At 40.1% G+C, this 144,179-nt stretch overlaps 11 protein-coding genes across 14 annotated transcripts in view; 8 read left to right on the forward strand and 3 right to left on the reverse strand.

Moving 5' to 3' along the window:
- Positions 1 to 4,973: 4,973 nt before the first annotated feature.
- On the forward strand, positions 4,974 to 6,161 carry LOC308083549 (protein rapunzel-like; the record flags this gene model as incomplete). Its single annotated transcript, XM_080425863.1, has 1 exon — positions 4,974 to 6,161. One exon carries the CDS (start codon positions 4,974 to 4,976, stop codon positions 6,159 to 6,161), a length of 1,188 nt encoding a protein of 395 aa, XP_080281989.1.
- Positions 6,162 to 16,531: 10,370 nt separating this feature from the next.
- LOC308084320 (protein rapunzel-like) lies at positions 16,532 to 20,372 on the forward strand. Of its 2 annotated transcripts, none has more exons than XM_080426907.1 (2): positions 16,532 to 16,669; positions 18,356 to 20,372. In XM_080426907.1, exon 2 carries the CDS (start codon positions 18,424 to 18,426, stop codon positions 19,606 to 19,608), a length of 1,185 nt encoding a protein of 394 aa, XP_080283033.1. In that variant the 5' UTR covers positions 16,532 to 16,669; positions 18,356 to 18,423; the 3' UTR covers positions 19,609 to 20,372. The 2 variants fall into 2 exon arrangements, with proteins under 2 accessions (XP_080283033.1, XP_080283034.1); XM_080426908.1 differs by having other exon boundaries at positions 16,633 to 16,664.
- Positions 20,373 to 20,668: 296 nt separating this feature from the next.
- Positions 20,669 to 27,389, forward strand: rpz4 (rapunzel 4). Its single transcript, XM_080426909.1, has 3 exons — positions 20,669 to 20,759; positions 24,438 to 24,501; positions 24,967 to 27,389. Exon 3 carries the CDS (start codon positions 24,999 to 25,001, stop codon positions 26,181 to 26,183), a length of 1,185 nt encoding a protein of 394 aa, XP_080283035.1. The 5' UTR covers positions 20,669 to 20,759; positions 24,438 to 24,501; positions 24,967 to 24,998; the 3' UTR covers positions 26,184 to 27,389.
- Positions 27,390 to 37,892: 10,503 nt separating this feature from the next.
- Positions 37,893 to 41,110, reverse strand: LOC308084052 (uncharacterized protein). The gene is made up of 5 exons (XM_080426526.1): positions 40,939 to 41,110; positions 40,667 to 40,768; positions 39,658 to 39,714; positions 38,432 to 38,632; positions 37,893 to 38,305 (listed from the first exon to the last, which is right to left on the reverse strand). The coding sequence occupies exons 1-5, from the start codon at positions 41,104 to 41,106 to the stop codon at positions 38,219 to 38,221; spliced, it is 615 nt and encodes a 204-aa protein (XP_080282652.1). The 5' UTR covers positions 41,107 to 41,110; the 3' UTR covers positions 37,893 to 38,218.
- Positions 41,111 to 54,402: 13,292 nt separating this feature from the next.
- On the reverse strand, positions 54,403 to 56,571 carry LOC308083550 (1-phosphatidylinositol phosphodiesterase-like; the record flags this gene model as incomplete). Its single annotated transcript, XM_080425864.1, has 2 exons — positions 54,403 to 55,252; positions 56,477 to 56,571. 2 exons carry the CDS (start codon positions 56,569 to 56,571, stop codon positions 54,403 to 54,405), a joined length of 945 nt encoding a protein of 314 aa, XP_080281990.1.
- Positions 56,572 to 59,738: 3,167 nt separating this feature from the next.
- ubqln4 (ubiquilin 4) lies at positions 59,739 to 68,570 on the forward strand. Of its 2 annotated transcripts, XR_013933078.1 has the most exons (12): positions 59,739 to 59,897; positions 61,126 to 61,277; positions 61,398 to 61,540; positions 62,452 to 62,708; positions 62,982 to 63,140; positions 63,245 to 63,461; positions 63,950 to 64,089; positions 64,199 to 64,282; positions 64,645 to 64,760; positions 64,895 to 65,063; positions 65,369 to 65,552; positions 67,012 to 67,148. XR_013933078.1 is itself a non-coding variant. In XM_080426945.1 (11 exons), the coding sequence occupies exons 1-11, from the start codon at positions 59,748 to 59,750 to the stop codon at positions 67,162 to 67,164; spliced, it is 1,740 nt and encodes a 579-aa protein (XP_080283071.1). In that variant the 5' UTR covers positions 59,739 to 59,747; the 3' UTR covers positions 67,165 to 68,570. The 2 variants fall into 2 exon arrangements, 1 of the variants encoding a protein (XP_080283071.1); XM_080426945.1 differs by lacking the exon at positions 65,369 to 65,552 and having other exon boundaries at positions 67,012 to 68,570.
- Positions 68,571 to 69,811: 1,241 nt separating this feature from the next.
- Positions 69,812 to 72,114, forward strand: lamtor2 (late endosomal/lysosomal adaptor, MAPK and MTOR activator 2). Its single transcript, XM_080426569.1, has 4 exons — positions 69,812 to 70,007; positions 70,368 to 70,530; positions 70,731 to 70,820; positions 71,629 to 72,114. The coding sequence occupies exons 1-4, from the start codon at positions 69,940 to 69,942 to the stop codon at positions 71,683 to 71,685; spliced, it is 378 nt and encodes a 125-aa protein (XP_080282695.1). The 5' UTR covers positions 69,812 to 69,939; the 3' UTR covers positions 71,686 to 72,114.
- Positions 72,115 to 73,141: 1,027 nt separating this feature from the next.
- Positions 73,142 to 79,778, forward strand: rab25b (RAB25, member RAS oncogene family b). The gene is made up of 5 exons (XM_080427600.1): positions 73,142 to 73,445; positions 77,290 to 77,485; positions 78,345 to 78,538; positions 78,730 to 78,810; positions 78,965 to 79,778. Exons 1-5 carry the CDS (start codon positions 73,409 to 73,411, stop codon positions 79,087 to 79,089), a joined length of 633 nt encoding a protein of 210 aa, XP_080283726.1. The 5' UTR covers positions 73,142 to 73,408; the 3' UTR covers positions 79,090 to 79,778.
- A 2,262-nt stretch (positions 79,779 to 82,040) lies between these two features.
- rab11al (RAB11a, member RAS oncogene family, like) lies at positions 82,041 to 95,100 on the forward strand. The gene is made up of 5 exons (XM_080425480.1): positions 82,041 to 82,382; positions 86,403 to 86,598; positions 88,857 to 89,050; positions 90,301 to 90,381; positions 92,873 to 95,100. The coding sequence occupies exons 1-5, from the start codon at positions 82,343 to 82,345 to the stop codon at positions 93,010 to 93,012; spliced, it is 651 nt and encodes a 216-aa protein (XP_080281606.1). The 5' UTR covers positions 82,041 to 82,342; the 3' UTR covers positions 93,013 to 95,100.
- A 5,361-nt stretch (positions 95,101 to 100,461) lies between these two features.
- On the reverse strand, positions 100,462 to 108,307 carry mex3a (mex-3 RNA binding family member A; the record flags this gene model as incomplete). Its single annotated transcript, XM_080425460.1, is given in 3 exon segments — positions 100,462 to 104,171; positions 107,742 to 108,222; positions 108,224 to 108,307. Coding segments are annotated over 3 exon segments (1,719 nt in total). The 3' UTR covers positions 100,462 to 103,017.
- Positions 108,308 to 119,334: 11,027 nt separating this feature from the next.
- The window catches only part of lmna (lamin A), a 32,547-nt gene continuing 7,702 nt past the window's right edge, over positions 119,335 to 144,179 (forward strand). Inside the window, exons 1-6 of one of the 2 annotated variants that reach the window (XM_080425443.1) lie at positions 119,335 to 119,465; positions 121,345 to 121,751; positions 141,966 to 142,122; positions 142,739 to 142,864; positions 143,235 to 143,405; positions 143,904 to 144,029. In XM_080425443.1, coding sequence (XP_080281569.1) covers positions 121,402 to 121,751; positions 141,966 to 142,122; positions 142,739 to 142,864; positions 143,235 to 143,405; positions 143,904 to 144,029 — 930 coding nt within the window. In that variant the 5' untranslated portion in view covers positions 119,335 to 119,465; positions 121,345 to 121,401. Of the gene's footprint in view, positions 119,466 to 119,540; positions 119,632 to 121,344; positions 121,752 to 141,965; positions 142,123 to 142,738; positions 142,865 to 143,234; positions 143,406 to 143,903; positions 144,030 to 144,179 lie in introns of those variants that run through there. The other variant, XM_080425444.1, reaches the window with a different exon arrangement.

Genomic DNA, 144,179 nt, shown 5'->3' on the forward strand with positions numbered 1-144,179 from the left:
GTCCGAAATTATTGAAAAAATAATTACACTAATCGGCCACATGGTGGCGCTATAACAGCGTCCTTTACGTTTTGGCCTATAACTCTTGAACCGTAGGTCGTAAAATCAAAATGTATTTTTCTCTGGATTCCTTGGGTCACTACGCATCTCCCCATATAGCCCATTTGCGTCAGGATAGATTTTCCGCCATTTTGAATTTTCTTCAAAACACACTTTTTGCACCTTTTCATATTTTTTTTTCCCAAATCTCACAAAAATCGGTACACGTGATCTATGGACTCATGCGATAAACCTATCCAAACGGCATTTTGATAGTCCTTACCGTTCGTCCGTAATTGGCTTCCAAAGTTAGTGGGAGGAGCCCGTTTTACCAAAAATGCCAAAAATCACGAACGAAACGTCCAATCGATCCCAAATTTGAATCACATGTCGAGGGTGGTTTACTCAACAAATACCCAAAAGCATTTCCACTTTGACCCTTAGGGGGCGCCACAAATGCACAAAACGTAACCGTTTGATGCAAAAACATGATTTTTGGGGGATCAATCGTCTCAAAATGAAACGCAAGTGATCTCAGGAGTGACGTGACAATGTAATTGGTGCAGCCTCCGACGGTATTCCTCCCAGCGTATTCCTCGAGTCCCGGCGGCAGCGACCCGCGACTAGCGTCGGTGCAACCACACTCTGCAATTGCCCTGAATTGCGACGCGTCTGGTTACAATAGATCTGCATCTGAAAACTGTGAAGACAGATTGTGCAATAAACACAACCAAAGAGTATATTATTGATACCAGACCATACCCGGTGAAGGGCGCAGGCGAAAGTAGTTGCAAACTTGGGGTTATTGCACGTCCTGTCGCACGGTTTCTCCCCCCCACGCGTCCCGTCGTGCCGCCCCCCCTCCTCCCCCCAGCGGGTCCGTCGCGGCACCCCCCGCGGTCACCCCTCCCCACGGGCAACTCCCCACGGGCAACGCTATAGAGCATCGCAGTTCCCGCCCACTTCCTGGTTTTTCGTGGTGCCGGAAGGAACAACTCAATGCATTTTTCCCATTGACATTTCCAAAAATATTTATATCTATTAATTTAAGCCTCGAATCAAGCCATCATGACATGACATGAATCATGATGACCATAAAACGTTTGATTCTGTGATTATTATTTTTTGAAAACGGCAAAACAAAGGGTATTTATTAAATATAGTATATCATATCATTTGGCTCAACTAAGGGTATGAACTCGTTCTCATGCTATTCAACAAAAATGTGGAATGCCCTACCAAAAGGAGTAAAGGAGTGTAAAACCCTACTCACTTTCAAAACTGCAAAGATACACCTTCAGGAGGCTGCAATTCGAAAATGGCCCCTGTGTAAGTCTTAACCTACCCCCCCTACCCCCCCCCCCCTCCTTCATTTTCCTCTTTTGTATATATATATATATTTTTTTTTTCTCTCGTCATACCAGTAACCTGAAAGCTGATTGTATGACATTCTGTATAGTAGTGTGTATATCTGCCTGCCTCTTATATTTCATCATGATTTGTGTGCATGGGGTTCTCATCTTAAACAAGCTTAGTGCTTAATGAGGGTTTCCAGTTTAGTAGACCTTGTATTGTGAATTTGTACTTCCATGTACTGTTATGTACTGTCATGTACTATTCTCATGTCTTTCTAAATAAACTACATCAATCAATCAATCAATATAATTAAATATAAAATAAAAAAAATCACAGAAAAAAACGTTTTATGGTCATGATTCATGTCATGTCATGATGGCTTGATTCGAGGCTTAAATTAATAGATATAAATATTTTTGGAAATGTCAATGGGAAAAATGCATTGAGTTGTTCCTTCCGGCACCACGAAAAACCAGGAAGTGGGCGGGAACTGCGATGCTCTATAAGAAGCTGAGATTTGATGAAATTGAAAAACGGGCTTCGCAGTTAAGTTCAGATGGTAATGGTCAATGGCTGTGTGCAAAATCAGAGCAATTACTCCAGCCACTGAGGAGAACCGGGCAAATTATAGGAGGATTGCCTCCTCTGAATTAGACATACAAGTTATAATGAAATGTATAAATTGAATAGTCCTGTTTGTAAGCAATATGCCCCATAGTTTAAGAACTACAATAAAGAAACAAAAATACCATTTGCAAATTACACAAGGGCATGCATTCACACCCTTACTATGAATGTGGTCAGGTAAGGAGGCCGACCGTACTATCAAGGGCAGCACCAGATTTCTGAACAGTGTTGAATAATTCTGAGATGTGAACATTTAAATTAACTCAAATATACCAAAAATAATCCTCTCTCCATAAGCAGTTGTGGGAAAGTGCATGAGATACGAGGGCCTAGAGGGCAAGGTGTTTATGCTAAAGGTATTTACAGAAGGTGGACGAAGTACTCGACCCCTGTACTTGAGTAAGAGTACAGATACTCCTGGTTAAATTTACTCCACTACAAGTAAAAGTATCTCAGTCAAAATATTACTCAAGTTAGAGTAAAAAAGTCATTGCCTTTTAAATATACTTAAGTATTCAAAAGTACATGCTTTGATAAATAATTAAAGTAAAAGTAAAAGTAGAAGTACATTTCTTAATCTTTAAATCAATGAATTGCTGTAATGTTTTCACAATGAATTTCACTGCATGCACTGATGTGCTAGATTGTAGAACCACTACGTTATACAAAGCTTGCAGAAACACCTACAAAAACATAGTAAAAACTGAGGAACCAGAACTAAATAATTTTACTCCTATACACCCCATACAAGCTGTAACAAAGAGGAGAGCGGAGGGGGAAGCCAGAAACATGGCTAGTGTGAGAGCAGAAGTGTGGCCAATTGCATTTTAGGGAAGAAAAAAAAAACAGCCAACCTAAAGGCCAAACCGCACCATGCAACTAGTCGCAACTCCTTGCAACAAAACCGTTTTAAGGTCAACCAAACAATGGAACTCCTTGCAATTGCCATTGGGGATAATGGTTGCAAGTAGTTGCAAATAGTTGCATGTTGCAAGTAGTTGCAATAGTTGCATGTTGCAAGGAGTTGCAATAGTTGCATGTTGCAAGGAGTTGCAATAGTTGCATGTTGCAAGGAGTTGCATGTTGCAAGGAGTTGCAATAGAGCGTCGCAGTTCCCGCCCACTTCCTGTTTTTTCCATAAACGTTTGATTCTGTGATTTTTTTTTTGTTGAAAACGGCAAAACAAAGGGTATTTATTAAATATAGTATATCATATAATTAAATATAAAATAAAAAAAAATCACAGAAAAAAACGTTTTATGGTCATGATTCATGTCATCTCGTGATGGCTTGATTCGAGGCTTAAATTAATAGATATAAATATTTTTGGAAATGTCAATGGAAAAATGCATTGAGTTGTTTCTTCCGGCACCAAAAAAAACAGGAAGTGGGCGGGAACTGCGACGCTCTATAGTTGCATGTTGCAAGGAGTTGCAATAGTTGCATGTTGCAAGGAGTTGCAATAGTTGCATGTTGCAAGGAGTTGCAATAGTTGCATGTTGCAAGGAGTTGCATGGCGAAACATTGGTGTGGAGTGGGCTTAAAAGTACTCGGTACTTTGCAGCATCCTAGAAATGTACTCCAGTAAAAGTAAAATATTTGTCTTGGAAATGTACTCAAGTAAGAGTAATAAGTATAACAAAAATCTAATACTCAAGTAAAGTACAGATCCTCAGAATCTGTACTTAAGTACAGTACTCAAGTACATTTACTCCGTTACTGTCCACCACTGGGTATTAACTGCTTGTATTGACCTGTTGTGGTCTCCCTCCATGGGGAGTGTTTACAGGACGTTATCTGTCGGTGCCTGTCCCCCACCAGGTGGTCTCCAAGTGGGTTCCCTTGGAATGCTTGGAGGGGATGGAGGAGTTCCAAAGGGGAGTGACGAGAGAGAGAGAGACACTATATATACATCTCATGATGGCTGAGGCTAGTACACTACACTGATACAGCTAGACCTTTGGATAACTGGACTGTATCCACAGCATTCTTGAACTTGTGAGGTAAGTTTGATAAATGTTGATGAGCTTATTATTATTATTATTATTATCATTATTATTATTATTATTAGTCTTTTCTGCATTAAAACAAAGAAATGTACATTTTATTTAGACATTTTTATTTTGTTTGGTTAGATTTTATTATCACTATGGCAAACAGACCTTGACTAAGAACTACAGTATGGGACCTTTGAAGACCTTTGATGACATGACTTCTAGAGACATCCATATCTCAATTTGACTTGTTTGCACAATACAATTCTCATTATAAAAACAAACAGGTTAAATTCAATAGAGCAGACTTGGAGATCTTATTGTCCCCGGATGTGGTCTGGGTGATTTTCATGACATGAGGATGTGGTCTCCATAAGAGACCAGGTTGTAAGAGACCAGGTTGGTACTGCTACCAGTTAAGTGGAAAGTAACGAATTATGATGGTGTTTTAAGCAGCACTTATGTAAAAAGCCAAGAAACATATTGTACTGAAGGAGAGGCCAGAAGTTATCTTATTGGGTGGCGTATCAACTGATACTCACCTTCTAATTTTTAAAACTGCTTTTTTTTTATATTTCCAAGCGCAAACAAAGAAAATCTATCAGTAAAAGTATTTTTTTTACTTCACAGTGTTTTTAAATGTATTTTACAATTGAATGCCTTTTGCTCAAATTGAAAAAAAATATAATTCCAAATTCCATTAGAGCTATGTATTTGTCTTAATTTTTGATCGGCTCGCTCAAATAGGAACGTGAGGAATCGTGTAAGCAGTTGCATTGTCCCTTGGCTTCGCTAAAAAAGAAAAGGCACTGGGTGGCAATGTTGCTGTAAGAAATATAATCACATGACAATGAAGTTTACAGTGGTTTTATGTTTCTTCTCCTTTCAGGAAACTGCATTGTCTGGCTGTTGACAGACCAAGTTTGGATTAGTAAGTCTCATACATATTATCTAAAGATGACCTGTGTGGCAGATTGGCTCGTACAGAACAGCAAAGAGATTGAGAAAGGTGTGGAGATCATGGGGCAAGCTTCTGCGGTTCTGGCAGCCACTGTGGGCGAGCTTCACCCTTTCTTGAAGGCTATCTTTTTGGCCTCAGCTAAAATCCTTAGCAACCCTAATGAGAAAGAGGCTTGCTACCTGACTAAACAGTTTGACCAGGTCAACCAGAAGCTTGAGGGTATCGAAGATGAGATTGGTAAAATTAAACTGGAGCATCAGAAGTCCTTCATGAACGGGCAGAGCTTTGATCACGAGGTCCGGATGATCAGTCAGTATGAAAAGTTCCGGGACTTTATCAAATTTAAGCCTGAATACAAAGCGATAAAGATGGAGAAGTTCCTCATCCAATATGAAAACACAGATCGTGACCTGAATTTAGATGCCCTGTACAATTCTGTCACCGGAGAAAACATGCATGGAGTTCCCATGCTGGAGACAGTAGTTGCAACAGAGCAGAGAAGCAGGAGGGCAGTTGAGGATTTCTGTGCGAGTCTCAAGAAGCTTTTCGTGATGGGCATCATTGCTGTCATGGGCTATACTGCCCTAAAGAAGGGGGTAGTTGGGGATGACATGGTGAAGAGGTGGCAGGAGCGCATGGAGGATGTGGAGAAGCGTATGAAAGCTGCAGTGGACGACTGCACTGAGAACTTCGCAGATCAAGCCAAGCTGGACATGGAGCACCAGCTTCAGCAGAAACCTGGCAGTGTTGACCTTGACTTCATCAAATCCCTTTTGGATTCCCTTGCTAGGAAATATGACTGGGTGAAATGGTCCATCAGAGTCTTCAAGGTTAAGGAGCGCGTTTTCTTCTTCAACTGGTTGGCGGGGAAGAAATACCATGGCAGTGGGGGAGGAGCTAACTACTTTGATGTGTTGACCAAGAACAACATCAAAGTGGTGATCTCTTTCAGTGTGAACCCACAGCCTATCGACAAGAGCCAGATTCAGGAGCAGATTGAGAGGCAAAAGCTGAAGGGGAACATGATGGATGTGGCCCTATCTGTGAGCACAAGCTTGGAGCCCAACTGTTTGGTACACGCTGTCAGCTACTTTAAGAAGGTGGTGGAGACCAACAACTTCCATGAGGATTGTTACTACTATGGAAAACATAAAAGAGCCTACCTCTGCATTCACCCTGAGTAGTTGTGCACAATTCAGAGTAATGCAGATTGTTTTAATGGGGAAAGTACCAAATACAATTCATGAATGTTATACCTGAATTGTAATGTTATACAGTATGCTTGTAATCTGTTCTGTGTTGAGGCTGGAATGTTAATTTCTGTCTTTCTTTTTTTACATTACGATTTTAGGCAAAAGTATTATAAATGTAACTGTGTTGTTTTACATTATTTTTCCTAATAAAAATTTCAATCAATCAATCCATTATAAATGTATATTTATTTTCTCTAGTGATACAAATTATTATTCTTGTGTGTTATTCCTTTTTTTCCCCTATTTTTGGGCGGTGAAACCGCCCCTATATGTGAGGTTTGGATATTTGCACCCCAAATCCTGCGCTGTGATTGGCCACCAGTGTACCCCCCTAACCCTGCACCGTGATTGGCCAATCACAGTCTATTCAGGACTGTGATTGGCTAGGGAAACATGACAATTGTGCATAGCCCTATAAATAGGACTATGCACTTAAAAAAAACACATTTATGGGTTTTTTTTTAAGTTAGGTCCACAATATTAAGTTAGGTCCACAATATTACTTTTCTTTAATTGAACCTCCATCACTGTGATGACCACTGTGACCACACCGCCCACTTCACACTGGGTGTGATTTTTATTTTATTTTTTACAGAAAATTCACATTTTTCCATCTGTGTTTCAGTTGTTCAGAGCCTACATATCTTAATGTAATAGTGTTCAGGGTTAGGGAAAACCACATATTTCTATTGACAAATACTGCGATAAAATGAGTTCTCTCCATAAGCAGTTGTGGGAAAGTGCATGAGATGCGAGGGCCTAGAGCAGTGTTTATCAACCCTGGCAAACGTCCCAATTTTGGGCCGGGGCTACTGCTGAGGTGTGCCGCGCCGTTTGAAGAAGGTTTGAAAAAATATATATATATATATTTTTTTTACAATAATAATAATCAGGCATGCAATTAGCCCCGGGTTGAAAAGGGTGACAACATTTTTTTTTTTTCGGGTCAGGTGTCACACTATTGCCCTATTTGGATTCAAAACGGCTATTGGAAGCTGAAAAGGTACAAGTTTGCATGTCTGAATAATGCAAAAACAGAAATATTTGTTTGCATTTGCTTTTTTTCTCCCCCATATATTTTCATAATAAAAAAGTGCGTATCGTATCGAAGTTGTGTGCCCACTATCGTATCGTTTCGTGAAATTAGTGTATCGGCACACCCCTAGTGTGTGTGTATATATATATACACCGTATATATATATATATAATTATATATATATATATACCGTATATCTAGGTGTGCCCTGGGATCTTTTGGCTATGCCAGGTGTGCCTTGGCACAAAAAAGGTTGATAAACACTGGCCTAGAGGGCAAGGTGTTTATGCTAAAGGTATATAATACTGCTTGTATTATATACCTTATATATTGACCTGTTGTGGTGTCCCTCCATGGGGAGTGTTTACAGGATGTTATCTGTCGGTGCCTGTCCCCCACCAGGTGGTCTCCAAGTGGGTTCCGTTGGAATGCTTGGAGGGGATGGAGGAGTTCCAAAGGGGAGTGACGAGAGAGAGAGAGAGAGAGAGAGAGAGAGAGAGAGAGAGAGAGAGAGAGAGAGAGATACATCTCATGCAGGCTAGTGCTGTGTTGAGGCTGGAATGTAAATTGCTGTCTTTCTTTTTTACATTATGATTATAAATGTATATTTCTTTTCTCTAGTGATAAAAAGTCAGACTTCTTTTTTTTTTACAGCAAATTCACCTTTTTGCATCTGTGTTTCAGTTGTTCAGAGCCTACATGTCTTAATGTAATAGTGTTCAGGGTTAGGGAAAACCTAGAAATATTTCTATTGACAAATGCTGCAATAAAATTAGTTGCATTCTAAACATTCCAGCTGCTTACATGCAAAGGATTTAGGGCAGTACTAGCAGCCTACTGCAGACAAACTTCTCATATAATCATTTATAGACATTTGTTTCTGCCTTAATTTGTAATAAACCAAATGTATTCATGATTTGTGTTATCACTGGTCTTCATTATACAGTTAGAATGATAAGTGATGTTGCCTTCAGATAGCTACAGTACATTATAGGCCTACATGATAATGACTAAAACCTCTATTCCTGTGATAGGCGTTTTACATTTGGTTGCCTGTCAAAATGTTGTGCCTGTTTTATTCCTGAGGGACGTATTATTACACATGTGTTCACCATAAGCTTCGTTATATTAACAAGCATATATTTATCAAATGGGTGGAGGCTTCTCGTCGACGTCGACTCTGGGCATCAACTTTTTTCAGATTTTTGTGTTTTCTCACTGTGGGTGTGCCTCTCAGTAACCCGAGATGCTACAGAAACACTTTCTAACGTGAGTCCATTTCAGCTCAGAATATTTATTTGTAATTGTAATAGTAGGTTACTATTATGGTACTCAAATATTGTCCCCCTAATTTTCAAGGATAAAGATTTAATGACCACGTTCTGTCGAGCTCGTTCGTTACATAAGCGAGGGGTCAGGGACAGGGGTCAGGGACAGTGAAGTGACAATTTAAAGACTTTTAAGACCTTTTTAATACCTCAAAAAGAAAGGAAAAAATAAAAGAAATACGACAATACATCATCTGCTCTACCACCTGTGGGGCCGGACCTTCACTTTGGTTATGGACTACGCCCTCTTGAAGTGGATGGCCAGAAATAAGGATCGCAACGACCAAGTCACAAGGTGGTTCCTCGATCTCCAGGACTACCGTTTCACCGTGGAGCATCGGCCCTGGAAGGACATCCCCCACGCCGATGCTCTGTCCAGACTCTATGAAGAGGAAGGAATTGAAGCTCCCGACCAAAGCGGCGAGCTTAGTGGGGGATATGTGAAGTGTTGCTAGGCAACCGCCTGTCAGGTAAGCACCTCAACGGGAGAGGCAGTGGGGCAGAGGCGATGCTAGGCCAAGCAGGCCACGCCCCCGGCTGGGCCGTGTCATTTAGGGACGCTACATACCAATCTACATCTTCAATAAACCTTATTTGGGGGCACCTGCGCTGCCCAGCTGGGTAGCTCACCCTAAGAAGAAAAGCGCGGTCTCTGCCTCAGTATGTCACTGACTCTCCACGTTGACCAGGCGGGTGCTCAGGCGGTAAGCGAACCTGCTCTTATTGTCTCCGCCAGGCCGAGAGGCATGGCGAGAGAGTATGTTTTACCCCCTGTCCGTCCGTCCGTCCGTCCGTCCATCTGTCTGCGAGCAGCTAATCTCCGGCACTGTTGGCCCGGTCGCTGCGAAACTGTGCACACACACTCCCTGGATGCAAATTCAGAACCTCTGCCCCCAATTTTTCACATGGGCCTGTTATAGCGCCACCAGGAGGCCGGTTTGTGCAAAACCCATTTACTTCTACAGATTTTATCCAAACATCACGCAAATCGGTACACAGTATCTCTATATTCATGTGATCTGTCTGATTTTTTATATTCCATCCTGATTGGCTAAGGTTGGCTTCCAAAGTTTGCAGGATTGGTCCGTTTTGAACCAAATGTCTCACATCATGAACGCAGCGTGCAATTTCCGTGAAAATTTGCACGCACATTCCCACTAGGCCAGGAAGAAATGCCACCCTTTTCACATTGCCCTGTTATAGTGCCACCAGCAGGTCTAATTTAGCAAAACACATTTTTACAACAAAATACCTCAAATCATGAATGCACGCACAGTCCCACTAGGCCGAGGAAGAAATGCTACCCTTTTCACATTGGCCTATTATAGCGCCACCAGGAGGCCACAATAACCTACCTGACCTGGCGGAGACCTGTGCTCCGAGGAGCACTTTTTCTAGTTCTCCTCCTTATTTCTTGGTGTTTTATATCAGAGTCTAATTACAGTATTTTCTATTATAGGCAACTTAGGACCCGGCTGAAAAAGCTATGGAAATTACCATGAAATGTAACCCATGACAAGTGTGCATGAAGGAGAAACGCATGGACAAAGCAAGGCACAGAAACCCGACTGGGATGAACTTTGTGTTATTTATTTATTTATTGAATGCCATTGGGGCTCTCCCCCCTTCCACTGTGCCAATACTAAAATAAAACGGCCATTTGAGGCTTTCGTTTATACTGTCTCCGAGTGTTGGTTTGGTTCAGTCTCCACAACATGTTTTTTTTTTTCAAAAGTAGACCTAAAGTCAGTTCCCTGAACCACTGTGCAATGTTTGGTTTGTCCGGCCTCTTCCAGGATAATGCTATTACTCTTTTAGCTTGTAAAAGACAGATATCTATAAACATTCATTCATTGTGCCTTATATGGTGTGAAAATAGCCTTTATAGCATTTAATCCACAGGAAGCAATGTTTCTCTTCCTTTCCCCTTAACTTCGTCAGATGAAGCAACACTCTATCGCTCACCAAATGCCAAGATCTTTGTGACCTGGAAACATCTGCTGTGTGTGTGTGTGTGTGTATGTGTGTGTGTGTGTGTGTGTGTGTGTGTGTGTGTGTGTGTGTGTGTGTGTGTATGGGTGTGTGTGTGTGTGTGTGTGTGTGTGTGTGTGTGTGTGTGTGTGTGTGTGTGTGTGCGTGCGTGCGTGCGTGCGTGCGTGCGTGCGTGCGTGCGTGCGTGCGTGCGTGCGTGCGTGCGTGCGTGCGTGCGTGCGTGCGTGCGTGCGTGCGTGCGTGCGTGCGTGCGTGCGTGCGTGCGTCTGTCTGTCTGTCTGTCTGTCTCTCAAGTCGCCTCTCCCTCAACTTGTAGCAGAGCAGGACACTTAAACACAAACGTATCCTCTAGAGCAGATAAGATGAGCTTCTGCTCTTCTCTGGAAAGTCCTGCCCCCCTTTCATGTTTCCATTTCCATCGCCAACACCCTGCAGATCGTGTTCCAACTGTTCCAACAAGAAGCTGGGAGTGATCCTGGACAGGCAGCTGTCCTACACAATGCAGCGATCACACACTCTTGTAGGTTTGCACTGCACAACATCTGGGGGATCAGATCCTTCCTCACCAAGGCGTCTGCCCAGCTCCTTTTCCACGACTCATCTGCTAGATCCCTGAACGCCTGCAGGCCCAGGCCAAGGGGCCCAAAGGTCAGAGAGACCTCAACTGAGGGAACCACTGTTCCAGAGCCTGACCTTGAATTTCAGAAGCTGAACCAAAAACGCCCCACATACAGAGGTACATTTTATGAAAACAACTACTACCTGAAATCTCTGAGTACACTGATGGAAAGAAGTAGTCAAATGAAAATACTGATGACAGCACTAGTTTCATGTACGGTACAAATATGTATGGTTGAGATTTCACTTCCCTCTTTCATTGTCAAATGATTGTCAAATGATTTGTGGTTCAGACAAACCACAAATCATTTGACAAGACTTCTCCAGTCGTCTAAGATTGTGTCTTTCCCAGTTCCCTTTTTTAATCATCGCTGCTGCCGCATAGTTGTTACTGATGAGTCAAATACATTTCCCATTCCACATGATGAAAACATTTGTTGTATTTTTTGTCTCATGGCGTCTGTTCCCAAACTCATTCTACTGATGTCTCATCGCATTAGTTGTGATTGAAACACAGTAGTAGGTAGCCTAATACTAAACACCATTGATATGCTCCCCCGGCCCGATATGATTAGTTGGGGTTCAGATTCAAACAAGCGAAAACCTGAGCATGATAATATGAATGGATGTAATTGTCTGGGATGATTCTGGGATGATGGTCTCTAAGCCATGTCTTTACTGCTAACAACTTCCTATTTGTGTTACTGTCATGAGTAAAAGACTATAATAAATAATACTCAGCTGCTGGCCTTAGATATCTGCACTGGATCTCTGAATGAGTGAACATGTGTACAGTCTATCAGTAAATATAAATAATCTACAGTGAATAGATTAATGAATATGTATTTGCAGCCTATCAAGAATGGCAAATATATAAATCTGAAATCCAATAGAGCTGTGCATGAAACCGGATGCCTGCAGAACATGCCAGTTATTAGAGGTGGATTATGTTTGTTATGTCTTACTGTAAGCCATGAGTACACATGCCATGTTTGATGTTTGCTCTGCATTGCCATACAGGTTTGCTGTGTACCTACAGTAGGTTGTGTACTTTGATGCAATTTGTAATGTGTGCCAAGGCCACCAACTATCTAATCAAGACACCGTCATTAAAATTAGTCTTGCAGGATGAATGCAAGTACCGACATGACTGGTCGTTTATATGGGGGGTTCTGTTTGTCAGAAAAATATGACTTCAGGTTCTATGTTGTCTAGATAACTGCATTGTCCCTTGGCTCAATCAAAAAGAAAAAGGCACTGGGTGGTAACGTTGCTGTAGAATGTAGAATCGCATTATAATTAACTTTACAATGGTATTATTCTACTGATTTCAGGAAACTGCTTAGACAAGCTGTATACATATACCAGGCTCGCTAGCTGACTCAACAGTTACTGGTCAACTAGAAACTTGAGGGTATTAATGAAACATTGCTAGAGCTTGATCTAAAGTCCTATAGGAGCTCAAATGGTATGAAAAGTTACAGTTTGCTCTTGGGAAAGTTTCCAAGGCTTTTCTTCCACGGCAGTAAAATGTTACATGGAAATACACACAAACAACTGAACAAGTCATTTAAACACAAACTGAATCTCTAGATCTCCTCAGTAGCCATGTATTAAAAACAGTTTCTTTGAGGTGTGAATAACATATTTGATCATTAAGCAAAGCATTAAGGAAAGATTGTTCCCTATGGATAAATAAAGAGTTAAACACACACACACTTTCAATTCTGTGGCTTAACTGTATTCCTAGGACCTGTTATACCAGCCCACACTGTCCCACGGGAGCAGTTCAAATCCAGGATGACAGTCTCTAAGCCATGTCTTTAGTGGTAACAACGTTCTATTTTTTGTGTTACAGGCATTCACTACCTTGACTCATTGCTGCAATGCAACTACTGCTTAGTGTTTAACTGCCATCATGTGACTTTTGGCATTATTCATAATAATCTGCTTACTACAGTACATGTAGCAAAAAGTGTTTAGGGAAATCTATAATTAAGGCTCTATATCTACAGTATAGAGATGGTATTTACTTTGTGGACCTAACATTATATCACCTTATTTGAGTTTCCATTCATTGTAATACCTTTCTTACTGTAGCTATCAAAATCCTCTCTCACTCCCAGGTCTCTCCTTACTGTACTGTAAATACAGTCCTATTTCTGTAAAAACAATTAATTGCACCTCTTGTTATGCCTTATATGATCTCTTCCTCTCTTGTATGCAATATGTTGATCTACAGGTAAAAGAGTCTAGTATCCAGTACAACAAAGTATTGGGTTTGATTGATTGATTGAATACTTTATTAGTCAGAAATGTAAACAGTACGAGGTACAGTCACAGTCAGACATTAGGCTAAAATTATAACAGAAAAATGTCCTCAGGACTTGTTTCCATTGTGGTCAATTCCCACAAACACCCAATACAGTAGTGTACTGTATGTCCACCAACAGGCATTGTCCTTTTCAACAAGACAATTGACCCTATTCACATGATGGCCATTTTGCTCGACATCATACTCTACATGATGTAATGATGTAATGATACAATCAATTATAGTTAGGCAGAAATGGCCTATATATATGGAGTCGCATAATGATAAATCTTATTGTACCACCAACATTTCGAGAGTTATAGGGCACAATGTGAAGCGGGCTGTTATAGTGCCACCATGAGGCTGATTTGAAACAAGGGGGGGCTCCTCCTTGGGCAACTGGGAGTGTTCATTGCAAAGGTTGACCCTGATCAGCCCTAGCCTCGTAAACAAAGCCCCCCCCCGGAAGTTGCATTGCAATTATTAATTGCAATGCGATTTCCGGGGTGGGGTTTATCAGGCTAGATCGGCCCTGCTGTGTCAGACATTATCTGCGAGCGCGCACACACACACACTCACACACTCTCACGCACACGCACACACACACACACACACACACACACACACACACACACACACACACACACACACACACACACACACACACACACACACACAGACAGACAACTGAGCACACAGCCTGTCGGCTTGGTGAAAACAAAAATAGCCCTCCCTCCACCAAATCATGATCAGCCATGGGGGCTTATCCTGTGAACTGAAGTGACATCTTGTGGTGGGGAGGAAACACTAGCCATCAGCCAAGGTCAAAAAGATCAAACCTGGTCAATAGCTTGACTGCATAATAAGGCGATCCATCATTTTATCATTTAATCCGAAAGGCAAAGACAGCACAACCTTCGGGATGGCGTTAAGTCTTGTGAGATAAAACTGTTATTAATTGCACTGGACACAAAGGAAGTTCAAGTTCAAGGTGTTTATTGTTGCACAAACATACAATCGGTAGCAACATTGCAGGCAGTGAATTCTTGTACTCCAAGCTTGTGTTGCAACTGTGTGGAAAAGAGATGAGATAAGAATTGAATAAGTTGAATTACAAATAAGTCAAGAGGATGCATGTCCTGCTAGGATCAACACAATGTAAAATACCTGCCCGGTTTTAGCCAGAGGCAATTAAGCCGCATTATGCAGCACCAGTTTTTTATTTGATCATACACCACAATGTAAGAATTTAGAGGTTAGCGGATACTTGGAAGTATTTTGAGTGCTACAAAGCTACAAAGGATCATAAAAACAGTGTGCGGTACCCAATGAAATACTTGATAAATAACTATTCACCATGAACACGAAATCACATCATGAGAGGGAAACTTGCATTTCAACTTCTCCACACATCTAAATGCTGACAACAGGAAAGTTTACTTAGTGTGTCAGCAAGAAAACAGTACCTTTCTGGCCCGCACCTTCTGACAGCCGCTTGTGATTACCTTAAATGTTTTCCCAGAGTTTCACCTGGAGAGTTTGACCACATAAAAAGAAAAGCAGTGCGTCTCGTTAAAAAAAGGTACGATGCTTTTGATTCTGCTCTCCAAACTGCAAAAAGTGTGTGTGTGTGTGTGTGTGTGTGTGTGTGTGTGTGTGTGTGTGTGTGTGTGTGTGTGTGTGTGTGTGTGTGTGTGTGTGTGTGTGTGTGTGTGTGTGTGTGTGTGTGTGTATGTGTGCACTGAAGTATAGTGTTTCACATAAGAACCATGTTGCTTGGAAAGGAAGGAGATGAAAAGTAAAGTAAGAGAGCAACACATGACACAGAAGACAGGAAGTGAGTTCTTCCAGCTGGCTACTATCATGCTTCGGCCTCTGCTGTGAGCGTGTTTACCAGTGTCAGTCTGTACCAGCCATCACGCCACATACCGTTGAGTCCCTGCGAAGCCTATTCTCCGCTTTCTGATGGCAACGAGTTAGCATGGTGCGAGATCTGACAGCGGGACGACACAGGGAGACCCAGAAACAGGGCGGTACTACTCATGCACGCCAACCCCTCTTTTGACCAGCTGACCATTAACGTTCTACTAATGTCCCTTCCTAACCCTTAATTCCTCTTTCTGCGTCTTTGACGTTCGTGTTCCTTTAAACTGATGATCAGATCTGCATCATCAGGCTGTGTGTGCGTGTGTGCGTGTGTGTGCGTGTGTGTGTGTGTGTGTGTGTGTGGGTCATGGTCTACTTTCTGAAGCACAAAGGCGGTAAGGGAAGACTGGTGTGGGCCCAGGAGACACAGAGGTCCTTTCACTGGGCTGCGCAGCACTGTGACAGAGTGATTTTACTGCTGCTGGACAAAATGTCAACGCTCTTTACTGGAACTGGGTCCAGTGACCAAACGTTTTCCCTCAGTTGTGATTCTGATTCTGAGGATTCTGAGTACAGTAGTTCAACCCATCTCAAAATGTCTCATTTTAATTTCAGTTTTTAATTTATTCATTGATCTGGCCAATGCAGGGAGACAACAGCACCGTGAATTAAACATCAGGTGACAAACGCAGGAGATGACTTTGTTGAGCACACTTGCTCAAAAAGAACAGTAACCATGGCAACTTTGGTGGAGACACAACAAGGAGGGTTTTGTGCATGTGGCACAGAGCCGTTTAGCTGCCCCTGTGTGACTGCTCTCTCTTTTTGTACTCCCTCTACCGCCCCCCCCCCCTCTCTCTCTCTTCCTCACCCACAGAGAGAGAGACATAGAGACTGAGAGGAGAGAGAGAGAGAGAGAGAGAGAGAGAGAGAGAGAGAGAGAGAGAGAGAGAGAGAGAGAGAGAGAACCAGTATTTTCCCAGAGTGTTGTGGTGTCCCTGCATGGGGAGTGTTTACAGGATGTTATCTGTCTGTGCCTGGCCCCCACCATCTCTCCGAGTGGGTTCCCGTGGAATGCTTGGAGGGGATGGAGGAGTTCCAAAGGGGAGTGACGAGAGAGAGAGAGAGAGAGAGAGAGAGAGAGAGAGAGAGAGAGAGAGAGAGAGAGAGAGAGAGAGAGAGAGAGAGAGTGAGTCTATATATACATCTCATGCAGGCTAGTACTCAAATGATACAGCTAGACCTTTGGATAACTGGACTGTATCCACAGCATTGAACTTGTGAGGTAAGTTTGATATGTTGATGTGCTTAATTATTATTATTATTATTATTTGTCTTTTCTGCATTAAAACAAAGAAATGTACATTTTATTTAGAAATTTATATTTTGTTTGGTTAGATTTTATTATCACTATGGCAAACAGACCTTGACTAAGAACTACAGTATGGGAGCTTCAAGACCTTTGATGACATGACTTCTAGAGACATCCATATCTCAATTTGACTTGTTTGCACAATAAAATTCTCATTATAAAAACAAACAGCTTAAATTCAAGTAGAGCAGATGTGGAGATCTTATTGTCCACGGATGTGGTCTGGGTGATTTTCATGACATGAGGATGTGGTCTCCATAAGAGCTCAATAGGTTGGTACTGCCACCAGTTAAGTGGAAAGTAACGGATCATAATGGTGTTTTAAGCAGCACTTACGTGAAAAGCCAAGAAACATATTGCACTGAAGGAGAGGCCAGAAGTTATCTTATTGGGTGGTGTATCAACTGATACTCACCTTCTAAATTTAATTTCTAAACTGCTTGGATTTTAATATTTCCAAGCACAAACAAAGAAAATCTATCAGTAAGTATTTTTTACTTCATAGTGTTTTTAAATGTATTTTATAATTGAATGCCTTTTGCTCAAATTGGAAAATTAGAATTCCAAATTCCATTAAAGCTACGTCTTCATAATTTTTGATCGGCTAGCTCAAATAGGAATGTGAGAAATCGTGTAAGCAGTGATATTATCTGACTACGCGAGGCAAAATGTAATTAGTGCAGTGATAGTCCTTAGGACAGCTTGTAAAATGACACCATTGATCTCAACACTGCAGCAATTACTGGTAAGCCTGTGATCTGTGACGTTCAAACCTGTATTTTTCTAAATAACTTGTCATCACACCATTGTAATAGCAAATACATTTTGTGTTTCATATTTTGGTTTGGTGATTTGGGCTTCAATCATAACATCAATTATTGCACACAAAAAAAGAAAACAAGAGGACTATGGTTCTTACCAGAACAAGTGCAGTTGTGGGGGTTTTCTTTTCTCAGACTAGGGTGTGCCTTTTTCTGAATTGGATATGGACACCAGGGAATGATATATGTGTGTGAGCTCATCTCTCTTGTGTATTTTACATTGAAAACTACGATATAGTCACCCAAGTAAAGCCCCTTTATTTCCCATGTTGGGAACATCTGTGTTTGCTTTGGGTCTTGGCTATTGTTGGAGCAGTATATTACATCCCAAAAGGCCAGTACTGCAGTGTTGCGCAATTTTGATGTCATTTAGCTTGTGTACACATACTGTACCATGTTTGATATTTGCTCTGAATTGCCATATGGGTTTTCTGTGTACCTACTGTACGCTGTGTACTTTCATACAATTTGTGATGTGTGACAATGCCACCAAAGGTCTTATCCAGTCCCTGTCATTAAAATGAGACTTGCAGGGTGCGGCATGAAACTGGAGGCCTGCAAGTACTGACATGACCGGCCGTTTTTTTATGGTGGGGTTTTGTTTGTCAGGAAACACTTGTGAAAATATTACTTTAGATTGAATGTTCTCTAGATACTGAACCTGCATTGTCCCTTGGCTTCGTAAAAAAGAAAAGGCACTGGGTGGCAATGTTGCTGTAAGCCATATAATCACACTACAATGAAGTTTACAGTGGTTTTATGTTTCTTCTCCTTTCAGGGAACTGCATAGTCTGGCTGTTGACATACCAAGTTTGGATTAGTAAGTCTCATACATATTATCTAAAGATGACCAGTGTGGCAGATTGGCTCGTACAGAACAGGGGCAAGATTGAGAAAGGTGTGGAGATCATGGGGCAAGCTTCTGAGGTTCTGGCAGCCACTGTGGGCCAACTTCACCCTATCTTGGAGGCTGTCTTTGTGGCCTCAGCTGAAATCCTTAGCAACCCGGATGGGCAAGAGGCTCGCTACCTGACTGAACAGTTTGACCAGGTCAACCAGAAGCTTGAGGGTATCCAAGATGAGATTGATAAAATTGCGTTGGAGCTTCAGAAGTCCTCCATGAACAGGCAGAACTTTGATCAAGAGGCCCAGATGCTCAGCCAGTATGAAAAGTTCCAGGACTTTATCAAAGCTAAGCCTAAATTTAAAGAGAAGAAGATGGAGAAGTTCCTCATCCAATATGAAAACACAGATCGTGACCTGAATTTAGATACCCTGTACAATTCTGTCACCGGCGAAAACATGTCAGGAGATCCCATGCTGGAGACAGTAGTTGCAACAGAGCAGAGAAACAGGAGAGCAGTTGAGGATTTCTGTGCGAGTCTCAAGAAGCTTTTCGTGGTGGGCATCATTGCAGTCATGGGCTATACTGCCCTAAAGAAGGGGGTAGTTGGGGAGGACATGGTGAAGAAGTGGCAGGAGCGCATGGAGGATGTGGAGAAGCGTATGAAAGCTGCAGTGGACGACTGCACTGAGAACTTCGCAGATCAAGCCAAGCTGGACATGGAGCACCAGCTTCAGCAGAAACCTGGCAGTGTTGACCTTGACTTCACCAAATCCCTTTTGGATTCCCTCATTAAGAAATATGACTGGGTGAAATGGTCCATCAGAGTCTTCAATGATAAGGAGCGCATTTTCTTCTTCAACTGGTTGGCGGGGAAGAAATACCATGGCAGTGGGGGAGGAGCTAACTACTTTGATGTGTTGACCAAGAACAACATCAAAGTGGTGATCTCTTTCAGTGTGAACCCAAAGCCTATCAACAAGAGCCAGATTCAGGAGCAGATTGAGAGGCAAAAGCTGAAGGGGAACATGATGGATGTGGCCCTATCTTTGAGCACAAGCTTCCCCAACTGTTTGGTACACGCTGTCAGCCACTATAAGGAGGTGGTGGAGACCAACAACTTCCATGAGGATTGTTACTACTATGGAAAACATAAAAGAGCATACCTCTGCATTCACCCTGAGTAGTTGTGCACAACTCAGAGTAATGCAGATTGTTTTAATGGGGAAAGTACCAAATACAATTCATGAATGTTTATACCTGAATTGTAATGTTAAACAGTATGCTTGTAATCTGTTCTGTGTTGAGGCTGGAATGTAAATTGCTGTCTTTCTTTTTTGCCAGACCCAAGGGGTCGGGCTTACATGAGGCTTTGTATCTGTTTTCTCCATACATGGGCATGGTCACTTTGTCCCCCGGCCCCAACCAAAAAAGTCTGTCCCCCTTTCGTCCCCTTTCGTCACGAACTATTCATGACATCATTATTATGTCACAAAAATGATAAAATGATTTATGCTTTTCAGTTATAAAGTGGTTTGTAGGTGTGTTTCATACTAGGACTTCATTCTGGGTCTGGCAGAACCAGGTCTCCTGGTCTTGTTTACATTACGATTATAAATGTATATTTCTTTTCTCTAGTGATAAAAAATATTATTCTTGTGTGTTATTCCTTTTTTTCCTCTTTTTTTTTTTTTTACAGCAAATTCACATTTTTGCATCTCTGTTTCAGTTGTTCAGAGCCTACATGTCTTAATGTAATAGTGTTCAGGGTTAGGGAAAACCACATATTTCTATTGACAAATACTGCGATAAAATGAGTTGCATTCCAAACATTCAAGCTGCTTACATGCAAAAGATTTAGGGCAGTACTAAAGCAGCCTACTGCAGACAATCTTCTCATATATTCTACATTTTTTTCTGCCTTAATTTTTAATAAACCAAATGTATTAATGATTTTTGTTATCACTGGTCTTCATTATACAGTTAGAATGATAATTGATGTTGCCTTCAGATAGCTACAGACTAAATAGGCCTACATGATAATGACTGAAACCTAGCTATTCCTGTGATAGGCGTTTTACATTTGGTTGCCTGTCAAAACTTTGTGCCGTTTTATTTCTGAGGGACATATTATTACACATGTGTTCACCATAAGCTTCGTTATACGCATATATTTATCAAATGGGTGGACGCTTCTCGTTGAGACCATCTGGGCATCAACTTTTTTCCACCGACATATTTTTTTCATTTTTTCCCCCGTCACTCACTACTGTGGGTGTGTCTCTCTGTAACCCGAGACACTACAGAAACACTTTAGCTGTTCCGCAAACTTTCTAAGGTGAGTCCATAATCAGCTCAGAATATTTGTTTGTAATTGTAATATTAGGCTACTATTATGGGACTCAAATATTGTCCTCCTAATTTTCAAGGATAAAGATTTAATGGCCACGTTCTGGTCGAGCTCGTTCGTTACATAAGCGAGCCTAAAACTTTTTGCACGACAGATTGTGCGTTGTTCTCTTTGAACATCGTTCAAATATCGAGACTGCTCGTTGTTGACATCTCTAAGTAGATGTTTATACGACATAATTTAATGTATGGGCTGCAAACACGTTTGTTTTGTAAAGGGCGTTGGTTAAAATAACAAGGATAAGCATTCCGTTTTCATCCAGGAAGTGTCCCAATGTATTAAAGACGTAGGTGGTGTGTGAGTGCGTGTGTAACAATACGCCATCTTAATGCGATGTTTGTTTATAGCTCGCTGTTTTAACACGGGTCAAATGATACAATTAGAGCCCTTGTACACGAGTTGATCGATATATGTTCCATTAGGGAGGCGCATTAACGGAGCGTTAAGTTGATCTGGACTTCCATCTGAGCTCAGGACAATCTCTCTCTCTGGCCACTTGTCTCCTCCTCCTCAGGGCGACGGCCTGTCATGAGACAAGTCCAGACATGAATATTGAATGAATAATAATGTTTTCCCTTCGTTTTATGCCAGTGGTTCTCAACCTGTGGGTCATGATTTGGGGGTTGGGATTGGGGTCCCCAGATGACAGTGAAGTGACAATTTAAGGACTTTTAAGACCTTTTTTAATTCCTCAAAGAGAAAAGAACTACGACCATTTACTGCACCAAAAGTAATCAACAAACTATACTATAAAAGCTGGTCAAACATTGGCCAATTTGTCAAATAATATAAGAAAGAGGCAACATTTTTGAAAATAGCCGATCTACAAGCTCACCACGCTCAGCTTGTAGATCGGCTATTTTCCACAATATTTATCTGTGGAACCGAGGCAAACTAAATGTAATCTATCAACTCCTACAATTCCAAATACTTGTCAGGGTGGGGGGTCCCCAGTTAAAATATGATTATTTTGGGGGGTCGCGCGTCGCGGCCTGAAAAGGTTGTGAACCACTGTTTTATGCGAACGATGGCTGAAATTAATAAATGACAGATTGTACGGCCAACATGTTAACTTTGTGTATTTAAAGTAAAATGTACCTATATATTTTATGGATGTTTATCGATAATATTCGTCAGTGGTTCTCTCAACGTATATGGGGTCCATGGACCCCCAGGGGTCCTTGTGGGGGTTCCAGGGAGTCCCCAGCTAAATGATTGATAGTTCACATACAAGGTCTAGTGAATCAGAGTTTCACTGTTATCTCTATACACCTACAGTACATGGACAGTAAAGGAATCCTGGACCATATCGGACCAAATCATGTCTAGCAATACTCTCTCTTGCTCTTAGATTGCAGCATTTGTTTAATGCATATCAAATTGGGACTCCAAATATTTAAAAAGGTTGAGAATCACTGTAACATTGTGTATTTTGTGTTATGTCATGGAAATTATATAGCCTACTGTCAGCATACAAACACATGATGCTGTATTGTTGAATATAAAAGGCAAATCCACACTGTATAAGTGTATATGGTTCTTGTTTGTGGACTGGCATGACATCAATGATTCTTTATACTGCAAATAAGTCCATTGTCTCTGAAAATGAGAATTCTTCCAGGCCAGCACTTCCTCCTAGTGGAATTATATTCTGTCTGTAATGTCTGTGTGATGGTGCTTCACAAGCACTCAGAATGCAGTTAAACTACCCCTGGGACCCTGAGAGTGAGAGAGCACATCAAACCAGAAATATCTCATTTTTAACATGGCCTAATCAAATCACTAATGCTCCACCAACATGTACATAACCTGTATATAGGTTAATGTAAAGCAGTGTTGTTGATATAATCTATTCACAATTAGAGAGAGAAGGCAGCCTTCTCTGACAACTGTAAGGTGTGTGATGTATGACGTGGAGAAATGGATGCCCTGTCACTACAATCTGTGCAATGTGAAACCCCCCTTGGGACAAGCCTCAGCAGATATACCAGAGAGCTGACAAAATAGTTTCCATTGTCTGGTTGCCATGGTTACTTGCTGAGTTGCAATGGAAAACTCACCCTTGCCCAGCAAGTTTAACCTCCTGCGGTTAATCACTTCCCACGCATGCTGCTCCGTCTTTGATTGGACTGGACTGCACTATCGTTTAACCCATTAGGACATGAGGCCAATTCTAAAAATGTCTTTAAATGCTATCAGTTTTCAGAAAAACGTATGTTGCTATATCAGTGGTGCTCAAACTTTTTAATATCAAGGACCCCCAAAATGATGTGTTTGGCCGCGGACCCCCATCTCATATATATATATATATATTTTTCACGATTTAAAAAAAATAGCAGATCTACAAGCTCATGAGCTTGTATATCTGCTATTTTTGAATAGACAAAGTATAAAATAAATAATGGAAAAAGTGGTATACAAAGATGTTTTCCCGGTTTTAAAGGGCAGAGGAGATTGGTAAACGTAGGCTAGATCCGTTAAAGGTCAGGGTATTACCTCTCATTGCACTTGCATCAGACTGGACAGGAAATCATTATAATGATTTATTATCAACCTATACATGATTCGCATGTACCAGAGATGAAAACAATCAAATTAAAGATGTAACCATTACTTTTACAAATGTATTCAACAGATGACATATTCCAAAGGAAACAGGAGCATTACCTATATTTAAAGACAAATTAACAATGCCCTCACATTTTATATTATGCAACAAATATGAGAAGAAAACTGAAAAAGAGAAACGTACAGTATGGTGACAGAGAGGAAGGAGCAGCACCATGTTTGCTTAAATGGATGACACGTTTTAATGAAAATATGTAATATAATATATATATGTAATGTAACTCCCTCCATTTGTATAATGACTTTCCAAAATGTCAAATGTTTTTCTGACATGCTGAAGGACAAAATAATGATTTCATGTTAGGCTATGCGCCTCCACCTTCACACTGGTGGAGGAGAAGAGAAAGTCAAATCCATAAATTCGATAAAGTTCCGCACAGCAGCATGCTGATCCAAGACATTTATTCTAAAATGCTCCACCTATTTGCCTCCATTAAAACCGGGAAAGCATCTGTGTCATTTAGAGTTTTGTGTTGGCTATTCAAAAATAGCAGATATACACGCTCACAGCGCGTCACTTTGTGGTGCCCTGCGAGCTTGTACATCTGCTATTTTTGAACATTTTTGAAAAATCTTTCAAGTGTGAGAACTACTAATTTAGAAGGCATTTGTAGAATCGGCCTCAGATCTTAATGGGTTAACTTTACAAAAATAAAGACATTTATGCTGCCTAGTAGCTACCTTTTGTTTTGTTATTTTCCACATGGTTACAGTCACAAGGAATGCTGTGTATATCCTGACGTGAACTCCGCTGAAATTGATGATGTAAAACTAGCAAATTCTTTGTTTTAGATCACTGAAAAACATTTTGCAACTCCTGCATGTAATTGTACCTTACTCGTCTTCTCTCACTGGTGGATTCTCTTTGTGTTGTTCATGCATTACTCACTGGGTGTGTCCAGCTACAGTCCCAGCAAGCTTTGCATGTTCTACAGTACACACTGAAACTCAATGTTTGTCTCTGTCTTTCCTTATCAGCATTCACTGTGAAGACTGAAGAGCAAGACAGCAGGCCAGAGTCCAACTGTACCTCGATAACTCTGTAAGTAAAACAAGACAGTATTTGTGCTTTTTACTTTAATCTAAATTATGGCTGGAACTGTAAATCATTTCCTTTGTGATTATTTGATATTGTTTTTTTGTTTCATTCTTTATATATCAACGAATCAATGCAATTTTTTTTTTAAATAATCAACAACATTGATTAGTCTAACTACATTGTGACAAAAATAGCCGTTCTACAAGCTCACAACTTGTCACATCGTGTGTGTCACGATCTGCTATTTTTGTTATTTAAAAAAAGTTTAAAAAGGGACATTTTTGTTTTTGCTAATATTCAAATCGATTATCGATTATTTTGTATAATCGATTAAATTGATTAGTTTGATTAACTGTCAACATTCCTATTCTAAATGTTTACTATTGTACTTTCAATCTGATTTTTTCTGTCATATCTTCAAAATCACACATAGCTGCTTCTAATGTCATCGTTTGTTTGTGTTATTAGATTCTCCTGTGATTCTCACCGTGTCAACAAAGATGGCTGACCAGCTACAGAAATTTGTTGCAGAGAAGAAGGGCTTGGTCGAGTCTGTGATGGAGGTTTTTGAACAAGGAGCTGAAGTAGCAGCCAGTATTGTTGGTGACCTCTTCCCTATCTTTGCCGTCGCTGCACCAATTATAAGGTTGTGCTTGGACAATGTGGAGAGCAAAGAGGCTGTGTTCATGAAGGAGCAGTTCCAGAAGGTGCGTGATCGACTGGATGTTGTTTCCGAGGACATTCAGCGGGTCTCAGATGAGATCAAGAAAAGTGGTGTGGATGCCCAGTACTTCTCAGTGGAGGAGAATATCACTAACCAATTCCGGAAGTACATGGACATTCTCAATGCCAAGCCCAAGTTTCGGGAAGCCAAGAAAAAGCAATTCCTGGATCACTTTGAGAAGACCGGTGGTGACAAAAACCTTCATGTCCTCTACAACGCAGTGACAGGAGATAACTTTGGAGGTGAATCTGTCCTGGAGATCACTCTTAACTATGAGGAGAAAAGTCGGCGAGTAATGGAGGACTTCTGCTTCAGGTTAAAGAAGCTCTTCTGTATTGGTATCATTGCCCTGATGGGCCACACTGCTCTAAAAGGGTATGAGGATGAGGTGGAAGAGCTCCTGAAAGCCTGGGGCGAGAAGATGAAGGATGTGCAAACCAAGATGAATACTGTCATTGAGGATTGCATTGTTAGCTTTCCCAAACAGTCCGAGCTGGATTCCCGTCGTTTGGTCAGAGACCATTCTGACTTAACCAACCAACAGCTGGCTGATGCCATCATAGAGAAGCTGAAGAAGAAGTATGACTGGGTGTTTTGGTCTGTTCGCATATACAGGTCGCCCTCAGGGTTGTTTTCCAACAAGAGGGAATTCCACTGTGGAACAGGGAAAAGTCGTTTCCAGGTGCCTTCAAGCGATGAGAAATTAAATATTATGGTATCCTACAGTGCCTCGCCAGAGCCTGTGGACAGGAACAACATCCAGCGTCTGATCCAGGGTCAGAAGAAAGCTACTCTGGTGAGTGTAGCAGAACTCCTGTTTGCAGAGCTGCCTGGTCCCTGTGTGGTCCACACGGTCAAGACCTGCAAAGACCTGGCCTGCTCTTGGAGCTTCACAGATGAGCTGCACTACTGGGAGGAATTCACTGGGAAGAACTTCTATGTCTGTGCTCACTCTGCTTGAAGTTTTGATGAGCTCAAAAAGGAGCACGCTATACAATCAAACTAACAGGCTTCCAGAGCACCTTTGCCCACTTTGCTCTCATATAGTAGAAAAATAATACAACCTTTTGCTTCAATGTTTCTATGTAATCAGTGCATTGCTTTCCCCCAAGAAGATACCAGACATTTACCAGGACCAAAATAGTGCGTCAACGGGATTCCACCTCATTAGAGAACACCAAAGGAACGCTTTAATTGGGGGGGAAAATAAATGGAAAAGAAGTGTGTGTAATATATATATATATATATATATATATATATATATATATATATATATATATATATATATATATATATTTACACACACATACATTATTTTTTATGTTCAATTATATTGAACATATATTTTTATTTTGTTGACCACTATTTTACGTATATATTTTACGTATATAAGTGCTGTACAGTTTTAACATCTCACATGGTGATATTTGATATATAGTTGTTTACTTCCACTTACAATTAATTCAGTGTGCCTTTCTTTTCTTTCTTTTGTTATCGTCACTTTAAAGCGATAATTCCATTACATCTGCTCCACCTACACCAAGGGCATGCATGTCAAGGCTTATGTTGGTATGAAGATCGCAGGAATGTCTGTTTACTGAGTAATGTCTAGAACAGGTGTCACATCTTTACCTGTGATGTTGTACAATAGAGAGTGGAATGTAAGTCTTTTTATGAATATTTGAATCCACATTGTGCCTCTATAAAAGATTATAGCAGTGTAATGGCACATGTATCCTCTTCTTCTTGTCTTTAATTGTAGATATTTGCAATCTTGTTTATTGAGATGATTTTTCTAAATTCTAAATTCTAAATCTAAATTAAATAAGATTATTTGTTGAAGTGCATTGGTACTACCATACTATAAGGTGTACAGTAAGGGATACAAAAAACATAGGATAACCCAATTAGCTAATAATTCAATTAGCTAATGTTGATTCTATGTTTCTGTCCTGCCCCATTGAGTAGGAACAATCTAATAATATTTTATAGAATGCTTACATTGTGTTTTTTCACTTTTCATATAATGGGAATTATTTTAAGATACAGTATCCATGACCCATTACAGATAATACATCAGAATATATCTGCTATTATGCCTTGAATAGGTACAAGCACAATGCCAATGAATGTCCCAGTCTTTACAAATAAACACAGTTTTATAACATTTCATTGTATGGTGTGTTTTTATGAAAGCTAAGCAGACCAGTTAATCTTTTGAGAAATGATGAGCTGAAGTGATATTGTTCTAAATACATTCATACCCATCTTAGGAGTGTACTTAATTAACAACAGAGGCATATGCAGTGGTGTAAAGTACTGTACTTTAGTACAATTTCAAGGTAATTTGACCTTACCTGAGTATTTCCATTTCTTGATTCTTTATTCTTCTACTCCACTACATCTAAGAGGCAAATGTACTTTTTACTGTATATCAAAAATAGCCGATCTATAAGCTCGCAACACGTTGCATCCCCACACGTTGTGAGCTTATAGATCTGATCTTTTCAGATAGTGTAAAATAGGAAGGCAAGCAATATGGGCAAGCAATCCCAAAATGATGTTGGCAAAATAAATGTGTCTGATATTAAGCTCCTGAAAGCCAATGAAGGCCATAAAGTAATTGCTCTCTTATTATCTTCGTCTAGTTGTATCCTATCTTCATTCCGGTGGTATCCTCCCGTCGGCCATAGTAGGTTCCTGGGGGCCTGCTTGTGGGTAGTTACTTCAGACGGATCTGACCTTGGTCGGTGAATCAACCCTCCTATGAGCAGTTTGCACAGGCCAATGTGAATGGTCTCGTTGTTTTCTGAGAAATTGTGGATGCAAATTCTTGCCCTTGATAAATGGCTTTCCTTCACCTCTTCCTGGGTTCACATGGGGGCCTGTTATATCCCTTATCTCCATAGCTAGAGGAGGGTTGCTCAGGACCATTTATTGCTGGTGGCCCCCCCATCCATCGGTTCCTTGGAGTTGGTGGGGGAGGCATTCCGTGTTGCCAGTTTTGAGGAGTTCTGTGTCGTAAGCCTTGGGGAGCTCTATTGGGGCGACCTCTGTAACCTCTCCCTCTACCCTACGTTGAATACTTGGAGTATTGAAATCGTTTCACCCTGTACTTGACAAACAAGTTTTCCTAAATTGTTTCAAATGGGGATCAGGTTGGGGGGTACATATTGACTGGTACATACTGCTCTAGATTCTGTAACAAGATAGAACATGCAAAATCACAGTAATTGCATCAGCACTGAACTGATTCAATTCAATAGCAATTTGTCATACAGACAGACTTTATTTAGTGTGTGTGTTTGTAGGGGGTACCCAAGGGCATAGGTTTGGTTTCAACATTTGTAGGAAATAGTTTCCCCTTGCTTAAATGTAACATTCCTGTTCTACCCCGGATTTGAACCCTAGTCTCCTGGGCAAGTGCTGACATTTTTACCACTGATCTAATAGAGCCTGCCTGCTTGCTCAGTAGAGAAAATACATTTTGACCTTAAGGTCAAAATTTGTGTCAAACCAGAAACAGGATTGTGTCAAAGGTCATGTCCAACCTAGACAAAGGATCTAAATGTCTCAATAGAAGAGCAGGGAGACCAAATACAACCACCCCAATTGTATAAGACTATGTTATATTGTTTTAACATATTCTACCATACAGATTGGGCAAAATAAATTGTTATTCACTAAACAAAATGACCTGATAGAGCTTCATAATTTACAACGAATTTTATTACGGGCCCAGAAACAACTTCCTCTATATGAGAATAGAACATCACATAGCCATTGAGAGACCTCATCTGAGACCCTGTCTCTCCCTCTGTCTTCATTCTGTTGCTGTCTGACTGTGTCTAAAAGAAAAAAGATCTGTGGTGTAAGAAGTATTCAGATATATTACTTAAAGGACCACTTCACCCATTTTCAACCTATCTTCATGTAATTGGGGTTGATTATAATATGATACCATCTTTGTCTACAGTTGTGTACTGTTGTGGACAGTTCAGAAACCCGCCTACCAGTGAAATCATTGATGGGGAATCAAAGCTAATAGAAACTACCAGCTTTCTATTCCTGGAAAGTTAGCTTGCTATTTGTTCTTGTTTGAAATGTCCAAACCTGCCTAGCGATGATGTCACAGATAGGCGGGTTAGTGAACTGTCCACAACCCTCCTCTGAGACACAGACAGAGTAGACAAAAATGGACCATATTATAATGAGCATTATTATTGAGGACAAATTATATGAAGAATTAGCTTGGCATGGCCAGACTAATCTGCCCTGGCAGATTTGTCTGGTTTCCAGACTAATGAAGAATAGGTTGAAAATGGGTGACGTTGTCCTTAAGTAAAAGTAGCAATACCATAATGTAGAAATAATCTGTTACAAGTAAATGGCCTTAGTAGTACAAACATACTGGCATCAAAATACCTATACTCACAGTACCAAAGTAAAAGTACTCATTATGAATGACCCATTTCATAAATGTTTTCAAACATAGCCAAAGGGCTTAATTTATTCATTTTGTCATAATGATCTTTTCAAATAATTGTAGAGGAGGAAAAACTTTAAAGTAAAATATTTTCCTCTGAGATCCAGTATGGAAAAATGGAAATACTCAAGTAAAGTCAAAGTACCTCAAAATTACTTGAGTACTTTCACCCACTGGAATCTTTTTTTGTAAAAGCCTTAACATGATCAATATTACAGACCACTTTCAAACTAAACCCTTCCTCCCATTTCTGCTCCACTTCTCTCATTTCTACCCTGCTGATTGTACCAGAATCCTTCTATAAATCGATTAAATCTTGTGTGCGTACCTGTCCTTCACGCATCTCGAGAACCGCCCGACCGATCGACTTCAACCAAGGGAGAGCAGTGCCTGGCTCGAAGTCGGTTGGATTGGCAGTTGTCCAGAACTGCAGATCTGCATGCAGCCAGATAAACTAGCCTGTCCTGCACAAAACCATGCAAGTAGCTAAAGTTTTCTAGCAAGCTAAAAGTTGACTAACATCAGGCATTATGTTGATGTAAGCCTATGGTGACACTAGCAGCTTGTTTTTGTGTGTGATATAAATGAACTGTATTGCAGTAACAGCCAAGACCACAATTATCCGTCAACACTTTCATTTTCTAATGTTAGATGAAACCATTCTACTTGCAGGCTTCTCCTCATGAGATGAGATAATGCTGGGATCAAGGTTAGGCTCATGTATAGGCCTATTAGTTTATTTTGTGTGACAGCCTGTGACAGTAAGTCCAGTTTATCTACACTGCAGTTAAATCAGGCAATCACAATGGAAGAGGTGGACCTGGAGTCCAGACATTGCAGATTAGATAAGCTGATAGGAGAGTTTGCTGGTTGTTTCTTGCTGCTGTTATTTTCATAGTCAATCTATCAGCCCTCACACTTTGGACGAGAGCCCACAATCCGAGGGGGTTAAATTAGTCACATTTTAAGGGGGGAAATTACACTTTCTGTAGCGTGTCGAAATAGCAGAACTACAACCTCACAATGTGCAACACCGTTATGCGACGAAGTATGAATTGGGCTTTAGGCTTGACATGATGATGCCAAACTGTCATTGGTCAAGGTTAGAGTGGCCCCACTGGAGCAGTTGGAGGTTATTGTATGTATCCTCCCTGCTATTGTAGTAAAATTTTAACGTTTACACAACCAGTGTGGTGAACCGGAGACACTAGCCTACTCATTTGACTCTCCTGTTTGATTTTCAGGAGTCCTTGATAAAGTAAGAAAGTAAATGAGTAATGCTCTCTGTTCCCCTCAACAAGTAATGTTTAGGTACCAGCACTGAGCAGAATGCTTGAACCTTACATTTGTAAGGAAAATAATTAGGATTTCAAAGCCTTAGGTCGGTGACCACCACACTTTTATTTTACCTCTGGTGCGGAATCTGCTTTGTCAATGCAAGTGCGTGGATTCTCCAGAAAAATGCGCAAGACCATGAATCCACACAATTGCATTGACAAAGCATTGGCAGATTCCGCCCCAGAGGTAAAATAAAAGTGCGGTGGGGCCGTGCCCTTACAGATGAAACTGAGAAAAGGAATGCTATGGCTTGCTAGTTTGGAAACACCCACCATGCACTGTAATTTTGTGGTCGTGGTCTTGCCTATTTTTAGTAGATTTCTTTGCCTGTAAACACATGTGGGTCAATATCCTAACATTGAACAAGTGCATCAACAGCTGTGTGTCAAACATTCTTTTTTTGTTTTCGTTTTTTCTGTTTTAGTCATTTTGGGCAGTTAGAGAGGAATCTCTAACTCTAATCTGTCTCAGGAGACATACTGCAACCCTATAGTGGCAAACTCATATTCAAATTCCGCACTGCATATGGTTTTGATCTAGTAACCATCTGGCAACTTGTGATATGTCAACTTGAGATTGATATTGCTTTGGTGAAAGCCTTAAACTGAATTTATGTTCCAGTTGTTTGAAATCAAATCTACTATTAGAGCACGTTATTAAAATATAGTGTCTGGCTTAGTATGCAGAACAGGAGATGACAAAAGCAAATAAAGTTCAGTGTGTGGAAGTGTGCATGACAGCATGCAAGCATGCTGTGCGTGTGCGTGTGAGTGTGCGCGCGTGTGTGTGCATGTGTGCGTGCGTGCGTGCGTGCGTGCGTGTGTGCGTGCGTGCGTGCGTGCGTGTGACCCACACACACACGCACGTACGCACGCACGCACGCAGCCACGCACGCACGCACACACACACACACACACACACACACACACACACCTGCGTGTTCACATATTCACGCATGAACAAGCACTATTTTCTGATTAACCATAGATTAGTGGTCCAAAATCATTATCTTTAAGTCTCCTGAGAGACTTAAATAATTAATTTTCCCAAAGCATTTAAAGTGCTCCAGTGTCTTACATCATCAGACTAGGTGTGTTTGCCACACAAGCCAAATGATCTTCTGATCAAGAGATTGACATGCTTGCTATGGCTGACTATACTAGTTTATGTTGATTATGTCTGATAGCTTTCCTCTGCACAGGGATTTAACAGAGAAAGCTGATCAGCCAGATTCAGTGGATTTGTATTGCACTACGCCATTGCCTCTAGTGTTAGCTCTTGTTAGCCTAATAATGTTATCTGAACACAGTGATTTGTCAATGAGAGCTTTCACATTTGCTGCCCTAGCCTGGAAACAGTCGAATATGCCAGAGTGAAATCATTTACGTAGTAATTAGTCTGGTGGTTTCCAGGATATCGTTACCCATCCCCTTCCACTGACTGCCTGCATCTTCCACCTCTCTACCCCATATTATTATTATTATTATTATTATTATTATTATTATTATTATTATTATTATTATTATTATTATTATTATTATTATTATTATTATTATTATTATTGCATTTTATTGCATTTTAATGTACAAAATGTGATGTATATAAATTAAGTTTGTTTGTACTGTACTTGTTTGGTACAGTACAGGACTTATCTGTACAGACATTTGAACAGAATTGCAGACTTGATTGTACAAACATGCAGATGTAGACCAGAGCATAGGAACTGGGCCGTTGTAAGTGATCTGAAGAAGTATGCTAGGAAGCATAGCACAACCAAATGGCATGAAGGAACATTTGAATGACTCCTTAGTAAATGTCGGATGGATGGAGACATACTGGAGACCAATGGTGGTCCAGAGAGTCATCACAGCATCTGATTGATTAAGTTTAACCACTTGAACCCAGCAAGCCTATTCTGGGGGGAACATTTGCCAAAGAGATTTGGTGACGGAAAAAAACGCTCCAACTACAGTTGTAACTCAGGTCGTTTTACTCAGATTTTTTTTTTTTTATCGTATTTAATTGTTTTAATTTTCAAAAAAATATATTAAAAATAAATGAAAAAAGCAATCGAAAAAACACGGCCCCCTCGCGTATTAGGAGGGCAGGGTGAGTCACCAGAACCAAGGACGGGTGTTTTTGATGAATATAACATGTTGAAAATTGAGTTTTAAGTTATAATGGGTTTGTATAGGAAGGGGGCGTGTCTGATAAAATGAATATCAAATATCTAAATAATGAATCAAGCAACTTAAAAACTGTCTGGGGGGCTCACAAAAGCCTGGGTATAAGATAAAATGACACAAAGTTTTTTTGAAAGTGAAATATCCCTTTAAGTGGTTTATCTTTATCCATGTTTCTGCCTTCACCTCCAGGGTGTCCTTATCCTAAATAAGATCATATAACCCTGAAGTCTATAGTCATTTTCAGCCAATTAAACTTGCAGGCAGAAGGTTTTCCACTGTGATTTCAATTTATCTTTGTGTGTCCTCCATCCTCATGGGCCCTCTGAGGCCACCCTCTGCCTCTTGCAGGTGGAGCCATGTGGGCTGACCATATAAAACTAGTGAATAGGCAAAGAGATGCTTTTAATCAGACCAGAATTACTCTTCCATGAATATGATTTGGCCACACAGTCCTGCATTGAGCCCGGCCCATCAGGTGACCTTAGGAACGCAGAAAAACATCACGAGGCAACGAAAAGTTTCAGCCGCCATGCAGGGATACATTGTGCTCCAACTCGCCACCTCTCCGTAACCCTTAATTCGGTCTCAATGGAAATAACATTCATTTTGTCCCTGAAAAAAGTGGGCACAAATCTTTATCAGGTGGTGGGCTCCAGCAATTTGCTGGCTGCATCACAAGGGCCTGACGCTCACCGCTGGGAGGAGCTGAGCATAGGAAGGGTTTCTGAGATGTATCATGTGCTCTGGACACTGGATTTATTACAAATTAGATGGTAGGAATATAATTTATTTGGTTCTGAACAGGAGGAACCTGACGGCGTCCATTGATGCTTGAAGGAATTGAGGCAAGGGATCACTGGAGATGCCTCGGAGAAAACTCAATAAAGTGAATTAGTTGCCAAGCTCCTCCTCTGGCCTCCAAACATCAAAACATGTTCAGGGACAACCATTAAGTCATTTAGCTCACAGTAGATTCTTCCCATGCCATTTGATGTTTGGAAGTTCTGCCAGCGTTGCTGGACGCTGGTAGGCTGGTGATGATGAAGAAGATAGATTGGCGGAAAGATGAGACATTCAATAACTTTTTTGATTTTAAAGCATTAAGTATTTGCTTGTACTTACAAGACAAACAAATAATGATAGGTTTGTTTGTTTGTTTGTTTGTTTGTTTGTTTGTTTGTTTGTTTGTTTGTTTGTTTGTTTGTTTGTTTGTTTGTTTATTTGTTTTTAACTTTTTGGGATATCCCAGGGGACCTACAGGAAAAAGCAATCTGTTTCAAGAACATAACACTGTTTTGTCTGCATGGATTATACAACAGACATAATTTCTTCCATTTCCCCAAACCAACCAAAACCTTTCAAAACCACGTACTGCCACTTAATACAGACTAGAAGAAAATCTTCAGAGAATGAAAATGTTGACTTTGGCCTTTTTGTTTTTTGTGAACAGAGAAATGGAATTTGTGAGACCTTGAAAATGGTAAGCTCTTTGGACTTTTAATCTGCTCTCAGATAACGTCTGCACCATTCATATTGGTGCTGTCTTCCATTGGTTGCTCTTTGCATACCAGTTTTTGTGCAAGACCCGACAAGCATATTTGGCACTACCATCAGACTACACGCAACGGAATTCTATACAATGGAATTTTCTAGTTTCTGTCACCATGAGCTGTTGTCACTCATACATTTCAAACTTTCTACCTTTCAAATACTGAGTAAACGGTGTCCTCATTCTTGCTCCACTGTGCTGTAGTAACAAAAACAGTTTCCAGGACAACTATATTCAGGTAACTATCTCCACTTCTCCACTCAGTTATGATTAAAAGGCTGAAGCTATTAATTTGTAAATGTCCTGTGGGTAACAAGCAGTACGTGGAGTCAGGACACTGCACCTGCATTTTCAAGTCACTATCTCCAGCCTTAAGACAAATAACCAGTTCTCTCTGAAGAGATCACTAACACAGACACACAACAGAATTTTAAACATTCTGCACACCCTCTCTGGCAGTACATGATTAACTACTGTATAGGTAACATATATAGGCAGTGGGACAATTGTAACTTAAAGGTTAGAGAAGCAGGTACCAGACTATACATTTGCTGTTGTGAGTCTGCAGGAAAGGACTGGGAAAATCATCATGAGAAATGTTTGACAATCTGCTAAATACTCTGGCTATACTGGACACAGCCTTGAGTTCACTGGTGTGAATTTGTAGGAATTCAAAGCTTGGGGTAAAAAAAAAGAGAAGAAAAGAGCATGCAAACTTGGGCAACCCTCTCTAGATAAATAAATGTCGTAAGAGATACAGGTTTCCCATTCAGGACTGATACTGCATGGAAAACACAGACATACCTGTGGTTAATTTAAGCCTTGCCTTTGAGCCGCTCTACCTGCTTTTGTTACTGCATTGTGCTACAGAAATTCTGACTGCATGAACAAGTCTAAGTGAAGCACCTGTTGCAGACATTGGATTAATATTACAATAGTAGAGCTTTGTTTTTAATATGCACAATGTTTGGCAGGTGCATGCCTGTTTGTTGCATATTAACTGAACAATCACACTGGAGTTTCCAAGACAAATATCTCACATAAACAAAAGCCCCCACATACAATACAGTTTGTAATGTTTGTCTGAAATTATAACTACATTAATATTAATAATAGGCACCAAGACATTGGTATGAGTCACTTGTTGCCTTGCCTGGGTACACAGGCTTTTTTGTTTTATCTTGTTGCCGAACAGGAAGCTGTTGGGTCTGTTGAGAGAGATAACTTGATATAAGGCCCCATGTGTCATGTTTTTGCTCTTTTTCAGCATGTTAAGTGGTATTTCAATCATATACTGTATTCCTGTCTACAGGCTACAGTACTGTTACCAAAACAAATATTTCATATTTTGAAAGGTTAATATTTTGCAATACAGAATGTATTTACTTATACTGTATAATCCCAAACATTTAACTTCTCATTGTTTTTCCGTCCGTCTGTTCAAGCAAGATATCTCAAAAGCTACTGGCTGGATTGCCATGGAATTTCCTGTGCACCTTCATGCACTTAAGAGGATTATACAGTATCTATACTGTAAGTAAGGTTTCAAATTGGATTGGACTGAAAATCGGCCCAAAATTTGGAGATGACTGATGTCATAGTACTGATATCATGGATGACTGACATCATAGAATGGCCACATTTGTCGTCTGAGATCCATGGAAGCCATGCTGTCTTGTTCTTTTGTCAGTATGATATTTAGAGTAGATCTGGCCAACTGTGTTCTGATCATGTATGTAATTCCGCTCTTGTTTGTATAATGAGAAAATAAATTACGTGAATAATTATACAAAAAAGCCTAAAGAATGTCTTCATTGCTTACGGTAGTGCTAACTTTCAAGATCAAGGGATGTCTGGAGGGCTCAGCCAGTAAGAATGTCAACCATAATGCAATAACTGCAACCTCCGTGGGATGATTCCTGGCCATCGACCTGCATTGCATTTAATTGCTGTTTCTTTTCTGTCTCTTTCCACTGACCACTGTCCTATCCAAATAAATCAATTGCATTAACATAATCTTAGAAACACACTTGAGTTCAAGGACACATTCAAAGAATGTGTATGCTTGCAGTCAGTCTAATAATCCTAGCAAAAGTGATAGTGATCTATCTACAAAAGCTTGTACAAGTAAATAAATAATTTAGACTTAATTAGATCCTACAGTGTAGGTAAAACACAAGGGCCTGAATAGTTTTGATTGTACATTTTTGAATGCATGAATGACACCTAGTGGCAAGCTTTAGAAAGAAGTACAAGTTTTTTGTATTATTATTTTGTTGTACTTTTAAATCACTGTGGATGGCTCACTGTGTATATAGGCTACATGCTGATAATATTAGTATATATGTGGCCACGTGAGAGCTAGGGAATTTTCCACATGAGCAATGCCACATGATCATGATCACCTAATGAACTATTGTGGGATTCTGACTGTGAATACATGTTAACCACTTATGTGTGAGCTTGTAGATCTGCTTTTAAAAAGAAATTGAAAATTGGATTGACATTTAATGTTTTGCCTATAATGACATAGGGATCCAAAATAGGGATGCCAGGGGTGGTTAGTTATGCTCTCCTTTTTAAATCTTAGCATTTAAATTCATTTCAGCCTTGAAGGGGATAGGAAAGAATAACTTTTTTGAGGCTGCAAAAGTGGGGGTAACCCAGTGTTGAATGGAGGTTTTCATATTTCCTGGACTCAATGTATGAACTCTATATAGCCAAATATCCTCTTTTTCATTTTATGACTGTATTCTATGAAGCACTTATATACATCTAATTTAATACGATAATTAAGAATGAGTGCTAAAAAGCAACACATTTTTAATAACAAATGTCAGATCTTTCATGTGCTTGCGTAAGTGTAAATATAAGGTTACATTTTTACACTGAGTTATATCAACACCCAGGATTTTATGGTGTATTGTCAATAGAACAACAAACAGCAACCTTTCAAAATTCTACAAAAACGTACAAAATGTAATATTTAGGTTAAATATTGTTAATGTGATGTCATAGTAGTTGTCAGTCCCTCTGGGGCAGTTAGCGATTAATTGACTTTGACATCAAACAGTGAAGCTGGTTAAAGGGTCCTCGTGGCTGGTTCACTGCTATACATTGTAGTATTGAAAAACTATGTTGTAAATCATGGCAACATAACAGAATTAAAGTATACAACATGATTCTTTATTCTCTTTTTTTAAGATAAATGATAAAATACAGAGATTAAAACAAACGGGCAGGTGAGACGAATGAATAAATAACATAATTATTTGGATACTAATTAACAGCAAAACTCAGCATGGAGAAAAAATACCAGAAAAAAAGGATGACCACAAGGGAACTAAAAAGCTCTGATGCATTTTTTGCTGGAAGCTGCTTTAGTGGAAACACAATTCCATTGCTTATATTTGTATGTGTTCAAGGAACGCAAAATATCACTGTAGGCTTGTTGGAAGTGGAATTTGACATAGGTCTTTCTCAACAGAGCCTCCAGGGAATTCCTTCAATAATGACTTTTCCTCCTGGATGGATAGAAAAGAGTAGCACAGCGCAAATTATTAATCAATTAACTCCTACCTAATACCAACAAGACATTATTATATGATATCAATATAGTAAATTAATATTATAACTCTCTATTGTCACACCTCTATTTCCTCATTTCTCTGGTGGCTCATAGTCATAGCCTCCATGGCAACGGCAGCAGCAGAAGTGTTGACTAAAATCTGGAGCACAGCGAGGAAAATCATGACAATAGCCAGGACGCCTTCTAGGTTGGTGATGTACAGCCCTATGCCAGTGAGGGCTACAGCGGCAGCCACTAGGTTCATGACTGCACTAAGGGTAGTCTGAAGACAAACACAGTCCAATCATTTATGTCATAGGGGCAATCTTTTTTTATTTCAGTAAAAGTATCAATACCACATAGAATTGGAAAAAAATAATCATTTGAAAATAGCAGATCTACAAGCTCACACGTTGCACTGCAACACGTTGTGAGCTTGTAGATCTGCTATTTTCAAAAGATTTGTACAGTATATAGTATAGTATAGGGCTGAATTGCTTAATGCATGTTTTGTAATTGGAAAACTACACTGCAACAAGTAACTAAAATGTTTTAATGATTGTAGTGGAGTAAAAAGTACAATATTTGCCTCTGAGATGTAGTGGAGTAGAGGTACACAAATAATCAAAAATGGAAATACCCCAGTAAAGTAAAAGTACCTCAGAATTGTACTTAAGTACAGTAAGTAAATATACTTAGTTACTTTCCAACACTGGACTCAATCTCAATTTGGAATGTGTAATAGAAAATACTAATTCTGTATAACCATATATATTATGTAAACCACATGTTATCTACAATATCCAGCTTGGTTGTGTAGCTGAACCCTTGTATATGTGTGCCAGAATGATAACCATTCTTTTTAGCCAATGACCGAAGAATATGCCTATTTGTTGTAAGCTACACCTGTACTATATGTGTATAACGGACCATAATGATGTTTAGCAATTACAACAGGATTTTATAATCTGTGTATTGTACATTGTGACCTGTTCTCTTGAGAGCTCAGAATAACTGAACTTTGTATCATTCCATTTTGTACAATTTGTTGGTTACTAACACTGCTAAAAGCATAGTATTTGCTCTGTACAACCTACAACTGTATGTAGTGAATTGGCCTTGAATGGCAAGGCTTTAGTGTAGTTACCTGAGTTATGCAAATATTAGTCATGGTTGCTATAGACCCTTTTTACAGCAGCAGAGTCAACCATGGATTTTGCTTATGCTCTGAATCAAGCACTTTGCAGCCAAGAGCCCAAATCCAAAATCCAGCATAAGTGAAACTCAGAGAGCTGGATTTATACTCACCAAACATCGATGAGGGCATTCTCCTGCAAGGATACTCAACATGCCAGATGTAATGAACTGAATTTGAACAAAATAACAGGTGTTGGATATTGCAAAGTCTGTGTACCATGCATGCTCTCTTTAAAAGAATAACATAAGAACGTATGCATATGAATTGTCTGTCACATTGAATGTTGTATTTATTTGTTTAGTTTTCCTTTAGAATATTCTGTTTCATTTGTTAAAATATGCAATTACTGGGGGAGTCTAATCTTGCTGCCAGTATTCTGTTTTGTTTTTGTTTTCACACAATATCCATTGAGATGCTGAATTTGCACACACAACCTCACTAATGCTCTCATAAGATAGCACAATTGACATCTACTTTGTCTGTGTCTCAGAGAAGGACTGTCGACAGTTCAGAAACCAGCCTGCGAGTGACATAATCTGTAAGCAGGTTTAGACGTTTTAGATACGTTTTTTTTTTAATGAATGCAAGAACAATAGCAGTTTAACTTATATTTCAGCATTCTAACTTATCAGTAAGATAAATACTTTAGTTTCTATTAGTTTGGAATCCCCACCGATTATGTAATTGGTAGGCAGGTTTCTGAACTGTCCATGTATTGTTTATTTTATTGACCTCTGGTCCTGACTTGTGAGCCAAGTTGTAATGAGTGAACCAATCTGACTACTATTATGATTTTCAGTAATTGTTATTAAATACTGAAAGGGCCTACAGTATACCAATGAGTCCATTAATTTAGTTATTACTATTAGGAGTACTATTGGTATTATTATCCTTGTGTAACCTAAACTACCACAGGTTTGTTAAACTCAAGTTGCTGACTGCACTGATATGACGTAGAGATGGTAACAATTATTATGCAATGATTGCCACAACTTAATAATACACAAAGCAGAATTATAAGTGATATAGCACCCTTGTACTAATACAAATACTAATACTTTTATTTGGGATGCCTCTTACTGTAGCTAATATTTTATCTGATATATTTGGATATCTCACCACAAAGCCAAGGCCACTTATTTCGAACGTTGAATTGTTCTGATTGTGTTGCAGTAACGCCATGCATAAAAGGCCCAGTGTGCCCTGCAACATCTGCATACCCTACAGAGAGAAACAGAACTATTAATTAACATCTCAAAAGCTTTTTCAAAATAAGGGTCAAATAAGAAATGATAATGAATAACATGATTAACACAACCTTATGGTGACAAATACAGACAAAGTCTAATTTCTGCAACAACTAGTGTTCATGAATGAAATGTTTCACTTACTCCTAAAAGTCTCTGATATGGTTGGCTCAGATCCTGTTCAGGGCATTTCATTGGGTTTTTCAACACGTTCCATAGTATTTTAAAAAATCGAGGCCAATAATTGCTTGTTGTGTCAGAGGTCACCTGCACTATGACAACCCCTTGATCCTTGGTTATGGTCAGTGACATGCTGGTACTGCATAATAGTAATTTATACAAAAGAGAGAGAGAGAGAGCGGGGGGGGGGAGTGACAGGAGACATGTTATTTTCAAGCAGCAGCATGGGTTTTTCCTAACAAACATCTTTCATTACATCAAAGACAAATGGATTATTTTGACACATTCAAGACACTGTCTGGCCCACACTCTGCTGCAGCTAATAATCTGCACATCAGTGTTTCCCTACACTGTAACGTACACGAAAAGTTATATGTTTTCAAACTAAAAAGTATTCAGAACTTGAACTTTTTTAGTTAATTGTACTTCTATATATAGATTACCAAACTCAAAAGTTTTTTTTATCATAGTTTACTCAAATAATTGTAGTTGGTACTACATGTACTTTTTATTCATGATTAATTCAATATATTTATTATGTCAACTCAAATATTTTTGTGCTAAATGGCCAGAAACCAGAACCAGCCCAACACATTCTACGCTGAGCTTGATCGCCAGACCCCAAATTAGCTGTCTTTACGAACTTTTTCACAAATCAATAAGCAGAATCGAGTTATGTTAGAACAGAATCCTAACAACACACACTGTAAAACCCAATGCTCCCGAAAAAATATTTGGTTTATGTATTGAAAACTTGAAATATGTTAAAAGGTCCCTCTAACTTAAACATATCGAGTATTATTATTATTGCAGGACTGTGACATGGTTGATGAAACATTGCCTTGTTCTTTGCCTCTGTTAGGCTATTTTACCTGTTCAATTTGTCTCGCTTTACCAGACAATCGGTAAAGTAAACATTTAAATTCAATGTAGTCGGCCAAATGTAGGAGGACCTCCACTGAGTACCATACGCCCATTGCTTTGGAAATCAATCCTGGCTGATACCATCCCAATATGAAGGAACAAGAAATGGAACCACATGGAACCATTTGGTTGCATTTACATGTACTATACTCTCAAAGTAAAAATACCACTCAGGACTGTCAATGACCAAATTTGACCTGTATGGTAAAATACATGGGCTGTCCCTTCCCGGCTGAGCCCCTAATGTATTCAATCTTTGGTGATGCCCCTGAACAGGAGCCTACACTATATGAGATAAAAGAATGAATGAAGAATGAAGATGAAATCTTGAAGAACAACAACATTGTACTGTACCCAGACTACCTACCCTAATTAACTTCTTTATATAAATTATGAAACCTTTATTGATCCTTAATGATATAATAGTGTTTACTTAATGATATATTATTGTTGACCTCAATACTACTCTTGACATTAATAATTCACCCACAAAAGCTATATGGTTGGTATATTCTTTTCAATATAAAGAGAACATAAATGAACATTTTAAAAAACATTTGTTTTCTTGCGCAAATTATCTAAAATAACAAATTATAAATAATCTACCCCTCCTTCCTTGTCGGAATTCAACCCTCGGCTAAATTGTCTCCCCCTAAACATTGCCTAACCTGAACTCGGAGTTTAGCTAAGATTTACAAACCTCTATTGATCTGTTTTTATGACACCTTGAGAAATGCTTGATCATAAATATTATGACGCCTCATTAACTGTAGCATGAAGACGGTCTGACTGCATCAGTCCACAATGTGGCCTATATTTAAAAATCTAAATAAGTTATTTAATTGCACCGTTTTGATCACAAATCTGCAAATTCTGAAAAAGCATGAATAAATGTGCCCACCTGGTTTCAGCTCAAGTTGTTGAAGCCCAACTGTCAACTGAGATACTTCCTTAAGTGACACTTATGTGTCAGTTCCTGTCAGTTCCTGTAATTGTTTGTTTTTTATGAGGTGTGGGCGTGTTGTATCCTGGCAGGGCCGGTGCCCTCCATGACAACCATCTACAGTACACAATAAAATCCTCAGTGTTCATTTATGTACAAATGGAGTCCATTTGTCGAGTAATTAAACGCTAAGGATTTTACTGTGTATAATGTATCAGGGGTTAAGCAGAAATGCATCACCGCAACTTTTATACTTCAGCGATTCAAAAATAGCCGATCTACAAGCTCACAATGCGACACGTTGTGAGCTTGTAGATGAGCTATTTTGGATATTTTTTTGACAAAGTTTGAAAGAATTGGAAAAATTCTGAATGATTTAGAAATGCTTTAACACAAATCTTCTCTTCTGGGGGTCTGCGGCCAAATACATACATTTGGGGGTCCTTGACATGAAAAGGTTTGAGAAGCACTTGCTTCGAAATAGGCTATCTACAAGCTTACAACAAGCCACGCTGCGACGTGTTGTAAGCTTGTAGATAGCCTATTTTGGGTTATTCTTCAAACTAGCAATAGAATGCATGTTCAATCTTCCAGAAAATCCTAATCTCAGATATTTCATGAAAGCAAAGGTTAACCCTCTGGCGTCTGGCATTTTGTTTTAAAACAAACCCAAAAAAAATGTCAGGGCTGGTATAGCCGACTTGAGCGATCTGCAATTTCTTTAGCTGGTTGGCTTTATGGCAAAACACCATAATTGTTAATGAATCACAGCGCTAGTGTGAGGGGGTGCTCCTTTCCCGCTGTTTCACAAATCACATATTAGGCCTAACAAAATTATTTCAGTCGTGAGATTTTATTTTGCTTTAATCCATGAAATCAATTAGTGATCCAAAATTCATGCCCACATTGTGAATATTTCACTTTACTGAAGTATTATTTTCTTGAAAACACCCAGTGGAAAACATTACTACAAAAAACATGAATAATATTCATGCAGTGTGATTACTCTGCACAGGCCAAGACAGTCTATTTGCACAACACATCACATACACAAAGGAATTTGAAGAAATCCTTACAGCTTTACATGAGGCATAAAAAGGCATTTAAAACTAAATTAAGAACAGAAAGAATAAAGCAGAGAAATAAAAAAGAGGCATAAAAATAAAGGTCAAAGTGTAGTTAAGGTTTCAAAATCTCCACACCACACCGTCTATCAGTAATAAACTTGTCTTCTTCAGGAGTGTTGTATATTGGGCATTTGTATTTAAATTAAAAAGAATGAGACAGACAGACAGACAGACAGACAGACAGACAGACAGACAGACAGACAGACAGACAGACAGACAGACAGACAGACAGACAGACAGACAGACAGACAGACAGACAGACAGACAGACAGACAGACAGACAGACAGACAGACAGACAGACAGATAGATAGATAGATAGATAGATAGATAGATAGACTGGGAAATGTATTGCACAATGTTCCTGTTAAACAGCAAGATAGGAGACATATCTTTTATGCTGCAGAAATAGTGCCTGTTACCTCCTTCAATAATGGCTTGTAATACTCCACATCTTGAGCAACCTGTTGGTGTAGTATAAAGTTAGATAATTGCAAAAAAAAATACACTTGAACTATACTGTACGTATAGAAGACGACAGTACTATAAAACACTTATGGGACAGCCAGGCAGAATTTGTATCTTTGAATCTTTCATAATCATCAATAGACTTTCGGTTCCAGAAGGCATGTGACCTGAGACATGTCATATCATGAGTCTGTCTGTTCATACCTCTTCCCAATATGTCTCCTGTCCAATCAAAGCCTTGATCCCCAAGGCAGAAATGCTAATGTTGACAGACATCTGAATGACTGCTAAGACAATCAACAAAATGTCCAGGGTCATCAACAACCTCTGATGGCAGAGACACACAAAAAGTGTTATTTAAAAAAAAATGCCACAGTATGTATCCATTTGGACACAACAAAAAGTCAGCTGAAGTCATGTTTATCAAATATACAGTAAGTGAACCGGTCTGTAACAGGGTATAAAGAGCAGGCCTACCTATTGAGTGAGGAATTTAAGTTATTTTGTATCCTTTACAAATTACGATAAGATCAGATTTGTCTTTGAATTTGAACATTTATTTTGTTAGGTGTAGGTTAAAGTTTTGACATGGTGCCAAATTCAGAATCAAACTAGTTTCTCTAACTAATAATGGTAACAGCAATGGTGATGAACACTATTGACCAGTTCCTCATCCTCTTTTGATCAAGTCACATTTTTTAACACACTTACATCAGCGATGAGTGCCACCATCTTGCAGTTGTCCTGTATCTCAGGCCCGACACAGAACCCACTGGTAGAGGGACCTGTCAGGTCAATGGCATACAACGCAATGCCTACGATGGCAAAAATGCCTCCAATCAGATTTATGGCCACAGCGAGACCCACCTGAAATGAAATAATTAATTCGATGAATTACTTTCATCTAAAAAAAAACTGAATAGTGTATGTTACCTGAGATAGATTAGTGGTGGAAAAAGTACTCAAATGTTTTACTTAAGTAAAAGTATCAGTACTGCAACGTAGAAGTACTCTGTTACAAGTAAAAGTCTGGTGTTAAAAATGTACTTGAGTAAAAGTACAAAAGTGTTGGTATCCAAATGTACTTAAAGTATTGAAGTACTGAAATGTGACGCGATGCGACGCGTTGTGAGCTTGTAGATCGTCTATTTTCAAATAGCCTAGGTATAAAATAAGACTAAAGTGGTTAAAGGGCAAGACCACTTATTTTCAACATTGAACTATGTCTTTAATACACCTTAGAGCTGTTGTGTGGAAATAAGAAAAATGTCCCCCCCCCCCTCTATGTTCAATATTGAAAATGAGTGGTCTTCCCCTTTAATGTATGTTTTATAATGTAATAATTTATATCTGCAAAGTAACTAGTAACTAAAGTTTTCAAATAATTGTAGTGGAGTAAAAGTACAACAGTTGCCTCTGAGATGTAGTGGAGTAGAAGTAAAAGTATTGGAAATTGGAAATACTCAAGTACAATTACTTAAGTGCAGTACTTGAGTACATGTACTTAGTTACTTTCCACCACTGCCTGAGACATACATTCATTATTGTACCGACATCTATCTAATACTTCAACTGATTAATTAACCACTTAAACCTACTTAATTGACTGGAGTCCACCAGGGGTTTATACTTGGCCTCCTCCTGTTTTCACTATACACTAATTATCTTTGCCAAAAATAGCCGATCTACAAGTTCTTACATAACATGTTGCGTTGTGAGCTTGTTCTGAGCGTGTAATTGCAGGCAATCACTTTCTTGAGTGCAAAAGTAAGATGTATTATACTCCTGTGACAACACAGTAAAGTCCTCAGTGTTTAATCCTGTTGTAGCTTTTAGAGTGCACAACTGTAACCAAATGGACCCTTACAGGTCATTTGGTTGCATTTGTATACTCTCAGAGTTAAATGAACACTGAGGATCTTACTGTGTTGTATGATCATGTACTGTATGGTGGATAAATGGTAAAGAAATGAGTGCTGGGGAAAGATGACTAAAGGTACATTTTACTCACCTGACAGGGAGAAGGGAAAGCTCCAGCCAGAATGCACATGATTCCAGCAACAATGTACTAGAAGAAGGTCAAAATACAGTTAAAGTTATAAACAAATAGAGCATAATTGTTTAATACAGTACAGTAGTTACTTGAAGCATTATTACAATACTCTTGCATTGGGTATTGCCGGTGGAAATAGTAAGTAAGGGAACTATAGTAGCTTATAGCAAGTAGTTATTTTTTTCCAATAAACACTGGTGTTGCTCGGATCAAAGCTACAAGTTATATGTTTTCATTACACAGTAATACATCTGAAAGTGAAGACTGATGTGTTCAAGTGCTAATTGGATGGTCACTCTGATATACGACATATTGTTGCTGCCGAGCAACAATCATTTAAAGCAAATAGCTACCAAAATTCACATCCATGTTTGCTTAATGTTTGTATTGCAGGTTTGATGTAATGACTAATGACCTCATATTGTAGCCTACTGAGCTAAAGTTTAAAGAATTTATTAGCTGCAGTTAACAACTATTTTGAAGTAGCTGTAGCGTAGCTTAACTACTCAGTGGTATAGGTTTGCTGTATAGTTTTAGGCTTAACTATTTCCAGGATGGAGTAATTGCAGTACATTTTCAGAGTAGCTTCCCCAACACAGGCTATTTCATGGTATTACAATGGTTTAACACCACTGTAAAATATGTTTACCATCTACTACTGTCATTATCTACTAGCTATATCTGACATGTCATCTTATTATAAAATACAATTGCACCAAGGAATTAATACAGTCATTAAATAAATCATTTGAAAATTAGACATTTCATATGCTTGAAAATAAATAATAATATTAATAATAATAATACATATGCTTCCGTGGTAAAAAATTAAAGGGGTGTAAGTGAAATGTTTCTGTAAAGAAAAAAACAAACAAAAACAAAACACACAGCGTGTAGATCTGCTATTTTTGCCAAATGTTTTCCCCAGATTAGAGACGCAAGGCTTCAATATGGGATGATGACATACCACACCACCAAGCCAATACGGAGCTCCCAAATCAGTCACATCTCCCGTCTGTGTGCTTGTTCGTCCTGGTCCGAGACCAATGTTGACCAGGCCAATAATGATCTGTACAGCCTATTAAAGACAGAAAAGAAGAAAATCTACACAACGTTCAGGCATAAACAATTGTATATTTGAGGGGTTTTTTTTTCATATTGAGTTGTGTAGAATTTTCCAGATACAGTAATGATTTTGTGGCTGCATTTAAATGCAGGCAAATAATGAGTGCCTTTGAAATCAATGATGCTCACCCCAATAACTGCTGGAGCACTGGCCAGCAGATTCATCAGTGCCTGGGACACAGAGCAGCATGTTGGGTTGCTGCAACAAAGCTTCAACAACAGTTGACAGATTTGACGGCAATTGATTGTAGGTTTGGCTTTCACGCTGTACCTCTTCATCACCATTACTGACATCCTGATTCCTCCTTGTGACGTTAGCAACTGTGACACAAAAGCAACGCAGTTGAGTTTAAATTGACATCACAGTCACAGTGGCATCATATACCTTGTGAAGATACTGAATAAAAAACACACTATTAAAATAGTAACCAATTCCCTTTACAATGTCAGCTGCTGATGTTTTGAAGGATTACAATTTTTATTAGGGGTATGTGTCTAAAATGTATTTATTATTTCCCCAACATGAAATTCAGATTCTCTTTCGCTGAGGCTGAGGAGAAATGTTAAAAGAATTACAGAAGAATGTGGACTTTTCTCCTTGCACACTTCTTTCTTTGGCAAGTATCTGTGTTTACTTTATGTCTTAACATCCTTATGTCTGTTATCCAAAAGCTAACACAAAAAGAACAAAGACCACAAACTTGAACCTTACTTACTCCCAGCCTCTCTTTAATTTGTTTTATTATTTTCTCTTTCACTCTTTGCTATACACAATGCATGCAATGCATGGAAATGCCCCCCCCCCCCCCCTCACCAGCATCATGCACAAACACACAAATCACCCTAATAAATAACCTAATTTCCCTTAACTCACCATAACTCATAGCAGTTGTTTTGGTACACTTTATAAGTAATATCAGTCAAAACATCCAACCCAACCGAGGACATCCTGATAAAGTTCATTAATAAAGTGAATCTTTTCCAGAAGTCCCTGACAATATATCACTGGAATACTTGGAATGTGCAGAAAGCTTACCTCTACTGGTGAAATGGATGTTCACCTATAGGATAGGCGGGTCCTCTGGTACCAGTGACAGATGGTGGCGCAGCCACAGTTTCTGTTTCAGCAAGAATGAGGTGAGGTCATGCTCAGTTTTGATTTTGATGTGAAAGCACCTCCCACATAGTTCTTGAGCTCACCATAACAGATTACAAGATGTAAAGAAAAATCATAATAATAGAAATATTATTGTCTCTTTACAACTAACAACGAATACGTTGTTAGTTGTAAAGGATATAGCAGTAGCAAGTAACCACAATAATAATAGAAAGTTTATCAAGAAGCACATAGTTATATAATGCTTATAATTACAGTAGCAATAATGTTTGTATCCGGCCTCTTGCGGTCCTATGGTCATGAAATGTGAGTCATGACCGAAAGAACAAATTTTTTCACAAATTAAGTTACGATTGGATTAAAAGCTCAACAAAGCTGATAGCCATTTTTGTTTCGGTTAAAGTTTCAGCTGCTGTTTATATTTCCCAATCTGACTTCAGTGCCAGGACAGACTGAACAGTATAGAATGCAACATGTTCAGTCCCATGTCCAGTTTGCACACGCAGTATACTGGACTGTAGCGTTATGTATATCTAGTATACTGGACAGTACCATACTGTATGTTATACAGAACTGGACTGTATCATACTGTATGTTATGCAGATCTAGTACTCTGGACTATAATAGCATACTGTATGTTATACAGATATAAGTACACTGGACTGTAGCACACTGTATGATACAGATCTAAGTACACTGGACTGTCTGTGGCACACTGTATGATACAGATCTAAGTACACTGGACTGTAGCACACTGTATGATACAGATCTACAGTAAGTACACTGGACTGTTACATACTGCATGTTATGCAGATTAAATATCTTAACAATAATATTTTTTTTACAGCATACAAGAAAGACACACACTTATTCTGTACCCCCCCCCCCCCCCCCCCGCCAACCAAGCAAGATAGAGATGTAAGATGTGGGATAACACAACTCACCAGATGGAAACTTCTCTGCCAGAATACACATCAATCAATAAACTAGAGAAATGACAAAAAGGGTAAACATTCCTCTTCACTTGCAGATACAGTATAGTTTGCGGCCTAATCTGAGATCCTTTGGCCAAGAACACATTTTAGAGGTTGCTTACCAAACTCCCAAACGGCAGCCAACACATGTCCCGGGCCCACGGCCTGCAGTGACAACGATAGACCCAAGGCCTATGTTGAGTAAACCAACCATGATCTGCATAGTCTGTGAAACAATATTATTATTATTATTATTATTATTATTATTATTATTATTATTATTATTATTATTATTATTATTATCATTCTTATATATGTGTGTGTGTGTGTGTGTGTGTGTGTGTGTGTGTGTGTGTGTGTGTGTGTGTGTGTGTGTGTGTGAGTGTGTGTGTGTGTGTGTGTGTGTGTGTGTGTGTGTGTGTGTGTGTGTGTGTGTGTGTGTGTGTGTGTGTGTGTGTGTGTGTGTGTGTGTGTGTGTGTGTTTTAGCTTAATAATTCATACACAACAACAGTGCACGTCAAATAATATTTTTGGTTAAAGGCTCCATTGTACAACAACGTATAAATTAGAGAGGTGCCACTCACCCCCAGTGCTGTTAAAGTGCTGCCTTGCAGACTTTTTAGCCCAACAGAAACAGAGCAGCATACTGGGCTGTAGCATAGAGATCCCAGAATTTGGAACAGCGGAGGATAAGCACTTTTGGGGTTAGACTTCAAGGTAAAGATTGTCACTCCCTCAGCTTTGGTCATGGACACAGACATACCTAAAAAAAAAGAAAAAGAAAGGAAGTTCCTAAAAAGAAAGGAAGGAGCAGGAGCCCTTGGAGTGATGTTGTTTGTGAGAAATTGTGTATAATATCCAAAGAAACTAGAAAAGTGTGCTCCTCGGAGCACAGGTCTCCACCAGGCAAAACTTTGGAAGTCAGTCATAGCCAAAAGTTGACTCATACAGTTGACTCATACATCTTGATCACATGACCCTAGAGATAACGTGCACCGATTGGTGTGAGTTTTTATCCAAATCTGTAGGAGGAGTAGCAAAAAGTGTGTTTTGAAGAAAACACACTATGGCAGAAAATGTAATCTGGCACAAACAGGGCCTATAAGTTGCATCATGACCAAGGAATCCAGAGAAAAAAGTTTTCATTGTACAAGCTACAGTTTAAGAGTCATAGGCACAAACGTGAAGTGGGCTGCTGTAGCGCCACCATGAGGCCGATGTGAAAAATGTTGGGTGGAGATTCTTCCTTGGCTTACTGTGAGTGTGCGTGCAAAGTAATCGGGAGCTGCGTTTATGATTTGTGCCACTCCTGCAAAGTTTGGAAGGCAATCATAGTCAATTGGAATGGAATATGAGAAATCTGACAGATACGCCATGATCACATGACTATAGCGATAGTGTGTACCGATTTGCGTGACGTTTGGACAAACTCTGTGGCAAAATTCAACCTCTTGGTGGCGGTATACCAAGCTGATATGAAACATTTGTGGCAGAGGTTCTGCTCCGGCCTCCAAGGAGTGTGTGTGTGTGTGTGTGTGTGTGTGTGTGTGTGTGTGTGTGTGTGTGTGTGTGTGTGTGTGTGTGTGTGTGTGTGTGTGTGTGTGTGTGTGTGTGCACAGTTTCACGCTGATCTGTCCAACGGTGCAGCAGATTAGCTGCTCACAGACAGACGGACGGATGGCCACAAAGACTCAGGTGCGAACAGGGGCGAAAACATAGTCTCGGCCGAGACAATAAAATGAGCATCTACGAGGTGATTCATTTACAGCAGTCTAATAGTGCTGGTCATACCAGCACTTCACCTGGCATTTTTTCTTGATGATAGCAAGAGGTCTACAAAGGTGCAGCACATTTGAACTAATCATGAATAGGCCTATTCATGTTAGAAAAAGACCAACCTCCTGAGATACAGGGAAGGTGCACTAAAAGATTAATGATTTACAGCAAGGATTAACCACTTAAACCCTATACTTGGTTGAGCGGAATCGTTTGTGTTTTTGCTCTACATTAACTAACATTGCTGAAAATAGCCAATTTACAAGCTCTTGCGTTGTGAGCTTGTAGATCTGGTATTTTCTGCGACCGTTTCCTCAAAATAAGGATGCTGGGTTTTCATTCAAATCTCAAATGGTGAATAAAATTAATTACTCCTTGTGATAAACTTCCGTAATAAAAATAAAAGAATGTGTACACTGGATCACATGGCGTAACTTCCAACACTTTAAGTAAACAAAGCAAAAATTACCTGGACACCATTTTATGTGGCATATGCTGTTATGTGGTTATGCCCGTTGGGTGTTTGCCATGGTATTATGATGTAGACAAATTAAAAAATTATATTATTGATTTCATACAGTAACAGTTTGAACTACAATTTGCTCACTAATGATAATTAGTGAGCTGACCATCAATGTTTTAACATGTTTTTAATGATCAGGAACATTTACACTAGACAGGATCCATTCATTCAGTTTTTGCTATTCCAAATCGCCCAAGAGGGCTCAAACATTATCAACCCCAAACGTTGTCAATAAATAATAATAATTTACCCCAATGATATATCCACCATTTGATTAATGTGATTCATATTCTGACAAAACAAATGGGAATTAGCTAAATAATTTTATGTTGAACTAATTATTTACAATACATTATTACCTGAGCACAAATACAACCTTTTATTTGACCAAAGTTGAAAAATAGCCACAGTCTCTCTACCTGTTTAAGTGAAAGCCCTCTATAGGTCCTGTTGAAGCTCACTGTTGAAGCTGTTTTGTATTTTCATATTTACCTGGTAATAAGGAAGACAGTGGACCTTCCTGGTAGCACCTCCCCCTCCTTTATAGTGGGTTTACTGTATATAGTTAGATTTTTGATTTCTACTTGTTTATATGATGTTTTTGCATAGTAGTGTATTTGTCTGTCATTCAATGTTTCGATGAATTGAGTACAAAGGACCCCAACGGAAACATGCTTGTATTGAACTGCACTTCCCTGTGCTTGCAAACTGTTAATAAAGTATTCAAACAATCAATCAATCAATCAATCAATCAATCAATCAATCAATCAATCAATCAATCAATATATAGATATAGATATAGATATAGATATAGATATAGATATAGATATAGATATAGATATAGATATAGATATAGATATAGATAGATAGATAGATAGATATATATAGATATAGATATAGATATAGATATAGATATATACATTTTACAACAAAAAGTCATATGGCAAAAGCAGTAGAAATCATCACAACACAGTGTAATTGGAACATATTTATTGGTTGGTAGTCAACACAGTAAAATCCATTAACCACTTGAGCCCCAGTATCCATATTCTGGGAGAATATGGATGCTGGATGCTGTCGCAACGTGAGGTTGTGAGCTTGTATATTGGCTATTTTGTCATTTTTGACAAAAGAGATTTGGTGTAGACGGAGTGCAGTTGCTACTCGGTCTGTTTTACTAAGAATAGAATGAGGGTTTAAGTGGTTAAAAGGATTTAACTGTGTAAAAGTAGGGAAACTATATGGGGTTTGCCGTGTAGAAGTGCATATAGGAGTATGCTGTATATTTTAGTGCAGGGACTGCAGGCAGCCGCAGTGAGAAATGAACACAGCGGTTCCTGCAGGGAGTGCCAGCTTTTTATCTGATAAACTGTACAGAAGGCAAGGCAAGTTTATGTGTACACTAACATCCTGAGTGTTCATTTAAGTCTCAGAGTGTACAAATGTAACAAAATGGACCCACATTTGTAGAGTCTGAGTTACAAATAGATAAATTGACACTTAGGATTTTACTGTATAGGCTATATCACTTTTTAAACATGGTGCTTTACATAAGACCTGACCAACAATAATGTCCTCTTACGATGAAGAGTATTTATTTTAGGCTAAGGGGTGAGCGGCATCTTCCTCCAACAGTGGCTTTGTACTGCTCTGGATCCGGCAGAATGAGAGTGCAGAAAGTGCTTTTTTAGAAGGCGTGAACCAGGACATATTGAAATAAGTGATGTAACATAATAAATCATATATGGCAAACATCATGTTTACCACATTTCCATACTATAGCTTTAGCAACCTGCACCCATCTCCTTAAAAATGCAACACAAATTTGACTGTCAGTAAAATATCTAAAATAGTGTGGCAATAATACAAATATTGTTTCTAAAAAGCAAAAGAATGCTACATAGTACATACATAGCTCATTGCGTTACATGTCACTAGATTCCCATGGGCTCTATTCTAGGCCCCCTGCTGTCTCACAATAACCACAGGTTATTAAGAAATCAACCTTAACCCTCTCCTCCCTGATTAGCACAGAAAATTCACAAAAAAACATATGGCAAAGTCAAATTTGCTTATCTTAATTCCGATTGCAGTAAATATAAGTAATTAAGAAAAAAGGGAATAAATGTAATGATATTTTTAATGATGAATTGTACAGGGTATATAAATTCCAGGTAACGTTATCACATTATCACAAATCATCAGAGTGCACCATATAAACCAACAGCAGATAAGATTCAGACTTTGCATCAGACTTTAATTTAGTCAGGTATATCATGCTAATTTTTCATTACTAACCAGAGTGGCAAATGATTTAAGATTATTTCAAGGCACTAATAAAGCAGACTTTATTCAACAATACAACTCAGAACTGGGGGGCTTGCCACAATCTAATTAATTTAGTTTAAGGTATTTAGAGTGAGAATTGTCTGAATGAGGTCAACCCCAGGGAAGTCTGTGGCGATGACACCAAAGCATGGTTTTGGCTGATTTGGAAAGAACTGCCTCAGGTACTGATTTAGCCAGGGGTTAACCTTCTCTGCCACTCTTTTGGGAGTCAGAAACATGCCCCAGAATGTGCCCAGCCCAGTGCCACTAGAGTGTGTCAGAACCACATTAGCCCCACCGCAAGCCTCGGTGGCTTTGCCCAAGAGTTTAATAATTACGTTGTCCTTAGTTTTAACATCAGTAACCTTATTGTCAATTTTAGTACCAGTATCTATGAGTGGAATTCCTAGTGTGAAGGTGCTTTTCTGAACAAAGACAATTTTCCCCCTGACCTGGCCCATAGTAGGCATTCCACTGCTCACCCAAACATACTGGTCATTGCTAATGAGATTCTGGACCATTTGATTGACAGTGTTTTTACCGAAGAACTGTGGTGTGACCTGCAAAAGGACTGTTTCACTTCTGTACTCTGACAAAAAGGCACGGACAGTGTCCAGGAGCTCCTTGAGAGTGCTGTGCTGGTACATTATGCCATGCATTACATAGAGAGTGTCACCCAGAGCAAAGACTTTGACGTCCAAGTAGCGTATGCCAGCCCTCAGCTGGTCCTTCAAGGACAAGGCCTGGCACTCAGCCATCGGGCCTCCGTAAAATCCCATGCTGTCATGGGTTCCAGGGATGGTGATGAGAGAGAGAGGTCGAAAATCCTGAATGCCCGCCATCCAGGGAATGCTGTAGGATTCTGGGAGTTGAAGAGTTCCCTTATCATTGAAGAACTGTCCATTTCCATGGCACAAAACCCTGAAAGTTAAATTAATAAGGATACAGTAATAATGTAGAAATAAATAAATGTAATCAAAATTGAGAAACAGAGACATTGGGTGTCCTTTTTGTACTGTCAAAACATTTGGTGCAGCTACGGTACTCCAAGTTCTGTCAACTACATGACACAAACTTAAGGACTTATATAAACGTTCAAACCATACTTACACGAAAAACAGCAAGTGAAAAATGTTAAATGTTCTGCTGGTCTTCATTCTTGCGGAAAATTAGCAAACTGGAAGAAAAACAAAGTTGTGAGTTACACCATTAAATCTAAGCCAACAAATAACATTCTGGGTAGATGCTTACCATACATTATATAGGTAGACATGGTAACTTACCGTATAACCTTTAGAACTTCACAGGACACACAGTCAAATCATCAGGAGGCCAGGTAGTTACAGTGGCACACAAATGTGAGCTCCACCAAAATCCCTGCCTTATATATTTTAGTTATCTGAAAGATATCAGGCGTTGACTGAAAATATTTATCTCAAGATGTTGACTCTTGATATGAATTTAATTCAGGTTACCAGAGCGTATTTGCATTTCAGATTGCCTTGCCTATCCCTAGTTTGTGTTAGAAGGTGGATCACTTGGCCACATTAGATTAGATCCTTTATTGTTTTCTGTTTTGTGTTGTATTGTTTGGGAGGGGATTTTTGGCACAAAAAATTATCAAATCTTGCTTGTAGCCACACCAGCCTAACAAACAAATACTATTGACTCTTAACAGTTGCAAGATCAGTTAGTCATGCTCATGCTCTAAAATGGGAATGTTTTTACGTTGTGATTTGTTCTGCCTATAGCTACAGTAGATTGAAAGCTTGCTCATGTTTGAGAACTACAGTAGTAATAGATCACAGATGTTATTGATGTAGCATCACCTGTAATAGGTGGAGGTTGCTGTATCTGCAATCTTTATTTTTTTTATTTTTTTGCTGCTGCTCTACATTTTTACCCATTTACTCAAGTGTAATTTATCAATCAAGCCATTTTTTACATTTTGAAAGGATTCCAGGTATGCCTCAAACATCCCTACAATCTCCTAATTACATTATATCAAAACCATAAGGCTAAGGCTAATCAATACTATACATCTAATTGAAAAAACCTTTGAATTATTTTACCCCTTTTTCTCCCCAATTTAGTGGTTATGCCAATTAATTCCTCCCACTGCTTGCCACTGTACCACTGGCTCACCTGCCAGCCGGGAGGACGTCGAGCCTTCGTCCTATACTCCTCACGCTCAACATTCCCCGCTGACAGGCGGTGACCCAGCCCGTAGGAATACACATCACTCAAAAGTTAAAAGTCTCAAAAGTTAAGTTGCTGCATTTGATATAGTCTAGATTAGACCTCAGTAATCTAATCAATAAACATTATAATGTTCGTATTTTGATCATAAGAACCAATTAGCTACTGAATGTCAGTCTCAAGGTTTTCTTCAGAATATGTATGACACCGATTTACTATTACACTATTGCACTGCACATTAGGAGTCCACTAGGATAGTGGTTTCTCAAACTTGTTTATTTTCAAGGACCACCTTAACTCTGAGAGTGTTCCATTTGTACACTCTCAGAGTTACAGACCTGTAATGGTCATTTAGGGCTAGCTCTTTATGTGTTTCTGGTAATATTATTGTCCGCTCAAAATTCCATGTCCATGGCAAAAATAGAATTTTGACGAAAATGTCCACCACAAGCCAGCATGGCGATGACCCCTGGCCCTGTTCACTACAGTCATATGATTATAAAAAATAAAAAAAAAGACATTTTGCCAATTTGTCTCAATTACAAGGGCAGCCAGAAGCAGCAGCATGTATGTTTGTGAGAACAGTGAAGAAAATACAAATTTGTAAGTGATCATTTCCAAACATCACAATTTCACCCAAAAGCAGAAATAAGTGGCTTATTATCAGTGGTGGTGTAAAGTAACTAAATAGCCTACATTTACTCAAGTACTGCACTTAAGTACAATTTTGAGGTATTTTTTTACTTTACTGGAGTATCTCAGAGGCAAATATTGTGCTTTTTACTCCACTACAATTATTTGAAAACTGTAGTTAGTTAGTTTGATTTTGATTATTATTACAAAACATACCTTAACCACTTCAGCCCTACATTTCGGCCATTGGAAAATAGCAGATCTACAAGCTCACAATGCTTCTTTCAAATGATTTTTATACATTGTACTTTTTACTTTTGGTACTTTAAGTATATTTTGATACCAATATTTTTGTACTTTTACTCAAGTAAATTTAGAATTCCAGACTTTTACTTGTAACAGAGTATTTCTACATTTCTGCAGTATCGATACTTTTACTTAAGTAAAACATTTTAGTACTTTTTCCACCACTGGAAATAAGTGGCTTATGAAAAAAGGGCCTTTTGTGTGAAGATGTGGTCTTCTCTCATAACACTTCCAGGCCACTAGAGGCCAATAATGTGTCTGTCGGTTAAAAGTTGCCGCCTTGATCCGAGTTTTGTCGCTCTTGTCAGTGTCGTCATGGTCATGGTTGCCATGTCCGCTTATTATAAGCCACTTTGGGCTTCTTTTTCCTGTGAAGTTGGTTGGACATATTGGTAGTTGCGGGTTTTTTTAGGCTTGTTTCTAAAGTGTACTTGCTTACGGTATTTAGGGTTGCATACAGATTTTATAATTATTTAAACCTGTGGTTCTCAAATACGTTTATGAAAATGTATTGTGCCAGTGTTTTAATCCTGTCTGCGGACGATTCTGTCGAAGTTCCTTGTATTCCTCAATGAGCGGTAGTAACGGGGCGCATCTGGAGAAAACCGGAATTACACTCGATGTAAACAGGAAGTAAACCAGGGGGGAATGGCGTTCGGCCACAGACGGGATTAAAACACTTCTGTATTGAAAACTATGGATTAGTACATTGCACAAAGACTCCGGACCGATAGTTTAACATTTGGGGCAACCACCCACCTTATATTTTGCATTTGTACATGGGTTCGGAGAAATACTAGCTCCGACGGAACCTCTCCCTCCGCTGTATAGCTCCGAGATGAGGTTCCTCGTTTCCCGGTGCCGTTTGAGCAGGACATTGTCGCACATTATCCACTTTACATGTTTCTTACCCTTTTCTGCACATCGTACCCAAAAAGTAAAGGTTTTCTAAAACGCTCACAGATTTTTTAAGTTCTAGCTGGCAATAAAATCTATCCAACGAGTTGAAAAACGTATTTAACTCGCTCCTGTCCTCAGCCGGTTACATGTTTTTAAGACATTGCGCAAGAGTTGCGCCCGTAGAGATAACATTACTGATTCCCCTACTGGTCAAATGTTGAATTGCATCTTCTAATGCAAAATATTATGGAACCGGCTGAGGACAGAGGCGAATTAAATACTTTTTTCAACTCGTTGGATAGATTTTATTGCCAGCTAGAACTTAAAACATCTGTGAGCGTTTCCGAAAACCTTTACTTTTTGGATACGATGTGCAGAAAGGGGTAAGAAACCTGTAATGTGGAAAATGTGCGACAATGTCCTGCTCAAACGGCAACGGGAAATATAGGACCTCATCTCGGAGCTACATAGCGGAGGGAGAGGTTCTAAATGGGGCTAGAGAAATACAAGCTTTACTGGTGAAAGTCCGGGGCGCACTGGGGGGTAGTGGCTAAGACTCTCGCAGATATAAAAAATGTCAAAATCGATCAAATAAATCTACGATAGTCTTGATCTAAGGGTAAAAAATAGCCGATCGTGAGCTTGACGGTTTAAAGTGCTCATGTGGCCTAAGTAGCCCCTACGGAACCTCTCCCTCCGCTAAGTTGCTCCGAGATGAGGTCCCTCGTCGGTTCCTGCCGTTTGCGGTCGACATTGTCGCACATTTTCCACTTTACATGTTTCTTACCCCTTTTTGCACATCGTATCCAAAAAGCAAAGCATTTGCGCCACTCTCTCAGATGTTTTAAGTTCTAGCGGAACATAACAGCTTCCAACGAGTTGAAGAAAGTATTTAATTTGCCTCGGTTTTCATCCGGTTACATGTTTTTAAGACATTGCGCAAGAGTTGCGCCCGTAAAGATAACATCACTGATTACCCTACTGGTCAAATGTTGAATTGCATCTTCTAATGCAAAATATTATGGAACCGGATGAAAACCGAGGCAAATTAAATACTTTCTTCAACTCGTTGGAAGCTGTTATGTTCCGCTAGAACTTAAAACATCTGAGAGAGTGGCGCAAATGCTTTGCTTTTTGGATACGATGTGCAAAAAGGGGTAAGAAACATGTAAAGTGGAAAATGTGCGACAATGTCGACCGCAAACGGCAGGAACCGACGAGGGACCTCATCTCGGAGCTACTTAGCGGAGGGAGAGGTTCCGTAGGGGCTAGTGGCCTAAGTTGCTTCTTTTGGGCTTGTTTTCCTAGAACTGGTTGCTTGTTTATCTCACAAAACCTGGCAACACCGTGTCAGTGGCGTCATGGTCAGTTAGTAAAGATGGCGGAGAACAGCGGCATAGAACCCACCGTGGACTCTAGCGCTGATGAAAATGTCTCGCAAGGCGGCGGGACTATGATCGCGGTCACCGTTAAGACTCCGAAAGACAAAGAGCAGATCGTCGTCCCGGAGGATGCCTCTGTCTCCCTGGTACTTTATCATCTACGTGACGTTTCTGCCGCTGCTTATCACGGGGCTAGGCGTCAGGCTAGGCTAGGCTAATCGAGCTAACGGCGGCTAACTTTAAGCTAGTTCAACGTCATCTGGCTGATCTGTCAGAATAACACTGGAAAGTTGTTTCCGTGTTAACTGACTCTAACTTATCGTCTCCTATGGTGTGCGTATTGTGTTTAGAACAGTGGTGGAAGAAGTACTCAAATGTTTTTTACTTGAGTAAAAGTAACCACCCACAATGTAGAAATACTCCCGTTACAAGTAAATGTCTGGTATTCAGAATTTACGTAAGTAAAGGTACAAAAGTATTGGTATCAAAAGTACTAAAAGTAAAAGTAGTACTCATTATTATACAGAATGTCCCATTTTCAAGGTTTCAAAATGTAAAAAAAAAACTTTTGAAATTAGCAGATCTACAAGCTCACAACGTGTGGCAGTGAGCTTGTAGATCGGCTATTTTCAAATAGCCGAAATATATAGAGTTTAAGTGGTTAATGTATGTTTTGTAATAATCAAAATCTAGTAGTAACTAAAGTTTTCGCATAATTGTAGTGGAGTAAAAGTACAATATTTGCCTCTGAGATATAATACTGGAGTAAAAGTACTGAAAACTGGAAATACATTAAAGTAAAATGACCTCAAAATGTTACTTAAGTGCAGTACGTGAGTAAATCTACTTAGTTACTTTACACCACTGGTTTAGAAGTGATTGTAAACCGATAACTATCAAATAGTTAACGTGTAACTAACACTAGTCAGTCCTGTGGGTTGTTGATTGCGACATCACAAGTCTGTCAGCTAAAACCATGTTAACAGTTCAACTTGGTGACCATTAAGAATTATCTCATACATACATCTGACCGTTGTAACTTAGTGTTATGGTGATAACTTTTATTGTAAATAAAGTAGGAGTTATTTGGCTAAGCTAATAAGTGTATGAAACATGCCAAATTAAATTATACATTTATAGGCTAGCCGCTAAACTATTCTGTTGGAATTTCAAGAGTAAGACCCGTTTTATTGAATCATGGTGGCAATTAGCTCTGGTCCATAACGCTATGGACCACCAGAGCCAGTTGGCAATCAAGCGCCTACTAATACTGTTTTTAATTGGTCATAATTTAAAACGGATTTGGAGATCCGTTTCTTGCTGACCTTTTCCTTTTAACTGCGCTGACCTGAGTTATGTCATTTCTTCCAACAGTTCAAAGATGAGATATCAAAGAGGTTCAAGGCCAAAAAAGAGCAGCTGGTGTTAATATTTGCTGGGAAGATCCTGAAGGATGGGGATGCTCTAAACCAACTTGGCATCAAAGACGGACTTACTGTTCACCTTGTCATCAAGACTTCACCAAAGTAAGATGCCAGTAGTTTTTAAATATATACATGTTTTTTTTTTTTAAACCATTACATTGTTATGGATGAGCATATTTGTGATCCTTATAATGGTGATGGTTTATGATTGATTTGTCTCAGATCCACAGGGGGTGATACACCTCAGACGTCAGGTTCTAGTTCTGCGACATCTCAGGCCAGCAACAGTACTAGTACTACTAACTCCACTGCCAACACCACATCAGACACAGGACCCACACCAGCACAGCCTGCCAACATATTGAGTAAGTAAACCACCACACAGCACAGCCTGCCAACACACTGAGGATATAAACTACAGATTGTCTTGCCTGGAAAGATACAGACGAGCTGTGCCCCTCTATTATCATATTATATAATTACCTGGCCCAATCAGCGTCCTCATAGAAATAGACACGGATTTTGATGACAGCCAACGATGCCAGTGCGAAAATCAACAAAAGACTTGGCTGATTTGGTCCATACAATTCAATCATTTATCTGATGCTGGGAGTTGTATACAATGAAACCTTGAAAATAATGTCGCTTTGAGGACATTTCTCCAGAGGGAAGATGTGCCCGTCCTCCTTCCTGATTGTTTTAACATGATCCAATCGTGGGCCATATGAGAAATCCAGAATATGTATTTCCAGAGTTGGTGTTACTCTTGCAACAAGACATATAATAGCCCACTAGCAGCACCTAGAGGCCATGCTGCTCCTTACACCCAATCTGAAATTTTGCCGGACAGCTGGTGCTATATGGGGTCACTGAAATTAGTTGGGTTCATCCTCTGAGGGAAATTCCATGGCAATCCGGCCATTGGTTTTCAAGATAGGTTGTTTGCATCCAAAGTGTTGGATGGACAGACATTGTCATTCATTAGCAGGGCTAAGAATGTATGCAAGACTTAAATCTTCTGAATAGCAAACGAGACCAAGCAATCATTTGCATCGTTGATGTTTCAAATCTGATCTCACAAGTGACTGACTCTAGAAGACAATTCTAATTATCAGTCATATATCCCCTAGAAACACTCTGTAAAAGATGACCACTTAGCCCAACAAGCCAGTTCCTTGAATCATAGCACAGCTCATAAGAATTGTTTGTATTTATTTATTGTTTTCATTATTTCATTTCTTTCCCTCCCTTTCTCTCTCTTCTTGTTTCTCCACAGGTGGGCTTGGTGACCTGTCTGCCGTTCCAGGCATGGGCTCTTCAAACTTTGTGGAGATGCAGCAGCAGATGCAGAGGCAACTGATGTCCAATCCGGAGATGCTCTCACAAATAATGGAGAACCCACTGGTGCAGAACATGATGTCCAACCCAGACCTGATGAGGCAGATGTTTGTGGGGAACCCACAGATGCAGCAACTGATGGAACGTAACCCTGAAATTTCCCACATGCTCAACAACCCGGAGCTCATGAGACAGGTTAGAGCAGAGCTTTGCAGTAGTTTGGTGTTATGGTTTTGTTTACAGATGGTTGGGGAACAAGTTATCTATATATATAAGTTATCTATATTTTTCTAGGTTCCCAGTAATTTCTGTAATTTACTTGTTGGTTTCTCATGATTTGTTGCAATTGACGCAATAATTACTATTGGTACAGTGAAAACAAGAAACAAAATATATTTAGGAAATTAAATAATCCCTGGTTTCTGATCAACAGTTTGAACCATCATCTCTGTCTCTGCCTCTCAACAGACTATGGAGTTGGCAAGGAACCCAGCAATGATGCAAGAGATGATGCGTAACCAGGACCGTGCACTTAGCAACCTGGAGAGCATACCTGGAGGCTACAATGCTCTCAGAAGGATGTACACAGACATCCAGGAGCCTATGTTCAGCGCTGCTAGGGAGCAGGTGGGTTATCATTGTCTGTCCTGGCACTGACATGCTTGCTGGCTCCTCACTTCCAGGGAAAAATTGTACAAAACTATATTCATCTTTTTTTGTATTTGTTGTAGTTTGGAAGCAATCCCTTCTCTGCCTTGGGGGGTAATGATGGTTCTGGAGCACAACCATCCAGAACGGAAAATAGAGAGCCTTTACCAAACCCCTGGGGACCTCCACCAACAGCGGCATCAGAAAGTCGGAGGACAGGCACCTCTGCATCCTCCACAGGGGGCACTGGGCCTAGCATCTCCAGCCCCCTGGGTATCAACACCATGGGCCTTGGCAACGGTACAAGCTCTTCTCAACACATAACAGCATGATAGTGTTGTTTTATCTAGTAGGTTTTGTTGTTTCAGCCTCAGTGAGTCTGTGGATTTGAGTGTGGATAAGATGTTGGCACGGTCTAACCATTAACTTGTGTAAAACATTACATCTTACATATACACATGTCACATGATGCTAATTTTTCATAAAAAGTTTGGGTTTATTGTCAACTTATGACGGTTAGCTGTTAACCGCTCATCCAGACAGAAGAATAACATAAAATCCTAGATTAATAACATTACTTGTAACTAACCGTAAAGGAAACGGGGGTCAAAGTCAATCACAGGTCAAAACCCATTAATGATACTTTTGTATTTCCAATATTGATCATAAGTGGCAGAGGAATGCTAGGTAAATAAATAGTCAAGGAAAAATGTGTACAAGCTTCTGTCATTGTTGTTGGATATATATTGTATGTAGCTCTCACAACCTGCTCACTGTCCTGTGCTCAGGTGTGTTAAATAGTCCTGGTATGCAGAGTATGATGCAGCAGCTCACAGAGAACCCACAGCTGGTACAGAACATGCTGTCGGCACCATACATGCGCAGCATGATGCAGTCTATGTCACAGAATCCGGACCTGGCTTCACAGGTCTGCACAGTGTTTAAATTGGCTTTTGGACGTAGAATTACCATTCAATAATTGGCCTGTTTTTTTGTGGTTATGACCATTTTGTTAACGTGAACTCTTTCACCCTCAGGCATTGATGAACAACCCCCTCTTTGCTGGGAACCCACAATTACAGGAGCAGATGAGAAATCAGCTTCCGATGTTTCTCCAACAGGTTAGGTTCCTCTGTCTTTGTGTTCACTGGTACATGGTGGTAGAACTTTGCGTTTGGGCACTTTATTTTTATACTGTTTGCAACTTTGCATATTTTGAAACAATTACCATGTGGTTTATAATGAAATAAATAAAAATAAATAAATGAATGAAGGCAAATAATGTAAGCAATACATTATGCCAGACTCCTGAATTAATGTTATGAAGAAATAAAAAAGACAAATATGAGCCATAAATGATTTAAAGTCTCTGTCCCATTGTCTTGTATGGAATATAATTATAAGTTATATTTGGAGCGTGAAAATAAAACTTGGAACAAAAATTGGCTTGTCAAATTGACATGTCATGTTCATGGCTGGTCAGATGCAGAATCCTGAATCGGTGTCCACGATGACCAACCCCAGAGTAATGCAGGCCTTAACCCAGATCCAGCAAGGCCTTACGACGCTACAGACGGAGGCACCTGGCCTCATGCCTGGGTACAGCAGTTTCACCTCTAACACATCTTTTTCAAATGTGACATTAGCCAGTGTTTGTATCATAGTTGGGGGGCAGGGCTCCAGGGGTTTGAGAAATTGTCAGGGAAATTAATATTTACCCTCTCTCTTCATAGCATGACATCCGGAGTCTCCCCACTTATTCCTCCCGCCACAGGGGGCAGTGTGGCTCCAGAAAACTCTTCCGCCTCAACACCAGGTTCCAATTCTACTTCAGCCACTAGTTCCTCACAGCAGCAGCTCATGCAGCAGATGATACAAATGTTTGCTGGAGGAGGATCATTGGTATGCAGTATGGCACTGTTCTAACAATGAATTTCTTATTTGTAACTATAAGGTCAGGCTGCAGTTAATCAAGCTCTGAATCAGTTGCTTATTATGGAGTACTGATGTCAAAACCACGCCCCCTGAGTCATTAAGACATTTTCCCATTCAAAAACCTTTGAATCAATTCCTTATTTTTTTGGCTTGAGCTTATTCTCTTTTTCGCCCCCTTTCCCCCCAATTGAGTTAAATTGAATTCCTCTCCACACACATTTTTGTGTGTTGTCAATGCTGTTGTATCCTACTCACTCACCTGCCCCCACCAGGAGGACGTAGAGCCTCCGTCCCACTCCTTGACAGGTGCCGCCCCAGCCCAGTAGGAGTATGTGCGGTGACAAATATCACCTCTCCCCGCCCGGCTTCCCTCCCACAAACACGGGACAATTGTGTTCGTATAGACTCGACAAAGCCGGATGCACCACTGTAGATTTGGACCCCCAGCCTCCGGTGGTGGGCAAAATCTTTACCCGTTTATTCTTGGTTACAATATGAGTAAAATGCCTGGACTCATTGATTATTTTTTTATTAAGTGAATGAAAAATTAATCATGTGGATCGGGATAATGCAGATCTATTTCATGTGGCTAGCCTGTGATGTCAGTCATATATGACGGCAGTCTTCTATTAGTTATATGATGTATGACTCCAAAGTTGGGCACGGTGTTTGCCTGTTCAGAGACCCATTGACTTGAATTATAGATTAAGGTTAAATATTTGAAAAAGTATTAAACATCTATGAAATAATTTGTGGAGGTACTGTGGCCTACTGTCAGTGTGTGCACAATACGTTTGGACACACAGACTGACCCTCTTACTGTATAGACAGCTAGAGTCCTGCAGAGCCACAATGTAAAAAGTCAGTGGTTTTTTATTAGAAATGTTCTTAATGACCCAGGAGTTGTGGCTTTGATGTGAGGAATAATACCAAATACTTTTATTAGCTATCAGTGTTACATTAGAGACATTTTCTTCTCTTAAAATCCTACACATAAATAAGGAAACCTCTGTCCGTCAGTCACCACTCTGTTCCGCATGGTTCTCCTCAGTGGGTTGAGTAATTGATCTGAACTTGCACACAGGCATTGACCATTAGCACATGGAGACAGTTACGAAGCTCGTTTTTCACTTTCCCAAAATGTAAGCTGTTATAGTGTTTTTGTGTAACACCGGAGATTCAGAGTTCAGGCTTTGGGATCTGTTGTCATGGTTACAGTTAGACTAATAGACTAATTTGGCTTACATACGTACAGACACCAGCACAGAGACAATAGCAACATACAGCAAACTTATAAAGGACTTTAATTTAGGGCCCATGTCCGGACACACACAGCATTTTACTGCGTTTTATGAGAGGGAGGGCGCTTTGGATATCATCTCCATAGCACTATGGAGATGATTGACACATTGACACGTGCACTGTTCAAATCCACATTGTGTTATTAGCACACATGGCTTAGGTGAAACGGCATTAAACATCAACTTCTCATGGTTGTGGGTGGCAATGATTCCACGTCAGGTCCTAAATGACCAGGTTGTCACACACACGCCATTGACGGCAATGTGATTAAATAACTGTCCAAAATGTAAACTATGCATACCGAGCGCATAACCCAAAAGTCTGCATATAGTTTGGCTGCACACATCGCTGGGTATGGACTAGTTTTGTATGATTTAAGGAAATAATATCAGCATTTTTCTCAAGCTACCTAAAAAATTGTTGAGTATGAAATGGGAATGATAGCATTGGCAATAAATTAGGTTTTTATGTTTGGGAGCCCCTAACCTAAGACAATTTTCTACTGTCATGCACTATTTATTTTTATTTGGGAATTCAGCCGTTTAAAATTTAAGTCCATAAATTTGTATTTGTGGCCAATATGTGACTTTGTGCTTGATCATGTCCCTTGCAGAATCAGACCCCAGAAGAACGCTTTCAGCAGCAGCTTGACCAGCTCGGCGCCATGGGGTTCATCAACCGCGAGGCTAACTTACAGGCACTTATCGCTACAGGAGGGGATATCAACGCTGCCATTGAGAGACTGCTGGGCTCCCAGCCCTCCTAACTCTCAGGCCCACTCAGTTTGCTGTGAGCAATGGCAGGAATGAAGGAAACGGTGATACCTTGAGAGAAGAGGGATTCTGATGATTGAAGGTTTGAAGACTGGAAGAGTACAGGATCAGAACGGGAGATTCTTTAAAAAAAAAATGTCCTTCATCACATGCAAATCTGCTCATGCTCCTCAGATAGACTCAGTGGACTTCCAATTACTCATCTCTTTGTGTGATCTGTGAATCCTAGGAAACCTGAACAGGGAAATTGTAATAGGAGATGTTGGGGGGTGGGGGGGGCATTGCCGATTTCAGTTGCTAATGGAAACGGTTCCATGCTAGTGCTGTAGAACAATGCTGTGAAATGATGCCACAACTAACACACCGTCTCATTACTGCCTTCAATGCAACTGGAGATTATTTCCGCAATGAGCAAAACTCATTCAGCAGACTTATGCATGAGGTAACCCAGGTATTAAATCACTTAAATGGATTCTGCTTGGGTGGTAACTTAAGAGTTGAACGTTTTGTCATTTGACAAGGTTTGGCAGTTGCTGTTTTGAAGCCTCTCTGGCTCTTTATGTTTGGAGAACTTGCTTGTTTTGAAATGATTTTTCCCTCTTCTCTATCTTTAATCCGGCCTGATTGACTAGTATTTATTGCTGTAGTAGTTACCCTCTGTCTATTTCTTTGTCTATAACTCACACTTTGACAAGTTCTTCACGTTTTGTGTGCCCCCCCCTTCTTATTGTTCCACAGCCCGATTGATCATAAAAATGCTGTTGGAATCTTTTGTGTGAATACTTTTCACAGCTGCCTAAGTCCTAAGATGTCTGCTTACATGGTTAGCTTGTTTGGCAGGGGGTCGTGAGGGAAGTTAAGCGATTTGTTCAAAAAATAAATTATGTAAACATAAAAAAAATATCCACAAATTGAGGGGAAAAGGTGTTAGCGGTTGGTATATATTTTAAGACTTTGGCATAACGTTACACAAAAACATTTTCCGGAGGTAGGATCCATTTATATTTTAGATATTGGGTTGTATGATGGATATTTTGGAGTGAAGTCCTTAGAACGTAAAATGTTCTGTTGAGTTCAAGCAATTGATTGATTAGAAAAAGAAGCAAATGTCCTGGGATGTATTTCAACTGATTGAAGTTGAAAGGAATGAACCTTTTACAATAACTATTTTTGTTGTTTATTTTCACAGTGTAGTGCCTAAAAATAACATGTTTCGGGTTCAGCAATATATTACAATTAAATATGTGAAATCTATAGCAATGTCGTACTAATGGCATCTGACTTTTGTTAATACCATGTATTATTTGCCGTATCTGCTGGTTTAAGAAATCCTATTCATCTCTGCCTTTTTCTTGGACTCCATTCACACTATTCTAATAATATCTTTCAAAAACCTTAATAGTGTGTCGGTAATTAATTTCACCAGTTGGAAGTGCTGTAGCGAGGAAGTTGAAATATGTTGACTTTTATCCTTGCGAGATACGTAGGCCTGCGTGTGTAACACCTGAGATTCGGACGAGGGTCACCCACGAGGAAAGGGACTAAGTAAGTAGTGACTGATGATTGGACATAACTTGGTTTGCTGGCCAGGTACAGCCAGAGGTACTTTTCCCATCCTAGAAATATGATGGAGGTGAAAGTACAATATTAGTCTTTGAAATGTAGATTAGTGAAAGTCATTAAATATCCAAAACAACAAATACTCAAGTAAAGTTGGCCTACAGATACTAAAATGTTTTACTTAGTACAGTACCCAAGAAATGTACGTGCATATGCACTTACTGTCCAGTTCACAGGATACTGCTGCTGCTACTAATGAATATTAATCATTAACCATGCAATTATTATATACATTGTTAGTCATTTCTATTTTGCTGTTTGAGCATTTTAGTAAAACTAACCATAAACGAAAGCCTCACCAAACACAGTCCGAGCTTGCTTGGTTGTGCGCCATGTCAGGCACTTAATGTATATCTGCTAATGTACAGTGGTGGAAAAAGTACTGAAATATTTTACTTAAGTAAAAGTATCTCCACAATGTAGAAGTACTCTGTTACAAGGTAAAGGCCTGTGTTCAAAATGTTACTTGAGTAAAAGTACAAAAGTATTGGCATCACAATATACTTAAACTACCAAAAGTAAAAGTACTGTTTGAAAATAGCAGATCTGCAAGCTCACAACGTTGTGTTGTGAGCTTGTAGATCAGCTATTTTCAAATAACCTATGTATAAAATATGGCTAAGTGGTTAATGTGTGTTTTATGATATGATCATTTATATCTGCAAAGTAACTAGTAACTAAAGTCTTCAAATCATTGTAGTGGAGTAAAAGTATAATATTTGCATCTGAGATGTAGTGGAGTAGAAGTAAAAGTATTGCAAATGGGTAATACTCCAGTAAAGTAAAAAAAAATCCTCAAAGGTGTACTTAAGTACAGTACTTGAGTAAATTACACTTACTTTTACACCACTGCTAATTTCGTGCTCGACCAATGACCACATAGAATAGAGCCACTGCAGGGCACACAAGTCACGCTCTTATAATCATGTGATTGCCGCCGACCAATCAAATGGCGAAGAACGACGTATCGTATCTTCCCACAATGCACTTATACGGAAGTGGACAGTCTGATCAGGTGACTTCTTCCCATGGGTGATTTCTTATGTTGACGTGAATTCTGACTGAGAATTCCGAGGACCATTCTAAGTCCTTTCGCCTTCTAATTGATTAGTGAATTAATATTCTACCATAGTGATTACTAGTTTACTATGTTACGACCAAAGGCGCTGACGCAGGTTCTCAGCCAAGCCAACACGGGTGGAGTGCAGAGTACACTGTAAGTAATATTGGCTATCAACAAGCTAACTGGCTATCAACAAGCTAACTGGCTAACTAGTCAACTAATTGATGTTGTCTTTTTAACTGTGGTGGAAAGTAACTTAAGTACATGTACTAAGTACTGTACTTTTGCACAATTTTACTTTTGTACTTTACTAGAGTTACTTTAGTTACTAGTTACTTTTCAGATATAAATAATCATATTCTAAAACTAAAACATGCATTAACCACTTTATACATAGGCTGTTTGAAAGTAGCACATCTACAAGCTTATAGATCGGCTATTTTCAAACATTTTACTACTTATGCTTTTGGTACTTGGGAGTATATTTTGATGCCAATCACATTTCTTTCCCAGCTTACTAAATAATGAAGGGTCCCTTCTGGCTTACTCTGGTTATGGCGACACTGACGCTCGAGTGACAGCTGCTATTGCAAGCAACATCTGGGCAGCCTATGACAAGAATGGCCATCAAGCTTTTAATGAAGACAAACTCAAATTCATCTTGATGGATTGTATGGTAATGTATGCTTTAAAAAATATATATAGTCCACATCTTTTTGGCTTGTCATCAAAAGTGTGTGTGTGTGTGTGTGTGTGTGTGTGTGTGTGTCTTCTGAAGAGATTCAAAACATTTTTATTTATTCTTAGTAGTTGCAAATAATTAGCATTACACACCATCAACTCTACCCCCCCCCCCCCCCCCCTCGCTTGTTTCAGGAGGGCAGGGTGGCGATCACGCGGGTAGCCAACCTACTCCTGTGCATGTATGCTAAAGAGACCGTGGGATTTGGAATGCTTAAAGCCAAGGTAAGAAATGTAGCTCCTCTGGTTCAGTTCTGAAGTGCAACATAAGTGTTGTCGTGTTCAGGGCTGCAACTATCGATTATGTTCTTTGCGATTATTACTTTTTCGATGAATCTAATAATTTGAGAAGCTTTTTTATTTTTTTTGGTTGATAATTTGTTTGTTTTTTATATATCAACAGATCAGCGTGCAAAAAATCTAAATAATTTTCCATAATACTTTCAAGTATCAAGCTTGAGGACACTTGAGGACATCAAAGTAAAGTCATAGGGCAAAAGAACAGGGATTTCAATGGGGAAAGTGGTGCCATGTTCTATTCGGTTCCTCAAGCTATATCTATGATTAAACATTTAAGCCCTATTTTATACTTTGTCATACTACAGTGGCACAATAGCAGATCTGCATGCTCACAATGTGTCACATCGTAATGTGTTGTGAGCTCATAGATGTGTTATATTTGCTATTTAAAATCATTTTGGGAAAAAAGGAACATTTCATAAAATGTACCCCAAAATTATATAATATCTTAGTGTCATTTCTATCAACATTAGATATTTTTGCAAGTTACTGAACTGTACAACTAAACTAATTTCCCTATTAAAAAGACTATAGCCTGAAAGGTAACTGAACCTAAAAAAGGGTCGTCGCCTGCTAAATTGAGTTATTTGTACAATCTCAGTTAAAATTGTTAGGCGCAGAAAATAACATTTATTTCTGGTACGCGGCATAAGTATACCAGCTGTTTTGGAAAATCCAAAACAGAAACACTGATATAAATCACATAAAAAATATGATTTTGATGTGTTTGCAGGCAGAGGCCCTGGTGCTGTACCTAGAGGAACCTCTGACCCAAGTAGCAGCATCATAGAGGGTGTTTTTGGATGAAACTCTATGTGGAGCCGGTGCCTAGATGGACTCCTGTGGTGTTTTATATGAATCGTCACATTGTGAGTGCATGGATGTGAATGTTTAGTCTTTGGTCAATGTATTTATTTTCTTGACTTTAACTTTCTGCTTTGCTTTTTAATTATTTGCACTCTTGAGACTTTATTCAAATATTGTTCTGTTCTAAAGTATGTTCTCAGAATATGTATGTTGGACGTCTGTGATTTCAAGGGTTGATGCATTATTTCACATGATGCTGATGTGCTGCATCACATTATTAGAGAGCTCTATATTGTGACAAAGATCTATAATACACTTCTCGAATTTAGAGTTTCTATCCTTGATAAGATAAACTGAAAATCAATTCACATGTTTTGACACAAAGCTGTAAAATAAAGAATTGTGGAATGAATTTGACTTCATTTGAGTTGTTTGTGCCATTGCACCATTGGTGTGAAAGGCTAAATTCATGTTGGGCAGTGGCACTGATAAGGCCTCAGAAAATCTAGTTTTCTACCATGAGACTTAATGTTACCACATTCATTAATGAATGTTCTCAGTCATTGAGGAAACTTTATTGGGTTCTAACATTTTAATGCAGAAGATATCAGAATTTCCATTGAAAGAAACTCATTTCATATTTATGTAAAAATAATAATAATAATGAATGGCTACTATGTCATTGTATTTGTTTAATATTTTCCAACCATTCTAAAGTTTGCCACAAGTGGAACTCCTTGCTGCATTGCATTACATGCTGTACAGGAAAGAATTCAGGCAGATTTATTTTAACACGTTCAGTTTGAGCAGATTACATAAAAATGCATTTGCCATTACAAATATTTTAATTAGTAAGGTATTCATTACATTATTATTTCCTGCACTTTAAAGGTATGATTGTATGAATTTGACCAGAAAACCAACGGATACCTCAATTCAACAATGGGCCCTTTAAACAAGACCCTGTATGAAACTAGTTTTAATAAATGGTATGAAGGAGGCTATCACTAAAGCTGTACATGCATCATTGGCACACTTTTACTGTACGGTTAAAAGGTATTCTCATTTAATTTGAGTTTTTCCCATATGTCAGTCATGTATCATAGTACCCTCAGTCCTTAACGAGGAGCCCTGGCCTTGACTACACCTCCTTTCAATTTTCGATTCTGTGCGATTTCTAGGTCCCAGGAAGGAGGCTTTTTACACCTGTAAACCTGTGATGTGACAAAGTTGACATTAATGATGGGAGCAGCCACTCCCTGCTTCGTGTTCCCCAATATTGTTGGCAGTGATTTAACTGGTCCACAAGGTGGCACTCGGCTGCACATGCCGGCTGCCGTACCTGTCTAACCTGCCTACACTGGCCTATACTCTCATCTCACCAAGATCCGCCCTAGTCCCTGCCGCCCCCCCCTTCCCTTCCCAACCCAACCCCCATCCACTGAGAGGAACTACCTGGCTACACACAGCAAGCCTTGTTCAAACAAGACACTTTCTATTAACAAACGGGGAAGGACAGGCTTGAGGGTGGAATTTGTGTGTCAATTTTTTTTTACAGTCATTAGTTGGTCTGAACCTGACGGTTTGAAGAAGAGTGGCTTCAGCAGTGTAAATCAGTGTCATCTTGCATCTTCCTCAATCTGCGAATGCACCGGCTGAAGACAAGGCAGCAGTGTGTGGGGAGGCACCAGTGATAAGGGCACAAGATGGGTTCAGATGAGGCCTACAACTTTGTCTTTAAAGGTGAGGTCTTGTTCTCATGCAATTCAATGTCCAAATGGCATTTTAAAGTTCATGTCATATGGTAATTGTCTACTTGATAAAGTGCTAATGTGTGCAGTGTATCAGCAGGCTTGAGTAAATCCTTAGTCACGCATACTGTTTGTATGCGGATGTGCATGAACTTGCAGTGTGGCATTTCTTATGAATTTTGCAAAACGAACTCAAGTGATCTTGATAGGATTTACAGTATTACTTTTCTGCCTTGAATATGTCTCAATTATGCCCTGCCTCAGATGTGAGCATTACCAGTTGCTTAATCATTCTGCTGCACATGAGCACATTCCCTACATGTAACAACCAGGATGTGTGTGTGTGTCTGTCTGTCTGTGCGTGCGTGTGTGTGCATGCATGCGTACAGTATGTATGAAACCCAGCTCATTAGTATCATTCCACACACAGTATAACATAAAAAAAGTATTAAATTGTTTTCCAAAATGCAATAACCATTTTGGAAAGAGAAAACATTACCTTAAATGTAACTTTCAGTATCGCTAACATGTATTTTAAAATACATTTGACTGACTTTTGTCAGTCAAGTACTTGAATTACCTACTTAACCTTACCAAGTAGTGCTTCGATTTTATGCCAGCAATGTTTTTTGTTTTGTTTTTTAACAGATTAGATGTCCACCATTTCAAAACAGATTGGTGGATATCTCATTTGACTACAAACTACTTGATCTGATCATCTTTCATTCTGCCCCCACAACAGAAAAGCACTGGTTGACATATGTCCCTTAACAGATGTAAAGTAGATGATATGGTTCACAAGAGTTGACAATCGGGTACAAAAGAAAGTGACATTGATATAACATATCAATATCTGGAACCAATCTTACACTAGCCTCGATCTCCAGGCTTTTATTAATCTTACACCTACTCAAACCAAATTGTGTTGGACATGTAGTAAAATCACATTAGAGAGACACGCAGATTGATTTGTGTGTATGAACTGCGTTATGTGTATTACAATTGTTTTAGTTGCCCATAATAAAGTCTTGGGAACAAATTAGAGGAGAATGTCATCTCGAAAGGAAGGCTCGTTCTTCTCACCTCAGCATAAACAAGCTTAAAAGAAGCCTCTTGTCCCTATTTGTCATGGCAACCAGGGCATTGTTTGTTTAAGAAGTTACTCAGTGCTAGAGGAAGTGAAGGCAAAAACAGCCATGCTCTCACCTCACTAAATAAAGAAAAGTATGTTCAATGAGTTAGCTGTGAAGTTCAACTCAAGTTCAGTTGTTATTCAAATGGTCTGCACGCTTTCTATTGGATTTACAAAGAAATCACACACATTCTTAGACTTAATATTGTATAACACTGCAGCCTAAATATTTACAATATTTACCTCTCTCTCTATACACACACACACACACACACACACACACACACACACACACACACACACACACACACACACACACACACACACACACACAATATTTCTGGGCTAAACTCAAAATCTCAGATAATAATCATGGGAATGGTCACAGTCACCTTTTTTCCATGAAATAATTCCCAGTGGAACTGCTTATCAGTGTGTCATTGATTAAGAGCCAGGATGTGCTCTTATCTTTTGTACACTGAATTACTTGGTGTCGTCATGGTATTCACTGTTTTCATTACAGTATCCATATACTTGGGGTGCATTCCCTTGAGAAATGCACCAAACTCCCAACTTTTCACTGCCCAGTAGATTTAACTAGACTGCACTGCTTTGAGGTCTAATTTGTAGTTGTGCAAATGTGAAGTAATACGGTGAAACGGTTATATCCTAAATTATACCTGTTTTCTTCCTGAGAATTTGCTGTTTGAAGAACTCACATTCCTGTCTTTGTATACAGTACACTGTAGGTCACAATTAGAATCTGAGCAACTCAGCAAAACATTACATTAGGTGCAATAATATTTGTAAAACTTGTTGTCCAAAGCAAATAGTTTTGAGTTTGCATTCCTTACTATTGGCTGAATCTGTTGATCTAGGGATTTTTACTGTTAAATTCAACTAACTTAATAGTCTAAGTTTACATTTTACATTTAAATAATTTAAATCCTGTTCTGTTGTGCTGTCTTCATAGTTTTGGTAAGATCATCAGTTCTTTCAGAATCAGCACTCAAACACAGACAGGAGTTACTGGAAAATTCAGGAGTGGTGTCCATTGTGCCTTGTGGTAGATAGGTTTCTCTGACAAAGGTCAATGAAGTGAAGTGACAGCCTAACTCGTTCCACCTGATTTGGAATCGCTTCCCACTGTTGAAGGGACTTTAATTTCAGGAAACGGAGACTAACATTTGAGATTGTTTCCCTTTTGTGTGTGTGTGTGTGTGTGTGTGTGTGTGTGTGTGTGTGTTTCTATATAACTGCCTTGTTCTTTTTACTGTATATAATCCTTCTTTCCATGTAACTCCTTATGATAACCTTGTCATAATTTATTGATGTGTTAATACTAAATTAATTGTAAAACAAATATATATATATATATATTTAATATTAATCCATGACTGTCAAGCCCCTCATATTTTATGAGATTTACATAAACATATTTCAATGCTGCAGCAGGTCTCACAAACACCTGCACATTCTTGCTCAACATTTTGGTCTGACCTTGACCTTTATAGAACCTTTTCACAGCAGATATTTTAACAGGTAAACACAGCTGAATGTAATGGCATTAATTGTGGGTGTGTGTGTGTCATTTTAGGTGTCACTGTGCAAGCATGGGCAACTCCTGTACATGAAACTTCATGCTGGCACACAAAAGAAACACACCCACAATTAACATTATTACTGTAAATTCAGCTTAGTTTACCTATGAAAATGGTCCTTTGAGCAAGTGAAGACGGAATGACTGCGTTTTTGATTACTTGGATTGTGTGTGTCTAACACATTTATTTAGCTTTTAATTAGCTTTTATTCAGGTGTACAAGATAACGTATGTCTCACAAAATTCTTTCCCTATGTTATGTTAACATTATCTCTCACCTGTGGTAATTAATTCAGTTTCCATGCAGGTGTGGTTATATTATGTTTAATGCAGGACAAGATTGTGACATAGCCTTAATGATATAATGAGCCACAGCCCCAGACAGCTAAGATGAAGGGCTTATGATGGGCGAAATCAAGAGAGCAGAGCACACCTTGACTAAGGGCCTTACTCAAGGGCATCCTGGGGAGTGGCTCAAACCAGGCCCTGTGAATGTAAAAGAATATTTGAGTGTTTCATCTACATTCCAACATTCATAAGTCCCTGAAAGGCCCTGAAAACATGCCCTCAGGGGGTCCCTATACCCGATACTCCTTCACCCCAACATCTTGTTTTGTTTTTAAAACAAGGAAGGGTTGAACCGTTTGCCTTGAAAAGTACCTCTCGCACTCGATATTCCTGCTACACCTGCTATGAACACACATCCACTTACAAAACCCCTTTCACTCTTTCCTGGACCTGATGTAGCCATCCCTTGTACTGTTGAAAAACAATGCACAACACATACATACAGGAGAACCTGCCTTGGGTGTTAGAATATAGGCGGTACGGTCAGGTAAGATGGGTGTGAGTTGGTCAATATGAAGAGTGACAACCCTCACATATTAGTGTCAAAAATCCCCAAGGGTTTGAAAGACCCTCTTATAACGAAACTAACTACAGCCATAGGTTTTATCCTCGCAACAGTCTGTGTGCCCATCAATAACAAGTCAAATGTCCTTTTGAGGTGTGTGAACCAACCAACATTAGCTACTGTATATGCTTGACAAATAAAGGAACAGTATATGTGATGTCCCTCCAATCTGTCTTGCCTCTCCTCTGCAGTTGTCCTGATAGGAGAATCTGGTGTGGGCAAGAGCAACCTACTGTCCCGTTTCACAAAGAATGAGTTCAACCATGACAGCCGGACCACTATCGGTGTCGAGTTCAGCACTCGCACAGTACAGCTGCATGGATTCACCATAAAGGCCCAGATTTGGGATACAGCTGGGTTAGAGCGATACCGAGCTATCACCTCAGCGTGAGTACAAGGGACCATTACACACATAAACTAGGAAGACTTTTTAATAGCATGAAGTCATGAACACACACACACACACACACACACACACACACACACACACACACATGCACAAGTTTGGTCTCTTACTTTATTTTGCCATCTATTCTCTCTTTATGTTAACTTTTACTGGTGCGTTTTCTTGATCTGTTAAACTGTTATAAACCAGTTTAAACCAGTTTAGATTTGACTTGCCTTAAATTAGGTTAGATCAAAGGTGGTTGACTTGGGAGGTGCTACAGTATGATCAGGCATTACACACAAACAGGCAATTATGTTCAATTTCCTTCCACATAACCTGAAAAACCTCTGTTCCAGTTAATTTTCAACCAGCACATTCTGGTCCAACAATGCAATTGGTCGAGGCTCGCAGCTTTTTATTTGAACACTAAGACCTCAACACTGCTCCTTTAGCAATAAGGAAATTCCTTATTGTTCTTTTTTTATGAAGCTAGAAAGATTAACAGCTTGAAAACAATATAACCAGGTCTGTTTATTTTTTATGAGAAAAATCTGAGGATATGTTACACCACAGGATTAGCTCTTTGCTATCAGGCCGGCTTTTTGAGTAATTACTTCAATTATTAAGTGCAATATGCTAACTCCCATGGAAATTCCCATTTGTGCATTAACAGTTAGCCAAATTCTATGAAATTGGAGGACTGGGGAAAACCAAATGTAATTGGAAATTATTTCACAGGGATTACAGTAAATAGTTTGCCTGTGAACGATGGGGGGGGGGTATATATTCTTATATATACTTGTAAGATCACAGTATAGGTAAGCACAACATCAATCTGTTCTTATCTCCCTTAACCAGGTATTACAGAGGAGCGGTTGGAGCCCTGTTGGTCTTTGACATCACCAAACATCTGACCTATGAGAGTGTGGAACGCTGGCTGAAGGAGCTGTATGACCATGCTGACCCCCATATAGTAGTGATGTTGGTAGGAAACAAAACTGACCTGGCCTCAGAAAGAGCAGTGCCCACAGAGGAGGCTAAAGACTTTGCAGGTACATACAAATCCAATTACATGTGTGTGTGTGTGTGTGTGTGTATATATATATATATATATATATATATATATATATATATATATATATATATGCATAGAAAAAATAAACCAGGAAATGTTGGTGAGTTAATAAATTGTGCTTTATTTAGCACAAGGATAATGATATTTTACTTTGTTTACTTTCTGCAGCGAGGAAAGGCATATTGTATGTGGAGACCTCAGCCTTGGAGTCAACTAATGTTGAGGTAGCATTCAACGATGTCCTTGCAGGTAACCTTTACGAAAGATGTATTTCACATGTGTGCCTTCAACAATCCAAATATGTTGTCTATATAGGAAATAACCTGTAGTAAATCAATCAATCATTGAACTGACCTTTTTTTTTTTTACAATTAATTCATAACTGTATTTCCCATTCATTCAGAGATTCACAAGAAAGTGAGCAGTAAGGAGGTGATTCGGGGCTCCATCAATGCTGTGTCCTTATCAAGTCCCACCCCCAGAGCAGACAACACAGAGGGGGGAAAGCCTTGCTGCAGGAACATCTGATCGGACTAAAGCCTAATTTATTCCGTGTTGTGCGACTGAGTATAAATTAGGCTTAACCCTTAACTTAAGGGGTCAGTCAGGGGGAAATCAGAGTGGAGCCGTTTGTAGCAAACCACACTGCAGACCACAACAGCTTTGGAGGACAGGCCTCTGTGCCAAAAACACTGCTGCAAGCCCATTTGACAATGACTGATTAAGTTAGATAAGATATGCACAGTAAAATCACAGTAAAGTAAAGTAAAAAGTGTTAATGCAACGCTGTGAGTGTACAAATGGATACATTAACACTGAGGATTTTACTGTGTGGCATTTGATGAGATGAAATATCAATGATCTGATAATGGTCTGAGAGCAGGTCAACGGAAAGAAAAATATACGTATGTCTAAACAGAGTTTGGAAAGTTACAGTATGTAAATGATTAAATGCAACGTGGAGGAGGCAGAGAATATAAGTCAATGTTATGTTTTAACTTTGCCTCTAGAGACAGTGATTTTTAAAATGTAAATTGTAAGTGATTGTTCCTCATTTTCATCAACTGAACGATGCATGGGTGCGTTGGGTAATGTTACATTTATTCAATATAACTTGCTGTCACAGCCGTGCATGTGCTCTCATAAATGATCTGTGATCAAATATGACTGACTGACTGTATATTATTGCTGTGAAATAAATGATTAATTGCAGCGTTTCCCACTGAAACACTCACTTGTTAGAATGGAACAGCCGTGGAAATAGCTTTTAGATCATATGACATGAAAACTATCCACTGAAACCGTTACGAATGGAAGTGTTTTACATGGACCGCAACTCCTAGAGCAGTGGTTCCCAACCTTTTCTGGATCAGGGGGGGCCCACTTGAAAACCTCAAGTGTTCACGACCCACCCATCTGACCAGTGACCACGGCAGCCATGTTACAGTAAGGGGTCAGGGGCCAGTTGCACCACCTTGCACACTAAGTTCAAACTTAGCCTAGTTATAGCATAACCCATTGAATCCGGGGACGCATCTCTGTCATTTTAGATTTCTTTGGCTATTCAAAAATAGCAGATATACAAGCTCATAGCGCGGCACGGAGTTTGTAGATCTGCTATTTTTTGACAAATCGTAAATATGTGTGCAAATCTTTGAATATATGTATTTTTTTAAATCTATAAATTATATAAATTATAAATTTAAAGATTTGCACACATTTTTACATTAAAAAATAAATAAATAGCAGATCTACAAGCTCATAGCGCGGCACTCTGTGCCGCTCTATGAGCTTGTAGATCTGCTATTTTTGAATAGCCAAAGAAATCTAAAAATGACAGATACTTTCCAGGTCTAAATAGTTTTTTTAAAAGCCATTTCAGCTATAACTAGGCTTAAGTTTGAACTTAGTGTGAGGTGGTGCAACTGGCCCCTGGTGGGTGGGCCGCGTGTTTATTTTAGAGATCAGTCGATCGATTGTGTTCCGGCTTGGATCAATGGAACTAACATAGTAATACTTAAAGTTCCAATTCATCAGTAACACAATAAAAACTTCATTTTTCAAGGTTTAAAAGAAAAAAATACCATGACTTTTTATTTCATTCATTCTTTAATATTAATCAGTGTTCCCTGGCCCACAGGTTGGGATTCACTGTCCTAGGGCTAGAGAGACCACTCTGGAGTTTGGCTCTTCAGAAATAGGGAAAATGTTATTTATTGATAGTAATTGATGTAAAAAGAAATGTGACCTACAGTACATGTCATGTGTGTAATAATAAGCATTGCTTATTAGGCTATATTGGATAGTAAGGAATCACAGTACTTAACAAATGATATTCTGCTGCTTAGACTGGGATGGAGTGGTATTTCACAGATCAGAACAATACAGGTCATATCAAGTAGGCTATTGGTATTTGTGACTGACTCGTATGAAATAACTGTAAACCGTTTCTTCTAAAGCCTAATTGTTGTACGTTTGCAAAAAATAAATACTTTTCAAATAAAAAGATTGTATTTTTTTATTAGCAACTACTAACTTTTTTCTCTCCATTGCGATTCCTTTTGCAGAAGCCAATGTCACCTGATACCAAACAAAGAAATTGCTCCCCAAAAAAAAAGAAAGAAAGGGAAAAAGGTTCAGGATGACAGCTTGTTCCCTTCAATAATTGATGGGTACCTAACCTACCCTCTGGTAACTTCCAACTTGGAGGCATCTACTCCTCAGGGTAGCGACATGGGGAATCAGAGTTTCAAATACGATTGGTGTGGTAGTCTGTTTCTAATCTAACAGTCTAGTCTAAAAGACACAGCAAAACCCTTTTCAAGGGACGAGACCTATATTGAAGTTCGAATATAAAAACAGAAATAATTAGCAAATTGATCGAAATCACAAAGAAAAACACTTTAATTAATTTTGTAAATACAAGGGAAAAAAATAAAATGGAAACATTATTCCCACCCCTTATATTCCTAATTAAATAATGACTTGCTGACTTCCGTATGAAATAGCCTACTCTTCCTATGTATATAAAATATGCATATCCTATACACACACTGACACACACACACACACACACACACACACACACACACACACACACACACACACACACACACACACACACACACACACACACACACACACACACATAATAAATACATATACATCCCCCATAAACATTTGTTTATTGGCTGTCAGACAGTCAACCTGTACTCTTGGTACCATATTATGGGTGCGTTCGAAAATACAGCACTGAGCGCACTGGCCAATACAAACTAATAGGCGAGTGTGCTCCGGTGCGTAATTTCCGAACGCACCCTATAACTCTATGCTTGGTGTGGAGAGACGACGTCGTCTCCAAACAACGACAAGCACATCGGAGCGACAGTAGCATTCGACCAATCACACGCGCTCCTGTTGACAGGTGTCTGTCCTTGATTGACCAGTGGACAATGAGGGAGAGGCGGGGCTTAGTGGATGACGTAATGTCGTTCGGGGAAATGGCAAATGACAGCAGACGTGAAGAAAGAAGAGGAGACGAAACTTTCCGAGGATAGTTTGTAGTGTTTTCATTGCGAATTTGATGCCCATAAACAACAACATAGCAACACAATAGTAACGTATATTCTTTTAGAATAAGTTAGTGTCACTGTTGTTAGAGCGAGAGCTGAAAACCGTGAACACGGCGGTCGATCTGAAGATAAACACCAGAAGTTTGTTCGGCCAGCATTAGGACCCGACCGATACTCGGTAGAATAATAGTTACCGAAGAGAAGACGATATGACGAACAGAGATGACGAATACGACTATCTCTTCAAAGGTTTGTAACGTCACTGACTGGTCTTATATTATATATGACTTTTACATTTCTACATTGGTACATGCTAACCGCTTCTACATACTCTGTTGTTCAGTTCTTCTTGACCGTTCTAAAGTACGTTTGATTTTAGCCCTGAAACATGACTGTCATACCATGACAGTCATGGATGAACTTCAACCTGGTGTTTGCATTTTCTCCATTTACGGCCCGTACGTCTACATAAACGTTCAAATTTGAAATATAAAGTGCTTGCCCCATGGCCACGGATGTTACAATTCTGTTCGGGATAGCAGAAGTACCCGTATCTTCCGTATTGTTCAACAAAAAGCATTTTAATCCGATCGGTGGCCATTTTCTCCGAATTTCCTCCATATGCTTTTAACTACGCGACCCTATCGGTTGGGAGGTGTATTGCACTCTGATTCATTATAACTTGACAAGAAGATCGGATTAAAATGCGTTTTAGTGAACAATACGGAAGATACGGGTACTTCTGTGGGCCCGAACAGAATTGTAACATCCGTGCCCATGGGGTAAACACTTAATATTTGAAATCTGAACGTTTATGTAGATGTACGGGCTGTAAATGGAGACAAAGCAAACACTAGGTTGAAGTTAATCCATGACGGTCGTGACAGACGACCGTTGTGTCATCCATGGCTAGTTTGATTTGTACATTTCCATTTAGTAACGTTAAACCCTTGTACTTAATGCTGTAATATCACATGGGTCAATTGCCAGCATGGAATGCTTGGTCGCGACACATGAAAATGCACAGATGTTACTATAACTTTGTTAATATGTTGCCTAGTTGGGAAACCAGACCATATGGCTACGTTAGGGCTGGTGGTGACGAGCTGCTGGATTGTTAAAGGATGGTTTGCTAATAAGCACACCTAAGTATCGCATTAAATAGCATCTACCGTGGAGTCATCATCTTGCACAGGCCTGTGATGCAATCCAATGGTGTGGAGGAAGTACTGGTCAACAAGCGGTTGTAATAATAAGCTATTGCAGGATATCAACACACCGCACAGATTGGGTTTCTTCTGTTTATGGGGAAACATTGCATTGGCTACTATAGGGAAACCACGGTGGCTGTATTTGAGGACTCCATTCTGTGCCCACATTAAGTAAAAGTGGTGTACTGGCCTGAAAATGTGTTTTTTCAACTGTCCTATGTTTAAAAACAAAAGTGGTATGTGTGTGTGTATGTATGTATGTATGTATGTATGTATGTATGTATGTATGTATGTGTGTGTATGTATGTATGTATGTATGTATGTATGTATGTATATGTATATATATATATATATATATATATATATATATATATATATATATATATATATATATATATATATATATATATATATATATATATAAATAAATAAATAAATAAATAAATAAATAAATGCCAAGTGTAAAATGTAACAGGCCTTCCCTTATTGTTCTCTCTACTAGTTCCCCTTGTACATTGTCCTAGACGAAGGGAAATGCCATGCTCGGGGTCCTTTGTTCAAATATGGAACACTAAACAAGGAGTCATCAAACTGGAAATACTTGCACTGAAGTTAGACTGTGTGTGTGCGTGCATGCTTTTGTGTCCACTGAACAGCTTCCTGACAGCAAGTACGGACAATTAAAAAGACACCTACTCAAATAAATTGGTTTTCTTGCTTCTGGTGGCCAAATATCTTGTTAATCTGAATTTATTGGACTACATGGTGAAAATACACACTGCAGCATTAAACTAAATTGCTGATATGGGAATGACTGTCAGTTATCTCCCACCTTACCAGGAAGAACTAGAATGACTGTTAAACTGGTTCAGTCCTATCACTTCCTTTTTTTTTAATGGCCTTATTTGTACTGCACTCACTGTTAGAGAGCATGAGTCAGTCAGGTGAATCATGATTGAATCACAGACTGCTCCCAGATGAGCAAAAGTTGTCCTGCTAATGAAGTCATCCCTGCTTACACGTGCAGTCTTCCTTGCCTTCCAGTGAATGTATTCTAAATCCCTTACATTCGATTGTGATCATCAAAGTGAAGTTTGTCAATAAATAGTAGATCTGCACAACACATTATTAGTTTTAGCCTTTCCTTTATTGACAATTTGGTTGACTAAAAGTTACGCTAATCTCTAAAACAATACAGTTTTCATGCTTTTCATTACATATTTAAAACCCATTTAATTACAAAGTAACAATAAATAATTTGATGCCATACTATATGTAATGTCATTGCCTTTTGCCTTTCACTACTGATTTTCCTTTAACAAGATATAAAGTATAATAATGGCATGGGCTCCCTTTCCAGTCTTAAGCGACAGATAGCAAATGAGGTGTGCACTTGGTGAACAAATTATTAGTATTTGTGGTGTCTCTCTGCTTCAGCGGGTTGTGTCCCTAATTAAGCCAGCATGCACCAAATCATTATATTCAGTAACATTTCATGGTGTCTATCTGTCTGCTACAGTGAGTTACGCTGTGGAAGTGCAGGCGCTAAAAAGTTTATTTTTCACAATGTCATGCATACACGTATTGGCATGAGCTGTGATTTATTGGTCTACTTTGTGCGGACATTCAGACAAACCTTGTAGGCCGCTTAGCCTTTGGCCTTGAGACCTAGTTCAGATATCCACTTAAAGCCAGCATTATGTGGTAATTTCACATAAATAGCGCAGGGCAGCACTGAATGGATTGAGTTGTTCAAGGTTAACCTTTTTTATGTTTCTTAAAACATATTTAGATGATATTGGGTTAACATTCCCAAAGCACTCACAATACCAGCATTAGTTTCACAAACACTTTTGCCAGATCTAACAAAGTGTGATTCTGTTGTTACCTGTCCCTTTTAATTTCCTGACTTGCATATACACACACATACTCAGTCTGTGCCTGCACTGGGATAGGCCACGTAAGTTCTGCAGGGTTGTATCTTATAATAGAAAGGTGTCATGTCTTTCGAGTTGAGGAATGCAAATCTACACAATGCTTAGTGGTAGGGTGTGTAACTTGGCCATGCTATTGCATTTCTCATGGCAAAGGTCCTGAAAGTGGTTGCATAATGTTTTTTTTTGGTCCACCCTGGTTCCTTTGTGCCACGCGAAAACCAGAATGTCAGTGTTAACTCTTTGGCATGTCGGGAAGTTACGTTAGTGGGGAAATGTAGTCAAAAGAGACCTCCACTTCTAAGAAAAGTCTTTTAAACTACAAATTCAGACCAGTCAAGTTGATGAAAGATAACTTGTGAGACAAGTGGACCATTGTCTGGCTTTATGAGCTAGAGCCAGCCACATCAGTGCTGACATGTCTCTACCAGTGTCAGTTACAACATAGTAGCGTGATCATGTAATGAGCTTAACTACTAGGCTACAGTTTCCCTGCTGTAGGTGCAGCAGTATTGCTTCAGTACATTATTGCAGATGGATGATTTGTCAATATGACTTCAACATCCCACAGTTTCTATTTACCAATAGCAGGGCGGTGAGGTGGTGAGATGGTACAGTAGCTTCTCTCTAACCAATTAACTCAGCTTGCTTGCCAATCATAGTAGAAATGTGTTTCAGAGAGTCAATTTTATTTTAATGGGCTCTGTTAGCCCTCTTAGCAGCCATTTAGTATTTTTTTTGCAAGAGTACAAGACTGTAGAATGAAGGTTGGTTGGTTACCTGGCACCTGCCAAAATGGTTGTTGTATACACAAACTTCTAACCCACTGTTGTTAACAGTTACCAGTATGTGGCTGTTGTTAATTTCCCATCCTGGCGATGATCCAGTAGATGTTAACATAGGTATGAAGAAGTCAAATTGCAAGCTTAAATCTTTCAGAGGTAAATTCACATTATAGATGTTGTAATCGCTTACTAATTATAGTACATAATGTGCTCTGGCATTCTTACAAGCATATTATACTCAGTACTTATAGCCTATCAATTCCATTGATCTTTGACTATTGATTGCTGTTATTTTTTTCTTTTCCAAGTTTTCTAACTTAATGTTTTCCTGTGTTGTAGTGGTGCTGATTGGAGACTCGGGTGTAGGCAAAAGTAACCTGCTGTCTCGCTTCACTCGTAATGAGTTCAACCTGGAGAGCAAGAGTACCATTGGGGTGGAGTTTGCAACACGCAGCATCCAGGTAGAAGGGAAGACCGTCAAGGCTCAGATCTGGGACACCGCTGGACAGGAGCGGTACCGGGCCATCACCTCTGCGTAAGTTATATAATGGACCATGACAACATTTATGTAACCCTTAATGTTGTGTTCACATTTTCATGTCTTTGACAAAAGCTACAAAAAGACAGAGCACGGCCAGCTACATTGCTGCTGAAGTGTTGCTCAAACCACACTGTGTTAATGAAAAGCGTAGGGTTAAATAGCACAGGGAACTGGTTAACAGCACCAATGAGTTGTTCATCCATTTATGGAACAGAGCAGTAACTGTGGGAAGAGAGAAGGGGAATGGAAATGATGAAACAAAAACATATTATTTTGATTGATGCTTCACTGCGTCATTGGAGTGCTAAAAAAAAAAGATAAAGTTGAAGCCAGCCGAACCTTTTTGGGTACTGCTAGCTTCACACCAGTTACGCAGCGTCAGTTTGAAGCTTCGTGTTGCTGGCTTCCATTGAAAATTACTTGCAGCCTGTTGTTTTGTCGCCTCTTTGAAGCATTATGCTGAACGCTGCGTTCACACTAGTGGCTACAACTGGTTAAGAACAAGAATTAGTTTTTCTTCTATTTACGGAATGGAGCATGAATTGTGGGGAGAGAGAGAGAAGGGGAGTGGAAGTTGTGAAACAAAAACATGATTGATTGACGCTTCACTGCGTCATTGGAGATGAAAAAAAAGAAGCCACCGGAACTCTTTTTTTGTAGCGCCCGTCACGCAGCGGCAAGTGTCAGGCATCAGTTTGTAGTTTCATGACTTCTTTTGAAAATGACTTGTAGCCTGTTGCTTTGTCGCCACTAGTGTGAACGCAGCATTAAGGGCCATTCACACTGAGCACTATAACTACAATCTGGGAACCCATTAGGTAAAACAATTATAATTTTTTCCCTTCTTTTTGCCTCTGGGGGCACCACCTCCTTTTTTTTGTGTAGAAACAGAAACTCGGTTTGGCTCCTCCCCTTTCTTAGTCCACTTCCCCCCGGGTGCTTCTGTGTTTATTCCTGCTAACAACAACACTACATGTTTAGTGGTGCTGACAGATTCTGCTGTTAGCAAAATCTGTTTTGAGAGATTACTATAACTATGGCAGAGTTCACACCAACTATAAAAAAAAATACAGTAGTTATAATGCTCTGTGTGAACGGCCCTTTAATCCTACACACAGTATCTTTCTCTCTTGCATGTATAATACCAAAGCACATTTACACACGTCAGTGCATGCAATTCAATATTTATTTCTGTTTGGAATTTCTGATTTTGGGTAAGGCATACAAATTCAGCAGTTAGATGTTAATACAAGCATGCCGTCAACACGGTATTGAACAATTTAAATCTATAATTTATTCATTGCAGTACATCATTTAAAAAAAGTGAAGTAAAACTGCTGTCTACATTACTCAGCAGCGTTGGCTGCCTTTCCAGGAGAAATGAGAATGAAACAGAAATGTTGTCATTGATGTAAAACAGAAAAATGAAACAGAGGCCTGTCCTCTGTATGAATTGGCCCCAGAACCAACAGACTGTTGACAGTCCTTAAACCACATGAACCCTAGCATCCTAGCCTCTCATAATAAGTGTTTGGTGAAAATGGTGAACATTATGATATTTTCGGCAAAAAGATTTGATGTAGAGGGAAAGAAGGAGAGGACCAAGACCCCTGGGTGACCCCGGTCAATGAAGTATATGGTTTTAAGTGGTTAAGATAGTTGGAAAGGTCTGCTATGGAATCCTACACTATGGGCTACCACAGGGTGTTTGTTCATAATGGTTAAAAACCCTCCTGTAACCAAAAGGTGCCAGGAATCATGCCCTATGACCACAAGTTTTAAATCCTGGTGTCCCTGAGCGTAGTCTCGCGAGCCAGACGGTTGGCTCTCACAATTTTCAAATGCTTCCGTCATACACTCGGAGTCTGGAACACAGAATCGCTGAAAACGATTCAGGGGTAAAGCGGATATTGCAGTCTTACATTTGTCTTACATTTGTCACGTACATTTGTCCTAATGTAAATCACATCGAAGCATATATAGCTTGCTGCTTAGCTACATTTTAAACATATTTTAAAATGCATGTTTGTGAACGAAAATTACGAACAGATAACGGCTTCCTTTCTCAGCTTTCGGAAGGTGTAGTTCCAGACTATATAGCATTCGGAGATTGTGGAATAGTAGTCTGGCCATGTGAGACTACCCTGAACTAGACCCTCAATACCTGCTGTACCAACGTTTCCCTTTCAGTACCACACATAAAAGTGGTCTAATCCAATTTATATTTCTTTCTGTCTCTCTCTATTGTTTAGGTACTACCGTGGGGCAGTTGGAGCTCTCTTGGTTTACGACATTGCGAAGCACCTGACCTATGAAAATGCTGAGCGCTGGCTGAAAGAGCTTCAGGACCATGCAGACAGCAATATCGTCATAATGCTGGTGGGCAACAAAAGTGACCTGCGCCATCTACGGGCAGTGCCCACAGATGAGGCCAAGGCCCTTTCAGGTACCCTCAAATAACACATTTCACACACAGGTCCTATTTTTGAACTTTGCAAATGGAAGGATGTTGTTTTTGGTATGCAAATACTGTTTAGTTTGTTATTGTTTTAATTTGTATTTTTGGACTGAATTTGAATAATTAGAGCATTCATTTTGGTCAGATAGACAGTACCAGACCAGAGAGTAACACCAGCTTAAAAGGTTTGTTACATGTAGATGCAATATATTGTGGAATAACAATGACTGTGTGTGAGAGTAAAGGCGGTTACACACCGGCGAATATACGCAAAGTTCGGACTCGTTCCGAATAATTAAAAAACGCTTTTTTCGCTCCGCGAAACTGGTGTGGAAGCTTGCATTGACTTTATAAGGTTTAAAAATAAAACGTATTATTCGCATGAAAAAAATCGTCCCGTGTGTAAGGACCTTTAGAGCACACACACACACTAGTATAGTAAGATGGGTAAAGTGCAAAAAAAAGTTTGATGTGTTGCCCATACGGAATCAAAATTATGTTAATTTTAAAGGAATAGTTTTTAGAGTTTTTTTTTTGTTTTTGACGCACCCGAGCCAATAATTTGATGGCCGAGTGTATTTCTGGTAGGACACTCTAAGAGACTACTTTGAGTCTCCTACCGGATACATTAGCATCTTTCCGCCAGTAATGAAATTATTGGCTTAGGAATGTGATAAAAACAAAAAAAACTCCTGAATTCAATGCTTTATGGGGTGTGTAATCGATATTTTATGGGTGAACTACTCCTTTAATATACTGTTCTGTCATTTTGGCTCACGAAGATTGAACAAGGGTTAATTTTTTACAGGTGGCCTGGCTGCCTGGTCAAGTGTAACTTTGACAATCTTTAGCCATTTCTAATTAGTAGATTGGCTGCGCTGGGCCTACGTATTTATCTTGACCTTGGCTTATGTTTGTTTTAGTATTGTGCATAATGCTTTGACTTGTAAATGACTCTTGATAAGGCTGTCTCCAAAGCAGACAAACACAAGAGTGCTGTTGGTCCACATTAGAGTGAAAAAAGTAGGCTTAGTTTTTCAATGCCATGGTACTAGTGTACTTAAAGTCTCTTTGGTGTTGTGTAATCTACAAAAATGTTATTAAATAAAATGTTATTCAAAGTACATTTTGCAATAGCACAAATACATAAAATGTTTGCATTGGGAAAACCCAGTGGCAGAGTTGGTACCATACTTTACATATCTATATGATGACATTGTGTGCTTGTGTTTTTACAGAGAAGCATGGCTTGTCCTTCCTGGAGACCTCAGCATTAGATTCATCCAATGTGGAGCTTGCTTTCCAGACCATCCTCACAGGTCAGTTTCATTGCACTCAAAATATTCATTACATTTGTATTTAAAATCTGAGAAAGGAAGAGCTATTGAATTTGTCACTGTGGTAGAACCTTGGGTTATATACTGTAGCTACATGGAAATGATACAAGGTCAAGGCCCACTTGTCCGAAAAGTAAATCAAATGAATGTTAAATCCAATCATTATTTGTTCTTTCATGAATAACCAATAATATTTCATGAAGCCGGTTGCTCCGCCATTTAAACGCAATTGCCCGTCGGGCAACCTGAAAGCAAACGCCACTTGCCCGAACGTTTTATTTACTTGCCACGGGCAGTCGGGCAACCGTTAGTGTCAACCCCTGTAACATATATGCATACATACATACCCACATACGTGTGTGTGTGTGTGTATACATACACATATATATATATATATATACACACACACACACACACACACACACACACACACACACACACACACACACACACACACACACACACACACACACACACACACACACACACTCTGTTGTATATATACTGGCATAATCTGTTTATGTGCTAAAATGTGATTTTGAAATATGTTAAGACATACAAAGAGAATGAATGGACTACTTTGGTTTCCTTGATCACAGAAGCAACAGATAAAGATGCTCAACAATATTTGGACATATATCCTGGCCAGCCATACAACCCAAGGCTGTACCAGAAGTTCAACATCGATTTAAAGGGATACTTCACTTTAGGGCCGGGGACACATTTAAAAAAAATATTAAAAATAAATGAAAAAAGTTATGGAAAATTCATGGCCCCCTCACGCATTAGAGTGTCCTACTAATGTGTGAGGGGGCCATGAATTTTCCATAACTTTTTTCATTTATTTTTAATATTTTTTTTAAATGTGTCCCCGGCCCGAGAGTGAAGTATCCCTTTAAGCATAGCGTTGTTTCAGCTACTTTTCTTCATAGTGTATTTAACATGTTGGTGCTTGTCTTGTACACTAGGTGGCAGCAGAATCCAGTTAATCAAATGGCATATCACTGGTGTTCAGTCAATGGCTTGAACACTTCCTGAGGTTTATTTATTTTTCTATGTCAAAAGCATGGGTAATTGGCCAACTCAAGGGCCTCTCACCTGGTGAGAGCCCCTATCAAGGCATCCATTTCCCAGCCAGTAAGAGTCAGTAAGAGCTTTTCTTTGGGCCTGGTCTCTCTCTGCAATGCAAATTTGGACCCACCTGTCCACTGAGGGAAAATACAGTTTAGATTGTTTCACATGTATTTACTATTACAAAAATCTGTATAACCAATTTTATGTAAGGGGATATATTTAGCCACCCATAGGAATTGTTTGGTCACAGATTGGTAAGCTTAAAGAACAACTGTCTGTGACTATTTCAACCTGTGGAGTGTCTAAAAGGATTATCAACAAGTTGAGCCATGGTCATGTGAGGGAGTGCCTTGCCCGGTGTCGAGTCGGTCGGATAGGGGGTTTCCAGAACCGCCAAATCGACCGATATGCCCGTATACAGCCATAATGGAGATCCGGTTGTCCAGAACCACTGATCCGACCGATATGCCCATATCAACTTCAAACTCGGTGTGCGTACCGCCGAGTCCCAGAGTGATGCGCCCAAGTGGGAAGTCGGTCGGATCAGCGGTTCTCCAAAAGATATTGATGAACCCACAAATCCACATATGAGTACCCTGATGTCATCAGTATGACCATATATGAGAATAAAAGGGACACTGACAGACAGTTACAGAATTATTCCTATATGGACATATAAGGGACACGGAGAGACAGACAGGTACAACAGGTACTCTGACAGCGGGTATTGCATAACCGGGTGGGGCATGTATTTCTAACTTTCATTGTTCCCGGTGCCAAATAGACCGGCACCGCTCTAGTAATTTCTAATTCATAAAAACTTCTAACAAGCGAGCCCCATTGAGCTAATGACAATGCTAATTAGCTCATTAAGGTAGGAGAACAGTAGGAGTTGGAGGCATGCTAGCCGGCCAGTAGGACCTGAACTGGAGACCGATCAGATTAGGGTAGACATGCAAGGTACAGACAGTGAGGGCAGGCAGAGAAGAGGTCTGCCACTTCTGTAAGTGCCATCCATCTGGTAACTAATGGAGCGTTAAAAGTTAGTGGTAGTTTTACCACCAAACCTGTATAGTGTCACAGCTGTAGCCAAGGAGCTCTTCATGTTTTTTTTAACTCAAAATTCCCTCATCCTTATTTACTTTTCAGGACTGAACTCACTGTGCTGTAGTTTTTATTAAAAGTTAAGCAGTGCCTAAAAATAGATGCGGGAAGCCGGGAACCCCAGATGACGAGAGTCACTGTGATGCCAGATTAAGATGCAGTTGTAGACCCTGCAGTCAGGAGCCTTGTTATACAGTCTGTTTCACCATATAAAACGCTGCCCGTTTGCGACCTTGTTTTAGTCATATATGCTACTAACTCGCTGCCTCCGCTCAATCTTTTCTCTCTCCTGCAGCCATCTACAACATAGTGTCACAGAGGCAAATGTCAGGACGCACTGACTCTGACTTTTCACCCGGCTCCAACGTGGTGCCCATCACGGTGCAGCCCACACAGACCTCAGCCAAGCAGGGACCCTGCTGCCAGAACAACTGAGACCACACCCTGTTACCTCCACCTCTAGGGCCAGGGAGACAGACAGACAGGAAGACAGGGGAGACAGAGACAAGGTAGAGGGAACCATTTCATGCAGAGGCACAGGTACAGGGGTTGGATTTAGTCAATTAATGTTCATATGAAGAAGGCAACCTGAGTTTGAGGAAGTTAAGAAAAACAGACTGTGGGAAGGAAAAGGAGAAAGAAGCTGGAAAGCGAGACATCAGCTTTGCTTCTTGCATCTACTTTGTATTGTGTCCTCCAAATGATCCGTCCCATCCATATATGATGCATTTAGCTTTGCTATCAGTACCAGCTTCTTAAAATGAAAAAAAACGTGAGCAGACTCGAAGTAGTAAGAAACTGAGGATATTCGATCCCCTTGTATCTCATCACATTTCTCTCCCTCTCAATCATTCAACCATTGAAATCTCTATTTAATAACGCTGTCCCTCAGTTCCCCTGAACAACAGGTGAAGTGGCATTAAGAATCGTCATAGAATACACCAGTGTGAACTGCAAGCCCCATCTCTATGGTCAGTCCCATCATCCCAAAATTCATTGCATTTATATCCCACATGATAACTTATTGAGCACTAGATGAAGGTCTCATTTGGCTGAGGGGTTTGTGCAACAACTCTAGGTTAAGACTTTTTGACGCTTCTTACTTTGCAGTGAAGGCTGTCCTTTCACTGGTAATTAAATCCATTTTTATGAGGGTGCTGTTAGGGGCAACTATCCCTCGCTAATGGAGGAACAGGGAGTTAAAAGTGATCTCATCCCGAGATGAGAACAAGTCATGAACCAATTCAATCTATGCGTAACAGGAAGTCTCAGAGCAATATCATCTCTCCTCTACATACAGTATGTAATTTCTCTTTTGATTGCTTGTGATCCATGTTCTGAACACATTTCCTATCCTTTTTTGGACACTTGCTATTCTACTGACGAGTCACGCTTTCGCAAGCTTCGTCAGGGTGTTGTTTGAACACGATACATAGCAGGATTATTGCATCGATATTGGACAGGATCACTGTCGCTCTACTACTGTCTATGACCATTTCAGTACTTCAGCCCATGGGCGGGGGTAGAGTGGGCTGATGGCGGAGACCAGTTCAAATGGACCTGGTAGCTGGGATGGAGGAATAGATCATGTTTCAGGGGATGGGGTAGTGAGGGCACTCAGCCCTGCCCTGCTCCCCTACAGTCTCTGATGCACCCAAGATGGCCTGTTTTACTGTAAATTAAATCCTCCATTGCCCACCACCTGCCCCCCTCTGATCTCACTCTCCTCTGTATTGAACTGCAACAGGAACATGCCTTCTGGAATCTCCCTCAAGAATACACCAGCCTTTAACTTGTCGTTGCTTTCCTGGAGGGCAATGTAGCTTACTCAGGGGGTGGGATTTGTTTAAGTAGACACTATAGATGCACTGCAATAACGTGGTCTTAACAATGCAGTTAATGTTGCATGTTTGTATTTATCATTTACAATCAAACTGCAGTGAAAGTTTCCTTCTCACTTTGGGAGGTCTTAAGTCACTTGTTTGAATCAGAAATTGATATTTATAAAACTTTAAAGGCCCAGTATTAAAGAAAACACATGTGTCTTCTTATCTATGCATTCAGATAGCTTCAGTGTGCCAAATGCCATTGAGCTCCATTGTATTGGAGCCGAAATTAGATAAGATTATATTGAGATGGCCAAAATCTCCAAACGTTTGCAAATTAACACTGAAACTACTGTATCTGCATGGATATAGCACTCCAGATAAGAGGAAAAACATGGTCTTTTTTATTTTGGGTGAACTTCCCCTTTAAGACTGGATAAAATATTAATTACTTAAGATAGTTTTTTTGTTGTGTGATGGGTTGTCAGAAAAATCTGTTTTGTTTTTTGCCCTTTTTTTAAGTGTTCTTTTGAGCGAACACATACATATCCTGCTGACATGTTTCTCCATCAACACTGTTCTGTCAACTTCACAGGTCCTCAATTGGGTGGTGTATGTTAAAGGTTTTTAGATGTTTAATCTGTATATGTGGAGTTTGGACTACATACTGTATGTATTAATAAATCTCATTTGTTAATTGCCTGACTCCAAGTATTTCTTAATTTAATTTGGAATTGCATTCTTTAAATAAATCAAGACAGACATGAACATCAGAACATAGCACACTGACTTTCTATTGATTATTTCATTTTTTGTTTTATTAGAAACATTTACAATACATCTTGAATCTTGGAAAAATAACAAAAAACTGAAACTAATATGGCGCAGATACAATAATAAAAGTGTTCCAAAAAATGTAAATCACAAAAAACATGTGCTATACGAAATAAACCTGCAATATCACATGCCTTGTAGGGGCATGCCACACTGGTAACAGAGTTCAAAGACTTTCTTTTTTCATCCATCAAAGTGACGGTCAGCCACAGAGGGCCAATGGCAAACCCTCTCTAACTGTTCACATAGAAACCAGAAACTAGTGCCAGGTGATGCTGGCCCAAAAAACTAATGCACTAAGACCACTATTAGACCGGTATGTACTGTAACAGCTCTACTGTGCTGGAAGAATCGGAAACGCTACCAAAGACAAACTGTTAGACTGTATTGGCCCCTTCGGAAGAGTTTAGGAGTTTGATGGGCAGCACCAGTTCAGTCCCCATGCTTCACAGGTGGTAGCAAATGTGCCAATCTAGTGTAATGTATCATGGCTTTTCTTTCTCCTGTGTCAACTCTAGTGTTACTGTTGAGCTTAAAGTCAGCCCTTATGAAATGGCAACAGCTTTGCATCACTTAAAGAGAACACGAAGAAAATCAGGTGTGGAAAAAGTGGAGCCAAGGACTGAAATGCCTGATGTCAAACTCCATTCAACTTGCTTGTTTCCAATGAGGCTCAACTATGAAAATCTACCAAGGAGAAACAACCCAAGAGTACTTATGTTAAAAAATATTAACACAGATTCTGCACTGTTTCTCCCATCTAAGTGACCATACAACATACATGCAAACTAGTACGGATATGAATCTGTAGTGTGTATATGTGTGTGCAGCTAGTTACATAGATCTACTACATGGTGCACTTTTTCCGCTTTTAGATGTCTCTGCTTGATTTGCCCACCCTGTCCTTTAACACATTAGGGGAAACTTGATCATTAAGGCTTTGATTCTTTCTCCTTTAAACTAATTACACTCTTGCTATCGATCGCAAACTGTCCCAAGTAGTAGATATACAAAATGTATGCATGAAAATTGTGTATAAGTTATGTGTGACCCATTGGAAAGGGCCACAGCTGCCCCATTCATCCAAGCATTGCAGTCATAACATGTTTTATATGTTTGATAAGTAAAAGTTTAGATTACAGAGGAAATGATTAATGGGTTGAGTCAGTAACATGGGGTTAGTTGAAGGGGAAAGGGGTTTACAGCAAGCAGCATCACACAAAGAATGCTGATGCAGGAAAAATATATGATCGAGGCACAAAATTGATGCTCTGTGACTAAAATATCTCCAAATCCTAAAAAATATTATATTATTTTCTGTTGCTATTCCTTCGTGAATGCACTGGTGTTTGAAATAGTGCATGTCGGAAGTTAAAATTTAAGCTATGGATCTTTCACATTCCCATTTCCTTCATTCACAGTGAAGTACATGAAGAATGTGACTTTCCATAACTTTCATAAATAAAACTTCTAAATTTTTCATATTTTAATTATTAGTAGAAACTGACTTCCCTGTTTAGAAATATATTAACTTCTTGTACTTTTAATTAAAAAACAAAACGTCTTGAGTTACTCATAAATATGTTGCTTCATTTTTTTTTTTTTACTTTTCATAAATAACATCCAGATACTGACTTTTGTTTCCTCTGCTTTCTATGAAATAATAACCCATGTTAGCAAAATAGATTTGAGAAACTTGTAATATTTTTTTTTATTCATTTTAAGTCACTTTCTATAAATGTAACGTGGAAGAACTCAAATATAGTCTACGGTGGAAACCTCTCACAAATTCTTTCCAAAGAACAAACTAAAACTTAAAGCTCACATTGTAAATTGAGGAAATAATAAGCGTAAGGAGTGCATTAAGTTTAGTGGTCATCTTTTTACATTCAAATGCATTACTTGCTCGTCTTGTGATTTTGACAGGATGGTAGAATTGCTTAAGTGCATTGATTGAAATAAGGATTTCCTATCACTCCTTAAGGGATTCTACATAAATGCATAAAGACCTTTTCATAGAAAGAGAAGAAAAACACCAACAGTTTCTATCATTTCTATTATAGTAAGCTTAATACAATATTGTAAATAATACTAACAAGAACTTAATGAATGAAACATTGTGTGAACGAGCGACCCAACCCCTTTGTATCTCCATCGACTGTATTTCATACTGGGAGAGTTGGATAAATGAACCTTAACACCGTAGCATAATCACTTGAGTCATAATTAAAATTTCTATCTCAATTAGTTAAACTACAAGGTAAATATAAGGATTTAAACTGACGTCCATTTTAAGATCTTAAAGCTTTTCATACACTCGTCTCGTGATGATGAATTCTTAATGGGATCTTACTTTTTCAATAAATCTTACTTCATGTACTATATTTTACTAACATGCAATTCAACTTAAGGAGAATATAGTTAATGGCTCTCTATATATGATATTAACTGAATCCACAGTGTTATTTTATCCAAACAATGTGGTGTTATTACACTGACAACTCATTTATATCTCAAACTGCTTACTCAGGGTGTAAAAAAAACAGTCATTCTGCTTGAATTTTGTCTACACTGTAAACATAATACCATATTCTGAGTATTTTTTATATCTGGGGCTCATTTACTTGAACTTAACCTATGGATCAAAGTAGTTTTTATCTAACGTGATAAGAGAGAAGTACTCTTAAAATACTTTTAAATCTCAGTTGGGGCTGATATGCCATGGATTGGTGTGTTTGGGGAGTTGTGAGTCAGCTATAGTATTAAACTAATCTCGCAACACTGAAACTTGATATGCCATAATTCTACAGATAATTGACTGTACTCTCCAAGAGGTTTGGTTCAACAGTCAGAGGAATTTTTGCTTTGAAAGCTGATTATTTATTTCATTGACCCTAACCACAAAAAATCCAGTAAGCCCTAATGTATTTCAATTTTCAAACTGAAAATAGGTTTAACTGCTCATGACCTTGAAACTTTCTATAAGTTTTGTTCTTTGGCTACATTTGACCATGTCTTTCGAAAATACAATGAAAAGTTGTTACAACAGCTAAAAGTATCAAACAGTGCCATCAATAAAAAAAAGGAAACAAAACTATTTTCACTATGTAAACACCAATATCCTCAAGATATGCTATTTTAACTTAAAAGTTTATTCCTACATGCAAGTAAATACAAAGTAATGAATGTAAAATAACTTCTTTCTTGAAAGAAAAACTTTTGGCTCAATGCAGTTCACACGGACAACATAATGATTTGCAGTAAGGGAGTGAGAGGTATATCTTATTATATAGTCCCAGCTTTCAGGTCTTAATTATCCGTCAGAGTAGTTGATGCAATCTACCACCAATGGGATCCAGCAATGACAAACAGAAAAGGCATCAGGCGTTCATTTTAAGTTCTTTAAAAGCATTTTGTCTTTTAAAAAAAACATATTAATTATCTTTTTCAGCCATTAGGAAGTCATCTTAAAGTTGGTATTTGAACACCCCGTCTTAAAATCGTATTCATAATAAAAAGACCGGGATTTAAGCAATCGTAAATGACTGAATACAAGAACAATTACCGTACATGAAACTGCTACTAAGCAATTATGTCTCTTCCCACATTGGTATAAATCCATAATGCATTATAAGGAGATTTAAGACAAATGCAATAGGATTGTCATCAAGAATCAAGATCAAATTTGTTTGTGATTTTTATGAATTTATTAAGTGGTCTGTTTATTGTCGCATTATATTCATATTATTGCTTTTCAACTTATTATACATTGAAACTGATTCATCCAAAGGTTTCTGGGGATGATTTTTACTGATAACTTTTCTATTTGAAGGTTTGGATTTATACATGTGTAGATTCATAAAGGCTATTCATTACAGTATATAGTAGTGTCTGGTTAATTTTCTACCTATATATTTGGATGAAATACTAAGTTAACCAGTTTACATAAATTTCATACATGTATGGATCTACCTAATATACTTTTATGATCAAAAGGATGAGGGGACTCATATGAAAATTCCTTCTCCCTAAAAGTCAAAACGTCTTTTGATTCCATACACCAAAACATAGAAAAGGTCATTTTCCTTTTGTAAAAATAATAAAACCCTCACTTTAAGTGGGCATCTGTCTGGATCTTCATAACTGATACATATATACAGAGATGCTCAGAACCTTTTCCCATAAAGTACAATACTCATTATCTTATACAGCGTCTAACCAGGGAGACTCTTCAGTAATCCCTCTTTCTTAAACCAGTGCAAAGCTCAACCAAGTCATCAACACCTACTGAATTGGATGAGAGCTCTCCCAAAATTATCACTAGTACTATTACAAAAAAGTAAGAACCACCATAATAGAACAAATGATAGGGAATCCTTATGTGCATGTCTTTCCAAGTCTATGAGGAAATATTCACCATCAGTGGTCGGTTTGGTATTAATCAAATGTTTTTTTGTATTTTTTTTGTGTTTTTTGCTCATTTATTTTTGCAATAAGGTGCTTTACTCTACATTTTACGTAAAGTGATTTAAGGGCCTAATTTTCTGAATCCCTCGTGATCCCCTCCCACACTGACTGATTCACATTCTTTTCTCCAGAGACAGGTACTTTACGTTTTTGGGGGGGACAATACGATCAAAAGGCCTAAGTTGCTACCTTGCTTGCCAAAGTGAAGGCAATATTCATATTTTAAAAAAGTAAGGCGGAAAACAAAATCAAAACAATGACGACAACATCAATACTAATTTAAAAGAACAGTGTCATACTGCCTTGAAATTGACATTGAAAGCTTAGGCCAAACCACTGTGCAATGTTGTCATTCATAAAATGGTCACTATCATTTATTTCTCTTATCATATAGGATTTACGGTACTCTTTTTGCAAGTATAGTGCTTTCGTCACAGTCCACAGACAAAAGGAGTGGTCTGCTCATTGTAAAAAAAATAAAAAATAATAAAGTGTGTGGGTGGGGGGGCTGTTTTTCCTAGCCTCGGAGGCAACAGCCTAATGTAATTATTCATCCTATTTCAAGACAGAAGCTGAGTAGAATTGTTCAGTAATAATACCAGTAATATGACATAATCCATGCTAATTTGCATGTATTCACCCGTCACAGCCGTCAATCCAAATGTGGCAGCACCTTGAGACATCAAGGATCCTTAAAATTACAGGATCTGCAAGGTCTCTTTTCTTTGGAGCGACCTTCCCTCCCTAAAAACACCCCTCCAACCCTCCCCACCTTTTCTTATCCTTCAGCTTTAATCCCCACCCCCAGCCCATTTTTGTCCATCCCTCTGAAATTCCCCACACTGGGGCTGAGGCAGACGCAGAGCGTGTGTAATTTGATTCAGCATGAGTGGTGCCTAAATGGGGCGTTTCCGCCACTTTTCCTGTCAATTACAATTGTCTGATTTTATTTTGGAATCTCAACGCAGAGCCGTGGCTGGCTAAGGACCGGGTGTCCACAGTGAGGAGGCAGCTGCAGGATGTCCCATACAGTAGCTAGGTGGCAAGGGTGAGCCAGGAATGAAGGGTCATGGGGTGAGGGGACTTCAACCTGCCTGAGCTCTGTCACACAAACAGACCTTTATCCAAATTTCAGGAAGGTGGGAAGGCAGGTGGGGTGGAGAGGTATAATGCTGCTCGCCACATATTAAAATATTACTTGCTGTCACCCTGGCATGTGAACACATAGATTTGTTTTTCATTATTATGAAAGGCAGCCGCAGAATCATATTGTGTCATTCAGGTTGAAATATCTGTGGCTGATACACTGCAGATAATCTTATTTTTCTCCCAAGAATGCTTATTTTACAATTGCTGCCAAATTCAGCCAGCTTTTTCTATCAAATGTGTTCTTTCTAGTGTTAGAACAAAGGAGGCCCCTCTCCCCGGTAGGCATAGCTCAGAACAGCAGAGAGGGAACAGAGGGGAGAAAAGGAGGGAATGAGAGGAAGGAATACGGAGGGGATCCTATTAGCCCAGCTGCACCCACACTCTGTCAGACCTGCCCCCTCCATGCCTTTAACAGTGGGGTGGGGCAATCAGCAGTTCACTGCAGGGCCCCGTTTCACATACGGCACCACGGTCGCCACACAGCTCGCACCTGGCCCATCCCATTTGCCTAATTGTCAAAGAGTTGCTCCAGGCCGTGTCCAAGCACTCTGGGGCCCACGCCACCACCGGACCCAGACAATGCAACCCCACTAAGAGAAGCAAAGCATTGTGGGACAGCTGTGGTCATTACTGCCTTCAAAAACCAACAATCGAACTGTAAGGAGTGAGGGGTGGGGTGAGTTGGGGTACTGGCGTGAAGGCCACTCCCTAAGAATTGAGAATAAGAGCAGGGGACTATAAAAGAGACCTCCAACTTGAGGTCACATTCAGTGTACCATGAAACACCTGCTCTTGTACAGCTCTGCTAATTACAGGGGAGACACCAAGCCCCTGAGAGCTCCCATACAAAGCTGTTATCATAGGGCAAGCAGAATGAAGACCACTGATTTAGGCTTCTGTATTTTATGTTTTTGACCAGTTTAATCAGACTCTACTACTGATTTTGGAAACCGTTAAATGCTTTACTCAGCTTCTGTCCACACATTTATGCTCCCTTTTATTTACACTCTGTACACCTCAGAGAAATGCTTGTCGGCTGGAGGTCTTGTTTTGTCTTATATCGTTCAGCGATTGCGGCCAAATGACCACATAAGACAATAAAGCATAGATAAGGTGGCTTTGAAACAACTCCGTTGGGGAGAAGTATCTCAAGACCTTGCCAAATGGACGAATTCCAAGGCTTTTGGCCTTACAAATTAAATCAGTGCTTAAACGCCAACAAGAGACCACATGTTTTTCAAGTGCCACAACGAGGCAGCGTTCCTGAACCTTTTCACTAAACTGCAGTTCAGCTCAGATTCAGATGCATTGACTAACGTTTGACGTAATATTAGAAAGATAATGTTAGCAATTAGTTTTGTATAGCTTCCTCCAGCAATCTCTGTAAAAAAAAAAAAAAAACATATAACCAAATATTATAAATGGTATTTCCTATGTATTGTATGAATTGTAAATCTGGTCAGCTACCTGGTGAATTTTAAGTTTTTCCCCCTTCCTTTTAGTTGAGACTTTGACTGGAACCAACGTTCTCCCTTAATCAATTTGTTAAAATTAATAATACCACCTATTTTGGATCAGTCACTATGGAATGAAAAGGGCAAAATTTCAAGGTATGATTGACAATCATATTAGAGACCATGACGATTGTAAGGTGCGATGAAAATTCAATCTTTTTTTCCTTCTAGTTAAGAACATATTGACTTTCTAGGTCATTTAGGTGCAGATTGGGTACCTCAACAATCATCCTCCTTCCTTCTATATAAAACCACTTCATGGCAAAATAAAAATTTGAATCATAAAATGTTCACATTACTATCTACTTCTGCCTATACTGTGATTCATGAATGAAAAACAGCAGCAGTCAAAAAACTGAAAATGCAAGGTACTATACTTCTCTTATAAACAAAACTTTTATAAAATATATATATGCATATATATATAAAAGAAAAACTTAAAAATATTTCTTATACTTTTTAGTAAAGCAAGCAGCACCTTCTAAAATACCTGCTTGGTTGTTTTTAAATTTTCTGAAAAAAGACAACAAAAACAAAAAAACAAAAAAAAGGTACTTACGTATTATAATAATCATAATAACAGTAAATAATTATTGAACAAACACTGATGGAAAAAAAATGATAAAAACTGACATTTCTTTTTTTTTTTCTTAAGAGAATATCCGGATGGCCTGCGTCACCAAGGTGTGGCACACGGGGCACTCCGGGTGGTTAAGCTCACAGATTCGGATGGCACACTCCATGCAGAAGAGGTTATGGCCACAGGGCACAAGGGCAGCCGTCACTTTACTCTCAAAGCAGGTCATGCAGTCCCGCACAATGGCCGGTGGCGAGTCTGGCACAGGCAGACGGCCATGAAAACCCCCGCCGGCTGAAGTGGGCTCACTGTGGGCACGGCGGGCCTGGGCATGGGGTGAACCGGCCACAGCCACAATGCTGGTGACTTGGTTGATAGAGTTGGTGGTGCCTCCTCCCCCACAGGGCTCAGGCAGACCTGGAGAGAGTCTGGTCAAGGGAAGGGGAAGGCCTCCGAAGCTCTTGGACCGCTGCTGGGCATAGAAGGCCACCTGTTTGGGATAGTCAGGGTCACCCCAGCTCTGGGTCCCCTCTGATCCAAAGTAAGAGCAGGGCTTCTCTCCTGAGCTTGAGAAATTGCCCTTGGTATAGATCCCCCCTCCCTCGCTTCCTCCTCCTCCTCCAATCATGGCATCTGAGAAGTTTTGGCGGTAGCTGCTGGTGAGGGGCTTGCGCTGGCCCCCCTGCAGCCCCCACACCTGCTGTAGCCGGCTCTCCAGACCGCCGGTGCTGCCCGCCGGGCTGCTTCCGCCATCAGGCCCCAGGCAGTCATTCTCGTTGTTGTGGTCATGCAGGCCTCCCGTTCGGAATGCAATGTGTGCCTCAATCTCCTCACGGGCGCGCTCGGCGTTGCTTGGTGAACCGGTTATCTCAAAGACGGGGTCACGGTCCCGACTAGGAGTGACAATGTAGGTGCAGGTCTGCTGTTGGATGCGTTTGATAGTGGAGCCCTTGGGACCCACCACCAGCCCCACCACACGGTACGGCACTCTCACCTGGATGGTGGTTTGCCCTGGTAGTGGTGTGGGTGGAGAGCCACTGAAGGATACACCCAGCTTGTTGCGGGATGCCCGGAGCATGGAGAAGTGCTCCGCAGCAGAGATGATCTCACGGCGAGCCAGTGCAACATCCTCCTTGCGGCCTGTGATCAAGAACACAGGCTCCTCTCCTCTGACAGGGGTTTTGATGTAAGTGTTGGTCTTGGCCCGCAGGGCTTTGATCTTGCAACCTGCAGACATACCAGCAAAAGTTTGAATAAGACAAAAGAGGTGTTATTGATTCAATTGTGCAACCAACACAACCAACAAAATATGTAATTGTAAAACCATGCACACAATTTTTGGCAAGATTTGGTAAGGTGGGAGGAAAAGGAAATGGAGAGCTTTTTTTGGCCACAGATTTTGTGCAAAGATATTATTTTGGGAAAGGACTTGCAGCGTTATCTGCCATAAATTCTTCCATTAGTTCCATTAGTACCTTCTAATTTAGTTAGACACACAAACACAAATGATGCAAAGCCTTAGAGAACTAGGATCATTGTAAGGGAGCGGGCTAAGTGTAGTTATGTAAAATAAGTTTACTCATGTAAAATAAGTATCTATACCTGTCCTTTGCTTGAACTTGATGGCAATTAAGGCAAGACATGTGCATCAGGTTTGTGCCACAGATTGTTCTGCATTTGCCCAGTTTTTAAGTGTAATAACTTGATACAGTAAGTGCATTTAAGGGAGAGACTCGATGTGAGAGAGTTCTGGCTAATGTCATTTCATGTCAAATTACCTGAGGCTGCACCAGCATTGGAAAAAGACGAAGCAAGAAAGAAATGAATAATTGCCAAGTACATTCGAGGTCAGGAGGTACGTGGCATATAAAGGACACAACGATAACTTTATATGACTCCCCATGAGGAAGAAGTCGATGGCATCAAACCGTAGTGAGTCCATTTTTAGGCATTTTTCTCACCAAGACTACGGCCTTTATTGACCAGTCAGCCAGCCTCAGTGTGGTCTTAAAGAAGCCAGTGTCTCTCTTAGGCACAGTAACAATCATCTGCTAGATCTTAGCACATAAACATATAATAGCCTTCTTACATTATTAACTTTCCCCGACATTGTGGACCCTAATCATTTAATTCAAAAACACTTGAATAGCGTGGGCGCCTTGATACCTCTGGCTAAAGATTATGTGTATTCCTAATGCTACTAAACAGCCTCATTTACTACGTAACTCTGACTTCACATGCACCAGTGACACTAGCAAGGTGAAATTGTTACTTTGGGGGATTTTGTTAGCTTAAACGCAAATTTAAAAAAAGAAATATATACCCACTGTGCCCAATGCCTAATATGACAATATTAAACATGTCCATTGTTTTGGAATTCAAGGAGCCCTTGTTTTTAACTGTGAATTGTATATTTTAACTGCCACAAAATATTAATGTATCAATGGACCATCCATAAATGAAATGGGGTAAAATATATTATAGATATTAAAACAAAAAGGGCCATCTGACAAGAATATATAAAAAGTCACATTTCTGAAAGTTATCCTTGAGTGCAGTTGTAACGCTTCAGGTGTAGTACAATGATCTTCATAGTCCTCAGTACAACATCATGGCATGCATGTCAAATGGAAAGCATGCACTTCAACTGTTGTTGATTTTAAGTGGGGCCTACACAGTAAAATCATCAGTGATAATTATAACTCTGAGAGTGTACAAATGTAACCAAATGGACCCACCGGTACATTTGTACACTCTCAGCGTTACAACTGGAAAATCAACACTGAGGATTTTACTGTGTATGATGCAAATAAGCTTTAATCTAGTGAGGTAGTCAACATATTACAGAAGAAGGCGCAAGAGCCTCCTCTGGAATCAATGCCTGTGACTTTGACAGAGGAGAAAACGATCATATTCGTCCCCCTTTCTCCGTGACGGGACGCTACCACTTGCCAGATTCACCAGGCAGGCAATGATGCATGGTCCTGAGGAAGGAGGGGCGTGGAGCATCAACTAACGAAGGCCCTAAATCAAAAGCAGCTCATCTCCAATCCCCCAAATCAGCACTTCTTCTCAGTCAAGGCAAAAACAGCCTTCTTGCTGCACTTGTGCTCACTAGATCCACCCAGATGGCTGTTCTTCGGTTACCCCATTAAAATTCAAAGCTTACACTTCAGAGTAACGAACAGGAGACGCAATGGGAGATGAGGGGGCACTTACAAACTACAATCGACATCAGCACAGCAGTGGAACAAAAAGGGTAATACAGCCAAAACAAGTCATCTTAATTCTTGTGGATGCCACTTGACTTGTGATAATGATCTTCTTATTTTGTGTAACAAACATAAATTAGGATGAAGTGATAGTGTCCTACCCAACCCACTGTCTGTCTCTCCCCCTTTCTCTGCCTCCCTTTGACTTAGGCAGCCATGTGGTATTGAAAGTGTGCAGTGAAGTGGAGCTCAGGAGGAGCCCTTGTGTTGGGTTCCTATGCATGACTCCCATTCAGCTTTTTAGACGCCTCTACTCCTCCATCCATCCAGGTTTTTCCTGCCCGTCTCTCTCATCACAGCAGAGTAAACAATGGGTGCAGCCACGCCACCATATATAAATAGAAGAGGAGGGAAATGAACTTCTGGTTCCTGGTGCTGACAGAAAATATACTGAATTCAAACTTGTTCTCAACTTTTCCCAGGTATAGACTGAAAAAAGAAAAAAACAGACAATAGCCTGACAAAAGCAACAGAGAACATAAACTACCCACTTAATTTATAGGATTTTTTTCCCGAATGAATAAATTAAAAAATACTATGTGAAAAACAAAAGAGCATAGGTTCTTTGATCCAACTTATAGCTGAGTCACGCTTCAAGACCATCCAGAATGCCAAGTGATGGTAACACAGTGTAATGAAGTGCCCCTCCCCTCATCCCCGCACTTTAACACCTTTGTTTGACAGCTGCTGTCATTCAAGTTCATGTCCAGGTTTTTAAAAAAAACACCAGACTGCAAGAAAAACATGTTCTGAATCTGGAATTTGACTTTCCAACTCCAAAAAAAGGGGAAAACATGCTCTCTCCATTGTCCAGTCGTGTCACATGGGGCAGTGCTCACCATAAACAATGAACTGAATAAATTTAGAGTGGCAAATATATTTCTCTAAAGACTAGCTGTTAACGTCACAGCATAGCATTTTTTATTTAAAAAACGTGTTATTTTCGAGTAAACAAGTCGAGGTGAAGCAGCATTCCTCTTTGGCCATGTAGCACGTTGCGTTTTTTGAACAGTCTGGCGCGTTTCAGACGACAAAGGAAGCAAGTGCTCTCCCTGCTTCAGTGTGTGTGTGTGTGTGTGTGTGTGTGTGTGTGTGTGTGTGTGTGTGTGTGTGTGTGTGTGTGTGTGTGTGTGTGTGTGTGTGTGTGTGTGTGTGTGTGAGAGCTGACATTGATGGCGTGGATGGAGAATAATGCGCCCATGAGGCAGCGGTTGCACACATGCTTTTGTGTTTCCCCTCGCATGCAGTTCATGTAATGAGCACAAAGGAGCGAACGAGTCGTAACAACGTTACGAGTGGATGTGAACTTGGAACAGTGTAACAAGAGAGTGGGAGCCCGACGTCTCCGTGGAATACAACAAAAAAACACACACACACCACTCCCTTTTCTTTGTCAATAACACCAGGTAATACTTACAGAATAAAAACTAAATCATCACAATGCAGACCACGGGGAGATGTAAAATAGCTCCATAATAACAACATAACTTTGGGGAGAGGGAGAGGTTTGATCTGAGCGGTTTACCTTGTCTCCCCACTATTTCGGCCACATGTTCGGAGCTGGGCACGGGAACGCATTCTGTTATGTTGCAGCCTCGTCCTTTCGTCTCACTCGAGCTCTCGTACAGGGCACACAACTTGCTTTTCCCTTGCAGGAGGATCCCCGCGTCCACCACGCCGCCACCTCCGACGTTGTTGGTGTGGTTACAGTTGTGATGGTTGTTGTTATTGTTGCTCCGGTCCTGTACTCCTGTGGTCGGCGCTCCGCCGCCGTCCTCGCCTTCCCCGCCGAGCCCCAGCAGAGACAACTGGCCCAACGCGACCCTGAGGGCACGGGAGTCGTCTTCCTCGTCGTCGGGCGGCACGAGGAGACCCTCGCTTCCGAACCCGGAGCCGGCCAGATCCCCGCCGTAGCCCCCATTTTTCTCCATGATCCCTGCTAGAACCAGCAGGCTAGGCATGGCTAACAAAAGAGTGTGTGAGACAAAGACAAGGGAAAGAGACTGGGAGAAACAGCACCCGTGCCGCCGCCTCCTCCTCCTCTTCGCCCCCTCCTCCTTCCAATTCCCCCTCTGCGCTAGTCCCTCCCATAGACCGGCCCCCTCTCTCTCTGTCCGCTACACTTTCAATCAGGGTGGCCATGTCCGCTTATTATAAGCCACTTTGGGCTTGTTTTTCTGTAAAGTTGCTTGTAAATATTGGTTGGCTCTGGTTGCGTTTTTTTGGGCTTGTTTCTAAAGTGTAGCTGCTTATTTGTGCTTGTTTCCTAATGTTGTTTAAACCAGTGTATTTCAAACATTTCCAAGTTAAGGACCCCCAAATTAATATGTATTTGTCCGTAGACCCCCCATCTGAAAATATTTTTGTGCCAGGGACCCCCATACAAGATTTGTGTTGTTAAAATGTTTCAATAGTTTATTTGGCTTGTTTCTTAAGTATAATTGATTATTTGGGCTTGTTTTCTAAATGTTGTTTAAACCAGTGTTTCTCAAACATGTTCAAGTCAAGGACCCCCAAATGAATATGTATTTGTCTGTGGACCCCCATCTGAAAATGTTTTATGCCAGGGACTGGCATAAAACACATAAGATTTGTGTTGTTAAAATGTTTCAAAAATATTCCTATTTTTTCAAATTTTCTTCCAAGACTTTTTTTTGAAAATAGCAGATTTGCAAGCTCACAACGCGTCGCATCGTGACGCGTTGTGAGCTTGTAGATCAGCTATTTTCAAATAGCCGATGTATATTTAAAGTGCTCATGTGGCCCATAGTCCCTTCTTTTGGGCTTTTTTTTTTTTTTTTGTATTTACTAGTTTTTATTGTATTTTATATTCACATAACTGGAGGTTTGGACAAGCATGTCAGCTACACAGTAATTTTGGGCTTGTTTTCCCTAGACCCAGTTGCCCATTTCTCTCGCAAAACCTGGCAACACTGCTTTCAATACAGTCTTCTTCTTCTCCCAGCCAGGCAGCTCTCTGGGCTGAACGGGACACAAGGCCGTCTGCACTGAGATGGAGGGGCCAGGCTAACGTATCGCTCCACCCCGTCTGGTTACACAGTCAGTCCCCCTCCTTCTCCTCCTCCTCCTCCTCCTCCTCTCTCCGTTGTACCATTCCGTCTCAGGTTCCCCAGCCTGTGGCATTTCAACAAAGCTACCCCGCGCCTTCCTTCACCTATAGAAAGAAAGAAGGGGGGGGGGGGATGGGGGTGAAAAAAAATTATCTCACCGTTTTCCTTTGTCCACCCCAACTACTACCCGCCGCTTCGGCTACACTCAGTCATAATAGATCTTAGAAATGCAGGGTACAGAACGGACCGCATCTTGGCGACTTATGTAATTATAGCGGGGCGAAAACAGTTGCGCATCATAGGTGCAGATTTTTCACGACTGTTTCATGCAAGTGTAGTCAGTGTACACGCGGTCATCTTTCAGCGGATGTAGAGAAATTGGTGCCAACTTCAGTCTATTAGCCCTTTCTAATTAAAACAGGCCAGCTTTAAAAATAATAATAATAATAATAATACTATTGCTATTTAAATAGTGCCATGTTCTCTAGCATCTATTTGGGGGGAAAGGAACAGCCTTTGTCTGTCTTTCAGGGTATATTGCAGGCTACCCTATATGATGTCACATGCGACTGGAAGGAGTTAAAAGTGACATTTTGGGGGTCCGCCCACCTCTGCTCGCCGTGGTTTGCGGCAGGTCACCGCGTTGTTGTCTCGGGCACCGCTGCGCATGGGGATGTTATGTAGGAGGGGGGCTCTCTATACGAGGAGATGAAAAAGGGAGTTGTCAGACAGGCGTTGCAGACCCTATGCAGCGGGGATCTTCAGAAAAGCCCTCGTATATTTCCCGTAAACGAGGCTTTTGCAGCAGCAGCCCCGCGTGAACAAAGAACAGCCTCGCGCAACAGAGACTCGCCAAGATGCAAAATGTCCTCGAGAGAAGCCACGCCTGGCCGCATGGATGTACAATAACACAAAGACTCATGCGATACATCATCAATACATGATGTCATTAAATAGATCATAATAATAATAATTGTAGTATTATTATTATTGTTTGTTATTATTATCATCATAATCTAACATGTGCTTTTATTTATTTATAAAAGTCTGTCTGAAGTCACTATGTGATACATCTCTGACTGTGTGGCAGAGTTAGCCTACTGCCTACACACTGTAGAAGCATGTGGCTTGCCTTGGATCTGTCCAGCATGGCAAACTCTACATATCCTAACTGGTCATCTTCTACATTACTTTTCTATGCCACAAGAAATGGCAACGATGCACATTTCCCTAAATACTAGCACTTCAAAAGAGACAACATTGCAGTTATAACTCTTGGTTTCTCTATCTGGGAAGTGTATTTTCCTAAATAACAAACATTTTGATTGGAAACCATCCCTCTGTGTGTTGCATTATGTTGAATTGACTTAATAGTCTTGCCCAGATAATCTGTGGTCTTCAACCCCACTGATTAAATTCAGTTTATCATTATCATAGGCAGCTGTTCCCCCATATAATTGGTTTACACCTCTAATAACCATGTGAAACAATGCCAAATAGCCTCTTATTTGGGCTTATATGACAGATTGCGTGACTGTTACTTATATTCAGCATAAATACCTTATGCCCATTAATAACACATACATGACGCACACATACAGTAGTATAGTGTGTGTGTGTGTGTGTGTGTGTGTGTGTGTACAGTATTTATATATACACACGTGTGTGTATATATATATATTTATATATATATATATATTATATATATTTATATATATTCTGCACTGAGATTAAGAGAAACAATGTGAGTGTTATGATTATGTGGCATCAGAACAGAAATACAGAGCAGATGTATTTGCATGCGTAATCACAGTCTAGACCTCCTCCCTGCGTGCCAATCAGTAAGGGTTTCTTTTTCTAAGGACATGTTCAGTGAAGTGCCTGGTATTAGGCCAGGGTTGAAAAAAAAAAAAAAAACATCATCACCCTACATTGCAAAATCCTGAGTGTTGATTTAATGAGAGTTTACACTCTGAGAGTTCAATTAAGGTTTTTGCAGCACAATAACACGTGAAAAAGAGAGGCAGGAGAGGAAGATGGGTGGATACATGAAGGACCAGAAGAAGGACCCAAAGACCCCCCCCCCCCCCCCCCCACCACAATGTACACAAACAGATTTTTACACTCTCAGGGTTAAAATAACGCTATGTGTCCCCAAGTTGGGGAGAGCATGATCAGGATGGGGACATGGACTGCACAAGAGCCAGGTCTTTTTCTTCTTCTTTTTTAATGGTGCACCAAGTGAACCAGTGTGTCCAAGAGGTCGTCTGGCTCCATTAAATGGGGTCTGCTGGGAGCCCAAGGCCTCAATCAATAAACAGGATGGATCAGGGATAATGTTTCCCCACACACACCCTTCTCTGTCTGGAGGTCTGACTGCATGTGGTTGTTGGACGCCCATTTTGGTTCTTTCTGTTTAGCTTCCTCTCTCTGCCGCTCTCGGTCATACACATAACCCATTTGACCCTGACCTGAACCCGCTTCAAAACCAGCTATTCTACCCCTCGCTCAGAAATGTGAATGGAAGTCAACAGGTCTGGTTTACATGGTTTGCAGCAATAGCTTATAATCTAGTCAAGGGTATGGTCACGGGTACGGAGTGTGTGTGTGTGTGTGTGTGTGTGTGTGTGTGTGTGTGTGTGTGTGTGTGTGTGTGTGTGTGGGTGTGAGTGTGTGTGAGAGAGAGCGAAAGAGAGAGAGAGAGAGAGAAGTAAAGTATGAATGTGAATGTACCTATGCTTGTGTGTTACAGGGTGCTTGTTAAATACAGAATGCTGAGGTCATGTTACTTGCACATAAAAAAAAAAAAAAAACCTTCAATGATCTTGACCATCTGCTTGTTGGACCAGTCTCATCTCTCTTATTTCTTCCTATGAAAGCGTAGCTAGGTCTCTGGGGAGATTCGTTGGTTTACTGTGCCACAGAGACAGACACCAATTTCTTTGTCCAACAGCCTGTGGAGATACTGCATCCACCTATGGACAGTATCTGTCTTTTAAAAAAGGGCTTAATAGGCTGTAAAAACATGTCAGAGAATCCTTAAAAGGGCACCTCTTTGACTTCCATGGCCAGATGTCCTTTTCACAGCATTTCTGGTGCCCCTGCTGTCACTTGAATGAGGCCTCCATGAGTACAAAGGGACGTGTTGGCCAGCCACCATGATCTGACATCATAATGAACCAGCACTCAGGGATGATGTAATACCTCATGTAAATGATATCACGTCTTGTGCCCCTATACATCGAAGAGATTATCCACTTAAACCCCATGCTTCGTTGACCAGGGGTCTATACAGTATACTAGGCCTCCTCCTTTTTTCCTTCTACACCAAATATTTAGCCCCAGCTGATCTACAAGCTCACAATGCGGCGAGTTGTGAACTTGTAGATCGGCAATTTCCCCCGAATGTTCACCCCAGAATACAGACTGTAGGGTTCATATACGGTAGTTAAAAGCATTGACAAACTGAGTAAATTGGTGCAGAGGTGAATTTGTGCATGCGGGACCACAGGTTTGTTTTGAATGAAACAAATTTGGGGTACCAGACTGCACACAGCAGCACCACTGTTAAAAGTAAGTTCATGTGTTGACTTCAGGGATCTGAAAATGCTCTTACCTGCTACAGCTCAGGCAAGATTTGCCATGGAGTCCCTGTCTAAAAGAAGATCAGCAGTTATTCAAGATCACCTCAGACAAATAGCCATAATCAGATCACCATACTGAAATTGAAACGACCCTCGTCTCTTTGTTATTTAGTGTATAGCTAAAATGTCATTACACCCTGGAATCAATCCTACACTGCTTGTTCACCTGCACAGGTCCTAGAATGTGTCAATGAGAGGCTTTTCTCAATGAGCAGCATGACCTATAAATATAGACACATAAAAGTGCTGTGAGTGGGACTGTGAAGCTCTCTCATTCCTAGAGCTTCAGCTATTTATGTGAATGCATTTGTTGCAGGGGATTGGTGTGACAAACACGTTTTTTTTTGTTGATTAACTCTTCCAGTACTAAAAGCAAATCCCATCCACAAGTCAGCAAGACACCATTGACACAAACACAATCACATCTCACCTTCTGAAAAACGTGCTAGTGCAAGAATGCAGCACCCCCCCACACACACACACACGCACGCACGCACGCACGCGCACACACACACACACACACACACGCACACGCACACGCACACGCTCACGCACACGCACACGCACACACACACACACACACACACACACACACACACACACACACACACACACACACACAAGGAGACTCTGTTGTTGACCCACACATTATAACATTCTCATCTCACTCTGACAAACACACATGCATGTACATGTACAAACATACAGTGATATGGGGATTGAGCGAGCTGGGAATATGAGTCAGGTGTGTGTGACTTCATTGCTTTTCTTGGCTATTAGGTCATCCCCCCTCCCCCCTCCTCTCTCTCTCTCTCTCTCTCTCTCTCTCTCTCTCTCTCTCTCTCTAACCTATCACATCACATTGATGCCAAACATCCAGTGACACACTTGTGATGAGTAAGGATCACCTCACCTCTTGTTTCCCTCAAATCACATGATCTCACACACAACACGCAGCAATTAAGCCTCGAGCACACCGCAATTCTTGATCTTCAGTTTCTTCAGCATCAGTTCTTCATTTAAATAAATAAATAAGTTGGTTCCAAAGAAGGATAGTTTATATGTGAAATGCAGCGGTGGAAAGTAACTAAGTACATTTACTCAAGTTAGCCTACTGTACTTAAGTACAATTTTGGGGTAGCCTACTTTTACTTTAATGGAGTATTTCCAATTTTCAATACTTTTACTTCTACTCCACTACATCTCAGGGACAAATATTGTACTTTTACTCCAACACAATTATTTGAAAACTTTAGTTTAGTTACTTTGCAGATTTTGATAATTATTACAAAACATACATTAACCACTCAGCCCTATACAGTATATTTCGGCCATTGGAAAATAGCAGATCTACAAGCTCACAATGTTTCATGATGCCACACATTGTTTGAGCTTGTAGATCTGCTATTTTCAAAATATTTTTTATATCATTAATGTATAAAATTAAATGTAAATTTTGAATTCCGTACTTTTACTTGTAACAGAATATTTCTGCATTGCAGTACTCTTACTTAAGTAAAACATTTCAGTACTTCTTCCACCACTGGTTAAATGTATTTTGAAATATGTTGCCCTTTCATGGAGGCATCACAAAAGCTCAAAAGACGCACAGACGCCCCAGAACAGTTAATTATGCCCGCCAGGTGGCGCAGTGTCATTAGTAGTTCGACCAGTTTGACCCAGTTAAGTATAATGAGGTGCAGGCCGTTGGGCTGTTCACAGTTTTGTCAAACCAACCCAGTGGATTTAGCTAATATTTAAAAGTATTGTCTACATCGAAAATGTTCAGACTGGTAAGTTTGAAAACACGATTTTAAAATGATATAGGCCTGCAATAGTCGCTATACTTCTTTCTAAACTGAGTGAAGTTGACAAATGACTAACAACACCAGGCTGGGACAAGCATTGTTGAATGCGTGTTCTGTTTTGTTAACGATATGACTTTGGGAAACTGAGGTTGCAGAGACTGTGTTGAAAGTTGTTAGTTAACCAGTGGATGGCGCTTATGCTCCTGAATGGCGTGGTACTCTCAAAGCTTCAACATCACTGAAAAATGTACAAACTGTCATTGAATATGGATAGGCTAATACAATAGGCCTACAAGTCATTTTAAAAACACTATTATACTAAACGAATGTCGGAAACTCTCCGACAAATTAATGCTCTGACTTTTCCCCTGACCAGAATGTCAATCTCACGTCCATGGACATGGAATTGGCATTATATATATCGTCCCACAATATTAGAATTAAAGGTATGCTAATAAACTACATTATTCTACAGAGGGGCCCATTCATTCTGTCTGTCTGTCTGTCTGTCTGTCTGTCTGGATGGATGGATGGATAGATGACAGACAGATAACAGATAGATACGGCCGACAAGAATACAACAAGGTGGTGACACATTTCTACTGCCACTATACTTGTAACTTTCCCATTAGAATTCAGTGGATTTAGTAAGAATTATGATTAGGTTAATTAAGAACAGTGGCTTTTCGTTCTTATCACAGTCAGGACGCCGAATACATTTTTAGAAGAAAATGAAAAGCTGTCATAGATAGGCCTATTGTCAGGAGATGACTTTTCTGTAAAAGTACAAGGGAAAATGCTGCACAGTGAGAACAGAGTGCATAAATCTCCACCAGGCCAGGTGGCCTACCCAGGGCTGTGTAAGAGGCAGAACATGAGATTGCAGGGATGATGTCCATTGGTTGAGTAAAGGAGTGCAAAGAGCTACTGAGTGGCCAGTGGCGGATGAATTGCAACTGTTTGTCATAGCAGCATTGGGTGTAATAGAATGTTCTTCTTCACAGCATGATCAAGTACCAGGAGGCACGCCCCAATTGCAATAGAAGTCGGTTGGTCGGACAGTTCTTGAGATACGTGAACTACAGACACACGGACAGAGAGTTTGTGCATTATAGTAGGATGATCATGTGCACACTTTTGTTCCTATGGTTCCAAGTGAAATTGCTTTTGGCCCTGCATTGTTTAGAGGCCCCTCAAGAATATCTGATTCAAATTTGGGGTCGATAGGTGCTCGGGGGGAGCAGTGTTAAAGTAGGCTATACCTGCCCACCACTGCGGAGTCTAGGGATTCTAAACCACTGCGGTGTATCCGGCTTTGTCGAGCGTCTATATACGAACACAAATGGCCCGTGTTCAGGGGAGGGAAGCCAGGTGGGGAGGATGATATGTGTCACTGCACTTACTCCTACGGGCCTTGTCGGCACCTGTCATTAGGGAGTGTTGGGCGGTCGGAGGCGCCGCGTCCTCCCGGTGGGGGCTCCTCACTGGACTCCTCAATATTTGTATAATGACTAAATTGTGGAGAAAAAGGGGTAAAATAATTGGCTACTCTAAAAAATAAATAAATAAAATGTGGGGTCGATCAGTTCATGATTTCTGGCTTTAATTTGGAAGTCAATTATAGCCAAGCAGTATGGAATATAAAACAAAGGAGGGAGGAGGCAGAAATTTGAGTATTGGGATGGTTTATTACATTATATGGTTCAGGAGTTATAGGCCAAAATATAAAGTGGGCTGGTATAGTGCCACCATGAGGCTGATTTGAAAAATGGGTGGGGAGTGACTTCACTGGCCTTCTGACAGTGTGAACAAGGTCAGTGTAGTAGTTTGCAAGATTAGCTCCGGATACACAGACAGACCGGTGCTTATTCACTCAGTCGCAAAAGCATAATCTTTGATACCAGCTTTCAGCCTGGTGGAGATAATAAATGGAAAAGAGACTTAGAATGCTATTTCCTTATGCAACTTGTGTCAATATCAGACTTGCATTTCTTTAGGTACATGTTAGCAGGAAAGAACAGGATAGAATTATGTGTTAAGATACTTCCTTTGACCTTAAGTAGAAATGTGTTGTAAAGACAAATTATATCAACCAACATGTTCCATTAAGCATAAATATAAGGAGTTGAAATCATTCATCATTATTATTTTATTTTAAATTAAAAGCAGACTTCCTCTATAGGAGTATCAGTTTGGTTGATTGATGGCAATTGTGTGGACAAAGATGCCATCAGAGCACCTGCAGGAGTTAAATCAGCTACCATAGAGAATTATTTAACAGCAATAAGGACTTTTTAAAGAAAAAAATCCTTTTCATAACTAATTAATAAATGCTCACAGTTTAATAACTGTGAGAATTCTGGTACAACATCTTATTTGTCCCAACAAGGATTTCTCCCTATTGCCAATGTGGTACTGTATGCACCTGTACCAAAGCAAATCTACTGCTTTTGGTCAGGGACAGGTGAAAGTTGATAATGGACATACTATGTCAGCAGATCTCTGGTGCTTATTCACTCATGGCAGAGTTGAAACAGTGCCTTTTGTTGGTGTTTTACTCGGTTGTGGTTGTTACACAGAAAAAGCACAGGTACCTGTCAAGGACAAATCATGGCAACCCTGTCATGGCAACCCTATCTCAAGTGTACTTTGCCCAATGATAAGTAAATACAGGAATTAGATCACCACAGTAAACAAAGGAGACAAGAAGGTAGATTAAAAAATAGAAGCTGTTTTTGTGAACTATCCAACAGGCGTGGGATGTTTGTCAGGTTTTAAAGCAAGAATATCTGTTCCGCTCTATACTTTAGACATATTAGACTTTATTGTCCCCAAGAGGAAATTACTACTGCTATGAAATGAATACTAGAACTGTAGTACATATGTAAAACAAAAAGAAAAAAAAAATCATGCTAGAGAAAGAAAATATACATTGGCCTAGTTGGCCACTGAGCATGCCTTGTTTTTATCTATTCTTATTTATTTATTTTTGCTGTCCTCCTTGGAGTTCAGTTGGTTCATGGAAAGGGGAGGGGAGGGGAATTCAGGCCAGAGCAGCAGCGCTCACTGCTGGCATGCGTTTCATTGCTTCTCATGTCTGGTGCGTTGCATCACAGGCTGTCATGCCCACTCTTGTCTTTTCTCTCTTGACAAGTGCCTCAGGTATTTCATTCTGCTGTGTCTCAGACAAGCTACATATAGTGTTTGCTTGTCAATCTTTGCTTGAATATGTTGAAATATTACTTTATAACCTAGTGTAGGTTATTCACTTGGCTTTTGAAAATCCCATGAACTAGGATGATCAGTGTTTTGACTGGACGAACAGAATGCGAAGACTGGAATCTCTGCCCTTATACAGTAGTGTTTCACAGAGGAGGGTTTGTAGCCAGTAATTGAACATACACTCACTGAAGAGAAATATTTAGCTGATGAACTACGTGTTCTTTGTAAGCAAGAATTCCATAGAAACACGAGGGCCAAGAGCCTGACACAGGGAGGCAGGAGGAAGTGGGCTGCTGCTGAACAAGTGAACTGTTTGTCTATGGGCTGTGTGACTCAGGGCAAGGCCGCATATACTGTGTGGTGATGCCTCCTTTCCACCGACAGGGCTGAGCAAGGGTACTCCCATTCGCCACAGTGCCCGGCCTATGCCCAAAAACAGAGAGGTCACCAAGCACTGTGTTTAAACAAACACACACACACACACACACACACACACACACACACACACACACACACACACACACACACACACACACACACACACACACACACACACACACACACACTCGGAGACTAGCATTTATTTCCATGGTGAGGAGACACACAAACTGTCTTTTCCCAGCACCAGAACTTGATTGGATCCATGATTCCATTAACTCCACCCCGAGGCAATAAATATGAGCCCAGAATAATCCTGGTGTTGAGTAGCAGAGACTTTTAAGCTTTGAAGATGACCTCCGGGAAAGTCATTCAGTGGAGATGTTTTGACAAAAACATGAGGATTTTTCGCTCCTTTGATTTTCTGGAATACCTTGCAGAAAGGTCGATTTACTCCAATGGTTGAGACCACCGCTACCATATGACAGAGATGACAGATTTGCAGGTAGCTACTTTGTTTTTTCTAGATCAAAGTGCAGTCTTTTGTGTCGTTTGCTTTGATCCAATGCAGGGTTGTGAGTGTTTCTTGTTTTTGCTGTTCTAGAACATTCTCCCACATAGTTTTATGTACGGCAATGGCCTTTGGGTGAGTAGTTGCCGGTTCGAGAAGATTTGGTTACACACATCCATACATACACACTCACACCAAGGAGATGCCCAGTTTTTGATATTGTAATTACACACACAAATCTTTTTTCTTTTACAGACTACATGTAAAAACTGCTAATATAAGCCTGTCCCTGACACCACTGCTGTGAATGAAAGCGGAAAGGAAAGAGGCAAAAGAGAGGGGCAGGAGTTGGAGAAAGATAAAGGCACAGTCCCGTTCTCTGCCTCTGTATGCGTCTGTCTTGTGTGCAATGACTAGTGTCTAGCCTGACTCCTCCTCTCCCTTCTCTTTCCACTGTCCACACCCCCTTTCTCTCCCGCTTCAGTGGTAGGTACATGTGCAGTGTGAAACTGCAAGGCAGCCAGTTCAGGGCGCGAGCCAAAGGCACATACACACCCACCCACGGACAGCAAGGCTGCTTTTTTTAACGGATCCTTTTCCCAACACTTCTGAAGGGTATGATGCATACACGCGCAACACACACACCCGCACATGTATGTGCGGACACAGATTAAAATACACACTAAAAACAACAGCTGGTAAACTTCTAGAAAGGCTGTATGCTGACTTAGTCTTTACTGAAGACTGCAGTTGAGAATGAAGGTCACACACCCAAGATAAGGTTTGAAATGATTGGTTGGAATATACTTTCTCTTATGTTTTTATGGAGAAGTCATAAATGGAGGTGTAGAGATAAATACGGGTTGGCTCTTGTATCTTGTAATGGCAGGTATACTGTAGTTTTCACTTTCAAGTTGACTGGAGGTGCTGTAAAAGGACTTAACTTGGTCAGTTAACTCAAGGCATGTGTGATGGTTTATGAGAGTATAGAGTATGGACTATGTGCAGTTAGTATTTCTTCCTATGTTTTGTAAAATAGTGAAATGTAAACTTGTTTTCTCTAGTTAGCAGCAGAGACTATTAAAGTGTCTGTATACATGTTTGTCCATGTTTGTACATGCGTTTCTTGCAGTGGGTTGGGAGGGATGGATCCAAATATTTCAATTATTAACCCATCACCTTAGTGAAATACTCCATCTGCTTATGGATGGGGGATATCTGATTGGGAGTGGAACAGCAACTTTGATATAAACATAGTGTTTGGATGAATAATAACCGTACTGTTGGAATGATTCTACGGTTCTGATTATAGTGTGGCAAAAGCCTAAATGCAGTTTAGCACCCTCTGTTGACTCATTGTAGCCCTACTGCTGACTTTTGACAGTACTGCTTTAAGCTTTTCATACAAGGAAAACCAAGGCTAACAAGTTAAACAAGTTAAACATATGTTTTACATAGATTTGTCTTAAGCCAGGAAGATCTATTGACATTGTAATGATGGTAAATACTGTAGACCTGCATCTTGAGATTATTAGATCCAATAACATTTTCATATTATAAATGCATACACACTGCTGCTCCAGTTCATTTTACTACTGCCTATTAATTATTAACTATAGCCTCCCATTCATTTTACTATAGCTTCCCATCTCAATCAGATTTGAAATGATGACCTTATCGGGGCATAACTGCCATATTAGTTTATGTAATGAGTCAACACTGTGGAATCAAGGATCAGGCGGGACTCGGCTAGTGGATGTGGGTGGAGACACATCAATTATAGTTAATGACTGGCGGACTGATAGCAGTCTGTTAGTTGCTCTTTGTAGAAAAGGATGATGAAAGAGGGAAATCTTTTTTGGATGTTCTTGTTGTGTTCCTGGGATGTAGCTGTGTGTTTATAGAGGCATTGTAATTGCTTAGTATTAATAGATATGTGATGGTGAAGTTGGTGTCTGTGGGAAATGTGCATCTTCTAGACTGACCGGGAGTGAGAAGATTTAACCACTCCAGCAGCAACATAATGCTGGGTGTGGCACAGTTTACTCCCAAGCATGTTCATCTGAATCAGAGGGGTCACCAGGAACACTAAAAGCAGGACATTGTAAATTCTCCAATTAGAAATAAAGGTGTGAGGAAGAAAAACCCAAAACATTATATCCCTGGTCTGTAAATGAGTTCTGTCTCTATTGATATTTAATCATGCACTATACAAATATGGCATTGGAGATGGTTATTAAATGAAATGTTGCAAATATTCAGATGACTCACTTTGGAAAGATTATCCCACAGTAGAGTCTACTAACATGCATAGCTGTAAACAGAGCCAGAACTGGGCCTGCCCAGGCAAGGATGAAGTTCAAGGCTGGAGCCTGTCTTCAAAGCAAACCGCATGGATGTATGAATCACCCCATGATTTGAATTGATGCGTGTGTTGGGAGGGCTTCATACACAGGCTTCCATCTAACACTTCCTCTCCCTTCCCTCTCCACAGCCAGTGACTCACTTCCTATCCCGCACCTCTCCCCGAACCACCTCTGATATTGTTACCATGGAAACCCCCAGCCACAAGCGCACTAGCCGCGATGCTGCGGTCAGCAGCCCGCTCTCACCGACCCGCATCACCCGGCTCCAGGAGAAGGAAGACCTGTGTAACCTGAACGATCGGCTGGCCATCTACATCGACAAGGTTCGCTCGCTGGAGATAGAGAATGCCGGCCTGCGGCTGCGCATCACCGAGTCTGATACAGAGGTCAGCAGTCAGGTAACGGGCATGAAGGCGGCTTACGAGACGGAGCTGGCTGATGCCCGCAAAACCCTGGACCAAGTGGCTAAGGAACGTGCACGCCTGCAGCTGGAGTTGGGCAAGATCAGGGAGGAGTACAAGGAGCTCAAAACCAGGTAGGAGCAGCCTGTGGGTGGAGCTAAGAATGGGGGTGGGGACTGTTGTCCTGTAGTAAGCCACAAAGTATGATTTTTTCATGGCATCCAAATTATTTCCGTAGCACAGTTCACATTTAAGTTAGCAATTCATGATAACATACAGTATATGGGGCTGTGTCCACCAAGACGTTTTTTCCTGACTGTGTGTATATAATTGTTTACAATAGGTGACGAGGCACTGAACATCTATTTTGCGTTCACGTGGGCCGTTTTTATCTGCTTGCTGAGAGTTTAAACATTTCAAATTCTGGCATTTGGAAGTGTTTTTAGGCGAGCCCCTTGCGTTTTCATCTGGGAAGAAATGCTTTGGTGGACACACAGCCCTAGTTTTCCTGTCTGTGCATCCTAAGCATTTGTGTGGACCTTCACTTCCTTTTTTACAGGCAAATCAGTAAAGATTGTAGCTTGAAAGATTACTGTAAATACACTTTAAACAAATGGAAATTTGGCATTTATCACACTATACCCTAACAATGCTTAATGTACAACAAGAGTACAAAAACTGATTTATGACCCCAAGATGTGGGGCATTAATTCGATGACATATTTTATAGTCGCATTATGTCTCCACACTTGTTGAGGAAAATCATCCAGTGCAGGTTTGTCTTAGGTATGTCACTCTGAATGCAATGTTTCATCTTATTGTAAAGCCATCAACATGTCAGCCATAAAGGTTCACTTTAGGACATTTAACATTGATGCTTTTTGGTTCCCAGGCCCACTCCATGGCAAGGGTTAGGGTACCGGTAGTGTAGTATAGTATAGTAGCAACAATTGCAGTGATACACAGTATTGATTGTACTGATTGTCCTTTCTGGATTGTTCTACCTCCAATTCCAGTTCTAGAGGTGGTGTAACATTTCCCACCTAGACTGCATACCTAGCCATTATCTGACACTCAAGCAAAACAGGCTCACCATTACTTTAAGGAATTCCCCTGAAGGAGGTGTGGAGTTTGACATACCTCGCTTTAGTAGTGCACGTTCCTCATCCTGGTGTTTAAAGGTGTGGAATGTTACAGTAGTAACACGTTATAGTACAACTTTAAGCCCCTGGGTGCTTTGGGGGTGACTCACATGGTAGTAAGGACTCCACCTTTAACAGTCTGTACTCTCCAGTTAAGGCCAAATTAGATTTTTGACTCAAGGGTCCACTACGGTTCCGAGCCTGAATTGACAAAACACTCCATGCATGAAGGAATCTTACTAGATTTTAAGGGGTGCTGTTGAAGCAGACATGGAATTGGTTTGTTCTCTGACTGACTCAGTTATTTAAAGCACACAAAAGTTCTTTATCATTCATTCAGTTATTCAAATCCTGTAAATGGCCTTTAATTGGGAACATAGTTTTTTATTGCATATCCCTCTTGGGAGACACGCACGCACGCACACACACACACACACACACACACACACACACACACACACACACACACACACACACACACACACACACACACACACACACACACACACACACACACACACACACACACACACACACACACACACACACACACACACACACACACACACACACACAACTATCACCAAAGGAACATTTGAACTCAACCAGCTAGCTTAAAATAAAATTTGAGCTCAATTAAACTAGTGGTAGTGCTGGCTTTAGAGGGAAATCTTGAAAGGCAACACCATTCTCCTCTCCTAGCAGGCCTCAGCCTGCGGTGACTCCCCCGGAATGTCTCCTGGATGTTGCAAAGTACACCTCGGGTTAGAGTGAGTCTGAGAAAATGTTGATGCATTGTGTCGTGACGTGCACTCACCCGCTGTATCATGCTCCATTATATTGGACTCACTTATGTGAAAATTAACCTGACTGAAAGGTCATCTAAATTAACATTCTTGCATTTTATACGTGAGATTTGAGTGTCTTGGCTGCATGGAGGTTCTGTCCTTATGGAGTGAAAGAATAGGCAGCATGTTAGAAGAGAGAAGTTGTCTCTTGGCAAACGTTTTAAATTAAAACCCGTTCACAATGCCAAGTTAATTTCAACACACTAGATTTTCAGTGCCGAACCAACAAAGCCTGCTCACAGAGAGCACATTGGAGGACTATGCTCTTCCAGTGCTATTGGGTTGTCACTAAACGGATAGAGCTGCTGAACATGAGCTATGAAGTGCATGCAACATTCAATGAATATAGCTTAGTGCTGTAGGTGAGGGTGTGAACAGTTACGATGATTCTTTGTTTGCAGTTACGTGTTTGGGCGTTAACCTTCTGTCTGTTTTCCATACTGAGAGTTATGGTGTGTTGAGTGATGGCAGTCATAGTCAGGATTATGGGTAGTTCATTAAAGATGATGTTGATTTTGGTGTGGAAAAAGCAAACCCTTGCGTGTGTGCAGTAACTGTTGCCAGAAGAGTATTGTTGTTAGATTCCTCCACCTCCTAAAAAAAACTCCCCCATCTCGTTAGATTCCTCCACCTCCTAAAAAACCTCCCCCATCTCATTGTGTTGTTTATCATTCCCAAGCTACAGTACAGCGCTAGAAATACTGTACGTCAAAGCTCCAAGAATCCCATCGTTTCCTGAGGGAAGCAGATCTTTTTACACACGTGCTGTCCAAAGGCATCACTCAATCCGGTGTGGGCCGCCTCTGTCTGCAGCCAGCGAGCATGTTTGGTCAGTGTTTGGTTGCCATGGTGCTCACTCGGGGGAGTCTTGGCATGGGCGTGTGACAGGGTGGTGACTCAAGTTTTTTTTTTTTTTTTTTCACAGCCCCGCAGGCCGGGAATGAGTTGGCTTTCTGGAGCGCTCTATATACAAGAAGTCAAGCACTAGTGAGATCTAGAACAGGGGATTGTGTGTCATGGTTACTAATACATGCTCCTGGGCTATTCTGATCTGCCTGAGGTGTGCGTACATATTATTAATAGAGCTTCAGATATATTATGTCATATGAGTTTTTATTTTGCACAGTGCCTTTTGATTATCCCTCCCAAGTTTGAATCAAAGAATGGACAGCAACAGGTGGTTATCACGTCTGTTGACTAAGCACACCTGCCTCTAGTCATTACATTGTATGCTTTACCATTGGAACACATGCTGTCCCTTCCTTGAGGCAAGACTCTCAAGCTCTGGACCTAGAATGCTAACCTTTCCTCTGAAAACGCTGTTTGACTTGTAAATAATTACAACTGTCGAAAAACAAAATACTTAAAATGCTTGAAACAGGTGTTGTTCTAATAACTACTTGAAGAGTTAGTGGGACGCTAACTTACCCCAAGGGCTGCAGGGCTAGAGAAGAGAAGTTACGAGGAATGTACAGTAAGAACATAAAATGGTAGTGACTGCGTTGCAGCAGGAGCCACAGTACTTTGGCCTCGTGTTCATACATCTGTCAAGGCCTTGATTAGTAATTTGGCTTCCAGTACTGAATATAGGCGCCTCTCTGTGTCCAGCCTAGCCTCCAGCTGTGTTCATGAAACCTGATGCTTTGTAGGAAGAACCTGCTTCTGGTTGTCACTGGCAGGGCATAGGCAATTTTGGAGAAATGAATCGATCACTAGTAACAAAACGATCACTACTAGCGTTGACCATAGAGAGGTCATTGTTAATTTCACTCATCTAGAATAGTGTAATACATTCTGAAAATATTATCACTACCCATCCAACAGGGAATCTACCGCGGTCAGGAAAGGGGAGATATTATGGATATTACTCACTGATGGAAATGACAAAAATGATGGAACTTGTACCAAAAAAAAAATGCCACCCTCTGTTTTACACCTGTAAACCTGTGATGTGACAAAAAAGTTGATTCTGATTCTGATATTGGGCTTATTGGCTTTGGGTAGGGCTACTCTCCACCTAGTAGTGGACCTACATAACATTAGGGTCTAAATCTCTCATTGGAAGAGTAGGGAGACCCCCGCCAACAACTGCAGATGTGCTGGTTATATTGTATTAACATTACCATACAGATTGGTTAAAGTTTTTAGTCATTAAAATAAGATATCGACTTAAAGCTGGATTTCAGCTTTAAGTCGCTACTGTCTTTTTCAATAGCCTAGTTGTATATGATCAAAGTCTCCGTCCGTAGAAAAAGCACTGAACTTAAGTCTCAAGAGTAAACCGCCAATTTTGTTTTCTGGATTTCCCAACCTAATGTGACTGCATGAAATCAGAGATTTAGCAAAGCTTAGAATGCCACACCCTTTGGCACATAGTACTTAGATTTGACTGGGTGGGGCAGCAGGTAACCAAACAGTTAGACAATGGCAGTGCATTTAAGCAAACATTGTTTGGACAGTGATTAAAATGTAGAAGACACTACTTGGTGCACCTTGTTCTGGTGCAGCAAAGGCCTACTGTAATGTATTAAATATTATCACAGTGACATTTTGTACATCAAGTTAAAAAATATCACATTAGAGGCATTCCAATATGGATTAGATTTTCAGAACAAAGGCTACTTACTATATGAAGCCATGTGGCTGACTTACAGTATACTGTATTTGTGGACCCAAAGTGATGTGGATGCCCTCGTAAATCTTGTCCCTCACAGCTATTAGAGAACACAATGGGAAGAACACTTATCATATAGCACAAATCTCATTTCCTTGAATTAGAATGTTAGCTATTGCCATTTCTTTATGTTACATGCAGGCAACTCTGAAATGACGTTTTCTATCCATGATGTCCAAACATCACAGATTTGGGAGTGGTGTCATTTGTTTGTGATAATTTCACCACTATTTGGTTTTATGGGTGTGCTGCTTGGCATGACCATAACTAATATTGTCTTGCAATAAACTATCAAAATGTAGAGATATATTCTGACCTTTTCCTAACCCTCAAATGCTATTTGTGGATCTTCAGTCAGATTTTGAATATATCGATATTATATCAATTAAAATAGAAGAAGGAAGCGCTGCCTGGGTTCAGTCACAGTGGCTTTTGCAAACAGGTACTCTTCAGTGAAACGGGTAGGTAATGGTATACATGGAAGCAAAACAAATCTGAAGTTCTGCTTGTGGTGAGGCAGCCTGTAGGGGAAAAGTTACTAAGGCACTCCGTCTTCAGCTGAATAAATAAATAATTTATTGAGCAAGGCAGCAGAGGATGACCGACACGTTTCGACACTTGGGGCTTCAACAGGGTCGATATTATATCATACAGTGATATGAGACTAGATAACATTTGGGATTTTGTATATTGTAATATTGCGATATGGCTTAAGTGTTGTCTTTTCCTAGTTGTAGATTTGCTATTTTTGAGAGAGCGAGATTATTTTCACATTGATATCGAGGTATTTGGTCAATTGTTGTTATTGTGATATTTGATTTTGTCCATATCGCCCAGCCCTAGCCTGCCATGGCCAGACTAATATCACTGCGTAGATATTAGTCTGAAACTTCAGTGTGGAAGATTCATTTCCAAGGGGCGGTTACAAACAGATTCAAACATCACAGCAAAAAGAATCCCACTTTGATGGGCTCTGATTGGTCACCCACAACTCTGGGGTGAAATGTAATTCAAACCAAGGAGTGCCAGACCAACCTGCCCAGTGCTATCGTTTTTTAGCTGTGGCAGATTTGTTTGGTTTCCAGGGTAGCTGAGCTCTAAGATAAAGTGGTTTATTATTAGCCACAACTACTTGAAATAACCAGCATTTCTATGAGTAAACTTCTACTTTTAGCCAGGGGAATTTCCCCCTGTTCCCAAGGTAACACAACAGACATCCAATCCATTCAGTCCATTGTCAGATTCTGTGTAACAGGAGAGACTGTTCAAGCGGCTGCACATTATTTTAGTAAATGTATCCCTTAAAAATTCTCTACCTAAAATGGACAAAAGAATGCTTGCTTTTGACCTCACTGATTAGTTAAGCTCCACATTCAGTTGTACCCTGGCCAGTAATAATACATCAGGATACAAATCCTATTATTCATTGTATGGAAAAGTTGATTGAGGACAATCCTGTCAGCACACAACTCAAACTGAATTGTAAAGATAATTGCCTAGTACAATATGTTAAACATTTTGCACATCCAGTGTTCCAAAGATAATACTCTCAACAGTCACTGGAACCAGAAGTGTGGCATAACAGTTTCCAACAGTAATTCACAACTTTATTATACAGATATTTAGTGATGGTGGAGTAATAACTTCAGTAGTAGGCCAAAGTTAGTCATTTCACCATCAAATGAAATGTTGCTAGTTTTGATTAATATTGCATATTTTGTTAATAGGGTCAAGCAGAGAATCATGCTATGTGAAATCGGTTAAGCACAACTCGCCTTTTACCTAAAACTGTATTATTCTCCAACATTGTGCAAAGTTAAGTAGCTGGTAATATGCTACCTGAGGACGGTGTAGTCACTTAGATTTCACAACTACTGGATTTAGCATCGGGTTGAGAAATCAGAGTTCATTGTACTGCTTCTTTTCCCATGTGGTTTGATCATGTTATCTGTGCTCTCTGGCAGCCTCCAGGGCAAACCCGGTCTCTATACTACTATGACCTCAGTATGTATTCTATGACGGGAGACAGGTTTCTCTCAAGTTGAGCAGTGCCAGGGCAGTAGTCTAGGTTCAGAGAAGCCGCCGTGAATTTGGATGCCACCCAAAACTGATGTAACATCACTTTTCCTAATGGTGTCAGAGAATTGGCAGGAAGGAGCCTTTGGATGTAGAGTGACATACTATCAGGGATATAAAAATGGTTTCGCTTTCGCTTATTAGGGGAATACACGATGAGAAAATGTCATACTTTGATTTGAACATATTCCTTTATGTTCAGAATGTTTAATACTTATTATTTTCTAATTTGTTATTGATGCTTTTAAAGTCATGTTGTACTTTGTTAGAACATTGGTTTGTATACTGACCAACCTGACATTCATTCATTCAACCTTTTCAATGATGCAGAGATAACAAAAGGCATAGCACAAGAGAATCATAATGTTGAAACAAGCAAAGAACAGAGTATACAAAATCAATAAAAACAATACGACACATTAATTAAAACAAATACAATTAAAAAGAACGAGATTAAGTAGATTTCTAAATTGTCGAATGAAATCAAGGAGTCAACGTTTAAAGATTCCATATACAGTATACTGTATGGAGCGCTAAAACTGAAGGCTGACAGATAAATGATCACACCCACAGCCTATTAAAAGGTGCTGAGCTGAGAAGTTCATGTGAAATATAAATAGAGGGCCCACACACTATGGTGTATAATGCTCCACAAACACCTTTTAATAGACAGAAATGGTTCAATCCTGTTTAAAGCTGTTCATCAGGTCAAACAGTTTGACCTGATCCTGAACATGATCATGTTTATTAAAGGTGTTTGTGGAGCATTATACAATGTGTGAGCAGTGTTGCCAGATTCTGCGAGAGAAATAAGCAACCAGTTCTATGGCACATTTAAAGTGATTTGATATAGCTTTTTAATGGCCTAGGTTCCAATAGCGCGACAGATTTTTCAATATGGCCACCAATAAATACAAACCTTAGATCCTACAAAGCTTATTACTTATGTGTTTTGTTTATTATTATTATTATCCTACATATAATAAAAAAAAACTCTGTCAGTCAGTCGCACGGAAAGACTGTCTGTCCTGTATGGTTCGCCTCAGTGGCTTGAGCAATTGATCTCAACTTGCACACGGGCATTGACCATTAGCATATGCACAAAATGACGACACCCGTTTTTCACTTTCCCAAAATGTAAGCTGTTTATTACCGTTTTTGTGTAATCACCGGAGATTGCCCGTCACGCTTATGGTCATAGGCTCTGCTGTCATGGTTACGGTGTACCCGCAGGTTATGGGATGGGGCTCTCTAGCCACTGAGACAACGCAGCACAGGCTGAGGCAGACCTGGCTCACAGCTACAAAGTTATAAAGGAGTCGAGGACTTTCATTTAGGAGCCGTGTCCACACACACAGCCTTTTATGAGTGGAGGGGCGCTTTGGATATCTTTTCCATAATACTCATCAACATGTAAATTACCGCGTTGTTACACACAGCCATGCCATTGTAGCGTTCAAATCGCCTAACACCTTCTTGGTCTATTCACAATCAATCACGGTTGAAGCCATCTGAGTCAAATTTGTACGGCCATTTCAAAGGACCCTTACAGACAGAGACAACGACTGTACAGTTTCGTTTGTCAGTGACCAACTCACCAGTATTTCTCTTGAAAAGCCTTGCCTTGCTGATATCTATGGGCTCTGTTTGTGGTTAAAAACCAACATCAGACAAGCTAATGAAATGAGCTAACATGCCCTTAAGGTGGACTGACTTAAGGTAGACCAGTAATTCTACACAGAGCTAATGTGACACCAGCTCATAACCCCTGTCTCATCAAAGTCACATACTCATACCAATATCAAATATCTCCATTATGCAACTAAAAAGGAAAATGTTATATACATTATTGCTTAATAATGGATAAATGTTTCTTTGTTTCCTTCAACATTTAACACAAAATATGACATTGTGGGTGGTTGCTAATGAATATGGTATTGAAAATATTGGAAGGGTTCCTTGGGCCCAAAAAGGTTTGGGACTACTGCTGTACAGCCCATAACCCAAAGTCTACAAATACTTTGACTGCACAGATTCATGTCAGGACTAGTTTTTTTTTTTTTTTTTTTTTTTAAGAACACATTCCTATTTACAATGGCGTCTGGGCAACTGGCAGGCCTCCTTTGTGTCTTCTTAGTGTCTACAAACTTGTTCAGTCCATAATCTTACTAAAAATACTTATTGATTAGAGACTGCCAACTTTATGCTGAGTTATTACAGTGTATTAGCAACTACAACCACTGAGGGGTGTGCAGCTAAGTCCAAACTCAAAGCATTTGCAGCGGCCAGAACATTCCTTTATACTACTACTATTATACATGAGTACTATGACCTCCTCAATGACTTGCATATCTTCATCATTAACTGTAACAGGTGTCGAACCTAATTTGGTGAAGACCGTGGATATTTTCTCAAACACTGTGCAATGAGAGAGAATGGAATCTTCCAGTTTCTCACTTACGGAGCACAGAAGCAACTGATGAAGATGATCGACAATATTTGTACTTATATCATACCCAGGTACTGTACAGTAGCTACTGTACAACTGTAAATACTATACTAACCAAAGGTTGGGTTCTATACAAAACATTGCTTTAATACTATTGCCTGGTTATGAAAGAAAATGATAGCTCCGGGCGCTCGTTGTTGGTCAGAATGATCCGCCTATGCACTGCATGGAATGCTAGCAAGTCACAGCAGTGTTAGAATTTATGGGCTTTCTTGTAAATTCCAATGCCTCTTTGACCAAATGTTGTGCAGAAATGGTCCAGGTGTTATTAGGGCTCCCTTTTGTGTACTTGTTCCTCTAGCTAGCCCATATGTGTGCTGCAATGTAAAACACATATGTCAAGGTTCTAAATATCCTGGGTGACTGTTATAGAGTGTTCATTATTGGGTTGGATGCTGTCTGAATAATGAGAGATTTGGGTTTGGACTTCAACAGACCAGAACTTGGTACCAAATGGAGGTTTTGGCGGGCTAGAGTGTGTGTGAGACAGCAGAGTTTATAATTCAGAGTTTCCATAGAGGGTTAGCGGGTTCTCTTTAAGTGCCAAGCTGGATGAGTCACTCGCTCACTGATGGGGTAAATCTGTTTATAAGACGGTGCTACTCTGGAGCCACACATGCTAAAATACACTATATAAACAAATTCGCCTCTCTCTCTCCCTTAGTATAAATGAGGAGGAGTTTGCAATTGGGAAGCTGGTGAGGTGGGCGTAACCTTAAGTGTTCTCATCTGGTCACTTATGTAACTTCCATTTGATTTCCATAGCCATGAGCGCTCATTTGCTACCCAAAAACATTTCGGATGAATAGCCTGCCGGGAACATTTCCATCTAATCCAAACAGGGCACAGTGTGTGTATGGAAGCAGTTCAATAAATCGGAGACCTACCCAGATGTTTTGCGTTACCGATTGTTCCTATTTATTTGAGTTGGTGAGTTTAGAAGGAAAGTTCTCAAAGCAGTTATTCAGTGTTTTGTTGAACCGCAAGAAAAAAGAAGAAGAAAGATGTTGGTTAGCATGCAGCTGTGTTTCTGTGCATTTCTACCCAAACACAGCAGAAGAATGTGTTTCTGTTTCACAATCTTTTCCTAAGTTTGTCACTTGAGATGTCCCATTTTGTATAGTCCTACGCTCGTGCCCATTTTCCCTTGGGTAGAATTGTTTATAATATCGAAATACTTCTTACAGGTTTAGATTACGCCTGCCCTAGAGTATTGTATTTTTCCACAAAGAACAATACAGAGAGTGTCTCATACTGTAACTAGACACAAGTATGCAGTCAGTTTGGTATATTTTCTGTCTGACAATTTGACTTGACAATATGTGAAATAACCTGATGTGATAAAACGCCGCAATCTAGTTCTCCAGATTTGAAACCATGAATTAGAAATATTATTTGACATAAGTTTGCCCAATATGTTTTTCTTGTGTTGTTACTTCATGGCATTCTTGGCATTCATACCAACCAAACTAACCTCTGTGGTAACTGTGTCACACAGATGAGATGCCAGTCTTTCGTAGCTTTGCGTGAGAGCACACCATAGCAAGACATAACCACAGCTTGGTGCTGCTTCAAGTTAACATCTAATAAATTACTATTTATCAGTGGGCTCGCATGCTAACCCGGACGTAGCCCGCCCCATCCTCATAAACTCAACATGGGGTTTGCCTAGCTTTATGCTAATGTTAGCACCACACCCCCTTCAGCTACTCACATGGGGTTTTGATTGTAACTCAGTGCAGCTGGATGGAGCACTGTGCCATAGGAAATGAGTGGAGTTGGAAGCTCTCTGTCACTGCTCCTATCAGATCATGGTCTGCTGCATATTTAATGCATAATTACAGTAATTAATGGTGCTGGAAATGTTTTCAATGCAGATGGATTTTTTTTTCAAGCAACAGAATGTCTTTTTAACATTTGTGCAAACAACTCTGTTTCCCAGCATTTAATACTAAATGTTACCAATTTATCTAGCAAAGACCACACACGCTACAATTTATAAATTAATTTGAGTCATTTAACAGACTTATCCAGAGAGAGGTTGGAGAAAGCGCCATGGACATTTTGACAAACAGGGTAGATTAGTTGAATACTAAACGTTTGTTTATACATCATACTTCCATCTAATCATTTCTAATCTTGATATATATGTGCTAATGAGCCGTCCTGCTAATACACTACAGTGACATTGAATAGGCCATGAAGAGGTCAAACTGTCGGTGTGTTCTTCCCTCTGCCTGAACCTAATCACCTTTTGGATAATATAATCAAGCATCAGGGAAAGCTAGCCATAATGCTTGCAGATACAGTACAAATACCAGGCACCAGGCTTCTGACTCACACACTGATGAATCATCATTTAATGACTAGCAGGGGGAGAAGGGCTGGGCCTCACATTCTGTAGTGTACACACACGCACACGCACACGCACACAGTACATAAGAACATAAAGCCTTATCTGTTTATTAAACACCTTCCATTTCCATGTTGACTTAAGCTAGATTTGTCCAGGTGTGTGAAAGAAGTGTGTTCCTTTTAAAGACAGTGTAACATATAATGCATAACAGTATACCTATGTGATAATTTGTCTTTTTCATAAACAATACATATGTAATATACGCTTTGGATATCTGTGTTTGAGCAGCCGGGTGTGAAGCCAGGAGTGGAACAACATCCAACCTGGTAAACTCACCTAAGCTCCATATAAACAAATTCAAGGATATTACATTTAGTCAATATACATTTCATTTCATGATCATAAATTTTGAATGTTGTACATTTGTAGGCCAATGTTGTTCCAAGTACAGTCAATACATTAAGTACAACTTGCAACTTCCTCCACTCGTGGTGATTCTTCAATTCCATTCCATTTTAAGTCATTTCCATATAATTATAAAAAAAGGCAACTGATATTGTTGCCCAGATCTCGTTACAACTTAAGGAGGGAGGGACAACAAACAATAACTTTACTCAAGAGTGTTTTTTGGGGGGGGGACATCATGGGACATCACAATATAGTATCACCAATCACGCAAGGATTTCAAACTGCCAGCCAGAATGACTTGAATGAATAGCTACAGTTTGTCAGACATTTGGTATAAAGAAGAGCCATATCAATTTTCAAAGCATTGAATGACACAGTTGCGTGCGTTGTAGTGTTAAAATTAGGGCTTGATGTTAGTTTAAAACAAAGACATTAACATGCCCACATGGCATGCTTAATTGTGGGGTTTATAAGCACTGATACTGTACAATCACATGAATTCAAATCATTTGAGAATATCATTGCAAAACACACAGAGGACAACTGCAAGGATGGTAGTATGTAAATGTCTGAAGGTACCCTTTATCTGTTGCCCTACCTTTAATTAAAGTAACTCACTCTTCTCTCTTATTACTTATTTAGTTTCATAGCAGCAGCCTGAAACGAGTTTCAAGTAAGAGATGTTGCACAGCCTTTCTCCCCCTCTCTCTGTCTACTTCTCCGTCTGTCCTTGTTTAATATGAACTGAGAACCCAATAAGCTTTCAGTCATGATAGTCGGCATATGGTTCACTTCAGAGCTAAAACTCTATTCTGACATCCACATATGAATGAGAATGGGTGACTGGCTCTTAGAAAGGGCAGGCATTGCTGTTGTTGATTTACTAGTGATTTATTCCTCGCTATTTTCTCTCTTTTCCTCCCCCCCCCTTCCCCTGTGTGTGGTTGTTGACTACATGTGTGTGCGTGCGTGTGTGAGTGACAAAAAGACGATTAACAGCCCTAGCTATTGTTTTTTCTGTCCCAGAAGAGAAGGAAATGAACAAGTACAAAGTTGTATGCCTTTTTTTATGTGTGTTGCACAACCAGCTTGGTTAGTGTCCTTAAGTTGCTTTTGCATTAACATTGTGTTGTAACTTGTGCGTTCTTAAGGATTATGCTTTTAAGATCCATATTCATTTGGCTGTGATTGTAGTTGTAGCCTAGTTGCTTTTGGACCTGTGTTCCATTGAAGTGGCCCCAAGCACAGTATATACACTACATTGCCTGTAGGTGTTGAATAAAGAAAGACCCAATTCTACTCCTGGACCACTCTGTTTAAGGAGCCCCAACAGCTTTCACCATAGTCACTTTTTCCCCTCTGTGTTCAGTTGAAAGGCTGGGCTATAATTAGTAATGGAACCTTAAGGCAATCCATAAGGAACCAGGGGATCCCCTGTTCTCTCTGAGGAGTCTGAACTGTGAGTCATCATGGAATTCCACCCCCACACACGTCTGCCAGACATACAGCATGTATGTGTGTGTACATGTAAAATCCTCAGATTTACAGGTCCATTTGGTTACATTTGTACACTCTCTTATAGAGATTATACATGGATAAATTCACTAAAAACACTATTTGACTAGTATGTATGCATACAGTACATGCAGTACATACATACTGTATATATACATATTATGTATTATATTTAAATTCATACGTACATACAGTATGTGAGGGGACTTTCTGTAGTAACATACTATATAGAAATGGAGTAAAATACATGTGGATTCAGTCTGTGTTTAGAACATGTGTTCTTAAATCTAGTGTCCCTTTTAAAGTGATGTTGAACTTTGTCAGAAAAGGAGGTTGTATACCTACCTGGCCATGATATAAGTCCAAATATTGTTGGTATTGACTATTGCTCCTGTGCTCCGTGAGCAATAAACTGGAAGTAGTAGTGAAAAAAAACTGTACAGTCTTCGGTTTGAATGCTTGCAGACATCTATAGTTATAGCTATAGTAATGGTACATGCAAATGATGCTTCAAGTTATGAAAATTGCAGTGTTGTTTAAACGTATATATGTTAAAACTGTCACAGGTGTCTTTATGCATCTGTTCTAACTCTGCTAAACAAGAAACATTGGTTTCAATTTCAGATTTTGGTGTCTGTCCCAGTCTTGCATAATTACCAGATATTGGGGCCTTTGTATTGCCAAAGACTTTATATACCCGTTTTAGACCATGGAGCCTCTAGAGTAATCTATCTGCCATATTGTAGAAATTATAGGCTAGATTTTCCATCAGGAGTTTATGAAAGGGGAAGCTTTTCCACATGCTCTGACTCTGAAAGACGTTTGGGGGGGGGGGGGCAAAATCTTCCGCGGAAGAAAGTGTACTTTTTCAATCGCGTGCACAATGTGGTGAAAATGGTATATGACAGGGCCGACTTGGAGGCCTTGGTTGTCATGGCAACGGTACAGCAAAACGTGGAGGTTTGTGGGCTTCTCTTTCTCTTCTCTGCGAGACAGGCTTCATTCCTCTTCACCAACATGGACAAAGATAGATGTGACTCATCCTCCAGACTGGAGCTGAGCTGGCACTCTTTCTTTCTTTCTTTCTTTCTTACTCTTTCTTTCTTTCTCTTTCTTTCCCTTTCTTTCTCTTTCTTTCTCTTTCTTACCTACTCTTTCTTACTCTTTCTTTATTTCTCTTTCTTTCTTTCTTTCTCTTTCTTTCTTACTCTTCTTCTTTCTACACTTGCTCTTTAGATTTATTCAGCCAAGACAGAAGTCTATGGGATCTATATTATTAACATATTAACTTACTGGATGACACTTTACGAACCTTATTGTGTAGGTGTGTAGGCACTGTGAAATCATCTCAGCCTTGTTTTTATATTCAACAGAATTCTCTTACTTCGGTGAGCACAATATAGATGTCGGTGGGAAACCCTGTAATGAATTGATTCGCTACATTTGTGCTAACAAGAAGACAAGCAGCTGTCTGAAGAACACGACAATAGGTTTGGTGTAGCAGCCGCTCCTCAGTCGCAACATCTTTCAAGCTTGGCGCTGTTCCTCAGACAGCAGATGTTGCTGTGTTAGACTTGTTAGCACGATTGTAGCAACTACAGTCCTTGACTTGCGCATTATTACATGGTTTCCCACCGTCTACTTTTTTGTTGTGCTTTCTTACCTTTTTTCCTCGGTTCTCTTATTATTATTATTATGTGTATTTATGTGGATTCCTTATCTAGATGAGACAGCTTGGTGTTTGCTTATCCGCTTTGTTGCACAGTAGCTTAAATCGGTGGTTCTACCCCCAGGGGTCCTTGAGGGGGTTCCAAGGAGTCCCCTGCAAAATTAATACTAATAATGTTTAACAACACAAATCTTTCTTTATGGGGGTCCCTGGTGGTCCCTGGCACTATCTTTTCAGATGCTGGTCCAAAATACATGCGTATCAATTTTGGGTTCCATGACATGAAAAGGTTTGATGTCCTGAAACAGTGTTTTCTACCAAGCTATCAATGCCATATTAGCTACTATCAGACGCTCATTGCATTTAATAGCGTGATGTGTTTAAGTGATTCAAATGTGTACATTAGAGACATCTTTTGTTGACATGTGGTTTGATGAGTTTACAGGCTTTGATGGGAGTGTAAACATGAACTGATGGGGTATTTATGTCAAGACTCTGTGATGTAATTTCACAGTTCCTATTGAATTATGTAAAAGGTCAGTGTATTGTGCAGAACAGATGCATACATGCATGTGCTGACGCTTAACACTTGCACACACACACACACACACACACACACACACACACACACACACACACACACACACACACACACACACACACACACACACACACACACACACACACACACACACACACACCCCGTTTAACTGCCAGCAAACACGTCCATAAACATGGCAGAAAGCCCCCTGAGCGAGCATACACAAGCACACATGCACTGACATGGCCTCCCATTGTGTATGGCAGTGTTTTGAAGCAACATCCTGCAGCAGGATCCTGGACATGCCTGAAGCAAACAATCCTGAAAGCAGTTAGATCAACACATTCCAAACATATCCATCGTAATAATTGATAGTTGCAGCTCTAAATATTATAGTCAGGGTGTTAACATACTTACATGTATGTCAGAATGCCCCATCAATTTGCTTTACGAGCTGTGTGTATAGTATTGTGCAAGTAAACAAATGCACATAGAACGAGCAATGCCACAGGGTTGCAGATTCCATTCGCACTGGGGCCACCCATGCTCAACATGTACAGTATGCAGCCATAGCTAAGTCGCATTCAATAAAGGCACAAACTAATTGCTGAGCCATTGCCGGCATATTATTTTATTGAGAATATTTATTGTACACGTCACCATACCCAAGCTGTTACTGTACATTTATTCACTTGTGGAGCTGAGCCACTCTGATGCATTAGCCCCAGTGTGTTTCACATCAGCCACCTACTGCACACACATTCTGAGAAGCATTAATCTCGCCACAGAATTGAGCTGTTTAAATGTCTCATGGAAACAATAGAATTGTCTAGACAAAGTCCATGTGTAATTGTAAAAAATGTTTATATTGGGTCATAAACAAACGTGGATATAAATGGGTGCATTTATTCATACTGTACCATGGTCTAACTCAGTCACACCTTGCAATGGGACAACAAAAACCTAAGCTGGCATGTTGCAAGCAAACGCACACAGACACACACACACAGACACACACACACACACACACACACACACACACACACACACACACACACACACACACAGAGAGATTCCGAGAATTCCATGGCTACTTGAACATAATGGTTTGCAAGCCACAGCAAAGCAGACATACCATTTTTGCCATCAATCGATAGTAAACATGCCTACATGAGACGGGCTGATTAGTAACCAGGGTAGAATGAAAGATGGCAGTTACTGTAAGTGATGTTTTAACAACCAGTTGAACAACATAACTGTGTTTAACGACCACAAGCTGGACCAGGTTGTTTTGGGCTACTACAGGCTAAGTGGGCGGTCACACTGTAGCTGAATGGGTAGAGAGACCCTCTGAGAATCCAAAGGTCCCTAGTTTGACACCCTGGCCAGTCTGTGTCAAAGCGTCCCTGAGCAAGACACTTAACCCCAAGACACTTAACCCCCACAGAGCGATCATTAGGGATCAAGCCATCTACTAGGTGAATGCAGAAAAGTAATTTCCCCCTTGGGTTACAATACTGAATACTCCCTTTTTTTTTACTCTCTGGCTGTAATGAAAAGTAACTTTTCCAGAAGTCAGGAGCCTGCTGTTATTTTGGAACATTTTATAGTCTCTATAATACTACTGGTCATTAACTTATTATGGACTATGGGGAAAGAATGCGTGTGGGAAAGAATGCGTGTGTGTGTGTGTGTGTGTGTGTGTGTGTGGCTGTGTTCAACATACAGTATATAATATGTCTGTTAATTTGCTATAAGTGGGTGTGTCAAACCTAATCTTTGAAACGGCGACTCCGTTGTTGTCCCAACGTATTACAGCAGAAAAGCTGTAAACTGGAAAAAATCACACCCTGTGTTAAGTGGGCGGTGTCTTGCTAGCTAATCACAATACTGAATGGAGTCAACCAATCATGTACAAAAGATAAATACATTTATTGAAACACTCTTTATGATGGACGAAACCATAACTTAAGAAAAACCAATTTATGGTTTTTCTTAAGTTATGGTTTCTTATATAGGGCTATGCACATGTGTCATGTGACACTGGCCAATCACAGTCCTGAATAGATTGTGATTGGCCAATCACGGTGCAGGGTTAGGCGGGGTAAATTTTTGGCCAATCACAGCGCAGGATAATTGTACAAATTTCCAAACCTCACTTATAGGGGCGGTTTCACCTCCCAAAAACACAGTTCTGTTCTCTCCCTGTGTCCCAACTGTGTCCCAACTGTGTGCCAGTGACACTATGAGTGGACACTGTTGTAATACTTGTCAGTAAGTCCCAGATAGAGACCTTTTGTGAGTCAATTTCACACAAATGTTGTTTTCAATACTATGCTTATCACACCTTTGCATTGACTGTATGTACGTGCCATGCATACCGTGCGTGTGGTCAATTCACTTGATTTAGAGGGGTATTTTGCTCCTGAGAGCTACGTACATGTCTATGCATGCATGTGCATTCACAGTTGATGTTGCATGTCTGTGCTTTGTGTGGGTGGTCAGGATTTCATGGGTTAATGGGGTTGGATGTCACCTCTAGCTTCATAAATCACTCAGTCCAGTTAAACACTGGCCCTGTTGGGTCCGCCTTTGTAATCGGAGAAACAAATGGGTCCATGCACAGATGGCTCTGTGATGGTGGAACAGACATGAGACATTTGCTGTAGAAGTGAAATTACAGTATGGTGTACAAGTGTGTACTTTACTATACTTTTGTATTAGACTTGTTAGGCTTGTAGATGTGCTATTTTTGAATTGTTTTGAACATTTTAGAGACGTTTAGAAAATGTGCCTATAATGACATGCCCGTTTGAAAGTGTTAATAAAATATTTTTAGTTTTTCGAATGGATTTCGGTCAAAACATCGATAATCTGTGGGCTAGGTCTCTCCAAAATTGGGATTGGCATCGGTTGGGCCCTAATGTGTATGTCAGTGGTGGTAAGGTGTGTGTTTGTGTCACCATGTTAGTGGTTGTAAGGGGTGTGTGTGTGTGCGTTTGTCATTGGCATGTGTGGAAGCAGTCTCTCTCTCCTACCAGATGGCTATCATTAGAGACAATGAAGACCGGACCACAGGGGCCAAATGGAATAACTGGAGCCCATTTCCTGGTTGGCTCTTGTGTGAATCGCCTATACTGCCACCACACTCTCTACCCCCCCCACCCCCCCCTGTCTCTCCCTCCCCCTCTCTCACCTCATTTTCCCTCTCTTTCTCATTTCTCTCGGCTCTGGTGGTATTGTTTTTCCATAGCCAGATCCAAGTATTTTTTTTTGTAATCCAAATTGCCTCCTGTAGAGAGATTGTGTTAGAGAGGAGTCTGAACACACAAGTTCAAGCACATGCACAACAAACACGAATGTGCTTAATTCACCACAAATTCCCAGGAGAGGAACAGAAAGAGAGAGAGCTTTTTGTGGGCACTGATTCTGTATTGTAGCCAGAAACAGTTGGTTCAGCTGACTTGACAACAACTGTACTGCACAGTTGTTGGTCTGTACAATGGTTGTTTTTGTGTGCTGTTCCATTTTATGAATGAGTATAATATAAAGACACAGACTGCAACAGAACATTATCAAGAGCAAAGTGTAGGAAATAAACAAATTGGCCAAACTTGGCATTAAGTATTGTACTTTATTTATTTATTAAATCCTTAAAAACAAACAAGACTACAAGTTTTAAAGCCCTAGCAGCCCTAGGGGCCGTGCTGGCCAAAGGGTGGCACTTGTCTAATAGATTGAGATATCTGTGTGCAAAGGTCACATTTGAGCCTGAGGGTACAGGAAAGGTCTTTGGGTCACCAAAATCAGTAGGGGTCAGCGGTTCTGGACAACCGTCTATCCGACTGACTTCATACTGGGCACCGCTCTCCCTCGTGTCCTCTGTGATACACTGCGTTTGAAGTCGGTCGGACACTTCATCCCTGATGTCATCAGTATATGCCCATATATGTGTATGCCCATATATGGACATACCAGTCGAATATGTGGTTCTGGATCTCTATATATGCCTATATATGGGCATATCGGTTGGGTTGGTGGTTCTGGACAACCGCCTATCCGATCGCCCTTGACACCGGGCACCGCACTCCCTCGGGTCTTCGCAACACACAAGCCACTTTTGAAGTCGATCGGACGTACGGTTCTCGAGATATGGGACCTACAGACGTGCAGACACGCATGCAGAGATTTGTGACATTCAATTTGAAGTATATATATATTTTTATTCCGCTCCTTTACAATTTCCCCCCCCTGGCGGAGTATATTTCTTCCAACAAAGCTAATGACAAACTTACTGAAGCCCAGATTTGAAATAAAAGAAAATATAGCATAGCTACAGTAAGTTGACTACACTCTGATGAAGGACATTATTTGGCAGTGGCTCATATTGTAGGAGCAGCATACTAATGGTTTCTAACAGTTGGTAGATTGGTCTGCTGGTGATTAGAGACATTGGCTGTTGTGGGGATTATACCCTGGGACATTTTAGTGACAGGGCAATATGTATCTCAACAACCACATTTGTGAGTGGAAGACACTGACCCCAGACCTGGTCATTCATATGAAGTTGGATAAAGATAATCACCTGCCTTACCTTTTTATGTATTCAGGAACACCAAGAAGGAGTCTGACCTGGACGCAGCTCTGGCCAGGCTGAGGGACCTGGAGGCCCTACTCAATTCCAAAGATGCTTCTCTAAACACTGCCCTTGCGGAGAAACGCGCGCTGGAGGCTGAGCTCAAGGAACTCAAGGCTCAGCTGGCTAAGGTACGACTCCTAGATTTACATTTATTACAGTACACGAAACACTGTTCATTGTCACAGACGGTTGCAATAGCATCTCGGATAAGTCTGCATGCATAATGGTTGTAAGTTTGGTAATGATGGAGGTGAGATGTCACCTGCCTAGTTGAAAATAATCCAAGTACAAAGCAAAAAGTATTTGCTGTGCTTTGTTACTGCTGAAGAGCTTAAGCAGTACATTAACAGTCCAATTAATTAGGCCTTATTGTGAACGAGAGTAAGTGTTGTAGCAGACTAGTTGCAGCCTCTGCTGTTCATTTTCTCAATGAATCCTGCCATGTGACTGCAATGGTTAGGATTGTAGCCTTGCCCCACCTACTGCTCAAAGTGTGAAACTACACATTATTCTGGCTTTTTCCCCTTTCAAATGAATGCCAATGATATGTTTTCCTCTGAATTTAATTAATCTAAATGCTGCAGTCAGAGCAAACAAGACCCAGAGCCATTGTTAATTTAGTGCGTCATGGGTGCTAAATATTTGTTTGGGTGCTTAAAATGAACCCCCCCCCTCTATCTCCCGCATATCTCCTCTTTCTCTCTCCCATCTTCCCTCCCCCTCTCCCCCATCTCCTCTCCCCAGTTGGAAGCCAGCCATGGTGATGTGAAGAAGCAGCTCCAGGATGAGATGTTGAGGAGGGTGGATGCTGAGAACCGCCTGCAGACCATGAAGGAGGAACTGGAGTTCCAGAAGAGCATCTCCACTGAGGTCCCACTCTTCAGCTTATCTCCTCTGTTTATTGAGCTGTCTAGTCACCCTTCTCTCTTTGCATCCTTCCCCACAACATATTGATCTGTTACCAGAGACCTTATTTTCCATTTCTCCTGTATGGAAAGTCTTCTTCACAAATGCGTTTTTCATTTCAAATGTTTCAGTTTACAGAGAAAATAAAAAAACAGGGGCTTTATGAAAATATTGTATATACAAAATAAAGAATACAAGATAATGTTAAATGCAATCTTGCATTACTTCCTGCTGTTAGCTTTACTGCTGTTCATATATAACCAACCGTGTGTTCCTGTGCAGTGCACGTACTGTATGACCATTATCTAATGCTTCTGTCCCCGTGTGTCTGCAGGAGCTGCGTGAATCCAAGCGCAGGCACGAGTCTCGCATGGTGGAGATCGACAGCGGAAAACAGGTGGATTACGACAGCAAGCTGTTCGAGGCTCTGACTGACCTGAGAGCCCAGCATGAGGAGCAAGTTCGCATCTACAAGGAAGAGATCGAGAGGACATTCAACTCCAAGGTAAACACTGCACCACAGATAACACACTAAAGTGGAGCCACCTAGAGTCCACATTGAGGCTTGGAGAGGTAGTAACCTACAAGGTTGTCTAAAGCCAATGGTTCTCAAACTTTTACATTTCAAGGTCTCTCCTTAACTCTGACAGTATACAAATGGAACGGGTCCATTTGTTTCCATTTGTATGATGTCAGAGTTACATACTTGCAAGGGTCCATTTAGACCCTTCTTCACTTTGAGAACCACTGGTCTAAGCTATATTGAAATGAACAAACGTTAAAAACAAAATGGACACATCCTCGATCCTGAAGACTCATGAATTCTCTTGCGTTTGTAATAAGATGTCTCCTCAGTCATGATGAACAGAAGGGCTTCTCCAACTTTCTCACACCAAGGACCATATACTGTAGATAGATGGACAGATAGAGGGAGTGGAATCACAATATCTTTAGGTTGCACCCTTGAGTCTCCATAGTAAAGCGCTGTCCTTCTGTCTGTCAGCTGGAGAATGCCCGTCAGTCTGCAGACCGGAACAGCCACATGGTGGGCGCGACTCACGAAGAGCTGCAGCAGACCCGTACCCGCCTGGAGGGCATGTCCTCACAGTTCACTCAGCTCCAGAAAGAGGTATACACACACACACACACACACACACACACACACACACACACACACACACACACACACACACACACACACACACATTAAGACCTGCATGAAACCCCTCATCAGTCAGTGAATGGAAAGCCTTCCTTTTGAGTGGCCCCGTGCACGCAT

The sequence above is a fragment of the Gymnoscopelus braueri genome (assembly GCF_963280865.1).
Source record: "Gymnoscopelus braueri genome assembly, chromosome: 4".
Lineage (NCBI taxonomy): Eukaryota > Metazoa > Chordata > Actinopteri > Myctophiformes > Myctophidae > Gymnoscopelus > Gymnoscopelus braueri.

Coding starts and splice junctions, on each gene's coding strand:
- LOC308084320 (XM_080426907.1), top strand. CDS start 18,424: ATGACCAGTGTGGCAGATTGGCTCGTACAGAACAGGGGCAAGATTGAG.
- rpz4 (XM_080426909.1), top strand. CDS start 24,999: ATGGCTGACCAGCTACAGAAATTTGTTGCAGAGAAGAAGGGCTTGGTC.
- LOC308084052 (XM_080426526.1), bottom strand. CDS start 41,106: ATGTCACTGACCATAACCAAGGATCAAGGGGTTGTCATAGTGCAGGTG. Junction 40,769..40,938: donor CATATCAGAGACTTTTAGGA/GTAAGTGAAACA, acceptor TTCTCTCTGTAG/GGTATGCAGATGTTGCAGGG. Junction 38,633..39,657: donor AATGCCCTCATCGATGTTTG/GTGAGTATAAAT, acceptor GTTTGTCTTCAG/ACTACCCTTAGTGCAGTCAT.
- ubqln4 (XM_080426945.1), top strand. CDS start 59,748: ATGGCGGAGAACAGCGGCATAGAACCCACCGTGGACTCTAGCGCTGAT. Junction 63,462..63,949: donor CACCATGGGCCTTGGCAACG/GTACAAGCTCTT, acceptor TCCTGTGCTCAG/GTGTGTTAAATAGTCCTGGT. Junction 64,761..64,894: donor GCACCTGGCCTCATGCCTGG/GTACAGCAGTTT, acceptor CTCTCTTCATAG/CATGACATCCGGAGTCTCCC.
- lamtor2 (XM_080426569.1), top strand. CDS start 69,940: ATGTTACGACCAAAGGCGCTGACGCAGGTTCTCAGCCAAGCCAACACG. Junction 70,008..70,367: donor GGTGGAGTGCAGAGTACACT/GTAAGTAATATT, acceptor TTTCTTTCCCAG/CTTACTAAATAATGAAGGGT. Junction 70,531..70,730: donor TCATCTTGATGGATTGTATG/GTAATGTATGCT, acceptor CGCTTGTTTCAG/GAGGGCAGGGTGGCGATCAC.
- rab25b (XM_080427600.1), top strand. CDS start 73,409: ATGGGTTCAGATGAGGCCTACAACTTTGTCTTTAAAG. Junction 77,486..78,344: donor TACCGAGCTATCACCTCAGC/GTGAGTACAAGG, acceptor TCCCTTAACCAG/GTATTACAGAGGAGCGGTTG. Junction 78,539..78,729: donor GGAGGCTAAAGACTTTGCAG/GTACATACAAAT, acceptor TACTTTCTGCAG/CGAGGAAAGGCATATTGTAT.
- rab11al (XM_080425480.1), top strand. CDS start 82,343: ATGACGAACAGAGATGACGAATACGACTATCTCTTCAAAG. Junction 86,599..88,856: donor TACCGGGCCATCACCTCTGC/GTAAGTTATATA, acceptor TCTATTGTTTAG/GTACTACCGTGGGGCAGTTG. Junction 90,382..92,872: donor TTTCCAGACCATCCTCACAG/GTCAGTTTCATT, acceptor TCTCTCCTGCAG/CCATCTACAACATAGTGTCA.